We start from the raw sequence: 144,179 nt of genomic DNA, 5'->3' as shown, positions 1-144,179 counted from the left end.
TTTTTTTCTCTGCCTTTTAGCTGTTTGCTGCTGGTTTGTTATAAAAAAAAAATCTTTAGTTTCTCTGCACTTGTATGATTTGAATCATAGGATTACATGTATCCTCGGTTTACAAAAAATTTGTGATTTCTGGTATGCTATGAAACCATTTTTAATAAATATGAATGTCCTCTCTCTCACTAGATACCTTGCACCAGTCAGTGCTACAGAAGAATATGAAAGGTCTATGAACCAAATATCAAGAGAAGATGGAGAAAAACATTGCAAGTAAAATGCCTTATGACATTCCTACTTCCTGGGACATTTCCATGTAAAATTTATTCTCAGCAGAAATACTACAGTGTAAAATCTGTAGCCTCAATATAAGTAAAAAGAGTTTGCTGCTGAAGAATGGCATTCATTATAAGTATGACCTGACTTCCTTAGGTCTTCCTTAGTGTAGGGGGAAAAAACAGAAAACTGATGAAGTGGTCGATAGGCAGAGGCAGACTGCCCTTTCTTTATCTTCTCCCAACAAGATCTTCTCAGCAAATGACAGAAGAAGAACATGAAAAATAGTTTGTGTTTACAGGGGCAGGTAATTCTGAACCTCATTCCTCCTGCTTCTGTTCTTTGCTAGACCACACTCAAGTGCCTCTTTCATCCAGGAGCTTCTTGGAGCTGTCCTTGGGTCTACCATACCACTGACCTTGATCCTAAACCTCTTTCTCAAACTGCCCAGACTGAAGAAGAGGAACTTTCAAAAGTTAACAGTACCCAGTAGCTTCTGAATGGGATTGGCAAAAGCATTTAAAAATCAAGCTAGAAAAAAGTGAATAACAAAGGTCATAATAAAACTGAAATTCAAAATAACACAAACAGGTACAACAGAAACATCATTACACAATGTTTTCTGTTTTCATCTCTTACTTAGCTCTTGTTTTGACATAGCCCTTAAACATTTACATGACTAATACCATAGCAAAACCAAAACTATTTCTCAAAACATTTACCAGGAACCTCTCTCTCAGAAGTATGACTTCTGCTGAATATGGGTTATGTAGGTGAGCCGCTTCTAGGAAAAGCAGCATAGAGGAGAAAAACAAACCTTTTCACAGGAATCTTGATGAAACTTGTAGTGATGATTTTACAGTCCTGTGGCAAGCTTCCCAAAAGGTAGCATCTTGGGCTAGTTTTTAGAAGACTCCTTACTGCTTTCCACAAGACCTTGAATATCTTAACTTCACATTTACATTGTTACAGCTAGCAATAGTCAATCTTGACTTAAAGCTGTATTGTAAACTATTTTATCTCCTTTTAACATCGAGACCTGAATTAAATTTTCCCCAGGGAACTCAATAGGAGTACAATGCTTGCATACTGTCACTAAAAGTCTTGGAAAATGTGCATGAATATTTTCAGCTTTTTTCTTTGGAAAAATATTTATAAATTATGAAAAAAAAAATTGAAATGTGATGTTGTAAATGTAAGTTTAAAAACTTTTCATTTCAATAAATCTAAGTTGGGGGTTTTTTTTATTTAAATGCTTCAACTTAAAATTAAATATTTTGTTTCCTTTGAGGCAAAAATTGCCAACTATCAGCTTTTGTTTATATTCTGATCAGCATAAATTCTAACCACTAATGAAATGAAATATGGATTACTTAATTTGCTTGCATGCTTTCCTCCAGAGTCCACTGTAAGATTTCTGGAATGCTGATTACTTCACTTTTTTTTTTTCCATACTATCCATAATCCTGCTGGGGATCCAGACAGAGAGAAATTTAAGCAAAATTAATTAAATTATAGAAAGACCAGTCTTGCAGTCACATTCTGTACTGCTATCTTATGTTTTACTACAGTTCCCATTCTCACATTAATGAAGCATATTCTTTATTTTGTATGCTTGATCATGCAGTATAGAATGACTATGATCTACAGGGGAGGACTTGAAACAGAGAGACATTAAACATTAAATCCTACCTTTAGGACATCTATGGGCTTTTGCTATTTTCTTTAACGGAGATAGTATTGTGTATGGCAACATTCATATGGGTGCTTGATGGCTCAGGGGCATTGAAACAAACTTCTGGGTAGCTCTTTAAACACTTCACCTGTCCTTTCTGTACAAATCAGTGCTGCCCTTTGCATCTAGCAAGCATTTAATTACTGGAGGAAAGCAAAACAACGCTTTCTCTGGGAAACACTAAGAAATTAAACAACCGCCAAGATTACCACCAACTCCAGTACCATTCCCAGTTACCTCACAGAAGGCTATTTCACTCCAAGTGTTGTAATTTCATATTCTAAGAACTTTGATTTGCAGATTACATTTTAAAGGAAGAGTTCCTGTAATGTGCAGGCTCTCTTAATCTCACCAAAACTTCATTTCTATTTGTTCTGGAAGCTGCTAGTCTGAATGTAAAATGAAAGCAAATGGTTTGGCCTCAGAGTTTAGTACAAACCAATATTTGAGGAAGAATTAAATTAAATGCAGAATAAGTAGTAAAGGAAGAATATTTACAGATATAATTTATTTTTTAAAAACATTTAGGAAAAATCAGTGAGCTGCAGGAAATACACAACTGGAAAATGAGATGGCCAGATAAGTAATAAACTATATTTTTTTGCTGAACATGATACTATTTTGAATTTGCAAGAATTAACTGTGAAATACAATATGAAAAATATATACTTGAATCACAAACCAAATAGCAAGATAGTTAGGTAAACTTTAACACTGAAATAAGTCCTTATAGAGAATATATTTATAGAGACATTAAATAGTATGTTTATAATATACAAATATAATGTTAATAAAGTCTTCTGAAAAAGCAGTGAAAGTACTGTTGGTTAATCTGTAAATAAAAGGTGAAAATCACCTATTAATCATAGAAAATATCTCACATAGATATAAACATACACACTGCACATGTAGAGATAAACATATACAGTATTTGATCTGTTCTAAAGAAGAAGGTAAAGTTCTAGAGATTAAATTGTTTTGATTTATTATCTCATCAGGGTTAATTTGTTTCATATACATGGTTTGTCTGGGTTTTTTAATCAATCTAGAGGGTTCTACAGTTAATTGTTAAAATGCCTAAAGTTTCTGCATGTACTTCTGGTAGTTGACACAATGGAAATAGAAGTGAAGATTTTTTCCTAAGCAATCCTGTGAACATACTGTTCAGAGCATAAGAACAAGGACATCCTACCACATTACTTGACTGTTAAGAAAGGAAGTGCTGTTAAGAAATTATGTAATTCTGTCTCAGATGCTGGTATATTACTGGCAACGTCCTAAAAAAATTAACAGTTAGGAGTTATGAATTAGTATTTATGCAAACAAAAATCATTCATCCTTTCAAAAGTTCTTGTTGTGCCTAAATATGAAGATACCTCTATCCTATTGCCCAGATATTTAGATGACCTTTCAGTATCTCCACACACACCATACCTACAATCACCAGACTTTTATTTCGCTCCTATAGTTAAAAAGCATCCAGGAGGAAAATTACTTTTGCGTTTATGGCCACAAGTCACAATAGCCCTGAGCTATGTTCGTAATGACATTCCTTATCTGTCACAATCTTGGCTTCCTTTTGTTTGTTGGGCTTTTTGAGAACACTTTGTATAGCAATTATTCTAATCTTGTTCTTTTTATTAAAACACTTCCACGTTAAAAAAATGGATTGTGATGCAGGAGAAGTAATTTACACCGTTAGAAGCAAATCAAATAAACTGGGAAAATCTATCGATTTCAGTCACAGTAAGAGGGCAGATCCTGAACCTTAGAACTGGCTATAGTTGGGCAGATGACATAAGTGGGAACAGTCTGGTTTATGGTGTTTGGGTTTTTTTTAAACAGAAAAATAGGGATCAAAATTGTTATGAAAGCCCCAAAAGTGGGACAGCATAGCCTTTTCTGTTCCTTCTGCCTACAGGGCAAGGAAACAAAAATTAATTAAAAAGTTATATGTTTGAAACGCATGTTTTCTCCTGCATGTTTTATGAAGTACTTCTCTGGCACATAGACTTTTTGTTTAGTCTTTTTGGATCTGTTTTCTCCATTAACACTAAAAGCAATGAAGAGTGAAAGTACTTCCCTCTACTTTATGCAAACAGTGAATGTATTAGAGAGTACACAGGAATCATCAAACTTCCATATCCTGTTTCTAACAGTAGTCACTCAAGAAAGCAGGTGAGAACAACAAGATACCCGTATCAACTTGGAAAGCTGTTCCCGTAGTCTGAAATCGATTCATGCCTAGAAGATATCTATCCTCAAAATAACTGTAAAAAATATGAATAATCTTGCTGCCTTACAAAGCAGCAGTTTTGTTTTAGTCCTTTGGCTTTGATGTTACATAAAAATTCTTAACCTTCTGGTGTAATTCCAAAAAACCATCTCATTTCTCTATCACAGCACAAGATCTCATCTCTTGCTCAATTCTATTGCCTGATGATAGAAGACTATTCTTTTTCCCAGCTGAGACACACACTGCTAGCGCAGGATTGCCAATGGCAGCAAACAGAAACAAATTGTACAATGCTCAAAATAATTTTAAATAAGTTTTAAAATAATATTGTCATTTAACTTTCTCCATCAAAAACTTCAAAAATGTTATTCTCCAATATCTGAGGTCACATAAATTCAATTTCTTGTGAAAAAGTCACAGTTTTCAAAGAAGATAAAGAAAAGTTATAATGAAAATGTGTTATTGAATTGAGTGGAAAATAAGTGGCCTAGTAGAAGGATTTTGATGAAACTTCGGAGTTATTTTTCCTTTTACAATCCACCTTTATTCACCTCCCATCCAGAGGGACCTTGACAGGCTGGAGAGGTGGGCCCATGCCAACCTCATGAAGTTCAACCAGGCCAAGTGCAAGATCCTGCACCTGGGTCGTGGCAAGCCCAGGCACAAATACAGGCTGGGTGGAGAATGGATTGAGAGCAGCCCTGAGGAGAAGGACTTGGGAGTGATGGTGGACGAGAAGCTCAACATGAGCAGGCAATGCGCCCTTGCAGCCCAGAAGGCCAACCGTATCCTGGGCTGCATCAAGAGGAGCATGGCCAGCAGGTCGAGGGAGGTGATTCTCCCCCTCTACTCTGCCCTGGTGAGACCCCACCTGGAGTACTGTGTCCAGTTCTGGAGCCCCCAACATAAGAAGGACATGGACTAGTTGGAGAAGGTCCAGAGAAGAGCCACGAAGATGATAAGAGGGCTGGAGCACCTTTCCTATGAGGACAGGCTGAGAGAGTTGGGGCTGTTCAGCCTGGAGAAGAGGAGGCTCCAGGGAGACGTTATAGTGGTCTTCCAGTACCTTAAGGGGGCCTACAAGAAAGATGGGGAGAGGCTGTTCAGTAGGGCCTATTGTGATAGGAAGAGGGGTAATGGTTTTAAGATAGAGGGAGGTAGATTTAGATTGGATATTAGGAAAAAATTTTTTACAATGCGAGTTATAGAACACTGGAACAGGTTGCCCAGAGAGGTGGAAAGGTTCAAGGCCAGATTGGATGGGGCTCTGAGCAACCTGATCTAGTTGGGGATGTCCCTGCTCCTTGCAAGGGGGTTGGACTAGATGACCTTTGAAGTTCCCTTCCAACTCTAACCATTCTATGATTCTATGATTTATATCAGCTTATGTTCCACTTGCTGCTGGATATTATTATATCAGATAATTAGAACATTAATATAGGATTGCAAATTTAACTTTTTTCTTTATTTTTGGCATCTATTCCTTCTATGCCACTCAAAAAAAAAAAATAACCAAACACAAGACAAACTTGCTGGATTAAATCATCCAGCATACCACAATACAGGCTGTTCTTTACAGCAGGATTTTGTATCATTTTTTCTATAAAAATCCACTACATTGGAATCTCCACAACTTCTATCAAATGTCCCTTTCTTCATAGATTTCACTCTTAAGAAGCTTTCACATATTCAAACCTTAATTTTATTTTGCAGATTTCATCCTGTTGTATTGGCTTCTAGCTCAGTGTATTATACTAAATAATTCCTCTTATTCTTTGTAGCTATACATGCAAAAACATAAGCAACTACAAGTTGATTTTTACTTCTTTTTATTTGTTTTTTTCTGAACTAGCAATCAATATCAGGACAGAGATGAAGGCCATGTCATAGCTGAGTGTGAAAGAAGAGAGCAAAGAGAGAGACCACCAAGTGTTCTTAAAGTAAAGGGAAATAGCTCACTATTAGTATGAGATATGCTGGGAGCCAGCACAGAGATTCAAACTTCCAAAATAACTTACACTGCCAACTATTCTGTTTAATAAATAATTAGTAACTGACTAATCTACTTTAATTTTCCAAACTAAAAACAGTGTGAAGACTCATTACACAACAGAAAGAGGGGAAGTATAATGTTTACATTCTTTTCATGTAGCAATATCGTTTTATTTACATTGTGTGTGCAGAATTAGATGAATAAAAATAGCAGACCGTACAAAAAGAATTTGAACAAAACTGTTCAGTTTTTTGGAATCTTGGATATCTGCATTATTTTCTCTATAAGTATTTTTATTAATTCAGGATCCCCACAAAGGAGAGTCTTACTATGATTCAACTCGAGTTTGGCTGGCTTTCGCAAGGCCACAGGAATGTTCCCACTCTGAAACGTACATGTAATTGGAAGGAATTAATCAACTGTTTAGAGTAGAAGAAAAATACAATAGACTCCATCTGCTTGAGAGCTCGGTTCTTTTTAGGATACTGGGCTCAACAGTAAATTATTTTGTAATTTTTTTTTATTATTTCTCTAGCTTACTAAGAACTTGAAATATCTTCAGCATAAAGACAACATCTCTCTTCTGTTCTTCTTTCCCTTTCCTTCTCACTCCATGTTCAACATTATGAACTTTGTTGTATACACAGATATTGCTAACTATTGTCTAAGAAATATTTACCCAGGATCCTAACCTGGTTACAGTTTTCCCATTAAATTATGCAAGCTGCAAACTCTACACAAAGAAAGGTTTCTGCCACTACACAGAAGTGTAGTGATACCTGGCAAATCCCATTATTTCGAGAACGTGAATGGGTTAAATTTTAATGTGTTATGATGGAGGCCAGTACTGCAGAACAATCTAGTCATCCCACAAGGAAAAGGAACACTGCATTGCAACACAAAGGTCTCTGAACAGCCTGTACAATCGTCGGTTGATATCACGTCAATGCTAATTAAATAGAGTTGACACAACTTTTGTAAGAAGGTATGGAGAAAGAAGTCTCAACTTGGGAAAACTTGTATATTTTTCTTGAGTAACATTCAGTTTTAGAAAGTAACTGATTTATATAAAGCTTACCTGTTCTACCTGGGAAAGAGACAAATATTACATGTGTGTGCTCAAATCTGAAAGGAAAGGAATGTTAATCTACTTGAACGTCACAGAAGCAGAATGTAATAAATGGATAGTGTGAGAAAGAAAAACAAAGTATTTGTACAAAGTAATTCAGCTTCAAAGGTATAAGATTTCTGGTGCCTGTGGTGATCAAAAATTCCCTAAGATTATACATGTTATTACAATAATACAACTCTCTTTTCAGAAGAGTTGCTAGATGGGACATAACTAGTCACGTACCTTACGGATTTAACAAAATCTACAATGCAAATACATTTAGGAAAATGTAGTAATCACTTCACTGATCACAAAAGTAATGTTTTACATTTATTTTAAACAAACTAATATTTATATGCTCTTAATTCCATCTCTCTTTTAGATAATTCCACTGTGCTACCCACACAATGTCATTTGAATGTTTTCCTTATGAGCAAATAATTTACTCAATGCCAAGGATTATCCACTTTTTAATAGGTAAGAAGGACAGATCAATAAACTCTTTACATGCAGCACAATACTCTCAAGTTCAACATCTCTGTTCAACATCTTTGTCGGCGATATGGACAGTGGGACAGAGTGCACCCTCAGCAAGTTCGCCAATGACACCAAGCTGTGTGGTGCCGTCGACTCGCTGGAAGGGAGGGATGCCATCCAGAGGGACCTGGACAGGCTGGAGAGGTGGGCCTGTGCCAACCTCATGAAGTTCAGCCAGGCCAAGTGCAAGGTCCTGCACCTGGGTCGTGGCAATCCCAAGCACAAATACAGGCTGGGCGGGGATTGGATCGAGAGCAGCCCTGAGGAGAAAGACCTGGGAGTGTTGGTAGACGAGAGGTTCAACATGAGTGGGCAATGCGCCCTTGCGGCCCAGAAGGCCAACCGCATCCTGGGCTGCATCAAGAGGAGCGTGGCCAGCAGGTTGAGGGAGGTGATTCTGCCCCTCTACTCTGCCCTGGTGAGACCCCACCTGGAGTACTGCGTCCAGTTCTGGAGTCCCCAACACAAGAAGGACATGGACCAGTTGGAAAGGGTCCAGAGGAGGGCCACAAAGATGATCAGAGGGCTGGAGCACCTCTCCTATGAGGACAGGCTGAGAGAGTTGGGGCTGTTCAGCCTGCAGAAGAGGAGGCTCCGGGGAGACCTGATAGCGGTCTTCCAATACCTCAAGGGGGCCTACAGGAAAGATGGGGAGAAGCTGTTCAGTAGGGCCTGTTGTGATAGAACAAGGGGTAATGGGTTTAAATTAGAAGGAGGTAGGTTTAGATTAGATATTAGAAAAAAATTTTTTACAATGAGACTTGTAGAGCACTGGAACAGGTTGCCCAGAGAGGTGGTGGATGCCCCATCCCTGGAAACGTTCAAGGCCAGGCTGGATGAGGCTCTGAGCAACCTGATCTAGTCAGGGATGTCCCTGCTTCTTGCAGGGGGGTTGGACTAGATGACCGTTGAAGGTCCCTTCCAACTCTAACTATTCTATGATTCTATGATTCTAAGTTCATTAGGAGAGAGTAGATAAGAAAAGTTTGGAGCAAGACAGCTTACTGTTACGGTTCAACATCAGTAGGCAGTTAACTCCACTCATGTTCTGGTTTTGTTTAGTGAGGGGGGACCTAAGGTGGTAGCTTCTGTAGGAAACTGCTAGAAGTTGCTCCCCTTTGTTCAGTGGACTCGGCAGGGCCTAGGGCGGATCTGCTGCTGGCCAAGGCCAAGCCAATTGGTAGCAGAATGTCCCATGATAACGCCTCTGCGATAACGTATTTAAGAAGGGGAAAACAGGAAAAAAAAAAATGAGAGAAGGTGTGAAGCAGCTGAGGATGGGCAGAGGTGGGGAGATGCGAGCCTTGTGGGCCTCTCCCTCTGGCCTCCCACCAGGCAGCTGACTGGGCCCAACTCAGCCCGGCCAAGCTGCAAGAAGTGGAGAGGAGATGAGACGTGAATGAGATGTAAAAAGGATCCTGAGAGGTGTCTGCCAGCCTGTTGTGAGGAATTTCTTGTGAGAGGAATGGCTGCAGATGCCAAGGTCAGTGAAGAAGGAGGGGGAGGAGTAATGCGGCTCCTGGCCAGAATACTCCTGCAGCCTGTGGTGACGACCATGGTAGAGCAGGCTGTCCCCCTGCAGCCCATGAATGTCCATGGAGGGGCAGAGATCCACCTGCAGCCTGTGGAGGACCCCACACCAGGGCAGGTGGAGGCCTGAAGGAGGCTGTGGCCCGTGGAGGGCCCACTGGGGCAGCTGTTCTGGAGGGACTGCACCCCGTGGAAGAGATGACCCACGCTGGAGCAGTTCCATGAAGGACTGTGGCCCGTGGGAGGGACCCCACACTGGAGCAGGGGAGGAATGTGAGGAGTTCTTCCCCCGATGATGAAGCAGCGTCGTCAAACAACACGTGATTAACTGACCGCAACCCCCATTCCCTCTTCCCCCCTGTGCTGCTCAGGGCAGGGGAGGTGGTAGAGATAATGTTAAGCCCAGGAAGAGGGAGGGGTGGGGAGAGGTTATCTTGTTCTCTGTCTCATTTTCCTGCTATTTTTAGTAGTAAATGAATAGTTTTCCCCAAGTCAAGTCTGTTTTGTCCGTGACAGTAACTTTAAGGATTTTGTCCCTGTCCTTATCTCAAACCTCGAGCCTTTTTTCTTATATTATCTCTCCCTGTTCTCTTGGAGGGTGGGGGGAGTGAGAGAGAGACTGCGTAGTCTGGTTCCGATCGGGGCTGAACTATGACAACTCAGTCTCTTGCTCACTCCCCACCCAGGTGAGATAGTGGAGAGAATCAGAAGGGTAAAAGTGTGTAAACTCATAGGTTGAGATAATGACAGTTTAGTAGGTAAAACAAAAGCTGCATGCACAAGCAAAGCAAAATAAGGAATTGATTCACTGCTTCCTATCAGTAGAAAGTTGTTTAGCTATTTCCAGGAAAGCAGGGCTTCATCAGTCATTATGGTTACTAGGGAAGGCAAACACCATAACTCCAAATGTCCCCCCTCCCTCATTCTTCCCCCAGCCTTTATTGCTGAGCACAATGTCATATGGTATGGGATATCCCTTTGGTCAGTTGGGATCAGCTGTCCTGGCTGTGTCCCCTTCCAACTTCCTGTGCACTCTCAGCCTGCTCACTGATAGGGCAGTGAGAGAAATAATAAAGGCCTTAATACTGTGTATGCACTGCTCAGAAATAATTAAAACACCCCTGTATGATCAGCACTGTTTTGGTCACAAATACAAAGCATAGCACCATAGAAGCTGCTATGAAGAAAATTAACTCTCTCCCAGCCAAAACCAGTACACTCACACACACAAAAACAGTAATCGGAACAAACAAAATGCTTTACAAGATATAGGTCAAATATGCAATCAGAGTCAGCACAGCCCAATTTATAAACCAGGCTGTTACAAGCCATGAAAAGAGAAAGAACTCAACAAGGAGAGGTGGAGGCAGTCCCTCTGAAATCGCTGTCTACTCAACATTTTCCACTTAAGTAAAACATAATCAAATGCTGAGGGCAGATGTGTACTTTACAGTCTTTTTTTAAAATGAATTTTTCCTGTGAAAGCAGACATATACAGACGCAAACCAAACAGCTCTGAAGAGCTTAAGCCAATCGTTTTTTGAAGAGGAGGCATTTAGTGAACATATAGCAGTGCACACGTCAAATTTGAGATATCTGAGCACTGAAAGAGATGACAAATTGCAAAAGTACTTCTGAGTTCACAGATATAAAGGTGTTTTCCACGTGGTACAGGAGAATTCTGTTCAAAAAGAGAAATAGGAAAGCTGAGGAAAATGTTGGACAGTTGTTTGTGTGAATGGTGACCTCAAAAAAGATATAAAGTCAGTGAGAAGCCAATAATGCAGAAGGCGAATTGCAATGAAAATTACAGAACTTCTTGATAAAAAAAGAACAAAAACCACAGCTTAAGAGCACATATTAGAAACATTAATTTTACAGTGATCCAGATGAGAGGAGTGTATGAGTGTCAGGAAAAGTGCCTAGCATAGCTTTTTTTTCTGGAAATGTTTATGAAGTAGGTCTCGGTCCACTTAAACACCTGAAACTGGAAAAAAAAATGAAAAAAAAAATTTTTTAAATCAAGGACATAAGCAAATATGGACAGTAAAAGTAGCCTTGGGGCTTCTTTCCTGGCTCTTCTTCTAAAAGAAATGTAAGCTATTAGTTTACACAATTAAGTTATTTTGGCTGGACAGAGGAAAAGCAGTGGCCACCATGGTCTGAGGTATTGCACAGACAACAAAAGCAGCAGTTGTATGCACATTAAATATACCAGGAAAGATGACAGTTCATGACACACCAGGCTAGCTTCCACTTTGGGCAACATGTAGGGAGGAACAAAATCCCTGAGGGCAGAAATCTATGTATCACATTGGATACCAACTGGAGTTTATCATAATACTCTCAAGTCTGGCTCTGACCACTCTCTTTCCTTTAACCAGATAAAAACAACCCAAACATCGCAGTGACTAGAAAGCATAAAAGCTCTCTTACAAGTGGACACACCAGCAAGGAAGTCCAAGAGATCGTCTGACAGCTGAGCAAAATAAGCATCCCATTGTTGTTCATCTGAGGGAAGCGAGTTCTCCATGATCTGGAAGCACGTGGGACAACAGTCAGGTACAGCTCAGCATTGAACTGTGAAGATGGCTTCAAGGCAGGAGGGGTTCAGATTGACTGTCACAGCAGGCAGAGTAGCGTGAAGTCACAGTTAAAGTGATTTGGCAGATATGCAAAGACTTCTGTAAGTTGGAGGAGCAAACACATCTCCTCTGTGGAGAGAAAATTCATTTTCCTGTCCAGTGAATCTACTTCAGAGTGGCTTTCCTCTTATCAGGGTCATTTGGCACTTTAAATACTAATTAATAAATAAATAATAAACTAAACATATTTGATGTTTATAAAATTCACTTAACATACAGTAATTCAAGGAAATGCCCAGCAAATCTCAAGTGTAAAACAACAGCACTAAGGACTGGGAAAAATGTCAGCTGCTGCAGTAGGAAAATGAGTAAAGTTTGTTGTGGTATCTTGGCACTAGAGAGTGCCGGTATCCGCAGCAGCGACAAGTCAATGTGCATCTACTAAGCCATCGCTTACAAAGCTGCTGCTGGGATGATATTCTCAGTTCCTCATGTTGCTTCCCCAATATCTACAGCAAGTGCTGGTATGCTGCAAACAAAACTGAAAATGTCTATTAATGTTTATTAGCATCTTGTCTTTATTTTAAAAGATGAATCATCTCTTGGCTCCCCGAAACTCTGAGTTAATCTTAGCCACTCCTGCACTGACTCATACTCACTATTATTATTATTATTATTATTATGGGGACTCCAGTGAGATACTCCAGTCCATATTACTAGTGCCATAACACATATCTGATTCATCCCAACCAGCATATTGCCAACGAGCACAGTATGACCCCAGAATGTACGGGACAACGGAAATAGAAAATCAAAAATCTGAAATATTTTTGTTAAAGGATTAGCAACTAGACAAGGCACTTGATAGCTCTCAACAATACATTGCTGCTTGAGTGATTTAAATCGAATTAGAAGGTACAAGAGCCCTATGAAGCCCTAAGAAAATGAAGAAGGAAATAATTCACTTCCGGCAGGGCATCATCGACTGGGAGCTTCCCCATTCATGCTTTTGCCTCAAGAAAAAACAAAAGGAGACATGCACTCTGACCCCCTAGGCACCATCTTAATCATTCAGGTTTCTTCAGAATCTTGAAGATCCTGTTGTAAATGTGTGCATATCTGCTAATCTCTCCTCTAAAGGATGCTGCTGTAAGCAGCATACACCTGTATGACAGGTACTTACATTAAGATCCAGAACAAGTCAGGATTGTCAGGGCTCACATGCAAGTCTTTACAATCCCAGAACTACCTTACTAGAAACATGTAAAATAAAAGGTGCTATTCCTTAAACCTATTAGTTAAATACTCACTTGCTAAGGATTTCAGAGACAGTGGAAGTAACAATGCAGTAGCATGATCCCTTAAAGGACTATTTAGCTTCAGGTTACAAATATTCTGCTGTGACTCCCATCAGTACAAAGTTTGTATCAAGGTCACAGGTAACACAGCCACAACTCCTACCCAGCTCTATAGCAAATCAATTAAGTGGTCTACTGCCTCTACTCTAAAGCAGCCCCCACTCTTGTGGAGCTGTTTGTTGGAGTTCTGGGTTTGTTTTCCTTTCCTGTTCCTCCCGCTAGCTTTTGCTACCAGGAAACTGAATAGGAGAACAATCCACAGGTCTAGCAATGCACAAGCTGAGGAGGTCATCTGAATTAAAACATACTCCTGAGCTTGCTTAGACTGTAATGCACAGTCCCCTTGGAAGCGTTCTTCTAATTGAAACTGTTGGAATGTAAAAATTAACCAAATAAAACAACCTCATTCTATTTTTATTGGACATGGAGTTGGGAAGGATAAAACAAAGAGAAGAAACAACTTTTTATTATTAATTACAAAAAGATATTTTTCCCTACTTCTCATACGTCCCTTCAATAAGTGGAATGTCAAAAATTTGCTACTGAATTTAACATAAAATGTGACTACAAGACACTATTACACTCAATATTCACAAACATAGTTATCATAAAGGATAAACTTAATTACTAGTAACAAATTCTCTACCCTTTTGTGGTCAAAATCAGACTGAATTTTATTTTATTCTAAGAAATAACCTTCACTGATTCTGATGTCCTTTTCTGTGCAAGGACTATATGCATACCCTCGCATGCTCTGGATCACTCAATAATCATTTGTGTTCAATGTTCTTTATAGCCTGACAGCGGCTAACCCAGGTAGGAGGATTGTTTATGCAGACTTTTTACATAGAAAATTTCACCTTAGAAGGCATGTCAAAAAGAAATTACATTGTAGGAAGGTTTATGTTACTTTGCGAGTTACTAATCTACCCAATAATTAACCAAGGTAAAATTCTGTTCAAAGCAGAGAATATTTTCTTACACTGAAGAAGTACTACTCATGCAATCTTTTTTATTATTATTTTTAAACCCTTTTTGGTTCCTATAACTCATCCATAAATGTGTCTGCCTTTCTGACAGTTCTAACGTGCCTCTTCTCCTCACCTTCCCCTCCCCATACACCATAGCTGCTTTTTTCAGAAAAGGCTTTCTAAACCTTCCTTCTCTTCATTTTGCTACAGTACCTACTTTATTAACTATTCTGATGGCTCTTCCTTCTACTTACCAGTTTTTAAGTTGTTTCCTTTTGCGCTTTTAAGTTAACATCTTCAAAACTCCTGGTAACATCAGTCTTCCGGGTTTTTTAATCCAAAATTCTTTTTACAAGGTCTTGGGAGTGGGAGGATTATTGCTTCTCTCCTTACAGTACACAACTTCCTCCTTCAATTTTTTTTCTCTTATTTTCTGATGAAGCTTTTGCCACCTGAACAAAGGAGAAAATACACAATGCTGTAGAATGAAAAGGGTCAAATGAAAGAAAACAGCAAATGGAATGTAAACTCAATCAAGTATTGCAATAATGTAACACATTGTGTTAGTTTTGTTTAGTGTGGGGGCTACAGAGGCAGCTTTTGCAAGAAGCTGCTAGAAGTTGTTCCCCCTTTGTCCCGTGGACTCGGCTGGGCCAAGGGCAGACCCACCACTGGCCAGGGCCAAGCCAGTTGATGACAGGATGTGATAAAGAGTTTAAGAAGGAGAAAAATAAATTTAAAAAAAAGAAGTGAAGAAGCAGAAGAGTGGACAGAAATGGGGAGGCATGAGCCTTGTGGGCCTTGCAGGCCTCACCCTCTAGCCTTCTGCCGGGTGGCTGTCTGGGCCTGGCTTGGCCCAGACCAGCTGCGAGAAGTGGAGAGAGGAGGTGTAGAGAGAACCTGAGAGGCATCTGCCTGAGCTTGATTGTGAATAATTTTTTGTGAGAGAAACGGCTGCAGACGCCAAGGTCAATGAAGAAGGAGGGGGAGGAGTAATGTGGCTCCTGGCCAAGATTCCCCCTGCAGCCTGTGGTGCAGCCCATGGTGAGGCCGGCTGTCCCCCTGCAGCCCATGGAGGCCCACGGAGGAGCAGAGATCCACCTGCAACCCGTGGAGGACCCCACGGTGGGGCAGGCAGATGCCTGAAGGAGGCTGTGGCCTGTGGAGGGCTGGGGACCTGGTTCAGGAGAGACTACACCCTGTGGAAAAGGACCCACGCTGGCGCAGTTCATGAGGGATTGTAGGCTGTGGGAGGGACCCCAGGCTGGTGCAGGGAAGGAGTGTGAGGAGTTCTTCCCTTGAGGAGGAAGGAGCAGCAGAAAGCTACATGTGATGAACTGACCATAACCCCCATTCCCTCTTCCCCCCTGTGCTGCTCAGGGGCAGGGAAGGAGGTAAAGATAATTTGAAATGAAGTCAAGCCCAGGAAGAAGGAGGTGTGTTTTTAATTCTCTTCCTCATTATCCTGCCTTGGTTTTGTTAATAAATAAATGGTTTTCCACAAGTGGAGTCTGTTTTGCCCTTAACAGTAACTTCAATGATATCTCCCTGTCCTTATCTCAAACCTTGAGCCTTTTTGTTATGTTATTTCTCCCCCCTTCCCTCAGAGGGTGGGAGGAGTGAGTGAGAGACTGCATAGCTTGGTCCTGAGCAGGGCTGAACTACAACACACATAAATGCAAATACAGTTCATATAGAAAAAATAAATAAGAAAACTCATAACTGATGTAAAAAAAAGTGTGAGAACTTGGACTACACAGAAGTTGAATGCAGCAAATGAGGATTTACTCAACGCATCTACCTTATCCATTTTCAAATTTGAAATTAAAGAAAAATTATTTATGATGCTTTGTTTTCTTTTCCATCTAATAGCACAAAGTCAAGATAAATCTATTTAGTAAAACTGAGCAAGAATTGCAGTGCCCTTGATGATGGATCTGTAGCTATTGTGTTATACAGATAACTACGGTTTTACTGACAAGACATTCAATTTGCGTACAGCGATTCTCTTGTAAGTGATAAAACACATCACTGTCGCTGTTAGATGAGATAAAAAAGGACAGCTTTAAGTTTGATTAAAATTCAATAGCCTATTTTAGCACACAAGTATGCAGGACTTGCACTTGAATGCTCCATGAAGTACTGACACCGACATGGTGAAGTAGTGTGTTTTGAAATAGAGCAAACTGCACATAGAGCAAGCTGGCACTGAGCTTGCCAAGTAATTGACACACTTTGTGACTCAGCTTCAAGACCGGACTGTCATTGACCCAATAAACCAAATGAGACAAACTGCTTTCAAGAAAAAAAAAAAAAAAAAGAAAAAGAAAAAGAAAAAAAAATCTATTCTGAAGGCAGTCAGATAAGCAATTTCCCACACAAAGTTCATATCTGTTCTTTCATCTTCAAAATGCTGAGGAATAATTGAAAATCTTCCAGGATTAAACCCTATTTCTCTCACCCTGACTTTTATATACAGTACTGAAGCTCAATCCTTTCTGGGCCACTTTTCTATGTAAACAGTATGCTCTGAAGAATTAAATAATCCTATGTCCAACTTCCATATGATTTTGCAACATAAAAATCTACTGATTTTAAAGCTTTCACTGAGCAATGCAAGTTACCTCATTTTCCACCATATTTCTCCAGTACTAATTCCAATTCAATTCCTCCTGTATTTAATTTAAATACTCAAATTATTTTCACTGGCTCACTAATATTGGAATGCAAGGTACATGATATCTGTCATGCCTGATGTGTCATGCTTGGCTTGGCTAGCAATTTTCAGCCAAGTAAACTCAATGTGGGTTTGTTATCTCTACGTATCTTTGATTGTAAATTTCTCAGGGCAGTGACTGAGACCTCAACAAGGTACTGAAATCTACTAAACAAACATCAGTAGTTAACCTGTACAGTAAGTTTCCATGACTTCACTGATTGCCAAACACTCCTCACTACAATAATTGCCAGCCAACTAGGGAAGTTCCTGAACATTATATCAGCTTCAGAAGCTGATATAAATTTAAGCACCATACTGAAACTGTTCATAACTGAGATAATGTAACACAAATCCTACTGGGCACTAAAATAGTAAACATATTTGCACCAAATCACTGATTGCTGGGATTAGCCAAACATATTATTTGTGGGCTATCTTCCATACACTGGCAGGATTTTTTTCCACCGTATCTCAATACACTTACAGAGACACATAACACACAAAACAGCTGTATTGCTAATCAGCAATGTACCTGTGTAAAGCACTAAAAGCCTCAACACTTCCCTGAAACCCATACAGGCTTGGCTTTGCCAACCAGATAAGAAATAGGCCAAGAGGACAAAGATAAACTTGTCAGGCTTCCGAGACCGTAGCATAGTTTTTGTGCAGTGCTACAACATGGCAAGGTATTCAATGCAGATAAACACCATTACATTTTACATGGTGATGATAGATAGTTCCTTCTTACTGAAACTTCCCTCAATTTTTTTCCACTTTCCCATGGCTGCAGACAAAGGAAGTTGTAAGAAGCCTAAGTTTTCGCATTCTGGCTTTTCATTACCGCTACACTCAATTTGGAGCAAAGCAGCTTGCAAACAAACTAATGGGATTCTGTCAGACTGCATTCTGTAGCAAACATCTGGTTCCCATCCATTCCTAAAAAAAAACCCCAAGAAACTTTCCACAACTTCTACTTCAACAATAATTCTACAAACTGAAATCAATAGAAATAAGACTAGAGATTCAGTATGCTCTTAATGCCCTATTTGGGCAAGGCATGCTGGCCGTGATTTGACCTTTATTCTTTTCCAGCTGTATGTTTGCCTTTTCAGGTACTTGGGAACACAGGTAGGGGGAGCATATTTTAATCAAAGTCAAGAAAATTAAATAACTCAGATTTTACAAATAAGATCACTTACCTTAATCGAAAGCTCACAAGCACTGTGTGCAAAAGCCAGCTGGAGCACATATCAGTGCACAATTTTTATTATACTGTTGAGATGTCGTAGTTCAGCCCCGATTGGGACCAAACTATGCAGTCTCTCTCTCACTCCCCACACCCTCCGAGAGAATAGGAGGAGACGATATAAGGAAAACGGCTCGAGGTTTGAGATAAGGACGGGGAGAAATCCTTAAAGTTACCGTCACAGGCAAAACAGACTCGAGTTGGGGAAAACTATTCATTTATTTCTAAAAGTAGCAGGAGAATGAGACAGGGAACAAGATAACCTCCCCCCACCCCTCCCTCTTCCCGGGCTTAACATTATCTCTACTACCTTCCCTCCTCAAGTGGCACATGGGGGAAGAGGGAACGGGGGTCACGGTCAGTTCATCACGCATTGTTTCACGACGCTGCTTCATCATCGGGGAAGAACTCCTCACATTCCTCCCCTGCTCCAGTGTGGGGTCCCTCCCACGGGCCACAGTCTTTGTGAAACTGCTCCGGCGTGGGTCACCTCTTCCACGGGGTGCAGTCCCTCCAGAACAGCTGCCCCAGTGGGCCCTCCACGGGCCACAGCTGCCTTCAGGCCTCCACCTGCCCTGGTGTGGGATCCTCCACAGGCTGCAGGTGAATTTCTGCTCCTCCATGGACCTCCATGGGCTGCAGGGGGACAGCCTGCTCCACCATGGTCTTCACCACAGGCTGCAGGGGAATCTTGGCCAGGAGCCACATTACTCCTCCTCCTTCTTCACTGACCTTGACATCTGCAGCCATTCCTCGCAACAGGCAGGCAGACACCTCTCAGGATCCTTTTTACATCTCATTCACATCTCATCTCCTCTCCACTTCTTGCAGTCAGACTGGGCCGAGTTGGGCCCAGTCAGCTGCCTGGTGGGAGGCCAGAGGGTGAGGCCCACAAGGCTCACACCTCCCCCTCTCTTGCCCCACTCAGCTGCTTCACATCTTCTTGTTTTTTTCCCTGTTTTCCCCTTCTTAAATACGTTATGGCAGAGCTGTTATCATGGGACATTCTGCTACCAATTGGCTTGGCCTTGGCCAGCAGCGGATCTGCCCTAGGCCCAGCCATGTCCACTAAACAAAGGGGAGCAACTTCTAGCAGTTTCCTACAGAAGCTACCACCTTAGCCTGCCCCCCCCCCCCCAAAAAAAAACCAGAACATGAGATTATTTATACTGATTAGAGTGAGATATCACTGGATGCTGTATGCAGAAATTCTTAGATGTCAGAAGAGCTCATTGCCTTTTTCTCCTTTTTGGGAGAAAGGGAAAAATCAGCAAATCCAGTTTAACTTTGGAAACTTTTTGTGCCATTTATTGATCCCTGACATATAGAGAAGAGCATTTATAGTTCCACTTCCAAAACAGACTGCACAGTCACATATGTTGCTTGACAAGTGCTTAACCTCCAGTCTCTCTGCTTCTCCACCTTCCTTGTTTTTAAGTGCTTTGATTATTTATCTTACAATTATACCATTAGTACAGGCAGAACAAATTTAATTCCACAGTGAAATAAAAAAAAAAACAAACATGCATGGAATATTTATAAATCACAGTTTCTATTACTTAAGAGCATAATCCTCCCTTGCTTCTAAACTTCTAACACAGACAGTAGTTAGTAACAAGTAGAGGACTGAATGCATTATCAGGCCTCTAAGAATTTTGTACTCACACAGATAAACAGGTATCCAAGGAAAGGACCACAGATGTAGATACACAGAAATTCTGACTATACAATAATGCACAGAAGTGTGTTTTCAAATATTTGGTGAGTCTAATTCACATTAAAAGGTTCAAATAGTTATGTTTGAAGTCCATGTTGCATTACAGACAGATAAACCTCTTCTGCATTAAAAGGTGCAAATAATAACTTCTCCACTATTTGTACACTTTTTTGAAAGTCTGAAGATTTAGAATGATAGAAGAATAAAGTGTTACGGTAGGTCAATTTTTTATTAAAAAAATTATTATTGTAAATTTTTCCTACTGGACAGTCTGGGGGGAAAAAAAAAAAAAAAAAAAGTAATTTCGCAGAACATAGATTAACATAATACCAAAAAAGGCACGAGTCTGAAAAATAAAGAGTTTGTATGCCTCTCAGCTCAAAACAATACCTGTCTGCATTGTGAAAGTCGTTTTGGGGAATTCCTACATTAAAGAATCTAGTACATATTCTGTCCAGCTCTTTCCAGAAAGTTGTGCTAACAGCCATCTCTAGAAAGCCTCTCAGCGACGTTTCCCAGTCCTTTGCAGAGGTAGCAGTCGCTCCTGTATAAAATGCAAGGTTCTCGAGGGACATCTGCTGGAAACTCCCTAAAACAACATGTACAAAAAGCTGTATTTTGTCAAAATACGGTTTTGTCTTTTTGGTATTCACCCAGACACACTGCTATACAAAGTACAGTCTTTCTAGCATTTACTTATGAGATTTGTAGTATATCTCCATGATTAAGCAATATTAAAAACCAGAATATAGATTTGTGGGTGCACATGAAATTCCACTCCCTGAAGGGCCAGAGAGAGTGATCAGTCCTGATGAATGAAATGCACTGCAGAAAATTCATACCGATATAAACACTTATGAAAGGCACTTTGTTAAATTGAGCAGAGGCATTAGTTAAAACTCTCAACCAACTTCTAAGGGAGAGGCGAGGAACTCATCCTCCCAAAAAAACCTCTCAGCCTCATCTTGAAAAAAAAATGTAGGACAATTAAAAGCCAATAATACCTAAGGTAGGGGGGCATTTTGTCTCTTAACATCAAATGAAAATATTTTTCCCTCATAGAAACTTCTACTCTTTATGTTTTTATGACAAACCTTAGCCCCAATTTTACCTTTGGGCTAAAAAATGCAAAGGTTTCTCATCATCTTCAGTGTTCCCTCACCATACATTACCTAAACAGACACTTCATTGTTTATAGTGCTTATGGCTTCTAACAACACCACACAGGGCAAGAAAGCAGTTATACATATATGTAAAATAAATTATATTAAAATACAGTGGTAATGGAAGTTCCTCAAGTTCTGTATCACTCAGGATTTGACTAACTGCAATAATAAAACACGTAGTAATTATTTTATAGTTATAACTGGGTTATCACAACACCGTTTTGTTTTTTGTAGAACAAGTTATTTTGGCTCAGGAAAGTTTTAAAATGCACCTACACTGCCCTCCTGTGGAAAGTATCCATTTTGCACTGTTTGGACTTCTTGGCTGGATCAAACACCAATTCAAAAGGAAATTTCCTTCTCTTTTTGTATGCTGCTCTTACCTATTAGACATGTAAACATTTTTTTTCAATAGGACAGTATCAGTCTAACTTTAACTCATTTTCCTACTCTACAACATAGAAAGGATGAGATAGGTCCTGCACCAAACATGCAGTATAAAGTGTAACTAACTCAGCTGAAACCGGTAACTGAGAGAGGAAAAATCGTATCACACTGAATGCATCTCAGTGACCAGCTTGTTGGATATCCTCATTTTCCAGAGCCAGCTTTGTAAAATCCCCCTTTCACACGCATCCTCTCCCCTACAATTTAACCTTTGCATGCTCAGCAGCTCCAACAAGGCCCCCAGTAACACCTGTAGAGCATTTCTCACCCTCCGAGGAGATATCACTGAGCAGAATTCATGGCCAGACTGGGACAAGTGAATATGAAGGAAGCACCTGTGCAAGAAGCTCTCCATCACCCTTTACAGGTTAAAACACACTTCCTCCCCTGTAAGAACCACAACGTATATATTTTTCACTCTGGGCTGATAAGTAACCATTATTCATTTACAATTAGTGTTAGATCAGTTAGACTCGGCAATACGATAAGAACTTGTCTAATTTTCCGTTTACCTGAATCTCATTACACTGAGATCAATAATGTTGAAGGAACCACCCATAAAAGTTAAAAAAAAAAGCAAAACAGCACAACACAGGGTACAAAACTTTGCAGCATGAACTACAACTGCAATAAAACTACATTTGGGATCAAGTCTGAAGTTTTGCAAATGTGCCCTGATACCTCTTTGATGGGCTGTCAGTTTGATATATTTAACAAACGTGTCATCAAATCCTCCATACTTTCAGCTGGACCCACTCTATCTTCACTAATTCTTCTCCTTTATCCCTCTCTACCACACCTCCTCAGGCCACTACAAGTATGACTATATCTTGGTGCACACTACATCTGCCTGAACAGCTCTAAGAAAACACTTCGGCATTCTTGAGGTGATGAAGATTATACAGCATTTTCTTAAGACGGCGTTACTTTATTGTCCCCAGCAGGAAGCCTACTGAAATATAAGTTCCTGAATGCTACAAAAGAGGCCATTTGGGAATTGTTTGCCCCAAAACACAAACAAGCCAACCTTTTGTCCATCCTGTATGGGGCAGAGAAGATTATTGGGCAAAGCAGGGTGGAAGACCAACAGTAGGACGGAACACGTTTTACTTGAGTGAAAATGGCAACAAACGAGACCCTTCCCAGTTACGATGAATTACTGAGGAAGAGATAACACTATGTCTACTCCAGACCATAAATACCAGTTACCACTGGAAGGGTAAAGAGAAATTAGATGTTGGTAATCCAAGAATTCAAGTATATAGCATAACAAGTAACTGCCATGATATAGGATTTTACAAAATAGAGACACATTATCAGAGATAAAAAGGCCGTGAAATCTTAATAATTTCTGTCCATCTCAGCATGGTAGTCTTCAGAACTAGACAACCAAAACCAACTTTTCTGACTGAAAGTAGAAACACAAGCTGTCAAGGTTTTACAATCAGAGTTGAATATATAATCATCCCTGTGACAGATAAGACCACATGCCTGGAGAGAGGTTCAATTTCCATTCACAAAACTCAGCCATTTTTAATTGCAATCATGCATTTAGAAAACAAAAACAAAATGCCCCCCAAAACCCGAGTAATTCCCCATCCACAAGTAGCTAGTTGGATAGGGAACTTCAATGTATTAATTTCTTTCACAGCTCCCAGGCCAAGCTGGAGCTTGCATTAGCAAGAAGCGCAGTTCTATCAAAAACACACTGTGTTTTTATCCTGCAAATACAAGGTCATCTTCTGCAATGCCTATTAAATCTGCCTGGTTTTGCACATATGTTAAAATGGAGAAGTCAATGTGCTTTAAACAGAATGAAAAGGTTAAACTTCTGCTTCCACAGACAAGTACTATATTAAAGTTTTAAAAAGAGTAAGTACAAAACTGCTCACCAGTGATAGCCTGGGATTCTTGGTGCAAGGGAGGAAAGAGAAGGGGAAATAGAGCTTGGAAGAGTTTCCAATGAAGACAGAATAAATCCAGGTAAAAGTTTGAGAAACTCTGACAACATCTGCTTATTAAATTTCAATAAATGGTAACAAACATGAAAAAAATTAGTTAATAGAAACATTCAATCTTTCCAAACGTGTACACAAAAATGTATATGCACACATTAACTGTGGCAGGTCTAAGACAAAATAAACATTTTGTACTTTAATATGCCATTGATCTGTCTTGATCAATGTACAACAGGCTTTAATAGTGTACATAAATAAATCTTCAGTAAATCAATTCCACTTCAAACACAGAACTTGGCACAGTAAAACTAAAGTTGCCAGGGGAGTGGAACCTCTGGCATCCATCCCACGACTACCAGTTTGATGCCAGCACCAGCAACAGAAGCCCAGAGCCTGGGGAAGGATCAGCAGGAGAGCACCTGAAGCGCAGCACAAAGGAATTCCAGCGACTCCAGCCAGCAAGTCGGCTTCATCAGAGGCCCAGCTTAAACGCCTCTGTGCAAACGCATGTAGCATGGGGAGTAAACAAGAGGAGTTGGAGACGTGTGCACGCCTGCAGGGCTGTGATCTTATTGGCATCACAGAGATGTGGTGGGATGGCTCCTGTGACTGGAGTGTTGGAATGGAGGGATCCAGGCTCTTTAGGAGGGACAGGGAGGGGAGATGAGGAGGGGGTGTCACCCTCTATGTCAATGACCAGCTGGAGCACATGGAGCTCTGCCTGGGGATGGATGAGGAGCCGACCAAGAGCTTATGGATCAGGATTAAAGGGTGGACAGGGACAGGTGAAATTATAAAATGCTGTGCTGATATATTTGTCACTGTTCCAGCTTTTAGAAAAATAGATATCTAACACAAGCAGAAGGACTGGATTAAAGTGCTCAGAAAAACCAAGATACTCTTGGATGAAATCCAAGTACAAACAACAAACAAACAAAAAAAAAAACCCCAAAAACACACAAAAAAAAACCCACAAAAAAAGGCATTATTTTTAATAAATCTAGAAGGGAACCAACACAATTCTCAATAAAATTAGACTGGTAACAGAGACACTTACATTTAACTATTTGTACCTGGTTACTTATCCTTTGAATTCATTTCATTTGTAAGACACGATTATTTTAGGAGAGCAAATATGTCTGTGTACATGTGTGTCTGTATTAGTGATAAACAGATAGAGAAATAATATATGTATGGAATTAATATTCTTGCCAAATATTTCATATTTAATTCTCAGTATTAATAGACACATCTAACTGGAGTAACGGATGTCTGACTTTGTGAAGAGTTATTAACCAGTTTCACATGTTTTAGGGCCATTTGGTCATTTTTTTGAGTGTTGTTGAATATACAGAAACATTTTGGAAGAAATGGTAAATGTACTGCAAGGTAATATCAAAATACTTTTTTCAAGGATTGCACTCTTCTGTAGTTGCCTGCAAAAATTTATTTAATGTCCAAATGTAGGTGAGAAGTTTCATGTTCCTACTTTTGTCTTCTAATATTTTTGTCAGACTACAAATTGTAATGCTGATAGCATGTAATGAATGTAAGCTGAAGACTAAGTGTCCTTCAAAAATCTTCTTGTTCCTTACCTTTTTTAGAAGGAAAATTAAAAAAAAAAAAAAAAACAAGCTAGAAGTAAAAACAAATAGCACCATTTAAGATTTTGACAACAGCACTTCCAATTCAAAGAATGCTTCTCTACCCTCATTCTATTTTTTTTTTTTAATTCATCATTCATTCATGCAGAGATAATAACAAGGTGGATTGCCATGGAGGAAATCTACTAAAAAAATTTTTTTAAAAATGAGCGGTTCTATCGAGGTTACTACACTGTCCTTCTTCCAAAGACATGTAAGCCAAAAATGAATATCCAAGAATAATACCACCTGTTATGACAGGCCTTTCTTCTTCCTACTTTTAAAATGACTTCAGGACATCTTTAATGCTTTCCTTTAAAGTTGCCGTGCCACAACGAGCAAACAGTGACAGCTGATGGCAAAGCAATCCCACAGGAGAAGTCCTGACTGCCGTGCTTGTACTCAGCACTGAGGGAGGCTACTCAGAGGCCGGATGAACAAGAGCTTTTGTTATGCAGCCTCAGTGGTCTCAAAACTGCAGACAAAAACATATGGGTAGCATATCAGCACTGGAAATGGCAGGTCTGCAAATGTGCAGCATCCTCCTGATGGCCATTATTATTCTATAAGCCCAGTTTTCATACCTAAAAATCTGAAGATCTATTTTTATTGCCTAAGAGCGGGACATCAGAAATCACTTTAATATTTTAGAGCTATCAACTCAGTCTGTCTGAAAAGCCCACAGCTCCATGCTCTGTTCAATAAGGATTTGATATTAGTTCACAATTTCTCTGTATCATTTAAATATCCACCTTTAGGGGATTTTGTGACCCTTTTCCCCACAGTATACTTCCATAATTTCTCACAGATTCATTGAAACTCGTAAAAGTTTTACACATGCATATCAAGATGAGAATAACCACTTTCAGGTAAGTACAAGTAGGATATATTCTGAAAAGCTGTAGACATCAAGTGAGCTAAGTATTTCTGGGCTGCTTTAGTGCCTTGACTTTGCATTTATTTGTATGTGTATCTCGGGAAAATTCCCACTTTCTACATGTTGCTTACATTAATGGCGCAATGGTACACACTCACAAGTCCTTCAGTGCTCTTGAACACTGAACAGGTTTTCAGGATGCAGAAACCATGGACCTTCTTGAAAGGATTTATTTTTAAAGCCTTCCTCCTAAAAGTTACAATTTTCTCATGCTCAGGTCCATAAACATAGCTTGAGCCTTCAAATTCTCCTAAATCTGAAATGACTGCAGTGCTCTTTTAAAGATAAATTGTACAGTTTATTCAGAGAGTCAGTGATTACTGCACAAGATAGTATTGCCACAGACTTAAGTGGTGCAGTATTAGGCCTTACAAGAGCAATCATTCCTGCCTTTTTTGTGACTTCCAAATTTGAATTATTTTATTGGCAGTTTTCCCACGAGAGACTCATTTTTGCACATAAAGCTTTGAATGTTGTAAACATTTTGTTAATTAATGTAGTAATTATGTATATCCTACGATGTTAACTTATTTAGACACTATTTAAAAAAGACATAAGAACACAGTATTTTATGCTAAATACTTATCTGAACAGTCTATACAAAAGTTTTTAAAGATTGAAGTTACTTTTCTTCTCATATATTCTTCTTTATCCTTTCTACATATGCAGATCTATTCATCTATTTTTTTAATCTCAAGAATAGACCAAACAGCAACATTAATTCTGACTCACAAGCAACACGCCTGAAAGAAGTTTTCCCTGCGGTCCCCCGCCCACCTTGTTGTTGAATGTTGGTTATAATTTCTGTAAGTGGCCAGAAAATGTATCACATGGAACACTTGCACATCTGTATCTCTGAAAGAAATTACAGTCATGCTCACTGCCTTGCTAGTGCTCTTCCTTTGAGCCAAGGATATTCTCATGCAATAGCAATACACATATCAAACAAAAAGATTAAATAAAAAAAAAAAATTAGTTGAATTAAGGACTGTAAAAGAGCCCCGAGACTTTAAAGAAAATCCAACAAGCCATCTCCTCAAATAAGGGAGCTTTTAATTAATATACTCCTAGATACCATTCACTTAATGTGCAATGAATGACCTGCTGCGGACTTATTTACGCATAATAAAAGAACAAGTTAAACTTGTGAGTATTGGTACTTAAACAACCTTATAAACTTGTGCAACTTTTATGATATGGCCATAAAAACTCTGTTCATCACTAATAAATCACTCCCTTTCTTTGTTTTAATAGCACTACCATAAATCCAAATGATAACAGTTACTGTCTAGATTTACAGTGATGTCACTGAGGTCAGCACTTGGATCCATATGTTTTAGTGCATGGTTATTTCTACGCATACTCAAAACTTTGGAACCATATAGAACTAATGATGCTGCGAACAAAGGAGAGTAAAGTTCTACGGATAATTTGCCTGTATGCCTGATACAGAGCATCTGTACATAAACAGAGAAATAGGTGTCTTTACAGGAGAGCTAGTTTGAACTTTGTATTTTAAGGCAGAGGGAAAGGAAGTGCAGAGTATAACAAGAACAGCAGTTTCATAAGCCACCACCAAACTGACTTTCACTACTGTCCTCCTCTGTCTCTGTACAGACAAGTGATCACCAGCACGATGAAGAAAGATGAGTCTTTTCAAGAGTTCTGTGAAATAGCAAGTAGAGGGCTCTGTAGCTCAGTTCTGGAAAGAAAGTGAAACAGTCACGCTGAACACGCTGAGAGATCAGTTCACTCAACACCACAAACTACAAAACGCCTTTGAACACGCACCAATCGATTGCAGAAATCCTATTCTTTAATTTATCTGGAAAAAAAAAAAAAACAACCCTGTGACTATTTGCTGGAGTGCTGCATTTTACATCATGGGGATGGGGGAAGGGGACAGAGAAAGGGAAGGAGAACAATGTGGTTTTTCTGTCTGTACCCTCCGGTAGGGAACTGGGGATGTGTTCTCTATGCTACTGATGGAGGCAGCCAGATCACAAGTCCTTGACAAAGCTTCTGAAAAGCTGGTTGTGTCTATAGCTTCTTTCACTGCCCAGCATTGTACTGGAAAGCACTGTAGGACATGTAGGCAGAACTTCAAAGGGATTTGTCAATTTGGTTTCATTTAAGTGTTCTGTTTTAACTTAATAGAATCATGCTGGTGTGCCACTGAGGATGGCCCTTCTACCATGAGTTTACTGTCCAACTACATTATTACAACCAACAAATGGAGATAAAGATCACAATGAAGAGTGTAACTGTTTTTATTACCTCAAACCGCCTGTTGGATTGTAAGCTTGTTTTGATAGCATCTGCTTTCTTTTTTGTACCCACAAAGTACATAAAGCAACAAAACCTGGTGCAATTAATGGGATCTGAGAATACTTCTGGAAGGAAAGGAACAGACATAATCTTATGATTTCTAGAGTCCTTATACTTCTAACCAAATCAAAACTTTTCTGCACCCTGTTTAAAGCCATCTTCCCCAGAAGCCTCCTCACACATCTACAAAAATCTCTGTAAACACAACTCTCGCATGTGGCGTGTGTCAGAGAACAGCGAGCATCAACTGCTTTGAAAATCATTTTTTAAGAAAGATAAATGCCATTTCTTTTCCTCTCAAGTTTACACGTAAGATCCTGGTATTTTCAATAGGTTTTGTATGTCTTAGAGTACCACACCTCAGACTCAAAACACTGCATAAAATATGTTTGCCAAACGGCATTTCCACCTTGCTTCCCAAAATGTGGGGGTTTTTATATAGGAAAACAAAACAACAAACTCCTAGCCCTTCGATGCTCTCCTCAACAGCTGACATGCACCCTTCCACACCAGATTCACACAAGTAGGAGGATTCCAGAGAGTCTCCAAGGACAAACTTTAGAAGGAGGCTCTAGTTAAAATATTGTCAGCACATAAATTTGTCTTTTTAATGGCAACCACTTTACATTGTTTAGCACATTTAGGAGGATTTAAAGATGAATCTAACATAGTCACAAACTCTCAGAAAAAGCCTGTGAGGTAGAGGAAAAAAAAAAACAAATGGTGAGATGAAATACATAGTCACTGCCAACAGGTCTTGAGCAAGCACTGCATGAGCAGGCGAAAAAAAAAAAAAAATCTAGTGACTGTGAAGAGCTTGATGACAGCTCTGGGTCTGCTTCCCTTACTCAACTGTTTCCACTTATATTCACTTCTCCATCTGTTATGTATTTAGGGGTGTTTTTATTAGTAGCTTTGGATCCATTGAAGTAGGTGAGCATGTGTTCAAAAGACAACTGAAAAAAAGGAGAAGTTAAAAAGAAAACATGAAATGGTTCAGAGAAAAGTAAATGAACAAAGTGTGCTCTTTGCAAATAAAGGCATCCACATTTTAATTGCACCTATTCCATTTCGAATGGAGACAAAATGAATAAAACAGCTTCATTTTAAAGTAAACCAGCAGAAAGTAATTTGATGCAAATAATCTCTCTTGGCAACGATTGCCCAAGATAGATAACAGCAAATAGACACACATACCACATGCAATTATCTATCATACAATGATCTTCCTCAAGCAGCTTTCCCCCATCTTCCCACCCTTTTACTTTAAGGTATTATTTAAAACTCATTTATAATCCTACCCATTTTCCTCTGTATATAGATGTTGACAGAGGTCCCAAGTCAGGAAAGCACCTGGTATGTACTAGAGATCCAAGTGCATAGCAGCAGCAAGCCAAGTTACTTAATTGCCCACAAAATACCTTTCCTGAATAGAAATTCTTTGTCCAAGGGTGAGGACTTCATGCTTTTGTTTTCAAACTATTCATGGAGGGAAGAGGTGGGGTGGAGGGAAGTAACATGCAGACTTATCTCCAAAGTGTTTCTTATCTTTTGGGTTATATGCAAAGGTCTTGGTTTTGGTTTGTTCTGTTTTTTTTTTTTTAACATATAATCTTATTTTTATATATTAATTGCTGGTTAGGACAATATGCAGCCTTATGTTTGGGGCTATATGCAATAGTATTGAAATAAATTATAACAATTAATTTCCTTTTTACTGCTGAGAGTACTTAACTCTGACAGGAATTGTGAAGGACTCTACAGTCCAATAAATTATAATTTCATGTCTAAAAAGTTTAGAGGTGCTGTAGAACCGCTTAAGCACTCCCTCAAAGGAATACAAAGGAATCCAAACATCTGTATTAAGGCGTAGTTACATGATACATTGTCTTGTGTTCAGTCAGCAAAGCCAGTTTAAGATGTTCCCATGCCTCTTCTCCCTGACCCCAGCCACTCTCCCCTTCTTTTAAGCTGCTCCCTGAAATGAGCCAATTAGAGAAAACTCTTATAACAAAAATCTTCTTTGGGGCTCAGGTGTTTTACCTAAAGTAAAACATCTCTCTCTATTTTGGATCACAGATGAAAACACCCTCCAAATTACAAGTACCTACACATTATTGGAAGGAAGACATTTTTCTCTTTTAAAACACAGATGGTGATGATGTTTAGAAAGTAATCCAGAGGAAATTGTCTGGGTCACAAGGACATCAAAACCATGAAACTCTGGTCTAGCCATCAGAGAGCCCACAGAGAGACAGTTTACGTTCCGCTTGCTTTTGCCAAGACTGCTTACCTTATAACTGCACATATAATGCAACAAAAACTGAAAAATTTTGTGAAGCAGGAAAAAAAAACCAAACCAAAACCTCATGCTCCTTGTGTTAAGTGTGCTACAGATTGGTGGTTAGGACAATCCCTGAAAGTGGAGACATGTATTTGCATTCCCACTGCTGAGGAAACTACAGCATGTACCACACCATAACACAAAAGGCAAGTTCTGCTACCGACCTTGCAAGCTGACCTTGCAACCTTGCAAGTACATTAAGCAGGCTTCAAAGACATCTATCAGACCAGACCTCAAGAAAATTATTGTAAATGAGCTGGTTAGGTTTGGATACTGACTGGGTAAAATGCTTCTCAAAACTGGTTAGGACTAGACACAAATAAATGTACAATTTTGTGGAGCTCTGGACTAAGTGAATTTTTATTTTAATGTTTCTTTTGAATCCTGGTGGCCTTTGAAAGATGGCTTTATATTTAGGCATCCTAATTTAAGTTGATGCCAATTTTCTTCAAATTTAGTTTAACAGCTCCTTTGAATTCTCCTGTTACTCTAATGTATAAGGCAACATCTTTATTCATATCCCAAAAAGGAGATAAGACACACAATGTTACTAAAAAAAGAAAAGGTAGATGGATGTTTTCTTGAAAATAATAATTATATGGAAGAGAACATATCATGATTTAATTTAATCAGCAAAAACAATTCAGTTTATGAATAGTAAACACATATCCCAAGAAGACCAAGGCATCTATAAGCATAGAATTTTGAGAAATAGCAGAAAATATAAAACATCTTTAGAGAGAAAGAACAGTCTGCAATCCTGCAAATTAGGCCAATACTCATCATTTAGTCCAAGGTAGTCATGGTATGAAATTAAAAGTACAAACCACGGTAAGATTAGATAAATTAATTTGTCACTAACTGCATGTTAGCCTTACAAGAACTAGATTTGTTTTCATTTTTTGTCACATATTTGGCAAATTTACAGATACATCTGGAATGTTAAGTCGGTCAGATTTAACAAAAACAGTTTGCCAAGTTTTGGTAGAGGGCATCTAAAACATTCAAACTATGGATAAAGTATTCAGTCTATGGGGCCAAATCTGGTCTAATAAAATAAAAACATGCAAAATATACACCGTAGGGGACACTGAATCCACATTAACAACTCTTTCACCTTAAAGATACAGTCTTACAGTGCAGCAGTGCTTACCAAAATAGACATAGCTTTACAAAAATTGCCTCTTTTCTCATCACAGGACTTCATTTTTGCTGTAACAATTTTCTTGACAATTGCCCTGCCCAGTACATCTACACTTACCTTAGATGGTCCAATTCTAGGCCAAATGACCAGGTAAAAACCACTATAAAATACTTGTATTGGGCACAAAATTAATTATCCTGCAATCCAGGATTCAATATTTATACAAAACTCAGTGTGAAATCATCTATAAGCATTACAGTGTAATCTTCAAATGGTACTACTGTGTGACAGTTGCATATTCAAAAAAGGAAAGAACAAAAAAAGAAAAAAAGCTTACTGGGGAAAAAAAAAAAAAAAAAAAACAACCAGCGCTTCTCTGAACCAAATAAAGCTTTTCAATAGGTTTTGAATCAATGCTCTGAAGGGGGTAAAGATGAGCACTGAGGTTTTTTTTAAATACAGTACCTAAATACAGCAGTACCTAAAGACTTACATACTACAAAAAGCATGTAAAAATATTTATTTAGTGAATAAAATAAGGCTTAAAACATGTATCAGCTCTTTAAGTTGGAAGGAGAACTAATGTCACATTGGCTACAAAAGAATAAGACCTATTCATAGTACCAACTAGACTAAGAGGAGAAAAGGATACAGAGAGGAGAGACAACAGAAAGTATAAATTAGCCCTGGGGATTTAGGCAATAGAAAAGAAGAGAGTATGGTCTATTTAGAGACAGATTTGTCAACTTTTGTTAAGTTCCCTCCAGTACTTGAAGAAATTTGGTTTTCTCTGGAACATATTTAGGGAGGTAGACAAAAATAATGCATAACACTGTTGTTATAAAAATAAATGAAAAATCAAATATATAATTTTCTTTTATTTTGTAGTGATTTTTAACAGAAAAAGTTTTACTATCTTCAAGAAAGTTACAAAAACAACTTTTGCTCACAGTCTCAAAATTTGCTTGCCCCTTCTGTGAAACCATAATTGATCACCTTCATTTTTACGTGCAAAACATTTCACATAGCTCTAGAAATACTGGAAATCCTAGTTGCTTTCAAGCTCCTGAAGGTATTTTAAACAAGTATATCTCAAAATCCCATTTCATAGAGAAAATAGCTTGGATAGAAGAGATTATCCCAAGACATATTTGTTTCTCATTCAGGAAGCAACCCATCTTTCTTAGTTAAAATATCCAAATGCCTGAATGGACACCTCTAAATCGTGCGGTTATGATTACATCTTCAACATTCTGCTGCATGGAAAGACTAGCATTATATTCTTAACAGATGTAGTGTTGGAATGGTTTGATACTCTTCAGAGAAATTGCACAGTACAATTTATCACCCTAACTCGAGAGAAAGGACACTGAATGGAGTGCTGTCAGTGATGAATGACAATTCCAGCTGATTGAAATTACTAAAGAAAGCAAAAGATGGCATCATTGCACTATTTTAAAGCTTGGAAAAGCAGTCTGGAGTGCTGAAACCTGCCAGAATTTCTATAACTAGCAGCCTTCCACTTTAAGCAAGGGAATTACACAGTGTAGATTATGGGGCCTGAGGCCACACACACTGTAATATTCATCATCTCTGGAGAAGGATTTAAACATCAGTACACCTTCATGCAGACAAAAATTTTCCAGTTGATATAGCATTACTATACAAAAGCACTCAAAGTCAGATGTTTTCATGTCCTCGCAACTTGAAACGTGGATTTCCGACATATTTGGTCTGAATATCTCTGCTACAAGAAAAAGCTAAGCACAAGGTAACTTTGAATAAGAATGAGGTATTTTGATTATTTGAGAAATAAATGAGTTTCCAAGTCTGAGTGATATATGCAATCCGTGAGGATTTAAAATCTGCAGGTACTTATTCCAGTGAAATACCTTTCAGGAACACTTCAGGTCCTTATTTTTTGACGCCAGATCAACGGAAGATAAAGCAGTAAGCCCTGTTCACTTCACTATAACGTCCCTCAAATGCCTTAAACCTTGACTGTCTTTTTTTTTTTTTTTTCAAAAAGAGAAAAAGTAGTTTCCTTCATTAAAGATAAAATATTTAAACTTATTTGACACCTCTTTTTTTAACATTTTAACATTAATATTTGGGGTTTTGAAGTTCTAGTCAGCATTGCATCAACTGTTGCTCCAACAAGTGTTAATGCAGTTCCTGCCTTTCCTCTAAAGAGCTATAAAAACACAGTGCTTTCAGAATTTAGGTAGGGATACAGATCTTGGCTCCAGGTGTTTCTGAAACACTTTCCATAACCTGACATGAAGCTAGTCTTGACCAACTCTGAATAAAGTCTGAATGCAGTACAGGTTTGTACTAAGTTAAACTATCTTGAGTATGTAAAATAAACCAAAATTTACTGACATATTTACTTTCTGGAAGGCATGTTAAATGAACTTTAAAACCAGATTTGAAAATCCAGCTGTAAAAGGGGTATGCAAAAGTGATAAATGAGGGCTGAACACCATCCAGATCACATATATAGTTGTAAGAACTACAGTAAGCAAGTAGAAATTCCACCCTAAAGTAACAACTCAGTTTAAATTAGAACTTGCAGTTACTCTTCCAATTTAAGTCAATATCTATTCTGTGGTTGCCATATATCAGAAAAACGTGCTTAGTGAAGAGTGTAAAACATCCCAGTGTAACAAATATAAACAATGAACTTTTCAAACATCAACTCTGAATGCAGAGTGCAAAACTTTTTCACTGCCAACCCCAACACAAATCCTCCCAAGCCTGTACCCACTTATCATGTTTCTACTTCCAGTGAGGTCCTGAATGTCTCCCATATTCCCCCAGCTAAAATCCTGCCTCATTATCGTGACTGATTGCTTCGATTAGCAAGCAACTCAGTCACGCACATTATGTTCTACACATCAATTCCAGGAAGGTAAAGGTTCAGTGACATGCTTCAAGTTTACTTAATTAGAAGGAAAATTAACGTAAACACTCTACGGACACAGTGCTGGGGTAGACTGAATAATGCCCATATACTGTTTGCACCAGCCAAGACCTCCCTTGATCACAGATTGCTTTCTCTATATATTTATGGAAACAAATTTCTCTTTATATTTACCTCAGAACAATAGATGGGCAATGGAGATTTCCACTAGAAATGCTGGGAGCTTAAGATTCAGAACCAGTAAAACATCCACTATTAGGTAACTCACTGAATCAAAGTAGCCCAGTTACTTTTAGAGTGATTACTTTATGATCATTGTGATTTAGTCACAATAGGCATTCAGTGATATTTGCTTTAGTAAACTAATGATTCTTCAAATTTGACTTTTTAAAGTACTTAAAAAAACCCATGAATTTAGACTTTTTTTTCCCTTAAATTATATGAAATACTGTTTACATTTTATCTGCCAATGCACTTTTGTCAGTTACCACTGGTTCTATGCTGCATTTAGCCTATCAAATTCCCCCTTTGGAGTTCAAGTAATTTAATCATCCAATTTTCTTACTGTATTTCAGATTTTTATATCAGTTCAGGTTTTCTAGCTCTAGAAAACAAACTGAGGTGTATATGCATACATGAACAGGCAGCAGTACTTTCTGGAGTTTCCTCTTTCTTCACAATTCTGAAAACTAGTCAGTAAGATTGAGACCTGCTGTACACTTGACACCTGTTGTTCAGGTGATTCAATCACAGGTGTATACCACAATGTGAATAGTGTTTTCCAAATATACCATAAATAGGCAAAATATCCTCTTCAGAACATAATAAGAAGAGTAGTAAACATTAAACGGATAAAGCATGTTGGAGTACCGTGCATCAGTAATGTGGCTGGCTGTTACTAGTCTGGTTATTTTTCTGAAGGGAAAAACAGAGAAGAAAACCAGAAAAAAAAAGTATTGTGGTGGTTTTCTTTTTTTTTAGTTGTACATTAGAATAGGTAACATAGTTACATGAACATGTTTATCATAGTAAATTTTGAGTCTTCAATCTGTTCTATATTTAGAAATGGATTTGCACACCTCTTAGCAATTATCAGAAGGGGTACGTTTTCAGTGAGAAAAATATTTAATGTTGAAAAGCGACATTTTTTTCCTGTTGCTTTAAATATAACTGTATTAACACGTGTGAGGAAGATGACAACACTAAACTTACTTTGCATCAGCAAAGGTGTAACTGCACCGCCTACAAAACAGCCATTCAGAAAACAAGTTTGCCAGACACGTCACATTTATGATCTGTTTTCTTTTCTGAATATATGGGAGACTTGCAGTAGCTCTTACATCATTAGGAAGGAAGTCAGTAAACATTACCAAATTTTTTAATAACAACTCAGTATAAGAAGAGGTCACTTAAAATAAAGGTTGAAACTGTTCAAGATACTGCATCAACAGCAGAACATTGCAAAGCCCCTCAGCACACAGAAGTACAATTCACATCTAGTTTACCTCTCATACAGCTTTCAGGAAAGCTATGCAGAAAACTTAATTAAAATTACAATAAAGTCAAAAATCTGTATAGAATCCATAGAAGTTTTAAAAATACCTTAACAAATCTCAGATATGTCTTACAGTGTACCTTAGAAGTCATATCACACTTCCTAACAGTCAGGGTAACCTAAAACAATACCTGGAGATATTGAAAAAAATTAACATATGGTTGGAGGGATTTAAAAATAAAAAAAAAAAAAAAAACCAAAAATCATCTATCTACACACAGTCTGTCAACAATTCTTAGGGTCGCTTCTCCATCAGGGCCTTATCACAAAGAGCATGGCCCTGTTGTAGCCAACTCACCTTCCAAAGATGAAAGAAACATCTTAGTGTGGGCACACAATAAAAATAATTAAATATATATATATATATCTCCCTGGAATGGTCAGGCATCAACTAACCACACTCCACCTACAAAAAGCTTTTTACACCTTCCTGAAGAGGGTGACACTTTTATGTAAGACAGCTAATCTTGATCCTACTTTTGTCAGGGTTTCTAACTACAAGGTTGAGAAATTAGGGACTCTGGTTGTGTACACTCACTTTCCAAAAATTAAGCTGCTGTGTGATACAAGAGAGATTCACTCCTTAAGCAACTGGCAATTTAAATTGTTCTCAATAGTTTCTAGAAAGTGTTCGAAACAAAGAATCAAGGATCCTTACAGGAAGGCTACAAAGAGAAAACATAGGTTTTTTTGCAATGTAAGAAATTCAGAAAAGTCAAATTTAAACAGTAAAATGAACAGCAGCATTAAAAAAAAACAAAAAAACAAAAAAAACAAAAAAACAATCTTCAGGTTCAGTAATAGCTTTAATTATAAGTTATTTATTTTTAAGCTTCTTAACAGTAGTACCATTTAAAAGTAGGAACAAAAAAGGAGGCAGAGATCTTGGGTTTTATGAGATTTGCACTTTTCTTCCCCCCTTCTCCCCCACCCCCCCCAAGACACCACTAAAATTCAGGCTGTTACTAGTAGAATAGTAGTAATTATAAAAATGTGCTGTCATGCACTATAAACAATTGTTAATGGCCTTTCTTATGCTTCCTCCAAGTAAACAAACTATCCCATCTCTAGTCAATAGCAGCAGTTAAACACTCGACTGAACTGACAGCCATAATCCACTATTTTGTTAAAAACAGCCCTTCACCTTCCCCCTTTTACCCCATTTGGAAATGCAATGTTAGTTTTTCTTAGCTCTCAACTTTCAGATCACCCTGAGCTTTGAAAAAACTCTGGAAGCATCTGAGTACCTAAAAAGAAGGTGAATCTAAAGGAAACAAACCCAGACCTTTGATAAGAGGTTGGAATAAGAAATACGCACATTACAGTAAAGCAGAGGAAGAAGCCACAGGGAATATTATGGATAACTAGTGGAATATTTACCATTTTAGAAAAGGGAGAAAGCCGGTTCTGCTACCTTACTGCAGGGATATGGAAAGCAGATTAAAAGGCTTCTGCTTATCTCAGAAATTATGAAATACTTAATTGTTTTACAAGTAAAAACTACCAGAGCAAGTCTGAGCAGTTTTAAAGAAACACGCAATACCCTTGGATGTAGACCATTTTAAGAATCTGAAGATAAATAACAAAGTAGTCTAATGAAGAAAAGTTAAAACAGACTGCATAAGTTATGTTGGACAGATTATTTCTAGCAAATTATATTGTCACAAATGTGACCTACCTAGATATCAAAGAAGTGCTGAAGCCTCATGCAAGCAGAAGCAGTTTGGACCAGCTGTCCTTCATTATGGGTTTCTAGCTTAGTTGAGGTTAGACCCTCAGGTCTCTGTTGACAGGTGTTTGAGTAATACTTTATTTGGTTACTTTGGTAAGGAAGGGTTGAAATGATTGCCCTTGCTGACAGGAATCGAGAGTAACTTCGATTTGCCATGGTACCTGTTTCTCACAGGTCATCTGATGCAATTTTAGCTATATAAGTAAGTAGCTTTGAATCTTCCTCAATTTCCTCAAAGAGACATCTGAGTAGCCTTAAGGTCTCAGGCAGACAAGTTGTTAAAGCTTAGTACCAGAGGGCCTCAGAAACCCAACAGAAAGGGGAAAAAATGCATGAAGACTTTCCTGCTAAACAGACACCATGGCTAAGTGAGCCGAGTGGTCATTTTAAAAGTTTATCTTTTTAATGGGAGTCTAAATGTAAAATCATTACCCCTAAGTTAAAGCTGTTATTAAGTACTAAGCAATAAGTTATGTTACACCACTAACATAATGAAACTAAGTTCCCTTTGAAGGCTGCTGCACTCAGTTTAAAGTTGCAGCTTCTGCAATTATGTCCAAGGTAGACACATTCCTAAGAATCCATCAAGTTTATCTATATTAGCTTTTTGCACTTTTCCATGACAAACATCTAATTTTCTTCATGTCATGTAAACATTAGATATGCAATACCCTCAAAGGACTCAAAAGGAGAAGCAGAAGCATCTTCATTTTAAAGGGATATTCAGGCGAGAATTTCTGTTTAATACTATGTTGCCAATATTCTCCATTAAGGATCACAGTACCTATACAGCTAACATGCCAAAAAGAATCCAATGTTCAGCCTAAGAAAGGTAAAATGGAAATGAAAAGATAAAATTGTTTTGCCTAGATAAATCAGGGGGAACAGGTAAAGAAATAGAAATATATGGATATACAAGGCTGTAATTTGGAAAAGGTTCTGAAGATAATAGACATTCCTGAATTTTTGGAATTTTTCTTTCAGACAATTCTCTGAAATTTCCAGAGTGAAATTTTGTTAAGGGTCAGATAATATATTGATAAGCTCACTGTTTTACAGTAAAAACTTAGAAAAGCTAGCAGAAAAAAAAAAAAAAGTGTAAAAGACAACAAAAAGTTGAAGTAAACTTACAAGAAGGCTGTCAGGACAAAGATTTAAAGGTACTATCCTTTTCAGAGATAGCAGCTACTGCTAGAAAGCAGAAATATCAAATCCAAATCTATTCATAAGTATTCTGGAAGAGGTGATTATCTTGTGATATGATAATTTTTGCTCATAATATTCAGGTTGTTAAGATGAGAAATACTAAAGGAAATATTTACTGAAAATACTACCCGAGTGAAAAAGAAATGCTGACAAAGTTCAGTGCTGACAAACATAAAACAAGATATATGACAACTCTAACTTTGCAGTGATGGGTTCTGAGTCAATTTTCCCTATCCAAAAGTTAAATACTGGATGTACAAATAGGTCTATGAGGCAAAATAGCCCCTTCTGAAAATCTCAGAGGCATTACATTTCGCTATGAAGAATTCAGGTCTCAAACAGAAAATAGAAAACGTAAAGATTAGAATAGGAAATTTATGGAATCCCAGACTAACGCTTACCTCTTCATGCAACACTTGGAAATACTCATGCTAGTTTCCTGCTGACCTGTTTATGTTCCGCAAGCATTGTTTTCATACTTGAACTTCATTGCCTATGTATTTTATCGCTATTGTTTCTCTCCAGTTATGCAATTTATACAAATATAGCCATAATTTTACTAGTATGCTCAAGTACAACTTCCCTGGGATATTTCCCAGCATTATCTTCTTTAGACTGTCATCTCTTTCATAGTACACATTCTGCAAGAGCCTGTAGAAGGTCAACAGTGGTCTCCCTTTTCTGAAAAATATCCTAAGTGATGTAGAATCTCTACCAATACAATAGATGTGCTAACAAGAGCAGCACTTTTGCTATGATATTTCACTGATCCTGTTTATTTATCTCTCTATTTCTTGTAGATACACTGGAACACAAAACCTGCTACAGTAGTAGCTGTCTCTTTCTGAAATGCAAGGCATAAAAGAAAGCACTGGCAAGCAAAATACTCATATATTCATCTGACATAGTAATAAACACCATTAATAACTTCTTCCTTACTGAAGGAGAGAAAAATGGATCAGCTTAAGCACAGTGTTATTCAAAGAAGAGAATGCTCAAAACCATATTAGAATAATATTTCTGGAAACAGTATTTCTGGCATTTCTTAATGCTTTTGCTTTTGAATTCTTTTTCTTTCAAATAATCAAAGAGTAAATTCTGTTTATCCTAAAATATGGGCAGTGTTGACCTTTTTTAATTTTCAACAACAGGAAATATGAAGATAAAACTAGAAAGGAGAATCAGCTTTAGTACCACCAGCAGAAGCAATGAGCTCTCTCTTCTTCCACATAGGTATTCCAGACATTAAATGTACAAAGTTTCCGAAAAAGAAAAACATTAGCAGGCTGGGTATGAGGAAAGTAGAGGAAAAAGGGGAGTAAGACTCCCTTTCAGCTACAAAAATAGTTCTAACTGAACTTATGATAAGGACTATGTAACATACTTGCTAATAATGATAATAAAGAGCTGGAACTAACTGGGTCTATCCATCATTATGTGCAATAGCATATTTGTCATTGACATCAGGAAAATCTTTCTTATCCAGGGAGTGGATAAGCATATAGAGATACAAGAAATACAAACCAGCAATTTCTATAGCAATTTTAAGAAAATACTCTTGGGCATCTTCTCTTAAAAGTTAGAAAAACTTAAACAAATTATAGGGATTATATCTGCAGCACAGTCGCAGTGTTACAAATAAGGGCCTACATAAAGAATAAAAAGTGAAAATAAAGTTGAATTTCTCTTGAAAAGAAAACTTCACAATTTTGAAATATTCTCTATATTACAGATAGCTTTATAATTTTAAAAATTAAGAACTTAAATTTTACAGCTTATAATAAGCCTAAGATGTTTACCTGAAGTTGTGTTTTTAAGATATTGAGAAGTTTTATGTGGAAGAAGGGCTGATTTTGCCAGCTTATTGGGAAGTTCTTTAATCTTTTCCCAAACACAAAGGCCTTGCTGCACTCGCACCATCGCTCCATTATTCAAAGCTGTTCTTATCTTCCCTGTGACTCAGGGAACTGCAGCTAACCTTTTCCCTGATAAGACAATGTTGGCTACTGTTATCTGGAAAAAGCAGCAAATGTCAATCTTTTATGAAAAAAAAAAAAAAAGAAGCTTAAAGACTAAACTGTTTATATTAGACATGTCTGTCTACGTTTGACAATAAGCTACATTGAATTAGAAAACATGTATCATAATTTATACGTTTTATTTACATTAACATGCTATAGGTTCTATTTGCAGTAAGTCAACTTTTATTTTTTATAATGACTAACACCGGAACAACAACAACAAAAAAAAAAGAATGATCCTCTGGTAAATCATCTGACTTAAAGTTCAGATTTAAAAGCATTATTTTTGCATGAATAGTGGGCTTACTTAACATATAATAGGATATTATTCCTTAAATCACTCCAAATACAACTTCAAATTTTAACAAGAAAGGATGGAGCCTATTTTAAAATAGAAATCTTGAGTTCAGGTAACTTCAAGCTTAGCAAAAACTCATTAGTTCTAAGAGTTATGAAAAAAAAAACTCAAAGGTAAACAAGGACTATTCCTTACTTGATTTTACCATTCCTGTTAAAAACTAGTATTAAACTAAGCTATATTTTGAACCTTTTTCTTCATATTTTTACCATATTTTCCCCCGTAGTTTCCACAGGAACATACATTAAAATACACATAATAACAATCATTGTGGGATACGTGAAATTACAACTGTGTAACATGAACTACCAAGAACACCATTTAACTTCAGATCCCACATTCAGTTAACGATGTATATGCTGCTGTCCAAGTTGTTAAGACTAGAGTGATCAAACCAGCCCAGTTATCAGCGAGAGCACAGTTACAGCAACAGAGATTGGCATGTTCTGGCCAACAGACTTCCTGGGTCTCGTAGCCTGTGCTGACCTCAACATTACACTCCTGGACCTGAGCTACTTAATCTACTGATAACTTAGCTATGCTTACATAAGCTCCGGTTACAATTTTATTTAAACTGACTTAAGAGTGAAAAGACCAAAGATTACCTAAGCTGGCTTACTCTGCTGAGTACTCCTGAGGCTTAAGTGTCCCAATTAAAGCTCGCTCAGGTACAACAAAAAAAAAAAAAACTCCAGTTATTCTTCCCTCACCTCATTAAATACATAAGCATAACAGAAGTAAATACTGTTGGCAGACCTGATGGCACTCATACTGTGAGAAAAAATGCAGAAGACACTGCAGACTAAGAAAGAGCTAAATGAGCAATCAAGACAACTCAACAGAGGTGGACATCCTTAAAGTTCGCTATGTCCTAAAGCATGCTGCTGAACATCAGCACAGGTCTGAAAAGTCTATTACCTAAAGCCCAAGAACCTTCTCTGACATCTATGCAATTTTAAATAACCTGCCAAATTAAGTTGCCTCTTCTCATTTACAGGTCTGTGACTTGTACAAGTTTCAAGATACCAACCGTAACATTCTGTCCTCACATTGACTAAAGGTCTACGAAATCATTCGCTGAAGCAGTACTACTGTCCCAGTACCGGGAAAGTACATGTTAAATAACCTGTAGCACTCTAAAAGCCTGCAAGAAAATACAGAAGCAGACTTACATAGTAGATAAGGTTGGAGCAGAATAAAGTATACAATGAATGATATCTGATAACGAGAAGACACACAGCATGTTTGCTGAGAAGCTGCAGCAGTGTAGTCCGACTCTCTGGTAAGTCGATCTGGTCCTGGTCCTGCTGCTTTTCTCAGGGAACTCCTGCCATTCCTGCACTGGTGCTCATCTGTAACGGTTCCCCATAGGGCCAAAACACTCATTCTAAAGCTGAAACATGGAACTCTGGAACAGTTCTCTTGAGGTGAGAAAAGGCTTAGGAGAGTGAGTGAAAGCTCGCAGTCAACAGTGGGAAGACTACTAGGATCTTTAAGCAGTATGCATCTGTTGCATCAGTTCAGCCATAGGGCCACAAGCACCTAAAGAAGGAATGGCTGGAACTCCTTTTGCTGTATTTCAGAGGCTTGAAAATAAATAATTTTGCATACTAATCACAGTTTTAGCAGTGAGCTTCTTACTGTGCCAGTGTTTGGTTTTCCTGTTTATTTCTCCTTTCTCACTCCATTACAAAATGAAAGTTTAGAAAGCATTGGAAGGTATTTAAAGATTAATGAAAGTGACTGAATCTTACTAATTCACTGATCAAAGGAGAGCATTATCTGCGCTTTATAGAGCTAGGAACAATGACAGTATTTATTAATTGTTACGATTACTACTACAATGTTTTATTATTACACAGCCATGTAGTCATGTCTATCTTAAGACAAGAAAAATAAAAATATAGACATATACTGAACACACAACTCCAGCTGGCCAGTAACACACACAAAAAAAGAAAAAAAAAAATCCAAAACAAAATAAATCCACCACCACTAAAAAACCAAAACCAATCAACAATGCTTTAGTTCTCACTGTATTCAAGGTGATTGTGATATCTGTGATACTGGGTCTGACCTCATATATAGCCTAAATGTTACAGCACTTAAAAACCACCATAGCAGACCTAAAGAAGGTTGGGAAGAGCCTCTCTGATGAGGTACTATAATAGGAGAGACAAAGCACAGAAGTATTCACTCACCTCATAAATCATAAGAGAGGCAAATTAACCCATGCAGGCAAGCTATTAACAAGAAAGTTCTCAATAGTGAAGGGATTTCTAGTCCTCAGAAAACTGAGGGTGATGGGCAATAATTATTGTAATGCAAAAATATCACAGCTTGTTACTGCCAAAGAGGATACCCACCCCAAAGTCACTTCTGGGTATCCCCAGTGGCTTACTCCTGTTCTCTCCCTCCAGTGTCACCTTGTCTTTGTGCCTTTGTGCCCAGACAGTCCGGCTGAAGTCTGATTCTCTCTTGCATCTGGTCTCCCCCCAGCTGAACAGACCCAGTTCACACTGTTCGTATGCACAGCTTCCTGACAGATAAACCAATTCATTAAGACAGACAGACACAGGGTCAGGGCAGAACCTCACAGGAAAGAGGGCTGCCAGTTTTGGCTTACCAAAAGTGATGTGCCTTCAACAAACTTCTGCAATGGTGCTTGTCTGATTAGCTGAGATATGCCCAAAGAAGGCTAGAAAGCAAAAATAAACTCCACACAGCAGAGGAAGTAGAATACCTGAGATCTTTAACACTCCATCTGTGACTCAGAGGGGACCCTGACCCTGAATAGCTGTCAGTATGAGTTTCAGCAAAGGAGAAAAAACATACCAAGAAATAATATATATTAAAATTCGCATTAAATTTGTATTTAAATATTAGCATAAATTAGCAATGAACATTGGAACTTTTTTTTTTTTTACAGAAACAAAAATCCCCATCCATCCCCTCCGAACCCTCAATACAATTACCTAATTCCTAGAAGCAGAACAACAAGAAAAAAGGCTTTGAACAGAAACACCAATTCAGATTCCAAGTCCAACTACCTCCCTCCAAAGCCTCATTTTTTTTCTCCTCAAGTACAAAACGGAGTTATGTCAAACATCTTCATTTTTACACTACTGCTCACCACTCTCCCAGTTTCAGTGGGGTTCCTGGGTGGAATATTTGCTGAACTTCTGAGGAAGGCAGGAGTGTGAACCACCTCCTCTCTTTCCGCACATCACCTTTGAAGATTAAGTTGTAATCATCATTTTGCATTGGTCATGAAAGAGCTATTCCATTGTATTATCAATATGATCACCATATTATAGTGTATTTTCCCTACTCATTTGAGCTGTTTTAATTTCAAATGGTTCACAATACTAGTATACTTCTAAGTAAGTGAACCCCCTTTGTGATTCGTGTTGCTTGGTTGCCACACTACATTATGAACCTAACTTTTTAAGCATTATTTAAATTAAATACATCCTGCTGACATCTGCTTTTGGTTCATCCAGAGCCTTTTTCCTGCTTCCCTTGCAGTTCCATTTTTATCTCACCCAGAAGTATCTCCTGCTATACAGACGTTATTTCAGCAACCAGGAAAGCCCTTCATATTCATATTTTCAAGGCCATTAACATCTCTACTAGGACTTCAGTTTGCTCTTTACTCAAGATAGTTTCTCTCCTCAAGCAAGAAGTGATTCATGGGTCATGATGATTTATCTAATTTGTTGCTAAGCTGAAACTGGTACCTGTACAGCAAAGCTCGCAAATCTACAAATCACAGCTTCCTGTAGTTCTAGATAAGTATTAGTTAGTACATACTTATGTCAATCTTTTAAGTTGGGGGCAAGACCATCAGAAAGCTCACTAAATCAAAATCCAAAAGTACATCAAAGCCATGTCTATAACAAAAATACTTTCACTCAAGACCAAAGTCGTGAAATCAACTATGAAATAACTGAAGGCATTAACTCTTTCAGTGCCCTCCCTATCACTAAAACAATTGTGCTTTTTTCATGCTAAAATAACATGATGATTGCATCCCTTCCCTCTGCAGGGGTTAAGAAGTTATTTTATACTGACAATTTATGATCAGTGCATCAATGTAGTATTATGCAAGTCAAAGTTAGCCTCAAATTAAATTTTTTAACTGTTTTTAATATGACATTCAGTCACAAAATACTTGGAGCAACACATTGTTTGCTGCTACATCTTCATGAAAAAGGCTACGTGTTATACAGAGAATACAGAAATGTTCCAACAGTGATGTACAAAAAAATTCTACAGAAAACTCAAGTCACTGGTCTTAAATTGTTAGACCACAGCTTAAAAAGGAATTAGATAAAGTATTTAGGCTAGCAATGTCCCACCATATCAGCACCTATTTTTCTGTATTTCACACAAGAGCACAACTACTTTATCTGAAATTATCACAGCTGTCAACTACTTTTATAACTACAAGAAGCTGGAGCTTAAGTTACTACTAATACACAAGCTCAACTAAGTTCATGAACTTACCCTTTAGTTCCTTCCATAGGTTCCAATGGAATGGTTTCAATTAAGAGAACTCTTAAAACCAGACCACATTTTTTTCCATTAGCTTTTTTTCCCAAGTAATTCTTAAAGTAGGCATAAACAATGAACCAAACCACATAATACTCTCAGGAGGAAAACAAGAGGAATCACTTAATTTTACAGTTGGAGAAAATAGACATAAAGAAGTTACTATAAATGACTTATGCAATGATATAGGGATAAAGACTCCGCGTAATCCCAGATCATAAGTCAGTATGATAGGAAAGGCATAGCACATTCAATCGGATCACCTCTGAAACAAACATGCACTGCTAAAAATAACTGGAGAATCTTCATGGATATTAAAACTCACTTATATTGACAGTAAGGAAATGCTTCAAACTACATTAATTATATTGTCCAGCTTATCACTTTACAGTTAAACTAATGCTGAGAGGAGGATTTGTTTCATATTTTTGTAATACAGTGTGATCACCTCTAAGAAATATTACTTTAAACGCCTTACACATGCATACATGTTTATAATACAATACAAAAGGTTTCTAAACATATTCCCCGAGGATTGGCTTTCCATTTGCCTGTACATTTTATAGTCATTTTACATAGCAACAGGGGATAAGTTTGTTTTATTTTATTTTTTTTAAACACACTGAAAAACATGCCTCTAAATCCACAATAATTGGCCGGAGCAGGGGTGGGAGGGGAAGAGAAACACATGTAATAAATAGAACCAACACTTCCAAAATGTAGATTCCCTTTAATCCTATTTTCCATGGGTTTTCAGACACACACTTGCCCCTTCATTCAGTCAATTAAAACATAATTGAAACAAACATGTAATAGACAAATTTTCATGAATATGTACATTGGGATTTTTACACAAGAATTTCTTCACTCCTAGCTCACTATGGGCTCAGAGAACAAATCCCTCAGCAGTAAAACACTAACTTGACCCATTCTCTCTCCTGCTGCCCAGTTACTCATTGACACCACAGCATTCTGCTCCAACTGAAAGTTTAGACACAAGCGTTTGTATGTAATGGTGTAAACTGGATCACAGAGATTACGTGGTTGGGGAGAAAAAAAAAAAAAAAAACCCAAACAAAAAAAAAAAACCACCAATACCCCCTCACAATGTATTTTCAGAAGAGCAGATTTAAGTCATATCAGCTACAAAATGCAGTTCATAGCGTAGTCAGATGGGGAATAAGCAGCAGCAGTGGGAGGAAATCCCTTAAGCTGCCAAAAACTTTAGCTTTGTGAAACTATTCTCAGCATTCATGGAAAGTATTCAAGGCTCCCTAACTGCAGTTATCTTAATCCCAGTTCATATTTCAACATGCACTCAAAGAAGTGCAGCAACACCACGTAAGATGAGAACAGACATACAAGTGTGAAAGTTTATGAAAACCTTGCAGTATGTTTTAGAAATTTATTGTCTTTGATTAAATTGCTGTGTCTTTGACTAAAATACCCTTAGGGATAATATTATTTGGTAACGCTTATGCTAAAAATTATTCATTATAAACCTAACAGTGGCAAAATTCTATTTCTGCTGATTCTGGAGCCTATCACCAAAAGTTATTTTGCTTTATGGCATATGGAGCTTCCTTTACAATAACTGGAAAGGTAAAGGGGAGGGGAAAACCAACACACATTGTTCTATTAGAGCATTGGTGCTCCACACTACCGCTTATTGTTGTTAACCTGTAATTAGAGCAGTTTTCTCCCAGAGAGTAAAAAGCCTCACTACTTCCAAATCAAGCATCTGCTCTAGACAGAATCTAAAGAGGAAGAGTTTTGTAACCACAGATACAAGATTTTTCTCTTAGATAAGGTCACATTGCATAAACAAAGCTACTAAGTTACTACACCTCATGAAATAAGTTGTAGGATGCTCAAGAGAAGGAATATCAGTTTTACTGTGTGGGGAAACTTCTTTTCCCCATTTGGAAAACTCAAGTCACAAATGTTTTGAATTAGTATCCTTGTATTGATTACATCATCCCAAGTATACTACAAAGAACACAACATAGACCTCTATCACACAGAAATCTGCCTAGATACCACAAAAGCAACATGCTATCATTAAACCATTTTTTGCAGATTTAATACCTTTCCTGAAGAAGTGTATTTTCCTGGCTGAGGATTATAAGTGAACTACTTAGATTTTCACTAGAGTTAAACAAAGATCCTAGAAAAAAAACTGAAAAGGAACTACATGTGTTTGGAAAGATAACTGTAATGCCAAACAAGTAATCTTAAGGTAAAATACACAAATGTGACTGTTCGAAATGATGGCTAACTTCCAATGTCAAAACAAGCAGCTGATAGAAAAAGCTGGTTTAATGTCTGTTCACTGATGATTAGTAAAGAATTTTAAGCATCTATCACAAAAAGTAACTATGTAAATCCCACAAATATTTGTAGCTTCTTATACATTTTTATCTTCTTTTTTCCTACTCCAGAAAAACTAACCTTTACAAGACAAGAATGCACTTCTCAAAACTTAGCGTGTCCATATCCTTGATTTTAGGTTTTCATTATGTAATAAAATAAAAATAGGTGCAACAGATGACACAAAAAAGCCAAGGAGCAAGGGAAGAGGTGGGAGGGGGGAAAGAACAAAATAGCCATTAGAAGAAGTTTGGGTTTAGTATGAGCAACAGGCTTACAGGCTGGTTGTATCACAGGCTGTAATAGCAGCTTTAGCAACACATAATATTTGCTGTGAAGCCATCTGGGCACCAGACAACTATCTCCACAACTCAACACATACTCTTGTTTAAGAAATTAAAAATAGCTCATCTGAAAGAACTATCACCTATTTGATCTTCCACTGGGAGAGAAAGAAAACTGCCACTCTCATTGGGTATAGATAAATTGAAGTCACAAGGCTACATGCTCCCAGCAGCATAAGCTAAAAAAAAAAATAAAATAGATATATTTTATATATATGCAGTATTTTTCACATTGGAATATCACTTAAAAACTCTATAATAAGTACATCACCAGAAAAACAAAAATAGTAACAAAATTATTTTTGTATCAGAATTCAAACAAGGTGTCTACTAATCCCTGACACATGGACATGGAAGCAAAAACAAGTAACCTCCTTCCCCACAGAATCTAGAATTTAGTTCTACAAATTCCATGAGAGATTTTCGCCTTAATGCAACTGGCCTCAAGACAACAAGTATAACTTTTAAAAACATTTTCAGTCCTGGTTTCTTCTGCACCATGTTTGCTGTTGGACTAGAAACTGAATTGAGCCTGACATGCAATATAAGACCAAACCAGGACAGAAAACATATTAAAGAACTCCAAGAATAAGCATAAGAAAATCGGATATACTTATAAGGAAATAGGAAACATTTAGTAATCAAAGCTTTGAGCTTTGAATACTCTTCTGATGATGCAAAACAATTCCCAGTTAGGCATAAACATGAGGATATAATTGAACCCAGCTCATCTCATACTTAGGTACAACCAAACTTGTGTGATCTGCAATATAATTTAAGGATCAGATCTTAAACATCAAAAGTAACATCACAAAGAATATATTCTAGTGTCATAACTGCAATAATTTTCTTAGCATTTATGACTCAGAGCACTAGAATTCCACATGTAGCAGTATATACACAAACTGAAAATGTAACTAAAAGAGGTTATCAGACTGCTTTTCAATGTGACAAATTCGGGAGGAGAGGATTCTTATTATGTTTTTATAGCATGTTTTAATTTCAGTAAATGAACTAAAGTGCATCCTGATGTTAGACTAGGCAGGAAAAAAAAAAAACAAAAACAAAAACAAAAAACCAAACTTAATGGGACTCCTCTAAGTTTTAATCGATTTAGAATCTTGCTAAAAAAAAGTTTAAAAGTATATTTTTGTAGAAGCTTCAGTTTTAGCATTCTACTTTAATGCAATTATGGTTCATTATCCCATGTAATGCATAAATACTCTCAGTTATATAAGGTGGAATTATTCTAGTGATGTTTAAGGAAATAGAGTTGTCAAAACAATTCTTAACTATAAAATTTGTAATATATATATATTTAAACAAATAATTAAATCCAGTAACTTTAAGAAACAGCAGTAGTTCAATTAACGATTTATAATGATAGAACTTACATATTGAACAACAGGAATTTTCTCCAACTCATTGGAAAGAGCTAGGCATGATAGAAACTATAGTGAGGAATATTCTCTGGATTTATTTAATTTGTGTTTCAGAAGGTATCTAACATTTCCTGTCACTCAGCAAGATCCACCCATGCAACTGTACATGTAGAATGTCAACTTTTTGACTGCTGTGACTATGCTCAAAGCAGCACTGCACCAGTAATTACTCAAAAACTGTTTCAATTTTAGGTCACAACATGTATTTCCCAGCATTGCACTGCTTTGTTGAAGTTTCACCGTGACATACACCATTACTGTACTACCTGTTTCCAATGATAGAACTGAATTTAAAAAAGAAATTAAAATTAAAAAAAAATATATATATATATATATCAAACAGGTAAACAGGGTTTGAAAGGACTACGAATATTTCTTTTTCAGAAGATTGTACAATCTTCCAAAACTAAATTTCATTTTTAAAAGGAAAGCAAATGTGAGAGGAAGAGCTTTAGAAAACCAACTCCATTGCCCTAACAGTAAAATACCCTTAGCTTCACTTTGATCAAAGTGAGTCCTGCTTGCTCCTGAAAACAGGAGAAACAAATCCTTTAATTACAAAGGGTGAATCCCATTGTGCAGAGAAAAGTACTGCATTTAAGTCCCTGGAAGAAGGAAATACTTAAACAACTCTGGATTTTCAATTTCACAGTACTAAATAGAGATTATACTAAATTGTACACTTACAGAAAGACCTTTTTCTAACACTTGTGGCATCAATCACATGCATTCAATGATAAATCCCTGCAACTTCAATTGTTTATATTGATTAATACTTCTCATCTTTGCCATAACACCAACAAACAACAGATTCATTCTTCTGGTTCCTGACATGAGCATTATCAACTATCATATAGAATAATTATCTTACTTAACATAAAAGCCTCTTCAGTTCCAAGGCAAAAAGGAAAATTTAAAGATGTTATTATTTTATCATTACTAGATTAAAGCAATAACTAACTGTGTAGGGACATACTTTTTCCCCTCCTCACCTCCTTCCTTTTTATACTTTGTATAAAGATTTCCACAAGATGGTGCTGTAGTCCTATTTTAGAAAATACCACCTATTTTCTGTTGAATTGGTCTAACATGTAGAAGAAAACCTCATTTCATTTCATTGTTAGGACAATGAACAGTGATTTGTAAGGTCTATTTTCAATTAAGGTGCAAAACATGTTCACATCCCCTAACTTTCCAATATTTTTTTCTTTTTTTTTTCTAAACAACTGGAAAAGTTCTATTGCAAAAGTCCAAAAACTCTTACGTTTATATAACATAATGGATCACCGTATGTTCTTCTGTTTATATGTAAAATAAGGTCAATTTATATTCCATACGGTTACAGAAAAAAAAAAAAAATTGTTAAAATACATAAACCACTTTTTACAGCATAACGTCAAATAGCTGCTTTCGCAAACTCTGCCAAAAAAAATCCACTGGTTTTGCGATATCAAACTCCAAAAATCTTTTAAAGTCAAGTGAGTATTATAGTACAAAGAAACCTTGATATGATAGGCTAGCAATTTACAAAGAGACATAAACAAATAAATAGCTAAATAAATCTTATCAAACCTTACACATCTTTTGTTTGATTATATAATATTTACAGAAGTCTTACATCTACTTATGTCTCTAAAAAGAAATCTTAATATGGCTTCAAATCATAAAATGATGTGTACCTTTGTATACTGGATGGTCTCCATCTGTGCTGCTGGTCTTAAAATGTGTTGGGTAAGAGCACTAAAACACTCAACACATCTCTTGCAGTCAAAGTCTGCGGACTTACTTGCACATTTCAGTGTTTAGGATAAAACCGACCCTCACTTTGTTAGTGTTAATGGAAGCCATAATGTGTTGGTGCTGTCCAGCTCAGCACGAAAATTTATTTAAAAAAAAAAATACAAAAAACAACAACAAAACAGCAGAAAAGGTACATATTTAAAATTTCGCATTTAAGTTTTCACTGAGACTTATTCAACAGTACAGATGGCAAGATGCTATGTAAGAAAGCCTCTTGGGTGCAATATGCAAGTCCCAGCTGGAATGTTTCCAACAGGATGTAAACTACGGCCTGCAAGCCTGCACTTTAAAAAAACATATTACTTAGCACACTGCTAACAAATGTCAACAAAAAAATACACTGCTGTAATGACTTCACTTTACAAAAGTTGGGGGGAAGCTATGTGAACAATTTTAAACACCAAAAAATCAGGGCTGGGAGGAGGCAAATCAGTACACAGATGCATTAGAAAAATATTTATTAAAAGGAATAAAAGAACTGGTGATCATGACAAATCTGATATATTAATAGTTTAATGCTATACAAACATACATATTAGCTCTGATATCCATAAGTCTACAGAGACCAGGTCTTCTCAGAGGTGCTGACTGAGGTTTTCAACAATTCTGAGGTTTCTTCAGTTCTGAAAATAAATTTTGTTTAAACACAGGCACTTATTAAAATACGGTAAGAAATAATTGTCTTTAACTTTCTAATGAATTCAAAGTACTAACAAGCAGCATGAAACCTTAAGTTTCCTCTCATACTCCCTTTTCCTCTGCAATTGGTTTGTATTTTAAATGCCTACTGCATATCAATAAACCTTAAGTATACATAAAGAAAGAATTAACCCATACAATAAAACTAAATCACAAAAAAAAAAGCTACAGCTTGTTCAGGGCAGGCAGAAATCTCTTGCTAAAGTAATATTACACCACAATGCATTTATTTTCAAGAGTAATAAAAATATTTCTTATAAGAAAACAATTTTATTACAGATCTCAGGACTAGTATCAAATACACCTTAATACAGTTCTCACAATGCTTAGCTTGAAATTGGTTTTATTCTTCCTTAAATAATAAAAAGCAGAGTTAAGATACTGTAGTTATTTTTAAGGAAGAAAAGTTGCAAGCACCAGGGAATTCCTATCAGAAGATAAATAATATTCCTATTCCTTGTCATCCAGATTCTAAACACTCTTTAATCTCTCGTTAACACTATTAAGAATGCTTTCTATTGCTTTTTAGAAATCAAAACAGTGACTCATCCCACAAATACAGAACTGTAAGTGGATTTATTATCCAGTGGAGTCATAAGGAAAAGCCACACCTGATGTGAAGACCTTTGAGGTTTGGTACACATATGAATGTTCTCTACATGCCTTAGTCCAGTACAACTCCCTCCTGGGAAATGAATTCCTGCTGCTCTTTCCTATTACTTACATTTTACTTATCCTTTCTATTCTTTGTCTTGTCTCCTGCAATTTAAAAGCAACAAAGTTAGTGAACTCTTCAAAGCTAACATTCCTCAGGTGGACTTTCAACCTGAAAAAAATCATAGAGAAAATGTGACTTTAAGCACTGTTTACATATCAAAAGGATTTTTACGAGACAGACCTAGCTGTAGTTTTGCATAGTTTCCTTGTTTTTCACTAGTAGTATATACAACTAAAACTAATGCTTACTTGTTCTCTTGACCTCAGAAAGGAAATCAACTAAGCATTTGCCAGTTTTACTTACCTTTGAAATATCTGTCAGACCATGAGAAGTAATGGTCATGGCTTTGGGAGATGGGTCTGTAGATAACAGTGAACGGTATCCAGACGACTGATGAAGACTCTCTGGCATCTCCTCTTTCCTCTCTGCATCTATGGAGAAGTATTCATTTTTGAATCACCTTTGCCTTTTTGCTCTCTTATTGCAAGGTCAGCTATCAAACAGCTTGATTTACAGTAAGTAATAACAGAAGAGAATGCATTGTTTAGGGAGTGGAAAAAGAAAAGCTACTGGTGAGGGTCCAAAACAGGTTACTTTGTTTCAAGAAAATGAGAAAGTGCCATATACTATGTATAGCAAATACAAGACAAATTCAAAAAAGATTACTAGGAATGCTAACTTTATCCTAATTACAGTGAAACCACACTTAAAGTCTAATTAGCGGGTCAAACGTTTAAAAGTAATTTCAAACAGTTTACATCATTTTTATTATAAACTACCTGGTCAAACGTGTCTTTAACTTGTAAGTAACCTCTCTTATAAGGGGCAGAAATACAAACAAAATCATCACCTTCTTGTTTAGCTTAAAATCTGTATCAAGCTCTTGCTGTTTCCCTAGCTCTCCTCCTGATGGGATAGGTTTAGCATTCCTTCAGCAGAAACAAGATGACTTTTTTTTTTTTTTTTTTAACATTGGGAAGGCTTTGATACTCTCTGCAATTCCAGAATACTATTGTCAGGGAAGAGAATTTAGTATTTAGAAAAAGAGGGAAAAGTGTTCTCATATCCTTATTTTCAGTAAGGCCACCATCTATGGATCATATTTAGCTACAGTATTCTGTATTGAAAATAATATTAAATTATTTTTAAATCAATTAAAAAGTGTTTCTTCTGTACAACTGTGATTCCTGAAGGGCACTACAACCAAAAAGTGCATCAAAGCATTCTGAGTACCAGACATCTCAGGTATAAGAGTTAAGACTGGCCACACAGTTTGTATGCCTAGAATTTCCTGAATCATATTTCAGAAAAACAGGAATAACAAATTCAGAAGAATTCCAGAAGTCTGAAAATATGAAAATTCTCTTTTAAAGACCATCAGCCTGCTTGCTGACTCTGAAGTCCTCAAGTGTCAGTTACATACCACTAAACTTATGAAAGGAAGTTGAAACACGTTGAAAGCTTTCTATGGTCTGTAAAAAGAAGGTCCCATTTCTGAGACTTCAAAATTAAAATAAACTTTGACATAACCAAGAAATTGCCTTCCTAATTTCCATGGAAACTGGATTACTGAAATTCTCCTTCCATTTAAGCGCAACAGCCCAACACCGGACAAAAATGCCTAATAAGTGAGAATGGTAAACGGGATATCCTCCTTACTACTGGTGGTAGGAATAAGAGCTGCTATAGGGGAAACACGTCAAATTAATAAAAAGAATGATGCAAGAAAAAGAGCTACTATTGAAGTAAATAGATGACTTCTTATGGCCTGGGGAATGTTTTTAATTCCTTTCCCACTTAAGGCTCTTTAATTTACTTCTTGTATGCTACCAAAATTAAGTTGCAAATGGAAGCAAAATATTTTGTCTTGTTCTTCAAAATAATAAAGTTTCGCAGAAATGCCAGTTGGATAGCTGCTAACTGCTTCAACTATATGGTGAAACTATAGAGATGAAAACTATAGAAAATGCTCATCAGTGATTTGAAAAAAAAACCACAGACTATGAATGAAAAAGCTCTGATTTGTCTTGAGTCCTATTATAAAAGTAAAAAGTAACATAAATGTGACACTATTTTAATTATAACACACCTGTGGCAGCAAATATAATTGCTTTTAGGTTTCATATAGCTTATTTTTAAAATATTATAACCAATTTAAAGTGCAGCTAACATTGTTTTTCACAGCTTTAGCTATCCCACCTTAATTAAATTTGCATCTTTGAGATTTTTAGTAGTTATTTGTAAATATTAATTATTATGCTATATATTTTCATTAATGCTTTCAAAACTATTTCAGTAAATAAAGCTTCTAAATAATGTATTACAAACATGAAATGACTAGCAGGTTAATTTCTCATTTGCAGCACGCATTTAAACTCAGAGGTCACTAAATTGCAATTGTCTACTTAAAAAACACTATTTTAGTCGAGGTCAGCATGAAGTTTTTAGCATATGATGTTAATTAAAATCATTAATACTCACCAGGAGAAACTGGAATCCTACTGGCAGTAGAGTCTTGACTTCTATTGCTGAATTCTGTAGATAAGTCTCTCTGAAATACAAGTTACTGCATTTTAGCAATACACTCTCTTTAAATTATCTTTTGACTGAACAGAAGTCTTTTTAAACACTAATTATGTATGCATTTGCTACACCAACCAGATATGTTGGCACTGCACAAATGTCTTTACAAGACTAAAAACTCCAAAATTTTCACACATACGTTGCATTAAAAAACTGGTCTATTTCATAAGGGCTTTTTTAATATCAATATCGCTGTTCTTAAACAGGTCAAACCCAGGTCCAAATATAGTCCATATAACTTAGGTACGAGTAGAATGAACAATCAGACTGTTCTTGGCCCATGCTGACAATTACATCTTTATATTGGCTGCCATTACCTTAACAAAATAAATGTACCTTCTACTTCTGGTTGATATTCAGAAATGCAGCTCCTTGGTCCTGAAAAATTAGCCTACAGATGAACTGAGATTCATTCCACTGAAATGCTTAGAACTCAAAAGTCTATTTTAAGCTAGTTTCCCAGGCTCCTAAATGAGAGAGGGCTCTTTTAAGAAAGGTTCTCAGTTTAACTCAATGTAGCTTAGAAAAGGTTGTTCATAAATAAGGAAACAAAATCAATGTTATACTAACAATAAATGGTTTTGAGTGCAATTTTCTAATTTCAAAACAAAAAAGGATTCAACACTCATAAGTAACATCTAGATTTTTTTCATCAATGAGTTGTCATTATGATTTGAAATTTCAGCCTTTGATAAAGTGTATCACTTTTTATGCTGGAGTAACTGTATCAGTTAACAAGGGAATATTATACCCAAATAAGTGAATGAGGGAGAACTCAGGGATGAGAACGAAGGAGACTAAGTACTGTGCGGGAAGAAACCGAAAAAAACCCTGTAACAATGGATATCTCTTAAAAAAAAAAAAAAATAATTAAAAAAAAAAAAAAAGATATCTGCACTCACTACTTCTGCTCAATTCCTTTCATTGAAATGGATTTGGTAGCTTTCAGACTTTCCCAGAGCTAAATGCACAGCTGCTGCTACTTTGGCAGCAGAGCAAGACAAATCTTGGAGTGTTCCTGCTATGTTGGCTAGATGTCAAAAGTTCCCCAAAAAAATGCAAGAGCAAGAAAAAAGGAGTAATTCTGAATTGCTTTTATATCTATGAAGCACAACTTGGATGGAAATTCAGGAAACAAAGAAGCAGCAATTCTCTGGCCCAAAGGATTATTTCTTGGCAGTTTTCAAATGCCTATTGCAAAAAAAGTTAGGGTTTTGAAGACTTTTTGTTTTTTACTAATATAAAGACAGCTTTTTTTTCTTTGAAAAAAAAAAAAAAAAAACAAAAACAAAGACAAGCAACAATGCCACACACAAACTAAAGTCACAATTGTTTCTGCAGATGACTTCTTTCAGTAACATGCAGTACAGAAATATAATTATATTACTGGAAATTTCTGAGTGATACTAACGTTAAGTATTTTCCAAATACTATTCCAAACCTTTGAACAACTGCAATAAACATGCTACTGAAGTAATAATAAACCAAATTTACAGAAATAAAAGAACAAGTCTAGTCTGAAGCACAAGTTTTCCTGTGCTGCTATGGTTGTAAATACAGCAACTATCTCTTGAATAAAGTACACTTGAAACAGGAACAAAACTGCCAACGGCTGTTCAGCTGAAGGCCTCTTGACACTGCGACCAGAAGAAAACATACCGTTGGTGGTGTTATTTGGACATATGTCCACTGATAATTAAATTACAATATCCATAAGAAATTTATTTCAAATGATAAATCACTTGGCCATTACTGACCTGAAACTGTTTAAAAAAAGTGATTGAGAATGTCAATCCTCACCATTTGAGCTAGAGCCTTTAGAAATAACCTAGTGATCACTCTGAGCATTTCTCCATTTCAAGACTTTGCATAACTAGCACACTTTCAAAGGCATACGTACACAACTATTTGCAACATTTTCAAATTTGCAGGGCCAGCAACACACTCAGAGCTCCTGGTTACAAGTAAATTCAATATTTTTACAACTACAGAGAAAAAAGCAACACTGATCAACTATTTTCCACAAGAGTGCTCAACTTCTGGAAAGCATCTGACAGTATCTGAAGGATACATGTGAGACACGCATGCACAATACACTTTGAAATTAAGCATGTGATCACAAAATTTATGCTATGGTTCACTGCATCTCAAAATACCTACATGTGCACATATATGAAGTTATATAATATGCATACAAGGACCTTTCAACAGCATGAAAAACAATACAGAGTCTTAAAGCAACCAAATACTTTATTTGCTCTGACAAATATGCCAAATGTAGCCACATCACAACTGTAGCACTTTCATGCATTTTAAAATGCAGTGAACATCATGGACAAGAAAGAGGAAGTCGAGGGGCATGCAAAAATAGGAGAAACCATCAATTAGGCTAGAAATTTTGAAAATTCACAAACTAAGAACAGGACTTAAAGAAGAATTAACTTTTCCATTAACCTCATATTTTCCATTGAGCATGCCATCTATTTTTGTTAGCGTTAGTTATATGGAATGAAGACTTAATCTTACAAAGGGAATATCTGTATCTGATTAGTTTGGAAAGTTAAAAAAAAAGACATTCAACCGTATCAACAACAACAAAAACCCTCAAGTATGTCACTAGCATGATGAAATTCTCAACTACAGAAACATTAAGCTTTCAAAGACAGCATAATTAAGACCCTTCAAAAGCTTCTTTCTACATGTTCGCTAGAAAATGAACACAAACACAGTCATTACTAACAAAAAATAAGCTTAGCTACACCTGCTGTTCGTGCAAACAAACAATTTCCAGTGGACAGCTTTGCTTCACAGAGATGAGAAAACAACAGGATTTAACAGTCAAGAAAAAAATAATACCAACTCCATAAACAGAACTTCCATTCATATCATGCCTTTAAAAATAGTGAAAAGGCATACATCAGGAGGCAGAAAGAACAGAAACTGGCTGACAACATTGTGTCTGTGCAATTTTTGTTATGGAAGGAAAAACAGAAGTTAACATACCTTTTTGGATTGCAACAACAGTTCTGTTTCAAGAAGCAAAACTCGATTCAACAAGTTATTCCAGTCCTTCTCATCTATGATCACCTTCCCTTTCAGTTGCTCTTCTAAAACATGTAGCTTATCTTCCATCCAACCTAGCTTATGAAGCTTTTCCTGGCAATCAGCAAGCTGACTCTTCAAGAACTCAATCTGAGAATTATCTTCTATGACCTTAAAATATGGATAAGAACACATCCTCTAATTTCAAAGCAGATATCATATCATCATTTCATCAGTGACATTAAGCAGAATCTTCCTCAAGTTCAATAACCACATTCCACTAGACTAGAAAATCATTTTTCATTCAGAATTGCTATAATATGCCTATCCATGGAACACAGCTTTTAAAGAAACTGTTGACAGAACTTGTTCTTGAAAGGACAGTACAATTTAACTGACTTTTTCCCAACTTTAAATATATATTTATTGTATATCTGTTAGTTATACTTAAGGAGCATCCAGCTATCTTTTTAAAACCTTTATCACTTTAGAAAAGCCCTGTAATGAAAGTTAAAAATATATGCGGACAGCATCTTAAAATAAAAGCTCTTACTTGTTCACATTTAACTTCCACAACATTGTGATCTAGGTGCAACACTTCTTCATTACCTCCTTGTGCTGGAAGGGGTAGTGGATGAAGGTCATTACTAACTTCATTTCCTGAATGCCGCTCTACTTGAGGCTTCTTTTGAGCATGTTAAAAAAAAAATTCACTGGTGTTATTCATCACAAGAATTTCAATTAATCAGCCAAGTATCTGAGACAAGAGAGTTATCATTTTAGTATTTATTTATTTAAATCTGACCATTTTATCCCAACTGGTTGTAAAATAAGAAAAGCAACAGCAGTCAGTTTAATTTAAAATACCATATAGACATAAAAGAACGGTAAAACAAGTATGTCCACGCTTTACCCTATGTACTGTGTACCTTGGTCCCCTTCCGCAAACAGTAATGAAGGCATTAAAGTCCTCTCTTATTGTAAGGGTTGTTAGATTTCTAAGTGTGGATTGGGAGGTATGAATCTCGCTGTATGTAAGCATAACATATGTATAGACAGTTCCAACATCAAAACCACCACTCAAACATTTGGGGGGGGCAGGGGGGAAGTTTAACTAGGAAGATTACAACTCCGCCTTTTCCTTGACAACTGTCAGCAAAATAGCCCTACTAGCTACACACTTTGTTTCCTTTGTACGAGAGAACAAAATAAGAGACAAATCTGGCCATTCTTTCTAGGTGAATCAAGTCCTGTGACCACTACCTGCTACATAACAAAATAAATTACCTACTCATTAAGAATCCACAATTACCAGTTTTGTGCAGCACCTTAACACTTACAGATTCCAAAATGTTTTACTCAAGCTGAAATTCTCCTCTTCTAGGGAATTCTTAATGCACTCATATATATCCCCATTCAGTTTTACCACTGAACAACAAGAAGTGCCAGGTAAGTCATTCCAAATATTTACTTTGTGAAATTTTCCTCTGCAAAAACAGTATTTGCCTTCTAAATAGAAATCACCAACATTTAACGGGCAGGCACATTCCTAAAAATTTTGTAAAATTTTACTTTGCATCCTTTTAGCCGAAAATACTAGGAAAGCTGTCTCCTCCACCGTCCAATAGCAGCATAATGCATAAGATCAACTGTTACTCTCGTAAAACCAAAGCCAGGAATGTTACATTAATAAATCATTTCTTAATAGATTGAGGCAAAAGAGCAAAATGTGTTTTGAAAGCTATGTTGGAAACATTGCAATGTTTGGCCAAACACACTTCAGTCTCCAAACAGCATATATATTCTTTTTCCAGTTGCATATTCATTTTCCATTGCTGTCCCTCCGTTTGATATAATTCAAACTGCAACCAACAGATTAAACACTCAGTAAAAGAGAGAAGCAATAGCCTCTGTATTTCAGCTATTATATCAGTCAACCACACTCTGGGAAAAAAGCAAAAACAAAAACTTTTCTGATCAAGCATTAAAACCTAAATGAATGCACATATTCCAGAAAAAAGCTTGACTTGTTAAAAATGAGAGTAACCTTACAACATGAAAACTATTTTCATACCTGTTTGGAATCCAGAGCACTGCCACTAGGATCAGCAAGGACACAATCACAATTTGACCATACTTCATATTTAAAAGGTCTGAGTTTTCTCCTTGTTTGGGATTTAACCTCCAAAGTGAAGAGGAGAAAATATTATGCTTCTAACACAGGAATATTTTTCAGGGGTGGGTGGGGAGCAAAAACAACACAACACAACACAAGGATGGGATGACACACCCATCGTTAACAGGCAGGAATATTGCATGGCACACACACAAACACATTTTAACTTCTGCAGTACAGTAATGTGTGAAAAAAAAAATTAAGTTTGACCCAAATCTACAGATAAAAATATATCTAGAAGCAAATGCCATATTCATACACTCATTAATGCCTATGCAAGGCTGCATCAAAGCTGGTCGTAAAGAGAAAAGACAACCTGCACCACAGTTCAAGGATAAACATACATGAAAAAAATGTAGTTATGCTCCCAGAAGAGACAAACAAAGTACACAGAAGTCCTGAAGACTGTTATAAACTCAAGCAAAACAAAATCCTCTAAAATACGAAGACTGAAAATTCCCATTACTAAAGCATACACTGATAAAAAATTATGCCTTACCAATGTAAAACAAATACGATTAATCAAAATAATCAGATTTGAGAGGTATACCACTGAAAGACAAATACAAGTGTCATGTTTAAATTAAATGTTACCAGAACTTCAACATATCAGACTGTTTTCCTTTCTTTTTAAGTCTACCTGTAAGGTCTACCAAATTACACTAACATTCACTATGTTGAGAAGTATGAAACAAAATATATCACTTACTGTAGAGATACCACGTACTAGACTTATTTTCATTCAAGTATTTTTCTGTTTATACTGCAAAACATTGGCAGCTTTGTGTCTTTTGTATACCTGATAGCACTCAAGCATCTTACAATGGAACTTCATACTAATTTTCCCCCTATTCTGACTATCATTGATGCTGCACCTTCAAATAATCTGGTCTTCAGCTTCTACCTGCAACATCAAGCATGTCAAAAGAAACTTATCTCATAATAAAGTTACCATCTAATCAGTACCTTATTAGAGTTACTTAATTCCTTATGTTTCTTCACCACACAGTCGATAATGTCACAAACAATCTGCATTTTTCTTTCTGCAAAGCCAAACTGAAGAAACTGCTGTTTTGTTAAAATTGGTTTATATTGAAATTGATCTCGAAGAAGCTGCAACAAAACAAGAGTTTACTTCACTTTCAAAATCACCACGCAATTTGTTGTAGAAATGGCATGCTCAGGTTCTTATTTTTCTACAATCTTTTCTTTCATTTTGCACTTCAGCAGTTAAACCTTTCTCAGCTGGTTATTTATATATTCTCAGCTGTTTCTCTTAACCAGACTTTCAACATACCTCTTCCAGAAACACTTCATTCACATCACTCTTGCAAAGTTTCACTCAGTCTTAAGATGCATGAAATAAATTATTGTAGACATTAATATTTTAAAAGTTAAATAAAACCTTTCCAAAGTGAATGCACAATAAACAGTTGTATTAATATCTGCAAACGCATCAGAGGAGTAAGGCTCCCACAGAGCCTCTTTGCAAAGGAGTCTCTGTCCTCCTTAGATGGAAAACTAGTCTGAATAAGCTAGCATTCGTTAACACATCAAGCCACCTTTTATAAAAATTTGCTTACGGGTACTTTTAAAGACAGTTCAAAATTACTTTCATTCAGTTAAGAATTTGATTTGATTGCAATGTATAAACTGTTAAGAACTAGACTTTGTATATTAATTTTGCATGGTGTTTTAAAATAACTGTATTTCTTAATTGCATTTTAATTACTATTACTGAAGTTTTCTGTCATTTTTTTGCCAGTTATGATTTCTTCTAAGGTCACTCCTATAAAACCTATTGTGTAATAAATATTTTAGCATTCTTCATAACTAACATAAAACACAATATTACTGATTGTGTGGTTGTCTCAAAACAGAGATTTGGCTGAAAACATCCAGCCTTATTTTCATTAAAGTCTAAATAGACTTGCCACACAACGACTTACTACTTATCTTAAATCCTAACATAATTACAATTCACATTCATTGCCAAAACTTTTCACTTTCTAGTAAAACTCATACTAGAAGTTTAATTTTTATGAGGCCATACTCAAAACTGCCTCTTCTGCAGAGAACGTGAGGACAGATACCTTATAAATAGCTTCAATAAAACGCAAGTCACTCTTTGCTGTGAGTTCCACATCGCACTTTACCAAAAGTTCTGCTATGTAAGTTGAAAAAGATGTAAAACAATAGCTGATGATAGGTAAAAACGCAGCTGGATCACCCTTTATTAACCTATTGAGAAACGAAAGTATTTTACACAGTAGAAGATAACAAAAGTCTTTCATAACATTAATTCAAACATTCAATTTGAAAGGTGTTTTAATAGAGCCAGTATGTTATATCCAACTCCTTCATTTTAAGTTAACCACTCCATTAAAGTGGGGTTTTTTCTAGGCATATCTCATTCAACACTCTTTACTGTTTTCTGAAAAAACCTCAAAACAACATTTTTGTGACTTTCATAGAATATTAACATTGTCAGGTCTAAAGCTCACCAGCATTTCCATCTCAACATTCAACATCTTTTTTTTTTTTAATCTTTACAGGATGATATTCCTTGAATAAAGTTTTGCTACCACTTACAAAGAAATTGTAAAGGTGAGAGATTAATCAAAGAAAAGAGAAAAACAGCAGAAGAAAGAAGAGCAAGATAGTGATACATTTCAGGATTATTCTAAGGACTGCTCAAAACAGCAAAACAGCATCCTTTTACCTTCCTGCTCACACGTATCAAACCCCAACTTCCCACAGACATATGCTCCGCTTATTCATCACTAGGTGCAATGCTAATATTTGTACATATCTTGTTTACACATCTTGCTGTCATCATGTATTAGCATAATTTTATTCACACTGTCGCTTACACTGTATAATCCACATCTCTCGGATAATTTAACAAGCGAAGTCCTTGCTCTATTTTTCTTAAACTTCCTTTTAGGTCTCCTGTTGCCATTATTCCAATTGCTATTAATCTTCCAGGTCATGAAATAAATACAATATAGTACATGCACCTCCTAAAAAAAAAACCCAAAACCAAAAACCACAAAAATTACAAAATGCCATAGAATTATCACTGAAATTCAAAGCTTTTTGCTCCTCTTTTCTAGATACTACTATTTCCAAAGTCTTACAATACATCACAGAGTTAGGGCTCAATACCAATCAATATCAGCCATTATCTTCATTCATTCTAAATGGGATCAAGTAGTAATCATCAATTTGATCAACTATCAAAGATCTTAAAAGAGAAAGATATCTGAAAGCATATTAAGAATTCAGGGTTGGCTAAATCCACTAAAACAGAGCAAAACCAAGTTTCTTCATTGTTTCAAAGGAGCAGAAACTCCACAAGCAGTCAAAACCTTTCGCATTCTTCAGTTTAGAATGCTTCTTATTGTTTTCCTTACCTGGCCCCAAGCCCACTGGCCAAAAGAGCAATGCTTGGATATGTAAACATCAGAAGGTAGGACTAGCAACTCATTACAGACAATACTTCTCTATTTAGATGATCCATTAAATACACTTAAAACTGTTCAGGGAGGGAGGAAGTAACAGACTGTGTAGGTATTTCAAAATAGGTGCAAGTTGATTGCGATGATAACCAAGAGATCCCTGTTTAACTTCCACATTGCAACATACAAGTTGAGAACCCACTTCAAATTCATTGTGGGTTTTTCTTCACAGAAGAGACTCACCTAAGGACTTGGCGCAAACTACAAAAAGGTGCTTTGTCCCTGCAGAACTATCCTGCAAGGAAACTGAAGACTGCAAGAAAGAAAGAAAAAAAAACAAACAAAACAAAACAAAAAGCCAAAACCTGCAAAAGAGAATCAGAAAAACATGAAATCAGCATCATCCAAATAAATTTTTAGATCTATCAAAAGGATGAATAAGTACAGGAAACATACTTTTAATGTTTTACCAAAGAGAACTGATTAGTAAATTCTGAAATGGAGGAGGAAATTGCCTCTCAAATGGAGGAAAAGAGATCTAAAAAAATACTGACAACTCCCCCTGGCTGGCAGATAGTAAAGACACCTGAAACAGTACTTTCAAATATCAGTATTAATAATAATCTTTAAGAATCTTGTCCATCACTCCATTGCTTCAAAATACATTTATATTTAGAGATAGCCTATGAGTACTACTTACTGTATCTTGCAACCATTTGCTTAGAAGCAACCAACATCAGTTCTTCTCCAACAAAAGATTTTAAAAGCACAAGAACTGGGCTATCGTCCAGTCTAAGTCACAAATGAAAACAAATAGCCTTTATCTTACCACTCTGGACAGACCGACAGAATTTGAGAAAGTCTATAAGCAAACTGCCAAACTCAGTGTTTTCTGAATGGTTTAGAGACAAAACAAGGGAAAAAAAATAAAAAGGAGAAAGTTAGCTAAAACAAAAAGTACAGAAAGTTGACATTTCTCACAAAAAGAATTCTCCTTCCTCACATCCTTGAGATCTGCTTGCAACTAGCTTAATCCTCTAAGAGAGGAGGTGTGAGATTCAAATCAAAAAAAGCCAAACACTCCCAAGAGATTATGTATAGCCTTGTCAGAAATCGACTCTGATGGGCACTCCAGTTTGCAGCTTTGTTATTGGTCCTCCTCATTAAAGCGATGAGTCTTTTTGAAAGGAACTTCTTGACCACACACTTCACATTAAAAAAAAAAAACCAACAAAAAAAAAAAAAACAACAAAACAACCAACCAACCAACACTTAAAAGCTTGCACTCACAATGGTCTGGTTTGTTGGGTTTTTTTTGGTTTTTTTTTTTCTTCTTGTGCCTCTATGGTGTTTAAAATCAGCAGTCTTCAAAATGAAGATCTTCAGATGTGTTCTGCTCTCATTAAAAGTATTTTCATTCTATTTAATTATTAGGTTCTTCCTCTTTAATCATTAGGTTCTGGGTTATTAGTCATGCTAAATATGAATACACAACACTGATTGTTAAAGGCTAGGGACAATTTAACCTCAAGTATTTGACGACTGAGGCAGCTACTCTTCTTGCATTACCTTACAAAGTGATCCACCCTATGGTTTTGCTAATGTAAACAGATTTCAAGACAAGTCTCATAGAGTTCGACATAAAACTGAACCTCTGATCTGCAATGCAAATACCTACAGAAGACACTCTCACAGGAATTCATCTAATCATGTAGGCGGTTTCCCAAAAGTATCAACGAGCCTTTCTACATCAGACCTCTGGAGACAAAAACTGGCAACTCCTGTCACGACAAACTGAATAGCTCAAGAGATCAAAAGAATAACTGAGTTAAGTGAGTAGAAAAGACTTCAGCGTCTCAGCAAGGTGAACACTGTAAAAACTTGCACATAGCTTTTGCCTGTAGGAATTCATGACAGAACAGTTACAGAAAATTGGCTATCAAAAATAAAATCAGCTATAAAAGTTTTAATAAATTATAACCTAAAACTGCACACGGTTTAAAGAACAACTCTCAAAATTGCATATGGTATGCAAAGAATTAGTGAGTGTCCAAAAAAAAAAAATCCACCAAAAAACCCATGCAAGTTACCAAGTATCTTAATACTGTAAACACTGTCTTTGAAATATCTAACGAAAAAGACTTTTGACTTCTTTAAATTGTACTTAGACTCTTCTGTTACATCGAGAGGGGGGCAGGAGGAGAATTGCACCATTATGCAGCAACGCACAAACTTCAAGGACAAACGTTGCAATTTGCTATCGTGCCAGCTGTAACAGACACGCTTCAAGTCCACGGGATACAACCGAATCGCTCAAGGAACTGCACGTTGCAGGCTGGTTGCCCTGACAGCCACCGAAACACCAGCAGAAAAAAAATTTAAAAAAAAATAGAAGAAATTTTTTTTTTAAATTTTAAAAATTAAAAAAGTTTAAAAATTAAAAAAAAATTTCAAAATTTTTTAAAAATTTTTAAAGGGTGGCCCTGCCACGGGCAAGGCCTGCTGAGGCCGCGCCAGCGCGCCCAGAACTCGCAAGAACGGGGCCGAGGCCGGCCCCCCTCCCGCCCTCCCTCGCCCCTAAACCAGCCGGAGACCGGGCCTCCCCCGCTCCGCCCCGGGGCTCGCCGTCCCTGAGGAGAGCGAGGGCCAAGAGCCCTGGGCCCCGAGCCGCCCCACGCCGCCGGCCCCCACGGGACAGATCCTGACGCTCACCCGCGCCAGCAGCCGCGGGAACCCCCTCCCCTCAGGGCCCGCCGGCCCGTAACCGCTCCCAACCGACGGCAGGCGCAGACCGAATCTGCCGCCGCAAGACCCAACGGCCGCTTCCGCTTCCCGCGCGTCCCCCGCCGTGACGTCACTTCCAGCAACAACAGCGAGCAAACGTCAAACCTGGAGGCAGGAGAGCGGGCGGTGGCGGAGAGCTCCCTGCGTTCCGGCAGGGCCTGCCTGGCTCCCAGCGCCTCTCCCCGCCGCTGGGGGCTTCCCAGCCCCTTCCTGCCCGGCGAGGCTCACGCACCGACTCGGGCCGGGCTCGTCGCGGCGGCGGTTGGGACCCGAGCTCGCACAGGTTCGGGTTTCGTCAGGGGGGTGCGGACGGGCGGGCGGCGCATCCAATCAAGAGCCGGGGTTGTTGGAGCCGCCCAATGGCGGCGCGGGGGCGGCACCCGCGGGGCCAGGCCGGCCGGTGTCCAACAAGGGGTGGGGGGCGCGGCGGCCGTGCCCCGGCCGAGGTCCCGGCTGCCGTTTGCGGGGAGAAGCGTGAGCCGGGGAGGTGGCGAGCAGGGCGACTGCGGCCCTCGGCGGAGACGGGGCGGGGGGGCTCTCCGGGGCGCTCCCGTCCGCTGTGGCGGCCGTGAGGGAGCGGCTGTGCCTCTGGAACCGCGGCCGCCCGGAGTCCGGTTTGAAGGGCTTCTGGCGTGAGGGGGACCCGCAGGCCTCGGTCCCACTGCAGCTGGGGTGAGCGACGCTTCAGCTTCGGTAACATCGGAGGAAGGAACGCTTTCCGGTTAGGATAATGGCTGCAAAGCAGCAGCTGTAGGGCTCGGTTACCATGCAGCGGAGGGGGTTTATACCGAGAGTGTATGGTGTGTCTTATTTCATAAAGCAGAAGCCAGTACCAGCGCAGCATTCATCCAGCTTACAGTTAGCTTTTAGTATCCTATTATGTTCTTCGACACTGCAAAATTATTTGTTATGCAGTAAAAAAGTGACGTGAATAAATTGAAATCAGACTCTGCTAGATATCAAACCGAGCCAGAGAAGGTCAGCAATTTATAAACAAGCTTGATGTTACTTTTACTGTGATAATTATTACAGCCAAGCTGTCAAGAGGTTTCAATTATTAGGTAAAGTTACATAGTGGGAAGTTTGTAAGCGTGCATTTGAGTGGCCTGTTGAATCTGGAGGTCGCAGGTGTGTGTTCAAAATAATTTAGAAGTATACTTCTGGACACCCTTACTTGAAGGGCTTTATAATAACAATGAGCTTACTCATCTTGTTTTACAAGGGAGTTCTCAAAAGCATTCATTCTGGATTACTACAAAGCTGAATGTAATTGCGTGATGGGGAGAATAAGGTGTGATCTAACAAACGGCATATAAACTGCCAGATAGCCACAAACATATTAAAGCTTGTGGATTTCCAGCAGCTGGTTCTAGAATGCTTTAAATTGTGTCTCACTTTATTTCTTCTCTGAAATTTCTTCAGTTGGAACTTAAATTGGCCAATTTATAATTTCTTATTGTTTTTACATTAACAAAGACTTTTTAAGCAACTTCTGCAGTGATATCTTCTGTATGAGTATGTGAGTACATTATAGGAAGGCTAGTTTCTTGAATGACCTAGTATTTTTTTCTATCTTGGAGCCATTTCTAGTGTTAAATAATTGAGAAAGGAATTGTGTTGTTGGTGATGTATAGCAATTAGCTTTTGTGTGGAAAGAAAAACCCTGTGAGCACCAACAAGAACGTTGATATTCTTGTTAGGTCAGTATTCCTCAATAGAATGTGTTTTGTCAACGGGAATTTTTGCTGAACATTTGAATAAAGATATTAAACAAGCAACTAAAATTTGGATATATTATTTAGGGCTCAATAGGAGAACTTGGTCCTCTGTGACTGCTACCGAATTCTTTACAAGTAGTGCATATAGAACAGAAAGATAATCTGACTTTGAAGAGGTTTGAAAGCTATTATAAAATTGCCAGATGCAAGTTAACTTGATAATTGGCTGGGCAGAGCCTGTGAACTGTGAGATGAACTGTCTCTAATAATGCTGCTGGTCTTTCTCTCTTGTCTTTCTAGTGTATTATGATTATTAGACTTGTCACAGTATGATTCCTAATGATCTTCAGAGCCATGAATTCCTGCTACTCCTTTTTTTTTCCTTTTATTTAAACTATGCCCTAATAATTAGTATTTTCAGAAGATTTTTAGTAGTTGTGAGTTAACAAATGTGTATAGAAATGTGGCTTTGTTATAATGATGTAAACTAATGTCAGAAAACATGGCAAAGATACTAGCAAAATAAACTCTTTAATTTGTTTTATAAAAAGTTGCCTCAACAAACAGGTTTTTTGAACTTCCCTTTCTCTCTACTTGATACACAGAGTTTACATAGAATAGGTTCTATCATTTCATCTTTTGTAAAACATAAGGTTTAATACTGCAATGTTGTAATATTTTTTTCTTGCTGATTTCTATTGCTTTAGTGGTTAAGGACTTGAAATAATGATGAGGAATTACAAGCCCTCACTCCTAGTTCTCTCTCTCCCTGAAAGTAGTATTTTGCTGTTTGGCTATTTTATCATTTTGTTTAGAGTCAATGCTACATTTTCAGGCAGATTATATTTTTGTTTCTATCTGGAGATCTGCACTGAGAAACAGTGCAGATTATATCTAAGTTACATCTGCGTATGTATACATTTACCTCTTTCAGAACTCTGAATTTTTTTATATAATTGACCTGAAAGATCATTATTATTCAGTCATTCAGATCATCTGATATCTTCCCAGAGTGAGCACAGCCTCTAAATTTGGCATCTGCGTATTTGAAAGTGTAATGCCTTGTTGCCGGTGTTCAGTTTACTCACAGGGCTAAGGTCAAGAGTTGGTTGAAGCCTCCCAAGATATTTAGAGATATCTGTTTGCTAAGTACCATACTTAAGTAATTAACAAGCTCATATACAGTGCCTAGCAAAATGGGAACTTTATCTTAATTGAATCCTGTAGCACGGTAATAGTAGCCCTTTTTTAAATGTTGTGTTTGCTGAGAAATATTCCTTATCTGCTCTTTTTGTCCCTTAGGAAAGTCTCCCCTCCTCCTTCCAGCCCTTGGCTGTTACTGCCTGCCCCATACAAACTGGTTTTTAGCTTGGTTCATCACTGCACATCACTTGTAGCAGTATGCTCTGCTTGCTCAGCAGGGGCAGCAGCTGGAGCGGCAGGCTTCTTGATGGATTTATGCTTGTAGTCCCAGATGCCAGTTCTGGGGCACCTACTGCTGATTCATTTAATAGCTCCTGATTTTATTGTAACAGTGCTTGGTGATCCTCCTTTGGGATGAAGGTTAGTAACTTCCTTCTTGCAGAGATTTAGTTACTCAAAACCAGGAAAAGATGGCACTGAGCAGCTGCAGCTCTAGGAATGTCTCTTTAAAAAAAGTTGCTATCTTTATTCTAATCTATCTAGGCAATGAAATATAGAGGCAGAGTTTTTCATGTTGAGAAGAAATATGTTTTATTTACAGCTAGAAGTTTTATAAATTAATTGCAAACACCAGCATACCAAAGCCCACTTTCATCAGACCACTCATCCTTGTGTTGCCACTTTTTAAATGGCAGATTGTGGTATGGCTTCCTCTCATGAGGCAACTTTACTGGTAGCCCTAAGGACTTTTAAAAATTTTATGCTGGTCTCAAGAAAATGAGAATACCATCTTTATGCATATGTTCTTGCAGCCAATTACATGTCCTATTTATGGTGTGATTCAGTAAGCTTTTTTTTAAACCTGCTTGATAATTTATAGCAGTTGGTCATGGTTTAACCTGCCTCTATGTGATAAAAAAATTAAGCCAAATATATACCTGTACAAGAAATGAGAATAAAAATAATGATTAATTTATGTAAAATCTGGTGTAGTACTAAATTGAAACATGTGACTACAGTTTCTTCACAACTGTGGCCTTATCTAGAAATGAATTCTTGAACCTCCCCTGAATGGATGCTTATGTAGATAACTACTTTACCAGACTGCTGAACCTGTCTTTTGTCTAATTACATCTTGGTAATGATTTTTTTTTTCCCCATGTAATTTCTCTAATTTCTACATTTTTCTCCCATAATCAGTCACCTCATCCATGACTTGTTTCTTTCTGCTTGTGTAGAACAGTTTCCATTCATGTCCAACCTTTAACAGTGTTAAAGCCGTTTTTAATTCCCCATGATAATACAGCATAAAGAATTTCAAATACGTGTGAGATCCTAGCAGACCAGGCCATAATTGTTTCTTTTTTGTTTGTTTGTTTTTTGAAAATCAGCATTGAGAACCTGCAGATTCCTACTATGATCACTTTAGTGACCTGTCATCATAGCAAAGGTTGAAAAATAAGATAGATCACCATATATACACTACTTGTGATGGGATTAAGACAACATTCCCATACCCATACTGAATTAGTATAATTTATTGTACTTCAGTTTTCCCTCTTGGTAAACACAGGTGATTACTGAAATTTGATTTATGGTCTTCAGAAATCTTGACAACTGACTAACATTCAGGATTTGTTCTTTTTATTAGCATCTGCAGCAAGGTTTGACAAAAAAATAACAAACGCAGTGAGAAGTAAGGTACAGAAGCCTTATCATGAAGGTTTTATGCTGCTGTGCAAGACAGCTTGGAAAGATATTTTGTATGCTCAGGAAAAAGAAACTGAATCCCTTTTGCATTATCATTGAAGTCATTAAGTTTTGTCTTAGTATCAGTCATAGCCTAATTTTGTGTGCTACCTACTGAGGACATTTTTGTTTCTTTTCACATTTTATAGCACTTCGTTGACTCTAAATAAGCTATTTTTATTAAATTTTAAAGGAAGCCTGAAGATAATAGTTCCAAATGTTCTGATGATTAAGGCTTCTTAACCTGCATAGGACATAGATAATATTTGGTACGGTTTGCAGAAGCTTAGTGTTAGTTTTGTAACTCTTCGAGCATATAATTTTTTGAAATAAATCAGTTTTTTAATGGTTTTTGTTTTCTGTATTTATTCATTTGTTCTTTTAGAGACAGACTACATCGTCAGCATAACTTTGACAAAACCTACTTTTTTTTCTATTCAGATCAGTCATACTATTTTATTTTTCTAATATGTACAGAGTCTGTCTTACAAATTTTTGTATGCAGCTGTCAACATTAAATTTGTATTTTATGTCCAGCAGGCTCGCAGATGGGTCAAGGGCTCTGGAGAGTTGCTAGGAACCAGCAACTGCAACATCAAGGATTAAGTGGACAAGGCTATCTTACCAGAGAACATGGTAGGAGGATAGCTGCTAACAATGTTTCCAATACAAGCCATCGCAAACAAGCCCAAGGAGGCATTGATATCTACCACCTGTTGAAGACAAGAAAGTCTAAAGAACAAGAAGGATTCATTAACCTGGAAATGCTGCCACCAGAGCTTAGTTTTACCATTTTGTCATACCTGAATGCCACTGATCTCTGTCTAGCTTCATGTGTCTGGCAGGATCTTGCTAATGATGAGCTTCTCTGGCAAGGGTAAGCAAAAAAAAAAAAAAAAAAAAAAAATCACCTGTACATAGTAAAAATAATCATTAGATTTAAAATTTGTCTCAACATGTGCTTGTTGTCATTCTAACCTTAGCAAAGGTTTCCTAAGTGAAATGAGATTTGATATAAGGGAAACATGGATATAGTTTAAATATGTGTTATTCTGGATTTCTAATTACTATCAGGTATTAGTGGAGATTACTACATACACAAGTGTTCTTGATACAAGTATACATGTGTATTACTACACACCTATTATGTGATGTATCATGGGGGAAAAAAAAAACAAAGACTTGTCTTCACTTTTGTATTAGATCAAAGCACATCCAGAACGTTTGTATTATTATTTCTCTGAAGTAAAGACAAGTATCTAGCTTGAGCAAACAAACCTCTTCAGCTGAAGCTCTAGGTAGAAAGGGATGAGAACTCATCTACCGTACTTGTCGTAGAGCAACTTAAGTGTATGTTTTTTGGAAGATGGTGATGGAAGGGGGAAAGAAAAGGTCGGTTCTGCACATATGTCCAGTGAAATTTCTGCAGCCTTAACAGCTGAAACACGTTTATATAACATATGCAGAGTTTGTATGTCCAGGAAATAAAGGAACATTCTATCAAATAAAATAGTATAAGATCAAAATTTAATTAAAAATATTTTATTTGGTGTTTTACAACACTAGGAAAGAGTCCTGAAATTGTATTTAGAGTAGATGGTCAGCAGAACTTGTATCTTTTTTCATTGCATATTCTTACTCCTTAAGAGACAATAAGTAGTATTACTGTAATAGTTGGGTTGTTGGTCAGGTCCTCTTTGTTTTCCTTTCATTGTGCTCTACGTCTCTTCCTTCCTCATCTATTTCTTTGCCCCTCTGCATTTGAATTAAGCAACTTCCCTTCCTATCATGCTTTATGGAGTCAGCAATAGGATAATGCAATTATAACTTCTTAGGCACAATTGTTCTCTCTTGGAGACTGTTGTCTTGGCAGGGAACAGGAATTGTAGTGAAGATCATGTGCAGTTTCTAAGTTTATGTATATCAAATAGCTGGGCAGTTGAGGAAGTATGCATTGTCTTGCACTTGGTTCTTGGTGTCAAAACCACACTAAATACAAATAAATTCCCTGGACCACAGCTTAAAGATACTGGAGCTTCTTAACTGTATGCAGTATATATTCTTAACATACAGAGGGGAAAAAAAAAAAAAAATTATTTTCCTCAGAGTTCCTCCTGGGAAATAGTTAATCATTTTTAGTGAAATCTTTCCAAATAATACTCAGTTCAAAGTACGTACTTTGGTAGTGAAAATATGTCTTGATTTACAAATTAATAAAAACCTCCAATTGCAACCTCTGTAGCTGTCTTAGTCTTTGATATTCCACCTGTATTGGATGTGGTTTTGTTTAGACTTTGTCAAGTTCTGTGGCTGCAGTTCTGAGCTCAGCGTAAATAAGACCCAGCTTCCTGAACTGGAAACAGTGTCTCTCCCCTGTCCTCAGTGGCTACCTGCTGGGTCCTAAGAATTATGCCTAATTATTTGCAAAACAGATGTGTTGAAGCAGAACTACCAGTTCAATAAGGGATCTAGATAACAGAGTGTCTAGGAAGTGAAAGTTCAAGGGAATTTCACACGGTGTCATCAAGGAAACTGAGGTGAAGGACAGAAGCCAATGAAACTGAGATATGGAGTCAGGGTGGGATAGAAGGGAAAGAAACTGAGAAGTGATGGAATATATAGAGGGATGGGGCTAGGAAAAGGGGAAAGGACAGATGAGGAAAACAGTGAGTTAATAGCATAATTTTGTGCACAACTAGGGCACAAGAAACAATTTTCTAAATTGTTATACTGCTGCAGGAGGACAACTTGCCACAGTTACCCAGTGTTCAGGTACTAGAAGGGCCAGAGGTCTCAGCTGTGTGGGTGTTGTTATGATGCCACCTACTGGGATATGTTTTGAGATTACACTCAAATACATAAAAACCTGTGTGATAAGAAAACAATAATCACATAAATTAAGACTTTAGGCACAGACATGTAAAAGGCTAAGTGTTACAAGCAACCTATTTCTGACTTTTTCTATAGTTTGAGTATTTGGCTTTGCAGTGTTGATTACATTTTTACTTCTGTAAAATACATGAAATACGGAAAAGAATTTTGATAATAGACTAATTCTATTTTCATAGGTTGTGCAAATCCACTTGGGGTCACTGTTCTATATACAATAAGAATCCGCCTCTAGGATTTTCTTTTAGAAAATTGTATATGCAGCTAGATGAGGGCAGTCTCACCTTTAATGCCAACCCTGATGAGGTAAGTGAACTGTTGCTGACAGTAATAAACAGTTAAAATAATTGTGATTGTAATTTATAAATATAGCCATATTAAAAGCCGAGTTTTAGTAGGTGTTTGTTTTACTGTAGGAATGGTTAATACTAAGTTACAACCTTATCCTGATTTTTTTTTTTTTTTTTTGCATATGGTACCTGTGCACATCATTTACGTGGCTTGCCTCTTAGGTGCTCTGTACAGCAGTCTGACCTATGGATGCCAGAAATTCATAACCGTGTATTGACTTACGAATGAGGCAGACATCCTAACTGACGAGACAATGGTGAATTAAAAAAGGATAATAATACACTTACATAAATTGAAATGCTGAAGTGCTTCTGCAGAGTATGACTTTGGTTCCGCTTCAGTTAAAGCAGGATGAGCTATAAAGTAACATCAGTTACTTCTACGACAATTATTGTTTCTTGTAAGGGATTTTTAAATATTTCCACTATCAAGGAGCAAATCTTGAAATATTACAAAAAAGATAAACTGCTGAACTATCCTAAAAATCAGTTTCGTTGGATTTCTGTGGATGTTTGTTATGCATAAACATAACCTTTCTTTATAGTATATAACAATATATATTTATTTTCAAAAAATAGCCTCTGTCGACTAAAAGGTTTCAATTTCTTAATTCATATAACTGACTGGAAAAGTCAGTTTCTGCTTTTGCTCTATCACCTTTCAAGGAAGAAAAGAGTTTTAGAGTAGACAGCTTTTGCCTGGGAGATATGCAACTGGTGCCTAAGCAGCAAAGAGTCTTTTGCGTATAAAACCAGAGTCCTACTTCATGTTTTCTAGGAAAAGAAGGTACATAGTATTGAACAGAAAGTAGTATTAACTTCCTTGCATATGTTTATACATGCACAAGGAAGTGGTAACTGAATAAATATAAAGTAGGAAAAGGATTAAGAGACATGGAAAGGTATAATTCTAGGAGTCAATAGTTCATTCTGCTGATATACAGAAAACATGAACTTGTGAGCATGGGGTGAAATAAATAAAGCCGTCGTATGAATCATTCCAATAATGTGGTTTTGTTTCAATTCTTACTTTATCTCATATTCTGCTTGCTAAAGAAACCCGTTACTTTTACTAGTCACAAATTGCACTATTTTGTAATTTCTCTGTTAGAGCTCTGCCTTGAACTGTGATACACAGTGCTGAGACATTTTATCAGCACCTTGCCACCTGAGTGATTAGCATTGATTTTCAGCAGGATTTTAATGAATTTAGTAATAAATGTAAAGCTTTTCAAATAAACGCAATATTTAGGTAACTTGAATGTGTTTTCAAGAATATATCAGGTTTTAATTGTTAACAGCTTTGTCCACACAAATTTTTCTTTGTCTCTCAATTTGTTTTAACATACCTTTTCACTTACTATCTTAGTTTATAATATGCTGTTATATTCCAACCTAATTTAAAGTAATCTTGGTAGGTTTAAAGCATTTGGAGCCTTCACAAAAGGTACTGAATAAAAATTGTTATTTTTAAAGGAAATTAACATCTGCAAATTAGAGCTACCTTATAGTATACCTAGATTAGGTATTAAATTTATTATGCTATACTTACTTTTTCTGGGTTCACTATGGTTGTATTGTATGGTAGTAGTACAAACAGTCTGCTTCAGGCCTAGTGAGAGACGAGATCTTCAGGGTATCTCCTAAGGGCTTCTGTTCCTCTCTCCCTGTGGAGCACCGTAGCCTGGTAGGAGTCATTCAGGGCCTGAGTTTCAGGAGAATTCACAAATACTATTGTTTTTATTGTTTACAACTGTGGTAGCGGCAGAATTATTATTATAAGGACACTGTGACTGGAATATATGATATGACGTTCCACTATTACAAATTGCGTCTCCGAATTTCCTGCCAAACTCTGCTTTACATTTGATAACAGACCTGATCAAATTACTATAAAAATAGGAATACTTACAGCCACAGGAGCAAGATTCTCCAAAGGACACCGCCCATGTCATGAAAATGGGTAACCAGGCTCCACAGCAACAACTCCAGAGCTAGCGGTGGCTCACGGGGTAGGGAAGAGCATCTACACACACTTTGTGGTAGGATTCTCTGGTTAGCCATTGTTGTGTGCATGGTGTTGTGATATCTGCTGTAATTTAGTGTATTGATTGTGTGCATGAGCTTGCATCATTCATAGCAGGTGCTCACATTCTGCTGAAAGGATGTGTCTAATCACATTACACATAATTAAAAAAAAAACAAAACCTTGAGTGCATGTTTGGTTTCTCATCATTTTTTTGTTTGTTGGTTTTGGTTGATGGTTTGTTTTGTTTTTTTTTTTCATATGGCAGCACCATTGTAGCCAAGATTTTTGAACTTGTTTTTTGTTTCTTTGTGAAGAGGGGAAGGTTTAGTGTTAGTATTAACACTTGAATATGAATATTATGTTTAATCTGCCTACGTGGTCTCTGCTGTAGTTTATTCTAAATAGTATATGGTATATGTGAAATGTTTCTCCCGCAGTAGTAATTTCATATCTCATACGCTTATGACTTAGAATTTGTAAACAACCGGAAGGTATTTCCCACTGTCTTGTATACTGTTTCTAACTCCCTACAAATTATTTTGTCAAGTTTATTACATAGAGCTATGGTATGTAGTTAAAAGTGGAACTGAAGTTGGAAAAGATAATCCTTTGGTCAGGAAAGAAGGTCTAATTTTTATTTGATTTGGAATATTTACTGTGCTGTGTATTTCTAACCAAATTTTTTGAAAACTTATCCTATTTCATAGTGATCTACTAAGCAAGCCAATTTTGAGATGCATTGATTTATCTGTCCTAAGAGTAGTAAAAGTATGTGTGTGTTGTAGAGGAAACAAGTTCTTTTATGTGATTTATCTAAGAAGTTGAAATGGACTAGACAGCTGAAACCTTTTGAAAACTCTACGTTAAAGTCAGAGAACTTTGGTCTTGTAAATTATCATTTATAGATTCTGTTTAACATGAAAAATATTTCTACATTCTACTTGTGATTTCTGCCATTGTAAGTGTGTATTACTGAGGCTGTATTTTAAAGACATACAGTAAAAGAGACACTGTTTGAAATGTATGTTCTATATTGTGTCCACATTTGTCACAAAATGACTTGATTCATAACTTAGGAAAATAATCTTTAAAATTTCTGTTAGAAAATATAACATCAGTACTGTGCATTTTGTTCCAGAAAATGCGCCATGGAATATATTAAGATACTGCATTTCCCTAAAAAAAATGAAAATGATAATACCATACATGTCTTAATTATTATTTACTAATAGCGCTAATGTTACCTAGAAGCCCAGATTAGAAATTCAGGCTGTACTATTCCAGATGCTGTATGTACAGAATAAAATGACAGCCACTGTGCCCAAATAATTAAACTAAATAGTTAAGCCAGTATTTAAACTTGAATTCCTGTATTTCCTCAGCTTTTATTTAAGAGTGTTTAAATTTGGTGGGTGATTAAAATAATCTTTATTTTAATACAGTACAGACTAGAAAGAAATCAGCATTTTATGTTGATAATTATGTAGTCCTACCAAAATGTAAATACATAGAGCTCACAGAATTATCAGTCACCTAAAAATGTTAATATGCTACTAGTGATTTCCCTAGTCAGTTTTTAAAACTATTTAAGCTAAACAAATAGAGCATGTGTACAAGAATTTATGTGAAATTTGAAGTTTCAAATATTAAGTGACATTTGTCTTTATTGACAAATGTATTTGTCATATATTTCCCTGCATTACTCTTAAATGCGTATTAAGGTAAAAGTTTCATTGTCTCCCAATTCTGACTTTGCGAACAATTCTGTTTAAATATTTAAAAGATAAATCATGTCTGTGTGTAGAAAAGTAGCGATTCCAAAATTTCCGTGCCATTAACTTGGAATGTCTGGTGTGTTTTGTATGCCTATCTAAACAGAGATTTACAGCTACAAAAAGTTTTAGTATTGACTGCTGTACTGAAATCTTCTGAAAGTACTCTGAGCAGAGAAGAAAATCAATGCAGAAATGAAACCAATACTGAAAAAGAAAACTTTTCTGGTTTAGATATCCTGTATGGATATAAGTGAATGGAAAGGCTCTTGGGAGCAGGTAGGATGCAAGCTAGGAGTGTCAGTGCTGTAATAGAATAGGTTGGTAAAACAAGTGTCATATGACTGGAAAAAAAGGAGCAACTGTAAAAAATAACATACTGAAGTAGAATAAATGGCTTTTGTTGTTACTATTAGTCTAGTTATGATTTGCCTATATAATTTAAATCAACACTTTCATACATTAAGATTTTATCCAGAGTTGTCTGAAATTCAGCAGTAACATTCTTGCCTCAAAGGCAAGGTATCCTTAAGGCACCTTCCCTGATTCGCTAATGTTAAAAACATTATAGTGACAAATGGGCTCCTCATACAAGTTAGGCAAGCCCAAAGCTACTGGAAATCTTGGCTGTTGTACTGTTAACCTAAAAACTCTTGTACAAAATCAGAATTAGAAGAACATACTGTGGGTGCTCATCGTGCAGCGTTTCCTAAGTGTTAAAAAGACCTCTTCACACCTGGTAGGTAGTGGTACAAATCTGCCTACCTGCCTTCAGTCAAGTGCTTCCTAAGAGAATCACCAGATAACTGCTAAATAATCTTAGCATAGATTTTAATAGCATGTAGAGCTACTTATTTCAGCTAGTATACCTGCCACAAGCAACCATTTTAGCTACCAAAAGTAATTTATTTGAAGTGTAGGTTCTGAGAGGAATTCAAGGCAATGTCTGCAGTGTTACAAAAAGCAGATTCAGTGACATGCCATAAATCTTGTAAGTAGATTTCATTTGCTGTGAGCCAAAATTTAAGAACTTTAAAGAAGAATCGTGTTTCTGTTGTCACAAAGTATTTGTTGTTGCTTAGGAAGAAATAAAAAGCAACTAAAAATCATGGCATGCTGAAGTATATTTTATTTATACCCTGTTTATTTGTGAAGGAGATGAGGAAAATTAATAACAAGACTGCATTCACAGATAGAAGGATATTGTCAAGCACTCTGTGTGGTGGGAGGAGAGAGAGGGAGTTAGAGACAGGGAATAAAAACGCTTTGCAAAGGCTGGTTAGCCTACCAGGTGAAGATCTGACATTGAGTTGAAATCTAGTGCATGAAAGAAATTATTTATGGCATTTACTGTCACAGAGACACCAACCCATTGTCTGTCTTAAAGAAGATGTTATTTTCATCCTGCCTTATCTATGACGTGCCAGGTATTTTCTGGATGTGTTGCAGAAATGTTTGTTAAATAATTGCAGCAGGAATACTACTGAGACTTTCTCGCCAGGCTTCAGTTTGCTTTATCTTAAGCAAATACTTATTACAGAAGTAAATTAATGTCTCATCGAGTCAGGATATGTGTCAAGGAGATGTTCTGCTGCTAGTCTTGTATAAATTGCCAAAGTACTTGAGGAATTAATATGCAGTCGTCGTTCTTTTGATCTCCAGTTTTTAGTTCCCTATTTAGCTCTGACTGAAGAAAGTACTTAACCTTATGTTGTCCATCCATATTGTGGACAAACTTAAATGTGATCTGATTTGCATTTAAATGCAAGCTTATAGTGCAATATATGTTTCATTGCAGTCCTAAATAAAGATTCTTCTTAAAATCTGGGCCTAAAGTTGCTAGAATGTTTGTTTGTCTTACCTGTGTAAAACCTTTATATTTGTATTTATTTTATAAAACATTATTTTAAGAAAAAAAAATTATGCTGATTAACTTATTTTCTATAAATATAGAAGCGAAAACTATGGACTGGTAAAAACAGCTAGATAACATTATAGGTGTTTGCTGGTTTTTCACTTGTGTTATTGATATCTTAAGCACATATTCTAATTTCTTTTTTGCTTGATATAATTGAGACTTTGCTTTACTAATCCACTTCATAAAACAACTTTCCAAGCATGCACTCAGTCCTTTATTTCTTTTTTAAGCAAAATTGAAGAGCACTGGGAAGTTAGTTTATACACTAAGTGACAGGTTGCCCCTCCGTCTTTATAGATGTAGTGTAAACTAGAAGGGCAGACTTGCAAAATATTGTGAAGTCTGATATCAGATTTATGAAAAAATATTTCAGAAGTATTTTAAAGGCGATTTAGGTTGTGGCCTTGGTACATTGTCCTATGCAGAAATGCACTGTCCTACACATTTTGTATTATTTCAACAGTATGGTGTAGTTAAGACATACTGTACTTAAGTATTGTAATGCTTCTTTGTTACAAATGCTCAGAACCACTTCCAGCCCCTGCCAAAATTAATTGAAAGTAGTTGATTAGTTATCCTCAGGTTTAGATTTTTATTGTAAACATTTTAAAAATCCCTTAGGTTGGTTTTGATTTCTGAGATCATAAGGAAAATAATTTTATGCTTTTGCATATTTCAATGAACAGAAAGAATCCAGAATATCACTGAAGTATCTATAAATGAAATTTGGCATGTGTATTCTATAAGAAATGTGTTGGCATGGCAAAGTGTGGAAAATTCTAGAAATAATAATATGAATATAAAACATACACAATTGTTCTGTCTTTTTAAACTTTTTTTTTATGTTAGGCACAGTGTTCTTATTTATGTGAATGCATATCTATATATGTTGATATTTAGCTATGCTTTGAAATTAGCGTGCTTGTGTTTATTTGCATTATTACACATTTAAACAAATGCATTTAATGCATCTATTTGAATGTGATACATTGTATACATGTGAGAACATTAATGTTTTAATGAAATATATTAAAGATTAAACACATTATGGCTAAGATTTTTCTTATTTACAAAAGTTATGAAATTTAAAGTTATGGTCCCTGCAGCATTTAAATACAATTACAAAAGTATGAAAACCTAGTAGTCTACACCTACTACACCTACTACTACACAGTCTACACTGTAAATAAATTATTAAAGAACCATCATGCTCATTATGGGGTTCATAATTTTAAATTCCCTACTGTGTATATGTAAAATCTCAACCATAACAATAAATTGTTTCTTTGCATTTGATGTATAATTTAAGAGTGTATTGTGCATGTTGAAATGTGATTTAGAGGAAGAGGAATCATTCTGAAAAACAAACCAACCAATTAGAAGGATTATGCTCCTACGTTGCCGAGTGCGGTACTTGTTCCTGAACACATGAAGATTAAGCATATTTATACATATATGTATTTTATCTCAGGGAGTCAACTACTTTATGTCCAAGGGCATACTGGACGATTCGCCAAAAGAAATAGCCAAGTTTATCTTTTGCACAAGAACACTAAATTGGAAGAAGCTGAGAATCTACCTTGATGAAAGGTAATTTGAATTTCTCTTGAGACATTGCCTATTAATTTTCAATGTACAGAACCATTCAACAATATTTTGCTTGTATTGATGTAATTTTAAAGATGTAAAAATGCAAGAAAATGCAACTAAGTAATGCTGCTAAATCTGAACAGTTCAAGTATTTAAGTGTCTGTACACTGTATAAGAACCCCTATAAGTAGTAAATCTCACATCCTTTTGGCAGTTCTGGGCATAAATTGTTTTGAAGTTCTCATGAGCATTTAAACTGCACAAGATAGTCTATGTGCTCTATGACATTCAGATTTTATAGATATTTTGCTGCTTTTTTTGGACTTGAGGTTTCTTTGTTACCTATCTAGTATGGATGTCAGTCAGAAAAACTTGTTACTTTACAAAGTGATGATAGCTTTTTAACTAATGTTTTAACTAATGTTAAACCATTATTTGGTTGTCTGGTATTTCTCAAATGGAAGTCACACCCACCTCCTAAGATGCAATAGAGCATCCTCTTGGAGACAGCAGGAGCTGCAGTAGGGAACACTCTCCCTGCTGTAGCGTGCTCTTCTGCCTCCACAATGCTTTCTCTTGCCCTCCAGGATACCTTCAGGTTGGGGTAGTGCAGTATCAGGAACAAGGAGCACCAACACATTAAAGCGCAGTTGAAAGAGGAGGAGAATAACAACTGGACCTAAATAGGAAGAGCAAAGGGATAGCAGCACCTCTAGCAGGAATTCTCTCCTGCTTCTCATCCTCCTCAGCCTGTGCCACTAAAGGAATAAAAGGAGTCATTCTGTAGTGTTATCACCACTGACAGCTGTGTGCTGTAAAACTTCAGATTATCTTTTTTTTTTTTGCAATAGAAAAAAATACAAATCCATTTAACATACAAAATTGCAAGTTAATATTAGCAACCTCTACTGCCATTCATCTTCCCTTTGTAAAGAGAGTGTAATCAGGCACTAAAAATAAAAACTAGGTTTCTAAATGCTGAAACTCCCCTCTTAGTACTGAAATGTTTAATAGAGAGGATAAACATATGAGAATACTCTTTAGTTCAACTCAAATTTGCTTCCAAAATTCCTTCAGATATCTTTTGCACATCTGTTCTTGTAGGCTAGTCTGAATCCTTTAGATGTTTGTGTTCAGTGGAAAATGCTTGAGCATTGCACCCTGAGACTTTGAAAGGGTTTTGTGAACATAATTTATTGAACTCAAGCCTGGTTTTAACAAGATACTCCTGTAACAGCGTCTACTTAGGCACCAAAATGTGTAACACACATTAATCTATTCCCTTTAATGTCTTTTTTAATGGCTTTATAAGTTTAAAAGAAGCGAAGCCCCTGTGTAGAGTATGATTGAATATGCATATAAAGAAACTTAGAATTCTGATTAATATGTATTTTTGTAGTATTTGGCTACTATTGTAGTGTCTGAAGAAGGTGTGTTTATATTTGTGCTGTTAGTGATAATTTTCTGTCTTTCAGCAAAAAACAAAGCTCATAAACTATTCTAAAGCTTATGTTTTTATTTTTAGAACCTACATTTTCATATTTAAACAGTTAAAATAAACTTCTCTAATTATGTGGGATTTTATTCTACCAGGCGAGATGTTTTGGATGACCTTGTGACGCTGCACAACTTCAGAAATCAGTTCTTGCCAAATGCACTGAGAGAGTTCTTCAGACACATTCATGCTCCTGAGGAGCGTGGGGAGTACCTTGAGACTCTCATAACAAAGTTCTCTCACAGATTCTGTGCTTGTAACCCTGATTTGATGAGAGAACTTGGCCTTAGCCCTGGTAAGCAAAAAAGAGCTTTGATTCAGTGGATCAGTTTTTATATTTCTGGATAATGCTACTGTTTATGATAGTTTTAAAATCAGCGCCTAAGCCAGTATTTCTGAAAATACAAACATGGGTTGGGAGAGTTCAGTGTACAGGCAGCACTGCACTCGGGTTGGAAAAAAAAAAAAAAAAATAGATTCTTTTCTTAGACCTAGCTGATAAGTAGGTTTTGTTTTCATGTTATCTTTCCTTCACTGTTGTCTGTGCTTAAGCTCTGTACTATCTCCAGCTTCCCTCTTGTGAAGACTTAAACGCTTAACATTTGTGGATAGTCCCACAGAAATGACAGGGAATTTTGGGCCTCGCTCAAGTTAACAAGCATTTCTAATTGTTTGGGGGGGAGCTGGTTTTCAGCAGCAGAACTGCTTACATATTTAAAAATAAGCTTTAGCAGAATGTTGGCCTTAGTTTACAAAAGCATCAAGAATCTGTTTAAATGAATGTGCATAAACCCTTTAGTGAGTTTTGGATAATGTAGAAATATTAAAAGATTTGTAAATGCTCACTTGGCATTGTGCTGACATTATTACTTTGAAAATTGCTATATTAAATTTTATTTCACCGGGAAACCCCTTTGTTATATCTGTGTATATGTTTATAATCATAAGCTCAGATGGTGAACACCGTAAGGTTCTTGGACAAGGAAAATATTTTTAGTGATCACAGTTTCCTTTTTAATTTTTTTTTATTTATTCTCTCTTGTCTAGATGCAGTTTATGTACTGTGTTACTCTTTGATTCTACTTTCCATTGATCTAACAAGCCCTCATGTGAAGAACAAAATGTCAAAGAGGGAATTCATCCGAAATACACGACGAGCTGCACAGAACATTAGTGAAGATTTTGTAGGGCACCTTTATGACAACATCTACCTTATTGGCCATGTGGCTGCCTAAAAGCACAATTTGCTAGCACTTAAAATTTGTAATTTTCAAAAACTACATCAATTCAAGAAATTAATTCTTTTGTAGAGATGGGGGTTATTTTAGTGCTGGTCATTCTAACCTCTGTATGCAATCAAAGTGTGTGTGTGTGTAAGTGTGTGTATGTGTAAATTACCTTTTCTATCTGTTTACCATGGGAACAGAAGGATTTGGAGATTCGTTTTTCATTATTTTTTTTTAGTTTTGCACAAAACAATGCCATTAGTCTGACACAGTCATTTACAAATGTTAAACTGACATTGCAGTCTAAGCTGACAAAGTGGTGAATTTGTGCATTAGATCTGTTTGAAACTTTAATAAGTTCATTCTTTTTAAATAGCATGTAATGTGTATATATTTAACTAAAGAGATTTATAATCATAATTATTTTATTGTAAAATATTTTAACTAAAATTTCTCCTTTTATCTCTTAAAATAGTGTTGTACTTCTTTCTTTTGCATTTTTTACGGTGCTGACTACCTCAGATATGTAAGTTAGAGAAACATTGGTCTGAATACTACAATAAAGTTTATTCTAGGAGATGACAGAACACTTGTAAAATATCTAAGCTGATACTTAAGACTGTACTGACTAACTTGAATTAGCATATTGCCAGTCTGCTATTCACTCAATTTTAAAGAAGATTACAACCTCTATTTCAGATGAATCCTAATGTCGTATAGGGATAGCCTAGGGAAATCGTGTGGTTTACATAGAGAGAGCTAAGCTATATTGCAGGTACTAGTTACTGGGGACATAGGACAACTGCAATCATCTATTCAGCATGGTAAGCAAAGAAAAATCTTAGCGAGGAAAGTGGTTGGGGCAGCTAATGTGCTGCTGCTTTTAGCTGCTTCCCTCGGTCTAGAAGTGTCAATGATGGAAATACCTAGGCAAATATATACCAAATGACTCGTTGCTAAAGCTGTTAAAAACTGACTGTGCAAGATTAGAGCAGTGACTGTGCAGGGCTGGAGAGCCGTTTCAGACACCAGTACTGAATTACTCTTTCTAAACCCCTCATGTAGTTCTAGATTTATGAAAATACCTCAAAAATAGTTTCAGTCAGGCTGTGTCTTACATTTTCTGAAGTGTGTAGAATATTAACACTGCAACTGCTGTGCATATGCAGGAATTGAATGAGGATTCGCCTGGTTTTTGTTCAGATAACTCATAGAGCAGTGCTTTTCTTAAATTGACAGACCATGTAGTTGAAATCAGAGCTGTTCCTAATTCTGTTTGTTTACCTAATATTCAGCTATCACTAGCATCTGGATTCATCATGGTAACAAGTAGATTCTCCTTTTTCCCTGTCGCACCATGAGGTAAGGTAGGAAGGTATTCTTAGTTCTGTTTTAGAGATGAATCTGATTTTTTTAATGTAGGAAGCCCATGGCAGAGCCAGGAATTGAATGCAGGTCATAGTCCTCATAGGCATGCACTTTGCCTACACTGCTGCTTTCCATTTGGCACCTCAGGGGCGTTACATTTGTCTTAGATACAGGAAGAGTGATGACAATGACAGTCCATGTAAGGGCTGCATAAATGACAGGGAGAAAAAATGTAGCTACTGCTGCTATTTCAAGCATTCGTTTTGTTTAAAGCTCTGGTCCACACACAAAAATGCACTCTGAAAGAGTTAAGGGGTTTTTTTATTACATTACCTTTAATCAAGTGTAAATGCCATTTGAATTTGTAACATACGCAGCCAAAGCCAGGAGCCAGCAGTATTGCAGCTCTCTTCCAGACAAGTTGTACAATATCACTCCCCTCTCTCAGGATTACTTCCCACTATTTTGCCCTGTGTCATTTCATGTATTTCAGAAAGCCTAAGGATGCATTCCACAGTAGTCAATTAGTCTCAAACACAAATAGAATTGGGGAGCTTCGTTTAAGGCATGTATCTGCCTCTTTTAAAAAAAGAGGACAAGTTGGGGAACTTAATGTGTAAAATCAACAATAAAGGGTAAGTGTCTCTGTGCTCCTTAAAGTTATTTTATGTGAAGACTGCAGAACATGGTTTCTAGAAAACAATCCTCAGAAGTTATACACTTAAAAAGAAGAATTCAGTGAATTTTGAAATTACAACTAATTTTCTCAGGAAATGTTTTCTTCTCAAACCACAAATGCAAAGCGAGGCCTAATTTTCTTCTGAGTGGTATTTATGTTGATATTAGTGATACTGGGTTTGATTTTGCACTCATAAGAGAGTACGAGGTGTTAATCTGTATTTCTTTTAATTTGCCCTTACCCTCAATTCCCATCCTCAAACAGATACAGAACAAAGCCTCCAAGCAGACAGAATGTGTTTTTTCTGGAATAGATGAGTACATTTACTAACAAGGTTTAGAAAGCTTCAAGGCTGATGTAACAGCCAAGAAGATAAATTAAAAACAGGATGATATGGTTAAAGTTTCCGTAAGAGACAAGTCCAGGGTAAAAGAAAAAAAAAAAAGAAAAAACAAAACTCCGAAACAAAACCCTAATCACATACATTTATCAACATCTGATCTTCACAGGAGGATTTTGAACACTGTTAGATGGTTAGCACCCAACTCATGCTGTACGTTACGCTGTTAGCTCAGAGTGGAACAGAAAACAGCAAACACACCATGCCAAGAGTGAATTCCCTTAGAGGTAACCAAGAAACAAAAAATGACATTTCTTATGTCCTTTTTTCTTTTGAAGTTTGAGTCTTTCTCCAGAGTGGCAGAGAAGTAATTTTTGGCATTTTAAGAATCTAGGCTTTTCAGTAGGTTAGGCAATTTTCTGTCTTGAAAGAAAAAAAACTCTTAAACAAGTGTAGCAATACTCTTACAAAGTGAGAAAAATAAAGTTGGAATTCTCTTAGTCATCCTCCAGAAGCCCTCTAAAAACTAAGTTTTGGGCAATGTCTTCTTCAATGGGTGTCTCCACGTACATTTTAAAAGAAAATAGTGATAGATACCTCGTTGATCCAGGTGTCACTGGATGATGTGATGTGGAAATAGCTACTTGATCAAGCCTTTCAGAAGACTTAGATAGAGGCTAATTACATGAGCATGATCCTACTCATAACTGCAAGGTGATTCCCAAGCTATTGTGATTTCACCACTGCATGTCCTTTGAACTTTGGCCATGTGATGTTGCCTTCACGCTAACCGTACACAGCACTGAAGGAAGAAAGGAGCCTGCAGCTCATCACCCTGCAACACTAGTTCTGGTCCTAAAAGACACTGAGGTTGTGTTCTGAATGGCCATTTCTAAAATTTTTCTAACTGTAGCATGCACAGAAGTGACAGAAGGACAATAGTTCCTTGTTCATGTAGGGGAAATTATTGTACCTGTGTCCATGTAAAGTGTTACATAATACAGCTCATGTTTGCCTGTATTAAATTCTGAGGCTCTCACTGCATTTGTTCAAGGAATATAGCACACATTACATAGTCATGTGGTTTAGTTATAGCCAGAGTCTGATATTCTACCTTTTCTCAAAACTCTATTTCTGCCTTGAATACTTTCCATTCATACTCTAAACAACAGATTTATACAGCTTTGGCTTTTTTAAATAAATCAAAGCTGCTTCAACATAAAAAAAAAGCCCAAACGATTGTAAGTTAGACACGTTTGTCAATTTTGAAGTGGGCAAGAAATTCGCATTCAGGAAGAAAAAAAAAAAAAGCTATTTGTTCTCTTCAACCTTTCCCTCCCACCCCCCACACTGGAAAAAGAAAAATTATAAACAGTTTCAAAATACAGATTTAGGAAAATGAACTCTCTAGCCAGGCAGATAAATGTGACTGTTTCCTCTTTGGTATACTGCAGTTTATTAATGTTGTTTACATAGACAAATTTATCAACAGGATTTGCTTTTTTTTGAAGTGGTACTTTTGTTCTCTGTGTAAGATTGTCATTGTGCAATCTAATATTTTTTATAGTTCTGTTTTTAGAAAACAAGTATTAAATTATTTTAAGTACTTAAGCAAAATTGAGGTATACCTACTTGATCATATTAAAATGTGGAAATAACAGTATTAAGTATTTAGAAAAGTCAGGTTTACTTGCCTTATATTGGCTTGGGATTTTTTTTTCTTTTCACATATTTCATGTAAGTATCAAAACTAATAAACATTAAGGTTGATGACTTGTTTTCTGCCATTGTAAAATCTGCCACTCTGATCTCAGAAGCACTGTTAAAATGGACAAAGGACAGACTTAAAGGATTTCCTGTGTCTCCCATAGGCACATTATGGTTTCATTTTGCCTTAAAGAGGAATAATATACAAACTTTTATAATCTACATATAATAGTGATTTTAGTAAGATAAAATTTTATGTGCTCTTCTAATATTATGTATCAGATGTTAAAAGTTAAGGCTTACCACATGATGTGTGTAATTAAATCATAACCAGATAGCTAGGATTAGTTACGGAAATGAATGTGTATGTAAAAAGCCTCAGAAAGATCACTGCTCCTTCCTCACTTCAGTGCTTTTGCTGACAATGATGTTAGTAAATTTGCAGTTTTCCTCTCTTATTCATATAAACAAGCTTAGAGAAGAGATAGATTGGAAAGTATTTGCACAGAATACGTCCATCCCCTATGTGATTTTTTCTTGAGTTAAAAAGGAACTTTCTGTATTTGCTTTATAATTTAAAAAAGGAAAAAAAAAAAAACGTTTTGTTGAAAGAATGAAGAGGCTCTAATTTTCAGGTATGTGGTTCACTCATAGCACCTAATACAGGAAATGAGCAAAAAGCACTTTTCAGATTTCTAGCAATCCAACAAATGCATTATTTTTTAAGCATAAAAATACTACTTATTGAGTATGTGTACCTGACACGTCAAAGCAACATGGTCAGGATACCAGTTCTTTTCAGAGAGAGTATTCATTTGTAAAAGTTAGCTTTCTTCTTGGCAGTGTTGGAGAGGAATGTTGGATTTAATTTAAAATGATTAATGAGATTTTGTCAGACTCCCTGCCTTTACCACCACTGCAGTTTGTCAGCACAACAACCTGGGAAACCCGGACGCCACTCTGTCGCCCAAAACAGCTTTCCAGGAAAAAATAAACCTGAGTAACTGGTGCCAGGTACATGTCAATGGTATTGTCTTTCAGCTGTTGAAAGTTTAACTCTTAAGTTGGGACATTTACACATTCTGAGGAAGTGAACCTCATTCGTTATTTCAATAGTCTGGTCTTGACAGTGGATACTTCAGTTTTCAGAGCAGGCATAGCCTTTATTATTAAACTTACAGAAAATTCTATAATCCATGCAGACAAGAAATTTTTTAAAAGGAAAAAAAAAATAATAATCAAAGCTTGTTCAGTTTCTCTGGAGAAAAACCATCTATGCAACCTGTCTCATTTTTGGCTGTATTCCGTTAGCAGGATCTCATCCTTGGAGCCCTACGCACGCACATAGGCTGCTGCACGGCAAGGAATGCTGTCTTGGGCTGGAGGCAGACACAGCTGCGTGCGCATGTATGCCAATAGCTGAAACCTAACAAGTTCGCCATACTTTTCATATGTGACCATAGCATAAAAAAATGAGCAGTTATTTTGAAATACGAGGTAGCTATTGAAAATTATTTACGATTTGTCTTTTTCGCTTTCCTTGGAAATTTATTCTGTTGGGCTGCAGCTTGAGCATTGTGTTCTCCTTACAGATGAAATGCACAAAAACCAAAAAGAAGACTTTAATTTCAGAAGCAGCCTTCCCCTTCCAAGAAAACAAAGTCTGCCTGTGCTGCGCAAGTCTTTCTGCAGTCACATAACCTTGTATCAACAAACTGACCTTTCATTCACTCCTGCGGACCCCTTTATGTATACAGCAGTTCTGTCCTCTAACTCAGCAGGCCAAAAATCCTGTGAGGCTTCACAGAGACGTAGATGGTGAAAAAGCCTTAGTCCTGCTCTGCTACACCAGGCAGAACATAAACTTAAACATATGGGGCATGCCCCATAAACATATGGGGCATGATGCCACCGGTATTCTTTGCATGACTTCTCTCTTAGCTATGCCTTACACTATAAAAAGTATTTTCACAACTGCTGTTCCCCTGTCTTCACATCCCGATTTCAGACTAATTGTCATAATGACATATAACACAATTGAATTAAAATTTATTTTTGCAACTGGGGAACTTCTTAAGCTTACTTACCTTCTGCAGCATTAATCACCTGCATGACAAAACAAGCAAGGAAATCACAGAACTGCTTTAGAAGTGCTCAAGAAATGCATCTCTCGATGTGCTTCTTAGTGACAATGAGGATCCTGCATTATTTCACATCAAATGTAACTTATTTCTGTATTCGACTTAGGAATTTAAATCAATAAATGTATTTGTTACTGTTCCATGCTGTCTGAAGTCCGACAGTACCATTTCTGGTTTTGTTGGTTTTTTTTTCCCTAGCATAGCAGCAAAATTTACAGTGGATACACAACATTCATCTATCACAGTAAAAATGATTAAAAATTCTTTAATCTTTTTTCCCTATATATAATGTTTAGATATTTAGACATATAGTAAAATACAGAAGTCACATGATTAGTAATCATTTGTTACTAATTTTTTTTTTCAGCTTAAAAAAAAGAAATGTAGTAAGATATTATTTCTTTTTCTTGGTATTAAGTGTTCATAATGTGCATTGTGCTGCATAACATATACTGAAAATTACAGCACTTAATGACCTAATTTGAAAATTTAAATGGTACATGGATAGACATTGTGCTGGTTTCCTATATAAAGTAGATTTTACTTAAAATCATCAAGACTCTAAAATGTGTTGAGAATTCTTTTAAATGCATATTATTTAGTAATATTAAGTTGAATTGTTAAAGACACAAATTAGTAGACGGGGAGGAAAGCCAACGGAATAAATGTTCTTTGATAAGACTTTTCATTAAAGGTTTCATTAAAACTAAAATTTTGTTAGTTTTAATGCAGAGGGAGTCAGAGGTTTTGAAGAGATGAGATTAGTGGTTTCTGTAAGAGGATATACCTGGTCCCAGCTGTATTCATACCTCATCCTCCCTCCTTCCTGCGGTCACACAACAGCCTTCCTGCCCTGTCCAGCAAGCCTGCTCTCCACGCCTGTCTGCAGCGAGGCTGAGCAGAGATTCCTTGTGCAGCCTGCTCTTCTCTTCTCCCTGAATTAATACCTGGGCTGTGTGTAATCTCAAGATGTTTCAAATATAAAGAAGTGCTCTCTGTAATTTCTTAACACTGGTTAAATAAGAGAAACAACAGAAATTAGCAGTTAAGATGTAATCTCAATGAGTGTGGTTATTTTTTAAGTACAGACAGTTGTTCTGTTATACAGAAAGAGAAAAGGAAGCCTGTGTTGCCAATCATACAGCTTTATGTCAATAACTTCAATCTCGTAATTATTGCAAAATCATCCTCAAATTAATACCATGAATGCTGATTAGCAATCTTTAGTCTATTTTCAAAGTTGCTCTCTACATACTTGCACTAAGCAGAATTTCACAGAGAGTATGAGAGAGCACTTGGAAAGGTTCCTCTGCAATACCCTTACAACACGCCTAACGATGCGCCCTGGTAAGATTCTGGCCCCACCACTGTCAAAAGCAAATCCATAACTCAGGGGAGTAGAGTCAGGTTGCCATTAGGGTTTGGAAGAAGCAAAAGCTTACAGGTATCTTTAATGCCTCACCTTCTGACAGATTGATGTTCTCAGCACACTGTTTAAGCTGATAAATGTCACTGTATTGTCACTTGCGACATAAGAGTATTCTCAAATCTTTTTGGATAACTCATTCTCAATGAAGAAGAGAAACAAAAGCAGGTTGACTCTCTAGAGGCTTTATGCTTACTACAAGTAGTGTGAGTAGTGCTATTACTTAATACAAGTAATGATTTAGTCAAAAACATTTAACCTCAGAGAAAAGAGAAATAGTAAAATTCGATGCCCGTGATGCATAGGAGATCTGTGAAAAAAATATCAGAGCCCCACCTGTACAGGCATAGCAGAATATTGGCCTAAAATAAAAGGTGTCTCAGGTTTGGTAAACCATAATTTTCTCAAGTGCTGCCCTTTTGGTTTCGCCCCCTTTGTAGCCGATTCTCAGGGTACAGGTGTACCACATAATCTAGCACAGGAGAATTTGTGTGGTCATAGGCCGAGGAATAGTAATCTGTCTGCGCTGGCTGGCACTTCTCACCAACAGTCTCTGGTGAGGTGGTAGCATCGTCTTTAGAAGTAAGATCTTCCAGAACAGAGGGTGTGCTCGAAAGCTGAAGAAAGCCCGGGTGGGTGGCTGGGTGGGTGGGGTTTTTATACTGTCAGGTATGTGTACTGTATGCTTCTCTCCCCCTTTCTTCCTTTTTCACTGTCTTCATTTCAGAAAAAAAAAAAAAAAAAAAAAAAAAAGCTTGTTTTAGCATTCTTAACAGTCATTTATCTTGAAAAAAAAAAAAAAAGACAGACTTTGAGAGTGAAAAAAAAAATGTGAGCTTTCACAGTTTTTCCATTGCATTAGAATACCATTCCTACAGTTGCCAAGAATTTTTGTGAATAAAGATTGCGAACTTCATGTGAGCCCAAACTGACCCACTGACACCAGAGAGCAGAAGAGTCACCTTACAGTTACCACCCCAGAAGGTCAGAACATGGAATTGGTGTTACGGTGCTTACAAAAATATCATTTACATCAAAGTTAGTAAATATTTACAGAATGTTGACCTACTATTTTAATTATTGTTATTTATTTCATGAACTATTTTAACTGGAAATTGTCAATTAATACCTTTATCCCTCATTGTGTCAGCCTTGCCTACCACAGATCAAGCCAAGTTTCTGTGAACGGACATGGTCATACGTTGCTCTGGAAAATAATGCATCAGGTTCACGAGAATAAAGCTTTGACTGATGGAGCTCTCACTTAAATAAATATAAATCATTATATAAAAATGAAAACTGCCTTTAAGTGAGTGAGTGATCCAATCCATTTTAAACACAAGTCCTTACAGGGAAGGTCTGAGAGGTAAGAAGATGAATAAACTAATCCTTTTTCTGCGGATGATACACGTCTTTGAACACGTGCTTTTAAGTTTCTGAGAAGCCAATGAAACCAACTTTCTGTCCTATTTTTGTCTGTAAGACTCAGCCAGCTTGGAAGGGCAGTACCAAAAAAAAACGCTCTCCTGACATGAGGAGTATTTGGCTGTGTCTCATATGATTTGTCTTAACAGATGCCAACCATGCAGTGAAAGTGAGTTTAACATTGAGTTTATTCTTGATGGAAAAACTTGCTCAACAAACGCAGTAATTGCAACAAAAGAAAAAGATGCCTGACTGTGGCTCCACAGAGGCAATGCAGTCACAAGGTCTTCCTTGAGTAAACCAACACTCTGGTCCCCAGTTTTACAAGCTTGTTTGGCAGGATTCCCCCCTTGATAGCTTCTGCCAATGCAGAGCTTCTGCTCCTTGAGCCGAAACAGCCCAGGACTTTCCTTGGGTGCTCACTATCCCGAAGAACGGGCCACAGTTTCGGATCATGGCAACGCAAGAACGATCACCCACCATTTCTGCAGCACCAGCCACTTCTCTGTTTCAGTGAAATTTCTAATTTACATCAGCTCAGAATCTGCCCTTCTCGTTTAACTCCTGAAATTTTATTTTCTCCTACCTGAGTGTGTAACTGTTCTCTCTGCGCTACTGGGATGCGTCAGATCTGTTGTGCTCTTCGTGCTCTGGATTCTTTGTCCAGTCATGTCCTTCTGTGAGCAAAAGGCTCGGTGTCAGAAAGAAAGGGCGCAAACTCCTCTTATTATCCAAAGAGCATTTAAAAAAAAAAAAAAAAACCCCAAAAAAAAACCCCAGTGCATTTGCAAGGACCTAACCCCAGATACAAATATGTTTCAAATTAAAGTAAGACTAGAAATGATTGCAACATAAAAAATACTTTGCTGACTAGAAAATCTGGTTAACTCATGTCTTTTCCAGATATCTATCTATTGCATTGTGTTTTAAAATGACCAGGTTTCATGTTTTTCAGCCACGTATTCCCAAAATTGTATCCCTGACTGAGTATAATAGGATTTTTTTTTTTAAGTCTTCAGCTTGTTTAGGTTGGTTTTTTTTTTCTTTCTGTTTTCTAACATTTCCCTTGCTGGTATTAAAGCATAGCATGTAACATAACTTCCTAACAATACCTGCTGCTTTTTCACAGTGATTTCCTGACTTTGTAGGGATCCTTCTAAATACAGTTTCTCATAGGAAAATAAAAAAAAAAAAAAAAAAGTAAAAAAGTGTAAATGCTACGAAGTTGACAGGGTTTATATGTACATATTTATGCCTTGTGTATATCCTAGGCTCCTGGGCCGCTTGCCTGCCGGTGTGATTGATTGACCGCGTCCCCAAAGCCGTTTGTAAAACCCGGCGGGTCCGGATCCGCGAGCGCCCGAAGGGAACCCGGGGAGCGCCCGGGGGTCTGGCCGGCGGCTCTGCTCCTGCAGCCTCGGGCGGGGTTGTGACCGCGGCGGTGGCCACAGCTAACGCCGCTGATGAGTTGCCCTTCCTCCCCCTCCTCCTCCTCCTCCCAGCCCCTGCAGTCGGAGGGGTTTGCATGGCTGCGAGGCCCCCGGGGGAACGGCTCGGCCTGGCCTTGCCCGGGCTCCCTGGGCGGGGCGGGGGTTAGTTTGCCCTCCCCTGTCTGAGGAGGGTCCCCTGTCACCGCAGAGTGACAACCGGGCCACTTCGCGGCCGCGTCACTTGGAGCCAGAAATCTCACAATGAAGCGAAGAAGCTGCCCACAGACCAGGGAGCCTCATTCCCGAGCCTCATGTGTTGTACAGCCCTCACCCAGCCCCCGACAGCGTGCACCTGGCGCCGAGCCGAACCGAGCCGGACTAGGGGGTGCCGGGGCGGGGCGGGCCAAGCCGAGCCGAACTGGGCCGGGCCAGGATGAACGGGGCCAAGCAGAACTGGGCTGGGCCAAGCCCAACCGAGCCGGGCCAAGCGTAACCGAGCCGGGCAGAGCCTAACAGAGCCAAGCCAGGCCGAACCGGGCTGAGATGAGCCTAACCGAGCCGAGCTAGGCTGAGCGAGGTTGGGCCAAGCCGAACCAAGCCCCGCCAGGCAGGGGCCGGGCCGAACTGGGCCAGGCCGAGCCTAACAGAGCCGGGACCAGGCCCAACCAGGCCAGGTCAGGCTGAGATGAGCCCAGCCGAGGCTAACCGATCCAGGGTCGGCCCGAGCAGGGCCAGGCCGAGCCAAGCCGGGCCAGGTTGAGCCGAACCGGGCCAGGCCGCACACCTAACCGAGCCAGGCCGGGCCGAGCTCCACCCCGCCGGGCTCCACCTGCCAGGGCGCAGGGCCAGTAGCATCCCCCTGCCCTAACCCCGTCCCGGTCCCGGGAGTCTTTTCCATGTGGATCCCATTATCATCATTTGCTCCCAGAATAAGGGGGATTAAAGCGATTAGAAGGAAAATAATTAAATGATCTTTCAAATTTACCGCTTCGTGCCGGCTGCAAGTGGAAAGGGAGAAGGGCTCTACCCAGGGTAACCGAGCTCGGGCTTGTGATGATTCCTTTTTGAGAGGGTTGGATTTTAAAGGCAAGGAAGAAAAAAGGTGGGGAATCCTTGCAACTGTCAACTGGTTTCCAAACACTCGATTAACGCTGGCCAGACCTTTGTTGTAACGCGACCCGGTGGTTTTCAAATGCGTTTCTCAACCTGTAATCGTTTGTTAAGTCTCAGCGGTGAATAACGAAAGCAAAGCAAAACCCAAAAGTGCTCGGATGCTCTGGGCTTTTGCTGTTTCGGAGGTGGGAAGGTGGAGAAACTATTTTGGGGGTCGGTTTGTTCGGGTTTTGTTCCCCTGCGACAAGCAAAATCCCTGTATTCCATCACGGGGAATAAAGCCATAATCCTGACGAAAGGATTTAAACATTTACAAACAGCAGATGGATTTTAATCTGATGAAGGGATCACCGTTTCTTCAACCTCTTTTCTTTTTCAAGGAAAGTGCCCTGAACAAGTGACAAAACTGCTTTTATATATATATGCACACAGTGACACTATAGCTACGTGTTCATGTATGCATCTTTATGAACCCGTACCTCAGTCTTCACTGTTTTCGTTTGCACGGATAAAATTAAGAGTTTAGGACCCTGTCCGAGAAAAGGTAATAATTCAAAGGTTAATTAGTCCCACGCGCCTTTGCTATCTTCTTTTTCTTTTTTTTTTTTCTTTTAAAATTAACGTTAACATTAAAGAGAGCCCACATAAAGGGCCCACTCGGGAAAATTCACGTGGTAGCTTTTCAATGGCAAGAGGAGTCTTCCCAAAGACAAGGGAAGCAGCGCTCGTTGACGCCCCGCCTGATTTTTTTTTCAGGTTGCCGAGAGAGGTGGTGGATGCCCCATCCCTGGAAACATTCAAGGCCGGGTTGGCCGGGGCACTGAGCAACCTGATCCGGTTGGAGATGTTCCTGCTCCTTGCAGGGGGGTTGGACTAGATGGCCTTTAAAGGTCCTTTCCAACCCAAACCATTTTATGATTTTATTATTTTCCCAGCAGAGACCCCCGCCCCCCTTCGCCCTACCCAGAGGCACAAAGCCACGGGAACCAGCCTGGTAATTTCAAATGGGCAGAGATGGCCACCGAACCCAACGAAACGAAATGTTTAAAACCCCGAAAGGTCCGGTGCGGGCGGAGGAGGAGGATGAGCCGAAGGCGTTCAGAAAACGCGGAGTTTCCAGCTGTGACGCCTCTGCTACCCGAAAGTAGAGCGCCAGAGCGGGTAATTCCTTTTACTAATTACTTCGTTTGACAACGAGCAGATCAATAAGAAAAACCTTCTAGGAATAACTTTAGGATCCGCGGTGGGGGGAATAACCTTTCTGTACGCGAAAATCCTAATAAAAATAACGTGGATGCTCTGCTCCCGGCGGCTCCGAGTGCACAGGCAGCGCTCGGCTTGGTTTGGGTTAACAGGTTCTGCTAAAGCCGAAAAATTGCCCCGCGGGGTGTTGTTATTTTTCAAACGGTAGATCTTTCGGGCTGAAATTTAAGTATAGAAGTTTCTTCGATTCCACGAGGAGGGAAAATCCCGTTTGTTGTCCGACGTTAATTTTCAGCTGCTAGAGAAGTTACTGACTTTAAATATTTTTCTTTCCTCTGTAAAAGTCACCGGCCTGCTTTCATAGGTACGAAAAGGTTTATCCCGCAAACCGAAGCCTGAAGCCCAGCGGTGGTGAATGCCGGTTGCTACCGCACCCTGCCCTTCGCCCGGCGGGTCTCGTCCGCGAGCCAGGCTGCGTGATTTCCACCCACGCCTCCCGCTTACCGATAAAACCTTTACTGGGGCTCGGCCGAAAGAGTCTTTCGAGAGGAGGCTCTTACCCATGACGGTGCCCGAGCCCTGTTTTGTCTCACGCTTCCTTTCCTGATCTTATTACCGGCCGCTGCTGTTTAACCGTTTACGGACAATAAAAGCTCCCCCCCCCCCGCTCCGCGCCGCGCCTCCACGCAGGGCTCGCCCCCGGGCACGGCACGGAGCAGGTGGCCGCTCCACGCAAGTTTTGTTTTCCCTCGTTTGAATGCAAAATAGAAAACCCCTTGACTTTACTCCCGCCTCCCCCAGCCCCTCCAAGGAGGAAGAAAGGGAAGGAGCTGAGGAGGAGGAGCAGAAGCGGCATTTCCCGTGCCCTGACCGGCAGCGGAGAAGCCCCTCGGCCGGGCAGCGCTCCCACTCAGGAGAAAACGCTGAGAGGAGGGGGAAAGAGAAAGAAGAAGAAAAATAAAAAAAAACCAAAATCCAAACAAACAAAAAAAGACTCACTAGGCAAAACAAACAAACAAACAACAACAACAACCAAAACCGAAGCTACCAACAGCCCCTACAGTGGCCAAATCGGGTTTACCTCTGGCTGCCGGAGGGACGCAGTTGCTCTCCCTTCTGGCGGGATGGGCTCTCCCCGCGGATCCCGAATCTCCTCGAGGTCCTCCTCGATCTGCGACGACACCCAGCCGCGTGTCACGCCACGGGTGCCCCACGCACACGCTCTCCCACGGCTTGGGCTCTGTGCCCCGCAGCCCTGCCCGGGGCGGACACCCCCCTCCCCCCCCGCCATATAAGGGCGCTCCGGGAAAGCCCCGGGGAACCCACCGGTGCCAAGCGTTGTCCCCAACACCCCGGGTCACTCTACCCCGCCTCCGCCCCTTAAACACGGGGAAATCCTCCTTCTCCAACAATACCTTGGTGGGTTTCGTGGATTTTTTTTTTTTTTTTTTTGTTGCTGGTTGGGGTTTTTTTGGTGGTTTGTTTGTTTTTTGTTTTTTTTTTTTTCTGAGGGGATGTACTGAGGCTGGGCTCAGCATGCCCCCTCCACTCCTCCCCCGACGTGCTGGGACAAAGCCGGCCACCCAGCTTGGGCACCTCCCGGAGCCGCAGGGACCCCCAGCCCTACCGAGGCGGGGATTCGGCGGTCGGCCGAGGCCCCCGTCTGCCCCGACGGCTTCTTAAAACCCGGAGCGGCGGTGAGCAGACGGCTCGTTTTAGAAGTCAGGCGGGACGCAGTCCTCCCTGACACGGATTTTTGATTTAAAACTGCCTCCGCAGAAATACAAATAAATAACTTATTCGGGGGGGGGGGGGGGGGGGGGGGGGGGGCCGGGGTGGCGGGGGGAGCACCAAAGCCAACCCCAAAGCTGACAGGAGCTGCAAACACTAAATACGTGTAGGGGTGTAGGGACGGGAGAAAGAGCAAAAATAAATAAATCTCGGTTTCCTAATTGCAAGGCAGAAGGGAGCCCTTTGTGTACACAGAGCTTCAGGGAGAGGAAAACCAGAGCGCGGGGGACGCGAGGGGAGCGGCAGGGGCTCTGGGGTCCCCTTGCCCGCCCCGTCGGCGGAGGCTTCAGCTCCAGCCCAGCCGGCTCCCCCACCCGCAGAATTGAAAATAAAAAAAAAATAAAAATTAAAAAAAAAGCAGTATTAGGAGGGGTCCAACGAGAAGGGATGGGAGGCTGGGAAAGCTTCGCCGGCTGCGAGGAGCCAGGGGTTCTGTATTTGGGAGGGTGAGGAGGGAGGCGGCGGTGCGGAGCCGTGGGAGGCTGTGAGGACGTGCAACGAGGCTGCAAAGGTGCAAAGAAAAGCCGATGAAAGGAAATACCACTTTTTGGGGTTTTTTTGTTTTGTTTTGTTTTGTTTTTTTTTAAATCTGCAAATAGCTTGTGCTGCTGAAGGAGCCCAGCAGAACTAAAGAAAGAACCCAGCCTTCTAGCTGGGTGAAAAGAGCAGCGAGATCTGCTTGGACAGGGGTTTTTTTGGTTTTATTTTTAAGCTCAGTGCTTTGGCAAAGTGTATTTGTACTCGTGTTTCTCTGCACAGAAGCCAAAGGATCAAACGGGGTCCCCGAAATCAGTTATGTCTTAATTATTTAGGGCAAAATCCAAAGCCTTCTAATTCTGAGCTAATATGATAAAGGACTGCAAATTAGTTTCAGGAGAGGGCTGTTTGATGTCTTTCACATATACCCACAAGTTTTTCTTCCTGCATTTACAATTTTACCCAGTAATTCCCCAAACGCAGAGGATACAACCAAACCCTTTCACTGGAACTGTGAAGTTATTCACACCACGCTTGTCTGAAGAATTAATCTCTTGCTCTTCAGCTTGTGAGGGTGTGCAATACCAAAGGACACTCTGGATAAACACTTTCAGACTGCCAATATTATTCCTTCCTCTAATCCTTTCTACACCCAGAGTAATTAATAACGACTGCAATTAACAGCTTCAATTTAATGCCTTATCGTATTCTCCACTCCCTCTCGATACACTATACCGATCACATGAAAACGTACTGATGATCTGCAGTTTGCAGATTTCCGTGTTACTACCATACGCAGAACAACTCGCAAACATTTATTTTCTCAAATGCTACCTCCACGTACCCCTCTCTGGAGTATCAAGGAGCACTTTTCCCCACCAGTTCCAAACTGGTTTGCAACAATTCAGCCCCTTCACGAGTCAGCCTCTCCCTGGGCACTGATTCCAGCATTGTTTCCATTAAAACCAGCAGGCTAGTGACTCCAGAGACAGTACAACCAGTTCCATTCAGCTGCTTCAATTAAGAAAAAAACCCCAGTTTGTTATAAGACCTGAAGTAATATGCACATATGCATATTTCTAACAAATACTATTACTTTTGACGATACCTCACCTGTATATTGTGGACGCAGTCAGAAGTGTCTTTATAACTGGTGTATAATATTCTTCATATGCAGGTGCATAACTGGGTTTACCAGAAACAGAAAGGTTGAAAAGGGCCTGTTTAGTGTCATCAACACTACCCAGTGTCGTGCATACACTCCTAACCAGATGTTGCAATGGCAGAAGAGCAACAGCCTCCCACCTTACTCCAGGCCATCACAACCATGACTGCAGAAAGTCTTGAGAAAAACAGCCACCACCTGCATCTACTACAGCACCACCATTTCCTACTGTCTCAACTTCCCAGCTACCACAAATAGTTTTTGAAAATGCAGTTTTCATGTAGAAATACAAAACTGATTAAAAAAAAAAAAGTAAAGCTAATTTATTTTTTAGAAAGGTGTTACCATTCGTGAGACGTGTCAGTGAAAACATTTAAGGTGATTGCTTCAAAACTAATTAAAAAATCTTCTTCCTCAAGTTCAATTCCCACTTTTAAAATAAAAATATACACTTCATTTGCAAGTTCACATTTAAGGTTTACTTAGGGAAATGTTATTGGATTGTTTGCCGCACAAGAAACTATGGACTTTTTAAAAGGAAATTTTGCTTCGAGAGGTCCCCTTGGTGACTTCCAGCCCTCCTACCAGAGCACAGCGCCTGTTGTTCGGTAGTCAGCAGCATTAATCAGGAGCCTACATCCTGCAGTTTAAAGCAGGGAACGGGTAAGGTAAACAGCTATAAATCCTTATGTCTTAGAGAGAAATCCTGCATTAGTCTGTCATATAAGAGGGTAAGAAAGAAAGTGAGGAGAGCTTTTTTCTGGCTCTGTTGTCGATACGGAAAGTTTCCACACTAGTCCTAGCACCAGGTGAGAGAGCTGCTGACGCACTGGCTGGTGTGGTGGAGAACTGGCTCTTTAGGCAACTGAAAATCGCAGGGCCAGCAGTTTGCTCACAGGAGAAACATCATGCCTAAGGAACAAGCCAAGACTGAAACAACTACTTGTAGGCAATTATAATGATGGTCTGACGATTCAAAATACTTAGGTTTCCTTCCTATTTTTCTGAAAGTGTAGTCAGATGGACCTTGAGTCCCCCCACGTGGTCCCAGGTGTCACTTACTGCTTCATGCAGCCCGATGGCAAACCTGGGCACAGGGCACATGTGATGAGGACAGGAGTGCTTTCTACTGAGGGTCTTCTCAGAGAAACCTGCTGCAGCTATCTGATCTGCTTCCTCTTTTTCTGGGATGGGACCGTTGTGGTTTCTCGTCTTGCATCTGTTCTACTGGAATACACAGAGAAAAGGGCACAGAAATCTTAAAATAAGCATGAAAGCCATTTTCGTGGCTGGACACTCATGTATCAGATTCCTACATTCCTGCTTTTACATACTTTGGAAATATGTTCTGGAGGTGTTGACACCAGATGGATGGTGAGCTGTTACCAAAATGAGAGTACAAGTAGCCAGGGCTCCTGAAGAACCGTCCTGGTACTCGACCAAGAAGAGCTGGGAGGGTGGTGCGGAGCAACGTGAGCGGGTCTGTGCAGTCAGCACAGATATCCAGAACCAGCGTGGCTCTGTTTGCCTGAGCCAACAACCCTGCCAAACAGCTTGCGAGCCTGGTGCTGAAAGAAGTACATCTTATTATTCAGGCAATGCTTATTAGTTTGGTTATCTTACAAATTGTGGCTAGGCTGATTTTAGAAAGTCACTATGTGCCTGTGAAGAATAGGAAGAAAAGGAGTAACACACATACAAAATTGCACAATGATGTGATAAGCTTTATGTATTTTCCTCCCTGAAGATCAGATTGGTGTGTACAAATTTAGGAATACATCTTTGATGGTGAGATGACATTTGGACAAAACAGGGCATGACTGAAATGGAGTAACTGTGTAAAGAACTGAGTTTCTTTCTGTCTGCCTTTTTTTTTTTTTTTTAAGAAAACACCACAAGTACTATCTTACTGCCAAAAAATAGATACTTACTTGATACAAATTCATAAACACCATTAAAAATATTCCATATTCTAAAGAACCTCAAGTTTCAGCTCTATTTTGCTTAAAAACAACCGATATGAGATACACACATCCTTTCAAAGAAATGTCTATGTGCCAAAGCCCTGCCTTGAACTAGATTTACTGCTCAGGGCTCTCTATCCTGTTACAGAATGAATCCAAAACTCAGCTGTAGTTTAAAGTATTCAAACATTTTAGCTAACCTGAAGTTGGCTGTTCTTTTTTGCTGGGATAACTTGACCTTGCCATTTTACTCTGACTACCAGAGGACCCTGGCATGGAAGTGAGGACAAGAAAACACTACTGAACTTTTCTTTTCCTGAAATATCAGAGTACACTGTATTATTAGAGATGTTCCAGAACACATACTGTAGATAAATTAGTGTTTTTCTCATCTTGCTGAAGTCAGAAAACCTCTTGATTTGATAGACTGCTCACTACCTAGATACTCAAGGGCTGATTCCTAGTATGATTACATAAGAATATACAAACCCACTAAATTTTGCGTGCCTTCTCTATGGCCACTGAAACCTGTCTATGGGCACAAAAACTAAAAGCCACAACTATGGATTAAGCACAATAAAAGCTTTAGGATTTACGAATCACAGTTCTGGATGCGGATATTTAATTCTGCTTTCAATTTGTGCTGTATTACTTCAATTCCATAACCATGTATTTTTTTTTATTCTAAAGTTTCCTGTGTTCCTTGAATTTGACTCTGAATAATCACAACTGAAATCTGAGCCCATCCATGACAGAGAAAGTACAAATTTCTCCACAGAAATTCCCTGAGGTGCCTCATCTGAAAGACATCTTCTGGTAATTGCTGGATCAAGTTCCTTATCAACTGCAATTGTGCTTTCTCTGAATAAAAAGAAGAGCCCATGGTTGTGTTATTGTTACTCAGCTTAGTCAGACACCCAGGAAACGGAAGAGAGAGACTCAGTGTCTTTTAAAACTGTAAGGGCTCAAATAACTTTATATATCTATATAAAATCTATATATTTATATATCTATATGAGAAACAGCAATTTCTGTATTTAAAATAAATTTAAAATATAGAATAGAAGTTATGGAGTTACCTTGTCTCACCAAGGCGTATTTTGGCTTATGAACCATAAAAAATGGAGCAATTTTGTTGAGTCCTAGGCGAGGCAAGTGGAAATAGGCGGGGTTAAAGACACAGCCCTGCCCTCCATATTTCCACTGGGCAGCGGGGATTTTTTCTTCACCTGACTGCATCCCAACGCTGGACCATCAGTGCAGGACCCTGCTCACACCCTTGCTCTCTGCTCCAAGGGACAGGCACCAAGATTTCTGAGCCGAATCAAGACCCAAGCGAAAAGCAGACGTAACGCTGCAGAGAAACCCAGAGGCAGCTATTCCGTGTTGCGGCATGTGAAGTGAAAAAACAGAGGGGTTACAAAGCTGGGCTGTGTGTGCTGGAGGAAGACCGGGGAGCAGTGTGGAGATGTGTGAAGGCTCAGGCGGCACCGACAGCAGCTGGAGAAGCAATCGTAGCCCTGCTTTCGGAGAGAGTGCCAGATGGCAGCCGACCAGAAGATCCGAGGCCTAAACAACAGCCCTGAAAAAAAAGAAGAAGGAAAAAAAAAAAAAAAAAGCCCAAACCCTTGGGAACTAGTCTTTTGGGGCAACACAAATTTATTCAAAAGCAAGTTAAAAAAAAAAAAAAAAAGATGTCTATTCTGTCTTGCTTTTCCAAAGGGCATGTTTTCTCAGCTACCTGCACCAAAAATATCGCAAAGCTCTACCTACCTTATTCGTAAGTCAGAAAGCCACAAAAAAAAAAAAAAAAAGGCTCTCTTCAAGGGCAGCTTGATGTGCTGTTCAGCCTGCTCTGTCATTTTTCTTGTCTCTCTTCATAATCCCTATGTAACCCAGAAACGGCCAGTAAAAAAGAGAGACCCTCTGCTTGTTTAATTACTTCCTGAAAATTTGACAACTACTACTTCAGTCTCATTGGATAATCTACTTTTAAATTGCCTAGTCTTTCAAAGACAGCATAATTATTTGAGTACACTTACTTCCCTAGCTATACATCATGCCTATCAAAATTAAATGCTTCCAACATACCATTGCAGCATTTTAACATTTCACTTCTGTAATACATGTAACAGTAAATTGATCCTATGCTTCCTTTTTAACAAATTTTCATACCTTTAGCAGTAAAGCGCAGTTAGATCTTTTTTTCTCTGACGTGGGAATAAAGTTATTTAAAGAATGCTAAAGAGATTTATAAAATGCAAAGCTTGACGGCAGTCTGTGATGTTTAAAAATTATTTCCTTTACTTCTGCATTTAAAAAGACTATTTCATTAATGTAACTAATTTCTGAACAAAATACGTAAGCAGACATAACCTCATGAGTTTACAGTGTGCTCTACACACAAACAGAAAAATAAATGGTATCTCGAAGGAATTAATGTTATTTGCCCCTGAAATTTTGTGAAGATTTTTTTTGAAAACAATAAAATTATTTCCAGAAATGAAGAATAAACAATCTAGTGTACTCATTTAGCAGACTATTCCACTGACATTTTAACTGGTGAACATGTCAGTTTTTAGAAATACTATTTTTCTGTGATCTGTATGATTATTTCTGCCTCTATATCATCAGAAAACTGAAAATGCTTTTAACTTGTATTGATAAATCACCAAAATATGCACCAAGCATGTATTCAGGGCACAGTCACTGCAATGGGGGGGTGCATGTTTTTCAAAGCTGCAAGGCTACCCCACACAGCACTAGGATGTCTCCTGTAAAGACACGGGAAGCTAAAAGCAGTCACGAACACACACTTCTCTCCCAGATATTAGCGTCACTTTTGAGCATTCCTCTCTCAGGATATGCTCAATTTGAAAGGGTTTTTTTTTGTTTGGTTTCTTTTTTTTTTTTTTTTTTTTTTTTTTTTGTAGTGAGACATGTCAATAAGCCACATTTTCAAAAGAGAGAGATTTTATTTGCAGGAATGCATGCAGACTCTTGTGGTGGATCCTGTTGGTATACGCACCACATGTGCGTGTGTGCATGCAAGCCAGAAGACTGTCTACAGCACATGTGCAGGTCAGTCCAACGCGAGCAAAACCAAAAGCAAAGGAGGTAAAGAAACAGCACGTAAAAAAAAGGAAAAAGAAAGACACCCCCCCCACACCCCATCCGCCTTAGTTCTAAATCATCACAAAGACTGCAATATCCTGTTATCTACTGTAGTAACATCATATACAAAATAACGAAACAAATGTTGCCCTTCTGTGAAGGGAGATAATAAAAGACTGATTCATTAAAAAGAAAAAACCTGAGGAATACGTTGCTTTAAGCTATACTCAATAAAAGCACAGGCTGACAAAACTTTTAAGCAGCCCAAATTTCTTCATGTTGGCTGTTCCTGTTGTCTTATGGAGCAAACAGCATGGACACGAGATGAAAGACAAGTAAAAGCCGTTGAAAGTCTGGTTGACACAAACCTGCTTCTAAACCACCCCATTGACCTAGGGGAGAAGAGCTTTGTACGCTGATCTTCATGTATTTTTTTCCTGCTACAGAAATAAGAGAATAAAGAGCACCAACCGAATATGTTTTTCAGGAAGCTGATAACAAATTCACTTCGCCCCAAAGAGAGAATACTACCCACCAAGGATTAGTGTTGATTTAAAATATCGATCCAGAATTCCAGAATGCTCGTTATTATGACTATTTAAGTGCAATTAGGTATATTAGGAAGCCAAAATGTCAAGTTATAACATTAAATGATGAGAAAGTAGCAACACCACTTCAGATGACATTTTTACATTTAATGTCAAAGAATTAAAAGCAGTTGCCTACCTGTTTCTAAAATCCTGATTTCATTGATTTACCAAATAAAGTTTCATTCTCTCTCACACCCTAAACACACTTAGATGTTCAAGAAATATTTAAAATGGCAAATCTTATTAGAACTTATGAAACATTTGCAGAAATAACATATAAAATAATGAATACAGGATCAAGGCAAAACAATGTGTGCAAGGTGAAAAATGATACACAAGAAAATATTTAGGCACAATCTACAGAACTTGCAAGAATAAGCTTAACTCCAGGGATATCTGCAAGGTTGGGAAAGAGTGACATTAACCAACGACACGTACATTAAGAGATTTTACAGGTTAAGGCTGCTGAACAAAAGCATTAGAGGTTCATGCGTCCAGCTGGACTCTGAGGATCTTATTTAGCCCCCTTATGAAATCTGGACAGCAATTCCCACTGATGTTAGTGGGAAATGTCCTGCACTTCTGAAAACTGTGATACTTATCAAGCTGCCTAACTAAGGTATTTGATTAGGCAGAAGGCATGTTGAAAGGAAGGAATAACACTCCGTATGCCAGCATCTGCACGCACGCTTTCAGCGACTTGGTCTGCTACCGTGCATAGCTGGTGCTATTTTTCCTCTGTTAACAGGAGTAAACAGTAACAGTTTTAACTCATACACACTACTCAATAGCACACACAGCTCCCCTCAGTTTCTGAGCTTTTTACCTTATCAGTGGCTTAGAGACAGTACATGTGTGAATTAACTTAAATTGTTACAAAAAGAAAACCCCAAACGTTTTTAATTTAGTTGATTTTACTTAATCATAATTAGATTTGGAAAATAATGACATCTCAAATTTCCATAAAAATTAAATCTAAATGCTTTAATTCAGAAGAGTATTCCATAACAGTTTTTACTGAGTATCCCATGCTTGCTTAATATTTAAGGTCAAAACAGTCACAATAGAATTAAATCACTGGTCTGAACTGAGTCATGCTCATACAGTGATTTATAAAAACGGATTAGATCTTAAAAATCAATCATTCTAAATGAAAGAATTCCAGGTGACATCCCACCTGGAATTAATATCTAATTAAGTACAACAATCCCAAAAGGGAAAAAAAATAACTTCTTCAGTAACTTACGTGTATGTATCTTGTATTTCCAACTTTTCTTAAATTATATAGAAACTGTTATATAGTAACAGTATAGCTGCCAGTCAAGTTTGATAGTTTTGTTTCAGTCTTAGTTATCAAATTCATTTTACACTGAGTTGCTGTATAAAATAATAATTAACCACTCCTAAACATCTGATCCATCCTTAAAAGCTTGTACTAAAACAAATTTTCAAACACAAGTTTGACTTGGAAGTTCTCAAAAAAACCTGAAAAAGCTGTTCTGATAGTAGTTTAGCATATTAATAAATACATTAAAAAAATCTTAAAATCAACATTTACTTTCTCTTTCCTAGTTTTGTATACCCTTGATTTGCTCTAGAATTGTTATAATATTATTTCCTATCCTCTCCTTAAACCACTTTCCTCCAACAGAGCATTGCAGACCTGCTACACAACAACCGTGTTACCAACATAGCAATAGTTTTCTCAGTTTGAGATTTGTCCTTGTCACACGTGTACCCCTCGAGGCAAGGCTTGGAGGAAATCCTCGCTTCAGTGAAATCTGTTTCCCAGCTGATCATGATGAAGCCAGAATTTTGTAAAGCAAGTATTTTTGTAAGAGATATAACATTCCTGAAGAGGTAGAGTGCCATGAAAGTAGGAACAACTCTGCTACTGTAGTCAGCCAAATATTGCATTATCCTTAGAAAAATAAAATAAAATAACTTTATAAGTAAATGTAATAAGCTCTTTCCAATAATAGGCTATTTTGTGACAACCTGCAATAAAAAAAAAGGCCATTGGGTCAGAGATGGGTCCTCTTCCCCTTAAGAAACTTCTTTTTACTTATTTATTTTTGACTTTGAAGAAGGGTAAGAATTATTTCTTTAAACAACTGAGTGCAGATTAAAATTAACACTGTACATTTCAATTATTATAAATTCATCAGGGAATCAAAAGAGTTGGTATCTTTTTAATTAAAATATTTTTATCAGATAACCTAAGCCTCTAAAGCTATATATTTGATTTTAATTAAAAAAAAATTCTGGTTGTGATCATTGCTTAGAATTAATATACCAAATAAAATATGGGAAGAAAGGAGGTAAGGGGAGGTTATATAGTGTTACCTGATAAAAGGAGACAGTAATATTTAAAATGAGGTAAGTGTTACACCGATTTATGATGTATTTTATCTTCTAGAGAAACCCTAGTTTATCGTAGCGTCGTTCAGTTTGAAACGTCAGCTGTATATCTTTCTGCTTTTGAATGTAACTCTAGGTTGAAAGGAAAAGGTTTGCAGTGATGTGATGTAAAAGCAGATCAAAAGCTTGGCATTTTTTTCTGGAATAATTCACTTTAATATTGAAACTTTTTTGTTGTCATAAATACATAAATATTATAAATATCTTATAAATATCTTGAAAGAATATTAATTAATAACACTTAACATGCCTCTCATCCTCACAGTGCTGTACAAACATCTATTAATCAGAAAGGATGAGAATGCTCCTTTTGTTTTAGTCCTCACTCAAATTATTCTGTAAACATCCTCATCCCTAACCCACTAGCACCAGGATTTGCATTTTTTTCTTCATTTTGAAAACAAAACAAAATATCTTCACTCATAGTCTACTTTCCTTTGTATCCGTAATACATTTGTATCAGAAGTCTTGCCAGTATAAAAGTGATTTAGTTTGTAAGAAAACAGAAATGCTTGCATGGTGACCTTATAAATATAGTGCCCAAGTAACATCATATTCATAACTGATTTATTTTCGGTATATACTCCCATAAATTGTAAATCAGACTCTGCCTCTGTTGTGTAAGTGTTTAAAAGTGGCAAAATCCTCCTAGTTGTTCTTGTGCTCAAAGGAAAAAAATCCAGAAACAAAAATAACATCTCCAAATACCAATACCAAAACAGCAGGGCAAAGTAAATCAGCCTCTACACCACACCCCATCTAAGCTCTCAAAAGCAGCCTACCAGTCAAGGGCCAAAGTAACCAGTGGGCTACAGCTAGCACACACAGTGTGGCAAGCAGAGGTGGCACTTCAGTTCAGCTGCATCCTGTGCATGAGATGAAAATACTCTGGCTTTTAAGGACAGCATTTAGTGTTCTATTTATTTAATTTTTTTTTTAGACTAAAATTATAAGCCAGCCAGGATTCAAGAGCTGCTATGGCTGAAGGAGGAAAGATGGCACCAATCTGTAGGTGAGCAGGATTTCTTCTCTTTCAAGGTAGCCGTTCCTACCTCCCGCTGATTTCCAAAGACCAAAGAAGCAATGAAATGCCACTTTCCAGTGATAGCTCTTTAAATGCACTTTTGGTTGCCAGCTCCTAGGATTATACCAATGGACCATTTACCATTCAAAAATGATACAGAAATAATGAATTGCTGATCACAGTGCTTGAGGGCATATATCCGTCCCGTTTCTGTGTGTGCACCCATACAACCAACGCAGAATATATTTCTAATTTTCATTTCATAGATTAAGTAGTATATGCACACTCCTAAGAATCTAATGAAGGAAAAAACTTTATGATCTTCATTCGTACTCTCAGCGGGTTATTTTGCTCTGTGTAAGCTAAGCCAGTTCCCCTGAGCACCATTGCTTATTTCCATTTACAGCAATTTGTAGGATGATGTATAGTTGTAGTCTAAGGATTACAGTTGCCTGACACAATTGTCAGCACACTTTATTAAAAAAGTGCCAGCCTGAAGCCCCATGACCTTCCACTTTTCATCTTTAGAAAACAACTTTTGGTCTAGGTTACAGTAGATTTATTCATTATACCATTCATTTTTTATATCTCGTAGCTTGTTCCCTGAGTAAATGGGATAATAGCTATTGTAACCTATAAACCATTAACATATTTGCCTCATGAGAATTCTGTGTCTGGGCTGTATACTTTCGTTTCAACATCTCTTATGTAAGTAGAAGAAAAGAAATCACGGCTACATGAGAAGGATTAACTTTTATTATTATTACTTTTTTTTTTTTTTAAAAAAAAAAAAAGCTAACTTTTTCCAATTAAGGAAAGGAAGAAACGCATAAATCATCCAGGGACCTGAGCTCACAATTTAAGCTTATTATGGCGGATAAGGAATTAATGGCTGTTGAGGACTCATATGTGTTCTGGGGTTTTAAATGAGCATAATTCAGATATGTACGACAGCAGGATTTCATTTATGCATATGTGATCGCTTAGCTTCTCATCACATCAACCTGTTGGATCCGTTGGGCCCATTCCAAACTAGACAAATGCAAACGGAGAGTCTCCTATTGACTTGGGGTGCTTTGGCTTTGGCGCACTGAAGCAAGCAGTTCTTGAAGACATTTTCACACCTTGTCTTGGCCAGACTCCTAGACACATCAAGAGTTTGGAACAAATTTAGAAGTGCCACTTCAGGCTTTAATTTTTGTCTGTTAGTCTTCCACTGAATGGCTCTCAAATTATAATCTGAATCATTCATGCACACACCCAGGCAGATGTACATACATGGATGCACACAAAGATGTAGAGCACGAAGTCTTATTTAGAAAATTAAGTGTATGCTTTTCTGATTCTCTTACAAGATTCTGAAAAGGAAAAAAAAATACTTTCAAGTCTTCTCTGGACAAGAAAGATTCTTGAAAGAGCTAAACCAGAGCAGTGACCTAGTTCATTCTTGTATGGACAATGAAAGAGAAGCATATAGGTATCCCTTGATTCTTCTTTCAGTGGGCCCTTGTCAGAGAAACATCTGTTTGTCTGCTGTTTGTTAAGTTTCCATCAAGCTAGGAAATACATAGAACTTCAGAAAATTTGATGTTGCACTGGGAAAAAGTTACAATTTATTAAAAATATTAAGAAGAGAAAGCAATTATAAAATAAGTATTTGTACAGAAGCCCAATTACTATAGCTTTCTCTTTCTTTCCTCTTTCAGAGAAAAAAAAAATATGCTTTTCTGAAACACTGGGCTACCGTCTTAAAAAAAAAAAAAAGAAAGAAAACAACTACATAATCAGGGTCTCACTTTTCCCTTGTTCACTGTCTAAGCAAGCTGACTCTGGAGTTTTGGCTGCTGAGGTACATGGAAAGGAAGCTTGCAGACAAACCCCTCTTTTGCCAACAGCAGTAGGGTGGAAGCAAACATGCAGACCAAATTGCTCCTTCGTAATTGATCAGGGTCTACAAATTATAAGGCTCTCCAAAATGCACAGAAGGGTCAAACGACACCATGGATCACCAGGGAAATGGAGAATTTACCCCTGCAAAATTCTGATCTCACTCTTTCACATTTTGCCATATGCTCTTTCTCTCATTGTTTTTCAGTATTAATTTGTTCATATCACCCCCTAAACAAATAAAGCACAAACCCCAGACATTTAGCACTATGGTAGCTGTTGTCAGCCCCAACACTTTATCACTTGTTTTGCAAAAGGTGGACCTGGCACACAAAGATTGACTTTTACCACGACCAAATGAGCAAGTAGGAAAACTGAAAATAAAGCAACTTCTCTAGACGTCTATAACCAGCTGCCAAGGCTTTAGGTACCGATCTATATTTTTTCCAGTCACATACGGTGTCCTCAGAATCTGAGGGCAGAAAATAGCCTTCTTCATTTAAAACCATTTCGATTCCAAGAAAGACAAACTTTGACTTGTTTGCTATGCTTCACTTGACATACTGCCTCCAGGGCAATGTTCAAAATGACCTTACATAACAGTTTACATTCATAATCCATCACTGCAGAGGGAAATGAAAACAACAGACTCTTTCCCGCCTCATTCTGAAGGGCTGCTCTTGTTCTATGTTGTGTCCTCATGAAAGAACCAGTGATGAAGTCAGATTAGAACTGCAAAAAATACAAATCATCTCCCCCCCAAAAAAAACCCAGCCAATGCGCATTTGCAAATTAGTTGCAAGAATCAAGTGGCTTAAAAATGAATAAAACAATTTTTCTTCAAAGATCAAAGGCCTTTTTAATGCCTGGTTATCAGGTGACAAAGCCTGCTAAAATATCTCAAGTATCACATTTAGAACAGATTAAATATTAATATATGCACACATTAGGCTCTTTTACACGTAAAAGTCACATTTTTTTTTTTCATTGAAGACTGCACCTATCAATATAATATTCTAGGATCTTGCAAAACAATATTCTTACTTACCAGAACAGGAGAAATCACAAACTCTCTTAACTTGAAGCTGAAGATTAAAATCTCCCTCATTCTACTTGTCAGTCAAAAAAAAAAAAAAAACCCAAGCCCCAACCCATTCTTACTCACCTGACAAAGTGAGTGAATAAACAAATATGACACAGCAGGTTTAGTGATAAGAAGTTAATGAACTGATAAAAACCTTGAATTCTGAAGTATTATTACTATCACCAGAGCTAAAACAGTTTTGCTAAACAGCTCCCCTTCTTTGGTAAGAGAAGCAAGGATGGAAACTTTACAATAGCCTTCAGTGCTTCTTGATAAATAGCAAAAAAGCTCAGTGGAAATGTTCAACTTCTTTATGATTAAAAAACAAACCTTTAATGTAGTTTTTGTTTACTGTGTCATAAGTGCAGTGTTGGAAGTTGTTGCCAAAGAATCATTGGAACAGGCATCACTAAAGCAGTGTCAGCCAGCCAGCTCTTTGAAAATGATTCAGTTCCTCTAGTCTTATGACTAAAATAATATCCAGTGGCTCCAGCTTGAAGCCTGGTTAATACATCTGTCCAGAACACATAATTACTCGGTCATAACATTCCCCCGGCCACCAGCCAACAAACCAATCAGCATTTCTTCCTAACTCACTAGAATTTTTGCTGTGTCAAACTGTTTGATCTCTAGGTAGTAAAAATGCAAAAAATGGAAGGATACTGCACTGGAAGGTTTTAATTTAACAGTTTCTCATGGAAATTAAATCTGAAAAGAAATATGGTTTTGTTGACATTGCTGAAGTTGAGATTTTCATTCTGCTTCGGGAATGATAGTAACATACCTATCTTGCAGCTTTCGTCTTACCTCTTCACCAGCTAAGATTCTGAAACATAATTTCACTTTCATTAATTGCTTTCACAAGGAAACTCATGTTTATGAGAAAGCGAAATGATACCAGCAAATTTAAAAGGCCGTTATGTCTATAACTACCAAGGAACATGCTGCATACACTATGTGTGGAAATTAAACTGGAAGAGATGAAACACACACTGCATTTACACAGATCCTACTATCCATAGTCCGCTAAGCTTTATTTCTAAGAGGATACGTTTAGTTTTCTGAAGCTAAATTTTGAAAACTCTGATCCAGATCTTGAGGCACTGGAATCAATAAAAACTTTATATTGACTTCACTAGGACACAGGATCAAGAGAACTGTAGCGTTATACTGACTTCCCATATCATGTGCCAAAACCACAGCCAGGAAAGCACTCCATGCACATTTCAGAGTAATTCAATCTTTTCTCTATACAGATAGGGTATTTCTAAAATGACAAAAGAAATTGCCAAAATTTCTATAGTGAAGGACTTAGGCAACAAATGCGCAACCTCAAAGAACCCACATCATTTCCAAGATCATAGCACATTATTGCTCAAGTGCCATAGTTTTACACAGTATCCTTATTCACGGTGTCTCTAGACCAACAAACACCTTTAGCGCATGGTCGATACTTGAAACTTAAAGGTACTACAGGAATACAAATAAAGAACAATGCACCTCCTCTGTCTACGTTGAGTATTAGCCATTTTTTTTCCGGTGAATAGGAAACAATTTCCCTAATATCCTTCACACGAGCCACATCAGATACAGATACACTGGCTATGTCTAGACTAATGCATGGTGAAAACAGTGAGGTGCCCCTGTTCATCCTAAACGGAAACCTGTAAGGAAGAGGAAGTAGCTCTCATCTAGATTCTGGATATAGGTTTTCCTTTTTCCATAGAAAAAGTACATGGAAGGAGGAGGGATTGGGAGGATCACTCTTTCAAACGGAGAGAGGTTGAAGCTGACTTTCAGAGAAACTCAGAAGCTTTCCTGCTTTAGACTTTGCTGTTCATTCCTTATTAGTATAAAATCTCTCAGATTCAGCACCTTCTCTGTGCAAAACTGGAATTTAAGGGATCCTAATAGCAGATTCTGACTTTTTGGTCTACTGCAATACAGGGATATTTAACTATTACAAAGGTCTATAGATTTGTTCTACAAGTGTTAATAACAGAATCATACATTTCAACATCGACAAAGATTTCATGCACTTAGGTGTTAGAGAATCTGTGACAATTGCAAAATGGTTCATTATAACCACAAAGGATGCCAAGGAATGAGGTTCTTATCACATATACCAGCTTCTGCTTGAAAGTACCCTTACTTTCCTGAATCTAAACATTCAAACAACTATACTTAAAAGCAAAGCTAACACTTCACAACACTTTGAACAGAATGGGAAAACACTGTATAACTTGTATCCACCAGAGGATACTTAACAAATATTAAGGTTGATGGATTAAGTTTGGAAATGCCAGAATAATGTTGCCTGAATTCATGCAACCTACCCACATCAGTCACCTCTGTACAAATGCACTTTTATCCAGGTTTAATGCTATTATCTTGCATAAGTTTTTCAACAAGACTCTTGTCTTATTTGGTGAAAGTATAATACTGCATTTTTAATGTCTTCTGCATTCATTGTGTGCTTAAGTATTACACAGAGGCATGTTAACCAAGACCTGCTTTGAATAAACTTCTTGTTTTTATACCCACCTTCACCTTTCTCCCTCACGCTCAGTTTAATGGAGTGCTTTGCAGATTTATTTTCACACCACTTTACTACTAAGACCCATTAGATTACTGGTATTTTTATCCTCATAGAGAAACCAAAAATTCAGATCAGGAGCAGCCTCAAATTTGTGAAAGCATCTTAACATACATGGTACTATGAAAAATTTGACTTCAGCTACATAGATTCTGAAAAGCAGCACTGAACAATTTCAGCAGCAGTCATGAAGGCTCAGTACCCTTGTAAAGCTGGCCACAGGTGTTTCAAATTAGTTCACATAAGAGATTATGAATACAAAGCAAATATCTGAATGAGAGCACTAGCATTTGCATACTTTACTGTCCCCTTCATCTACAGGAGTGAAAAACCCCAAAAAGGGGGATCTCAAGGCAGCATTCACTATGAGCATATTTTTTTCCTGTCCCCCTATTGTTTTATCTCTTTCCAGGATCTGTGATAAGCAAGGCACAATTCCTACAGATAGTCACTTTAGCTACAACAGCCTCATCCACCTTGGAGCACGGCCACAGCAAAGTACTGCCATGCAGCACAGAAACAGCTGGCTGGCTTCAGTTCTCATCAACCTCCCCTTTCCCACTATCTTTTTTTTTTTTTTTTCAGAGTGCATCGAAAAAAAATGGAAGAAACACACCCTGTCTATCCCCTCCTTCTTCACAAAAAAAAAAAAAAAATAAGAGGTATTTTATCTTTAGGGAAGCAAAGCCAAGTGCCCAGTCTCTGGACTTGGTTAAACTAGCTCTGGGGATACTGTGATTAATTTGAAGAATCTTACACGCTTTAGGGCACAGGCACCCGCATATCAAGTTTCTTGTTTGGAAATGTCTACAGGTTTCCATGAAGGTGTTCTCATTGCTGGGGTTCTAGCTTAAAAATCTGTCCCTCACAGTAATACAGCCACATGACATTTTATCTTTGATATAAAGTGCAGAAAGGCTGTATAGTTGTAGAGCGCAGCTTTACAAAACTGTACGTGAGTAACAGTGGGCTTACTGTTGTCGTGCTCTCTCTGGTTGCTTAACTTTGCATATGAAATCTTAGATATTATTTTGGACAGAGGAATTTGAGGAAATATAATTATTGAGTCTTGTTTACAGGCCCATACCTGAGTTACGTGCAGTTACCTGCACCCTCAGAAACAGTTCAAATAAAAGTACAGGAGACATTTAAGTAGTGGCCCTACCCACCAGCCAAATTAATTTCGTGCAGCTACTGGTGTATGTTCTAGAAAAAGCAAAGATGTCTTTTCTTGGGACAGGACAAATTAGCTTTTCCTATTTTGCTATCCCAGAGACTTAGGATACTTTCTAACTGTAGCTCATTACCTCAAATTGTCTGCAGTTCCTCAGTTTTAAAATAGGCACATAAAACCCCACTCAGATGCCTTGCTACAAGAGCAAATGTTTTTCTTTTCTGTTTTAATAATTTAGACTATAAGGATGGGAATCATCTGGCCAGATTTAAACCCTTGTTGTGTGTTCACAGGTATATCCATAGCAAAAGTTGTTGTCTAGGTTATCTGTTATAGTTAATGTCAGAAATGGTCATTGTAGGGCATGATTTCAAACATCTACTTCTCTATTGACTAAAAAATAAGTTACAGACTATGTGCTCAGAGAGAAGGATCTCAAGTAAGATAATTGCTTTACAGTGTCTGCAGTTACTTTCACTAGCTAATCAGCAATGGACATACTCATACTGAATCTGAAAGCAACACTATCTTCTGGGTTTGTAGCAGAAACAACAAAAATAGATTAATAAATACATTGAAACAGAACAATTAAACTATTTTGCTGTTCAAACTTCATCCTTGGGTTTTCTCACTAAGTCAATCATTGTCCATGTTCATTTTCAATTACCTTGCATAAAGAATTGTGTTTATAGTTACAGCTAGCCAGAATTTCATAGCATGATGTGGACAACTTGTTCACTGGATTACTGTACTAGATATTTAAGTAGAGCTCTCTCAGCAGAAGAACAAATAGTGCTACTCATTTAAGCGACAGAGCAAGAAGTATTCCAAAAGCACACTTGCAGCCTGCAGCAAGAGCTGCACGTAAATAAGGCTGTATTTCGGCAGGATCATGAGAACAGGTAGCTGCTGTATAAGCAACAACAGTATTTCCCGTACAGCTAGTATGTAATCTGAAGCTATCAAGTCCTTACCATCTTCAAATGCACATAAAGCTGTGAAGCCTATGCATGGAAAGACCACAGTGACATCTGAAGAGAAACATTAAAACATTCAGCATTTGAGCAGAGGTGTCCATTAATTTGGTTTAATTTGGAAATCAAAGAGCAGCCTGGAACTAACTAAAGAGGATTATCATGAATGTTGTTCCCAGGCGGGTTCTGCACAGGGACACATCTGGGGAAAGGCTGCTGTGCACACTTGGTTCAGAATAGCTAGGTGGTTTTTTTTTTGCTGTTGTTTTGGTGGGTTTATTTGTTCCTTATTTTGAATAATGCGTTAGATTATGTTGAAAATTAAACACTTTACTTACAATCTAGGAGGGTTTTGTTGTTTTTTTTTGTTTAGTTCCTTTTTAAATAAACTTCAAGTGACCAAATTTGAATTCTTAGGATTTGTATGAAAAGAATATTACATGAATAGACACTACATGTTAAAAACTAAAGTAAATAGAAAGCATGATCTTTCCACCCTCCTTCCCTCTGTTTCTTACACTTGCAGTAGCTGCAGCATTACAAGTTCTTATGTTCCGGTCCTTTCTACTTTCTCAGAAGTCAGCACACTTGCTAGCATTCCCCTTTCCCTGCTCTCCTCTCGCAAAGACCCATATTTCAAATCTGAAGAGCATATTCTCACCATCATTTCTCCACATGTCCTCTGGCCCATAGCTTTTCTAGTCTTTATTCTTCTATGCTTTGCTAGCACTTTGAAAATACATACTTGGGAGTTCTCATCATAGAACCATAGAATCATAGAACAGTTTGGGTTGAGAGGGAGTTTTAAAGGTCATCTAGTCCAACCCCCCTGCAAGGAGCAGGGACATCTTCAACTAGATCAGGTTGCTCAGAGCCTTATCCAACCTGGCCTTGAATGTTTCCAATAAAAAGTTATTAAAAATATATATATGAATTGAAAAAAAAAGCTGAAAAAGAGCATCATGTACCATTTCAGCATGTCACATAAAGAAAAGGAAAGGTTAACAAGTTGTCCTAATTTATTCCCAAAAGTAAAGTTAGTACAGGAACTGTGGTAGTTTTGCCTTGCTCAGGACGAAGCTACACAGTCTCCCACTCAGTCCCCCAACCCTCCGAGGGAATGGGGGAGAGGTAATATAACAAAAAGCTCAAGGTTTGAGGTAGGGACAGGGACACACCATTCAAGTTACTGTTACGGGCAAAATAGACTCAACTTGGGGAAAACTATGTCAATTTATTAATAATAAAACCAAAGCTGGACAACGAGAGAGAACAAAACCAACTTCCCCTCACCCCTCCCTCTTCCTGGGCCTAATTTCATTTTAATTATCTCGAACTCCTTCCCACACCTCGAGCAGCACAGAGGGGATAAGGAATGGGGGTTGCAGTCAGTTCATCACACATTGTTTTCTGCTGCTCCTTCCTCCTCAGGGGAAGAACTCACATTTCTCCTCTTCTCCCCCATGGGGTCCCTCCCATGGGCTACAGTTCTTCATGAACTGCTCCAGTGTGGGGTCCTTTTCCACAGGGTGCAGTCCCTCAGGAACCGGCTGCCTCAGCGCAAACCCTCCATGGGCCACAGCCTCCTTCAGGCATCTGCCTGCCCCAGCGTGGGATCCTCCATGGGCTGCAGGTGGATCTCTGCTCCTTCGTGGGCCTCCATAGGCTGCAGGGGAACAGCCGGCCTCACCATGGGCTGCACCACGGGCTGCAGGGGAATTCTGGCCAGGAGCCGCATTACTCCTACCCCTTCTTCTTCACTGACCTTGGTGTCTGCAGCCGTTCCTCTCACCAAAAAATCTTCACAATTGGCTCAGGCAGATGCCTCTCAGGTTCTCTTCACATCTCCTCTTTTCACTTTCTCTTAGCTGGGCCTAGTCAGGCCCAGTCGGCCGCCCGGTGGGAGGCCAGAGGGTGAGGGCTGCAAGGCCCACAAGGCTCGCACCTCCCCCTCTCTGCCTGTGCCCTTCTTCTTCTCCTCCTCTTTTTTTTTTTTTTTTATTTTCTCCTTCTTAAATATATTATCACAGAGGCATTATCACTGTCAACAATTAGCTCGGCCCTGGCCAGCAGCAGGTCCACCCTAGGCCCAGCCGGGTCCGCTGGACAAAGGGGAAACTTCTAGCAGCTTCTCACAGAAGCTGCCACTGTAGCCCCCGTGCTACACAAAACCAGCACAAAATGAAAGTAAGCATTAAGTTACAGCCAATGAGTCTATATACTTAAGATTTTATGTACCACCTTAACAGTCCCTCTTCCAATTCTCTTATTCGTCCATTTGTCCCCTAAATATACACTGGCCACAATCATTTACATAGATGATGGCGGGGTACTATTTTTTTCCCTGAAATTGTTATTGTTGCTCTCTCAGTATCTTAAAATTCCAATAAAGTCCACCTTGCCAAAATACCACCTAACCACAGGCACTGAGGTACCTGTTACCCTCTCCACCAGTAGTGGGGAGAGGCACCTAGAATATGAATTTCCCTCTGGAGATGCCTTTCTATTGACTGTGAGTTCAAAGTTAACATAACTAAGGTTAAGTTAAGGTAGCATTATCTCAACTAAGGTTACTTTAACATAGGGAATTTGTTTCCATCCCTTCAGAGAAGGAGGGTGCATCCAGGCCAAGGTCTCGCAGAACACTTCGTTAGGGCACAACAGCCATGGCAATCTTTGACGCGTGGCACGCTCTCTCCTCTGCTGCCACTCTTTCCAAAGGCAATATTTATCCTTCCACTCAGAAATGAAAATGAAAGCTAGTGTGTGACACAATGCACAGTATGATGCAAAGCACTTCATGTCATAGCAAAAACAGCTTACAGACAGCATGCCAGTGATGATATCATTCATAGACAACAGTTAATTTGGAAACTGCAAGGGAGAAGCTAATATTTCTAGTGTTATGTGATTTTGTACTGAAAGGCCCTCGCATAAATGCACACATGCACAGGAATGGAATTAAAAGCACTTAGTTTTGGGACCAAACACTAGAAAATGTACAGTTGGGAACAACTTTGCATTGGTCAGTAGATGAGATAATTGGCTTTATTCTTTAACTTGTTATTGAACATATATAAACATTTCCTGATTTTTGCAGACTTAAGCAACAAGCTGGATACTAACATGGCTTTTTTTTTTTTTTTCTCTCTGAAAGTGCATCTTTTCTGAACCATTTATCATAGTTTGTATTGGTAAAAAAGAAAGTCTTAAATTACTATTAAATACACCTTTGACTGAATCCAGGCTACAAAGTAATGAGCAGCTAGGCATTCTGGATGAACTCTGAAGAGTTTCTTACAGTCATATATTTACCCCTCCACCAAGACAATCCGCTGGACTTCGAGGAGTACATATGTATATATATTGCACTCTGTGTATATAGATGCTGTATATATTACTGCTTCCTTAAAATAACAAGCAGAGTAATGAAAAAAATATGAAGAATAAAGATGAAAGACATAACTGCTTAGTTTGGAAATTAAGCATAAATTGAGGTGGAAGAAATTCTCATTATTACTTAGAGCCTGATCCAAAGCACTTTAAAGTCAGTGGAAAGACACTGCAGTTGAATGCGTTGGAAAATTGTTTGGGAAAGCAGCACAAAAAAAGCGCCTACTTAGAAGTGGGGAGGGAAGGAGCTTCCTGGATTACCTTATACCATTTTTACCTGTGAGACAGTCTTGATCTCAGCATACAAGGACATGCATTGCTTTGTCACAGCTGTGCAAGAATGAAGCTTGCTAAAGTTTCATGGCACTGGATCAAGTGTAAGAAAGGGCTAGAGCAGGAAATAAAATAACTTGAGTAATATTTACATGAATGCTGTAACTAGTGGAGGACACCTGAAAGCAGCAATGTCTGTGACCTCTGCTTGAGGCAGAGGTGCCATCTTGGCCCATTCTGCAGCTCAGGCCAGTGACCAATGTATTGCAGCTTTGGGAGCACCACTGGTATATCTATGTCATTCTCTAGGCCTGCGCTGCTCAAACCCGTGCAGAGCAAAGAAATTAGAAATCCAAAGAAGAACCGCTTATTCTCATGGTTTCCAGCATTCTGTCCAGTACTGTCTAATATTTCCACCAAAATTAAGCAGTGCATCCAAAGTATAGGATGAGAGCTTTGAGATGGTAAGGTTTTTCCTCCCCGTACAATGAAATTTGTTTGTCTGCCTTTTTGCTCTTACATTTGCTCTTTGTGAGTTTTGAATTAAAGGATTCTCTCTACTAAAAGTCCATCAATTTTTCTGACTGGATATTAAATCATCATTAAATTTAGCACACCACAAGTCCAAATACTACCTCTTGAGCACAGACACTGTGTAGCACCTACATAGAACTTTCTTATAGACATTTTAATATATTGAAGGACATATAGCTTTCCATTTGAGATCCAGGAGGGACAAAATATGAGTCAAAATGGTGTAACACTCAAATGTAAGTCTCCAAAAATCCACAAAATGATAGGACGGGTAGAACTTTTCATATATATTTTCCTATTCCACGCCTATAATAGTGTGAAAGTCAGTACTGAATATTCCTAACAAAATGTCCCTCAAAGCTTCCTTCTCATTCACTATTGTGCTATTTGCTCCATGACTATTGCAGGCTATAGTTATGGTGCCTGCAATCAAACTGAAACACCTTACAGTTTAGTGAGGTTTTTTTATAGTATGTAGCCTTGGTCCTATAATTCCATCATCAGAAAGTATGATAAAAATAGTAGTTGAGAGATCATTACTTTAAAAAGTCTGATTCTGTGTAATTGACAGAGAATCACACAAATAATTAATAAAATTTAATTTCTTGTATAAACTTACGATACTGAACGTCTCCTGCCCTGTTTTGATTGTAAGTCATCTGAGGAAAAAATAAAAGAAGGAATTTAGTGTTTGCTTGTAAAATCACTGGAAACCTGATCCAGCTGAAGCCTTACAGTAAAAGAATTTCCTCACCACCACATTGCTACTGTTTAATTGTTTATTACTTTGAAAATGTAGTCCCAATAGTAAAGTTAAAATCTGGTTCTAGGTCAATCAAGGCACACAAGGTAGAGCTGGAAAAAATCCAGTCCGTTTACAGCATCACATTTTGCAGTGTCAAAGCATCAAGTGTTTACTTTAGATACAAAGACATCATAATATCTTGTTTAAATTAAATGCTGAAAATATAAACAGACTGCGATAATTCCTTATTTTTTTTTATGTTTAGACTCATTGTAGTGGAAACAGCTTGCAATATATGGATAAAACTAAACAGATGCAGTGATATTATTCTGGGAAACCTAACTCTTACCTTCAAGAGCCTGTGTCTGCCCTGGCAAGCCAGTTGAGAAGTTCAGCTGCTTAAACTTCAGTGACCAAATTTAAAGAAAAACTTCCAAGAAAATAAGTCAGCAATGCAAAGCAGGTGTGGGGAAACTTCAGCTTTCACATAAAGAGCAATTTTCACAGGAAATGTAGGCTGTTTGACTGCCGATTCTATTTATGGCATCTTCATATTTCGCCCCCCTCCATTTGTAGTAGAAGTACTCGGAATAGTATTTGGATGCCCAAATCAACTCCATGCCTTTCTAGAGTGTTGTAAAGGAATCTCCTAGGAGACAGCTGTGACATTTCTCTCAGCTCTTGATCTCCTAAATCTAGTTACAAACAGAGATGATGTTCGCTGCTTCTGGTAACAATTTCTTCCCCAAAATGCTGCTATTACCACCTCCACCCTTTTCACTACAGTGCATCAGAGCATGGCGGCTTGTACTCTGTAAGCAGAAAGCAATCTATTCTTTGAACATCAATTTTGCTCCCAAATTGAACAATATGTTAAGGAGTTCTTCATGTAACATCATGTTCTGCAGTGTATTTGAATCAACATATATTCTGGCACGCGTTCCTCAGCACTTTTCACTGAGCTATGGCTTCAGTTATTTTCAAGGAGCTGCTCTACCCAGCTCCTCGCTCTTCCCTTCCTCCCTAGAATAAATCCCAAGACAATAGCAAAATAAAGCCACCATCACTCCACAGTGTTATTGTCCTTTTCCTTGAGCCACTACCATGCAGCTGAGATGTTGGCTGGTGCGTTCATGGGAGGTGCCAGTGCCATCCCCCAAAGGCGATTGTGAGTCCGCATGAGAAGTTGGGCCAGAGCAACTCACCCAAACTCCAAGAGCAGTGCACACAAAGCAGCATGACCAAGACTGCCTTGCAGCAGTGATCACCACTTGCATCTCACCCATCACCACGTGGGTCCGTGGTAAGCAAAGTCTCTTCTGTAGTCTCTGTGTCTCTGACAAGTTACTACATAGCCCTATCAAAAGCAGTGGGTCTATTCCTATTTTATGTCTTAAATTTACTAGTGTATCTCTTTTCTCTACTTTGTTGGCCTATCTCGTAGCTTGCAGCCTGTGAAGAGAAAGAGAGTATATTCTTTTGTATGAAGGCTAACACAATTTTATAATATTACTATATTACAAGACAATGTTACACATATTTTTAGGCTGGCTTATATTGTGTGAAAGAGCTTCAATCTTTTCTTAATGGCATTACTAGGAATATGGCAGCACATGAAATGGAAAGTAAATACCTGCAATTTTTTTAACCATATTGTTTTTAACCATACTGTTCTGAATGATCTCAAACTGCTTTCCAAATTGATGTATGGATAACACGGCTTAGCTACTAAATCCACAGAAGAAACTGCTATACCACAAAGCGGATTAGCACAGCTTTTTTTTCCTGGCAGAGTGTGTTTGTTATGAACTCTCCAATAAAATATTGCATTGCACAATACTGGGTTTTAAAGAACACATTAGCAAAGACTCAGTCTTTGTCTTCCAGCCAAAAAGCCCTCCAAACCATTTAGAAGGGAGTATTGTATTTTTCCTTGGTTGCCCCAAATACAATATTCAAAGAGAGTATTATTTAGAAGCTATCTAGTAGGAACAAATGTCTCTGTCTTCAAGTCCCAGAAGATTGTGATGGCATTAAGAGAAATTCATCATTTCAAATTGTTCAGTCAAAACCAATTCCTATAAACATGTACTTAGCATTATAAGAAGTAGATATTTGAGACTGTATAAAGAAACCACTCATAATACAACACAGAAAAGAAAAAGGATTCTTCACAGTGACTCCTGGCTTTACAGAAAATTATGTTTAAGAATAAGGAATGAAGAAGGAGGGCAAAAGAATCACAGTGTACAGCTTATCAAACTTTGCAACATCTGCTGAATGTCGGGTATTGTCACTTTAAGAAAAAAATCCCTTAATTTTTATTTGTCTTGATAGAGAAGCTACCTTTGCAGAGATGCACCCTCATTTTTATCTGTGCTTCACACACACAGGGTAAAGATCATGGCCACTACTGTTGCTGTACAGATTTCAGTAGAGCTGCCACCAAAGGTTGCACAAACTGATGAATGAACACCTCCTCGCACAGCTGCCTTTGGCTGTCCCAAGTGTCTTCTGTCCTGCTGCACATGAAGATGTTTAAATCTATGCTATGTGGGACAAGGTGCAGAGTCCTGAAGTTCTTGCTTTCTTTCCTTCCTTTCATATACATAGAGGTGGAAGGTTGTTTTGGCCTGCAACTATAGGGTTTTATAGCTTTCTTTCAGCATGCCAACAAATAATTCAAAGTCAAAAAACCATACTATTTCAACTCTTCTTACAATAATCTCATTTCTTGGTTGAAAGGTACTAGAAAACAAAATTTCAGATTTCTTACTACTGCAGTGTCATGCAGAGGGGTCCATATCAGAATACAAGCCTGTAAAGAGCAAAGACCAAAATTAACAACATTTTTTTGGGCTTTAAAGTGGAAATGGAAAGCCAGCATACTTTATACACCCCAAGAAAGCAAAGCATTGAAACAGAGTGCTTACCTTCAAGGGTGTAATGTTGGAGGTGAGGGGACATGCTCAAAGGTCAGCACGTGCTCCTTCACTTAGCTGGGTCAAGCCTGTGAGTTTGTTGCTTAGATGGTAACAGCCACAAAAAACACTTTGGAATTATGCTGAATTTTTTAAATTATTATTTATTTATACAAAATTCCCTGTGTTTTCTTATTGTTGTTATTTGGAAGATAACACCGTTTGTCTTATCTGTGTGTAGCATGAATCAAAGACGCTGAATGGAGGCTGAAATGACAGAACTGAGTACAGAGACATGAAAAATACATGCTAATACTTAGTCCTGCAAGATTCTGTTCAGTCCAGTTTGATCCAAAAAGCAACCGATGTCATGAGTTTAGGAAGCCACTGGTGTAATTCAAGTAATTGAAGTTACGCATGAGCTGCAGGGTAATTGTGGTCTAAGGGTAAATAGAATTTTATGACACTGCATCTCTTGTGTAGAAGTTGCACTTAACATCCTCACTTTCCTTAGGATGCACCATGTCTTTGAAAACAGAAGAAAGTACATTTATTGATGTCACTGTAAATAACCTTGCCCGTTTCCTTTGTTAATGATGAATCATATTGTGATATTAAATTTAAGCATTCTCTGCAAGGGAGGAAGAGCAGAGTACAGCAGAATCAGTAGAAAATGCCGAACTGGAGGAAAACAGTTTGAAATTATCTCTCTAGTTTAACTCAGAAAATCAGAAACTTAGGTCATGTCTGGGTTTCCTTAACACTATTGAGCAAAGATAAAAAAAATTCCAAACCAACCCATGGAATATTAGAGTCAGACTTTCCAAGATGCTTCCAAAGATGCATTTGTTAAGCTTGTAAACACACTTCTTGCCCAAAAACTCTTGTGTTCACACAGATCATGACAGTGCACACTTTGCACATAGCAGGAGCTAATTTTTAATTTTAATTACCTAATGCACAAGCTAGAGCTCCAAAATGGCAAGTTGGTGTCTTTTTTTTTTTTTTTTTTCCAATAGAAAACACATAATTGAACCAGGAATAAGCTAGCGACATTCGGGTATGTCTCACAAAAGAAAAAAAGGCCAGAGGAAAATGCTGGCCAGGGATGTCAGTTAGACTTTTCCAGCCTTATTAAAGTCAGGCACAGTTCACCCAGTCTTAATGCAGAAGTGGTGTTCTGGAGTAAGTGTACTGCACAAGACATCAGAGAAACAGGACATCAAGAAAGATAAAAATAAATTAAATCCTGAATATGCTATTTTATAAAATAACTCATCATGTTATTTATACGTTTTGTTCATAAATTTAGACTTTAATTTCAGAGTTTGCCATGTAAATTAGAATTATGCTTGAAGAGCTGTGAAGAAAGGAGTCACCTTGAAATTGCATGAACAAACAGACACAAAATTTGCTCCATCTGCTTGCTTGCATGGAGCCTCAGTTATTTTTCAGTAAATACTTAGTTTGGTCAATTGACCAAATAATTATTTTTCCTGTAAATAGAAATTTATCTCCAGTTAAGGCACTCCCTCTCCCTTTTTTGGTCCTCATTTTAAGTCCTTTTTAGTCCCCAAGATTAGGACTGGTTTTAGTCCAACCTTATGAGAATGCTGTCATGTTTCTTATATTTGTATGCAGTAATTACAAAAAGATTTTTCTTAACCCTTACCCACTGATCCCTAAGAAGCCGTAAGAACAGCTTTTCCATGAGAGAGTCCGGTCAGCTGTACTTGCAGACCACTTTCTAATGTTTTTTAACCTTGTGTCTTTTGGACTTCCCTCTCCAAACAGATACATTTCAGTAAGTGGCTCATTAGCATTACATAGAAGAAGAATTATTTTTTTTTTTCCCCTTTTAAAACCACCGTATCCTTAGCTATCTATCTCTGGTGTTTGTACTGATATTACAGCCACTTCAGTAAATTGAAGCTCTTCCACAGATCTCTACTTCAAATCAGCGCCAGCCTCAATTCTTTGGCTGAGGCAAATGCCAGACGTTGTTTATACAGTGGTAATCAACATGGTAAATTTAGAATATACCAGAATAAATTATGATAAATTTGCTGCCTCAGGATAAAGATAACATACGGGTAGAGTCAGTGGTTATCTCTTAAAAAGGGGGGAAATTGATGAACAGACATTTTTTTCCTTCCAGGCTATCATAATAAATGTTTTTTTCCCCTCTGGGATTTGTAGAAAAAGAAGATGGGACATGTGGATCTCATGAACTCTGATGCTAAATACAGCTACAACTTTTGAAAGACTGTCTTCTCTATATTTCAAGTTGAACTCCATGTTCGTTCCTTAGCATTAAAAGTTGTTTTCTTTCTCCCCCCCCCGTCATCTCTCCAGAGATTTAAATAACATTTTTAAAGAATATTTTAAAGAATATTTGTTTAAAAAAAATATTTTCCTTGAGCCTGGGATTACACTTCAGTTTCCTTCTCAAACTCAGTGCTTGAGAGCTTTTTTTTAAGGAAAGTTAATTTACCTGGAGAATGATTTTCCACAAAATATCCATTCCAAATGCAAACTGTCTTCAGAGTATAGACTGACATTTCTCTCTCTCTCTCTCCAATACTTGTACTGGGTCCAAAATTTGTGGGAGGAAGACCATATGCTTGTGCCCAGTATACATTTTTGTCAAATCTTCTGGGGAATAAAGACAATTAGGATCTAACTAAATCCTCATCTACCTGTGAAGCGTGGCAATCCTCTGTAACAGATGTTACCTGTCTGTGTAGGGGTATTTCTGCAAGTAAAATACCACAGCTAGAATCCACACACAGTGAGGGTGCAGTCAGCCCTTTGTTAAACTAATAGGTAGAATTGCATTTCTTAAATTTCATTTTCCATGTCTGCCTTTCACCTCCACCCAACTTTAAGTATGTGTTTAAGTCCAACAGGCTTTAATAGGATTTAAACACATGCTGTGCCTCACTGAGGAGGAAAGGTATTACTCGCATGCCTACTCACTTAAATTATGCGCTTTGCTGAATGGGAAACTTTATGTGCTACTGCATTAGCACTGAGAGAAGATATGAAAGTAGATGCCTGAAACTTGGTAACACTTTTTTTGTCCTGTCTCTGGGTCATGGCAAAGTTGATGAGCAGGCAACACATCTTCACCTTCCTCTTGATATATTGTTAGAGCAGGGGACATCCCATGCAGAGCAGATGCATCCAGGCTGGGGAGGTACACATCTACCCAGGCACTTGCAAATGTGCTAAACCCAAACGAACTGCAGTAAGACTGTGCTGCTCAGGGCTACCTAGGACAAAAACTGCACACTGCCAGCTGGTGACATAGACATCTAAGAATCACAGAATCATAGAATGGTTTGGGTTGGAAGGGACCTTAGGGATCATCTAGTTCCAACTCTCCTACAGTGAGCAGGGACATCTTCCACTTGAGCAGATCGCTCAAAGCCCCATCTGACCTGGCCTTGAACACTTCCAGGGATGGGGCATCCACAACTTCTCTAGGCTACCTGTTTCAATGCCTCACCACCCTCATAGTGAAGAATTTCCTTGTTTTCTTGTAGGCCGCCTTTAGGTACTGAAAGGCTTCTATATCGTCTCCTTGGAGCCTTCTCTTCTCCAGGCTGAACAAACCCAGCCGTCTCAGTCTGCCTTCACAGGAGAGGTGCTCCAGCTCTCTGATCTTTGTGACCCTCTGGACTGTCTCCAACAGATCCATGTCCTTCTTATGTTGGGGGCTCCAGAAGCTGCTGTAGTATTGATCTTACACCTCCAGAAGAGAGCAGAGAAGCAAGATTCCAGCATCATGTCTAGTTTTGTTAAATAAAATAATCTTTCCCATTATCCAACATATCCTATATCCAATATGGTAGTGGTTACAGTACCAGGGGTCTCTGGTGAGGACCTGAACAGGACTCCATTTTCTTGCTATGCAGAGGCACAACTCCTGAACGCGCCTCTTCATCCCAGAGGGCTTCTGTGGTGAGTATCTGTATCCCTGGCAACCCGGAGGCTCAGAAAAACCCATCATTAATCACCGAGCCCGTTGGAGAGCAACTAGAAGCACTTAATTCTCTGTACCTCGACCATTTCAGTCTTTTCCCACATGCCTCATTCTCTTTTTTTTTTTGCTCACTCACTGCAGTCGTACAAACGCCATAACATTTCAGAAAGATATTTACAATCTCAGCCATTCAAGTGACCAGCATTTCCCTGTGACCTTCTCACCCTATCAATTAACTGTTGAGTTCTTTTCTATGTTGTGTCCTTACAGAAATTTTTCTTAGGCTTCTGTAGCTTAAACACAGCCACTCCAATGCTCACCCTGTGAAAGTTTACATTTGGCTGGAGCGGAACTGCACTGTGGGAGCAGTATACCAGCTACCTGGCACAAGTGCCTAACCTTGTAAACCACAGTTTAACCTGGCAGCCCAGAGCACTTGGGAAATTTAACACATTACTGAGCTGTAAAGATGACTTCAGATTTCCACTGACTCCTGTCTTTAACCAGGCAAATTATGTAGCTGGCTACTACCACTCCTAATATGAAGGTATTCATACTTTTCAACATATTGAAACACAACAGATGAGTTTAAATGCATAACTTGATAGGGGATTTTTTTTCTTGTGTTATTTGAGGAAAAAAACTCTTGCATTTGGAAGCTGAATTTTCCTTTAAAAAAAAACCAAAACCAAGCAAAAAACCAACAAAACCCCCCGGAGTTCAAACTCACTCACCAAAAAACCACAACGTGCACTCTGGAAGTGTGCTTCAAAGATTGTTATTGCATTAGCCCAGACAGGGCATTCAGCTGAAAAACACCTCTAGAGAGAATAAGAGAAGTAAAAACAACGCCTAATTTTAAGTTTATTTGCTTATTAAGCCTATAGGAATTATTAACTTTGAAACACCTAAAGAAATAATGCAAGAGGACACTGAAAATTTGCCCTATGAACTGGGAATTTGGACAACCTTTTCTGATTCTAATATTTGTGTATATATGTAAATATGCACATATATACACATCTAAGTAGACAGATCCATTACATTTAAGTAAGAAAACTGGAATTGCCAGCCACTGCTTGTTCGTACTGGCTCTACTTTCCATCAGGAATCACTGGAGATACTGCTGTTCCCAGGGACACCAGCCTAGCTCCTGTCTTGGAGGTGTCAAGCAAGCATGGATGCAGGACTGGCAGATAGCCTTGACACACTCGCCGTAGTGTACTGTCTCTTCCATCAGCTGTGTTCACTTTTCAGGGTGCAATCATTGTAATGGCTCATTCTGCAACTAGAAGTTTCAGTGTGAATAAGCCACACTCAGTTTGAAGGATGACCATTCACATTGGTTTCCTGGTTTATTTTACTGCTTGAAACATGGCAGCGACTCAAAGTCTAAACTCAGTATGGGGCCTCCATGTTCTAACTGAGGTAGATGCTCTAGTCTTTCAGAAGTATTTGCAGAGACAAAAGACAGGTAAGTGCTTTGCTCTTCCTAAATACTCTCCATAAATAAGCACAAGACAGGGAAAAGAAGTGCTGCTGTGGAGCATGTTATTTCATAGGTGGAAAGTGAGGCAGAAGAGTATTTTCAAAGTACCTCTTAAAGTATTTTAACAACTTTGAAAATCTGAGCCTAAGTGAACTGGCCAAGGTTACACAGGAAGGCTTTGACTGAATGGGAATATTAATGCATGTCTTTGAGTTCCATGTCAGGCTCATAGCAGTCCTCCTTTTCCCAGCCAACTTGCACATTAAAAACATTCAGAAAAGCCTCCAATTGAAGGAAGTTTAAATTTCAGATGGGCAGTTCTTGGAACTCTGAAAAGGCAAATCAAGTCCAGGGGAGTCATTCACCAGGAAGGAGAGAGTTAACTCCATACACACAGAGTAAAGATAGAATACATATCAAAGCTTTCACCCTTTTTTCCATTCTGTAGTTTGCTCCATACTTTTAAAATGTATTTAAACTGAGTGACCATGTATGCAAAGGAAAACTTTACAAGCAGATAAGTCTTCTAGAGCTGAATGTCTGCCAAGACAAAACTGTGTGGTTTTTTTTAAAAGGAGGAGTGGTTATCACTCAGAGCACACCATTTCTGTTGAAGTAGAGGAGGCAAGATTAATGCTTACAATTTTTAATTGTCATTAAAATAGAACTTTTGAGAAATAAAATATCACTTTTTAGCCTACACTGGAACAAAAAAAAATGATAGGAATTTATATGGAGGAAAGTTTCTCATTCAAAAGGAAGGATATTTTGAAAAACTTTTGTGGAGAAAAAACTCTAATACAAGGAGGTCTTACATGCAGGTGTTATGTATTATAATCTATATCGCAATACTATACTATCCACATGAGACCAGGTATAAAGAAAAACTTCTGGACTATTCAAGTTTGTGGGCTTGATTCTAATTTTATTTACAACAAGTCTTACCTCCGGAGACATGAGTACCTCCACTGGCTTCAGTGAACCCTCAGACTTTATATGGGCATAAGTATGAGGTATTGAGACTCTTGCTCATTTCTACTTTAAATTTCAGGTATGTGTGTGCAAGGGCAAAAGCTCAGAAAATTGGTTTATACTCACCATTATCAAGAAAGAGTCACAAGAACTGAAGCCCTCCTGTTTCTTACAATTTGTCTCAACATACCTTGTCAAGACCAACATTAAATTCTCACTCTTCGTAAGAGTAGAAGCAGGTTTTGCTCTAGGGGTAAAAATGGATGGATTTGACAGAAATCAGAGAGAACTATAGAAAATTAAAACTGAGGCAGGATAGAATCATGTCAAATCCATATAGTCTGCTTTGAACCACCGCAACAACAACAAAAAAGCACATTTGTATATCTTCTCCTTTTCTAAGTAGTGTTCATTACTAAGTTATTGTATAGATCTTAGTTTCTGTCAGCTGGGGGAGTCCCCCTGTTTTAGTCCATATAATAAGGAAACTTAACTTCATGCCTTTCTTCTTTATATGTCTAAAAAATTAAATAATTTGCATCACTCCCTTACTTTTCAGTAAACAAATTCCTTTGCTCCAGACGACTGAAAATCTTTCAAGAGCTCAAGCTAGTGCACAGGAAAGGGTGGGGGGCAACCACTAGGTGGCAATAGAAACCCCTCAAATAAACTACAACTGCGCACACTATTTATGCTATTCAATAGCTACCCATTTCAACTAAGAAAGTGTTGAATCAAAAGGAAGCAAACAAAATTTCTTATTGGTCATTAAAATATCTAAATTTTCAGTACAATTTTCTGTAAGATTAATACGAAACAACTGATTTAGCATTGTACTCAGTTAATTTCTCTTACTTATCTTTGTATTTTCTCCTAAAATAATTATTTAACATGCCACACAGTAGGGAAATTATTTTCAATTATTATTTCAGCATTACTGGCAAGTATTGTGATAATTTCTGTTGTGCTTAATAAATTTAGCACTTTGCTGTCAGTGCAGATGTCAGATGGCTGAAATAATTACTTTTCTGAGTTTGGCAAGCGTTAACAGACTTAAAACAAGCTACTACTGACTTAGCTTCTGATTGCATTACACATTTTGTTCTCAAGTTCTAAAATCTTGTTGACTTTCATGGGAGACTTAAGAAGAAAATTAGTCTTCAAATTAGATCGTAAGTTACATATCAAAAAATATCTTAATTGAAGAGATCATTGTTTCAAATTTAGCACAAGTGTTTCTGTGCTGGAAAGTTGCTTGTCTATATATGTGCAACTCACCACTACACTATAAATTTCATACTGCTTATTTTCACAGCTTGTGAGTTAGCAAAAGTAAAAATCACAACATAACACACATACATAGCAGAGTTCAGACTGTAAAGTTCAAATTGTGCCAAGATACGAGTGTACAAATTTGGTGTTTCCATTTTCAAACCCTAGATTTTTCAACTTCAATGTCTCTTTAATATTGGTGTTACATATAATTTCCAAGGTTTATTTTTGTTTGGACATCAAAACCTTCTGCACTGAACTCCTCCTTGCCATTATCATCATGGTTCAACTACTGAATGTTGAGAATTTTACCCCAAAGCACCCGGACTGCACAGGCAGGACCAAGTGCTGTTTTCAGCCTGGTAACTGCAACCGCTGTGCGTGATCTAGCCTGCTTTTCTTCTCCTTGTTTAAAGAGGTGGGGTGTTTCTGCATATGTAGTGCCAGAATACAGTCCAGGAGGAAAAGAAATTCAGAGAAGGCTGGTCTGATTTCTCCCCCTCTACAACACCTCCTTCCCCAGCTCTCACTCATTCCCTCTGCTCTATCTCCCTCCACGTCACAGCAATGCGATCTTGGGACTATGTTACCATGTTAACGTTCCTGGATGCCAGGTTTTCTCCAGGGGATTGTCAAACAGGGAAGGGAAACAGTTAGAAAACTAAAACTGAACCTGAATTAAGTTCTAAAGGAAAAGAGCAGAGAAGTACCTGTTCTTTAGGTACTCCACTGCTGTGGGGTTTTCTCAAATAAATCTTAACAGAGACAGCAAATTATCACCAAAAAATAAATGTACAGTGGAACAACTCAGCCTGCCTGGAGACATTCTTGTAATTTGTTAGGGAACAAGTCCATCCAAACACATTGGGAAAATGGTGTGACAAATTCAGACACCAAATGTGCTGAAATTTCACGCATTAGTTTCATCTCTAAAAGGGAGCAAAGTAGAATAAATTATCAACTTTTGAAAAAACTGAGTCCAAATCTGGATTTTGAAAGCTCACCCTGTTTTCTGTTTACAATGTCATGTACTTGCCATAGAAGTATATCTTTTTCATTAACATTTTTGCCTACAGCTTTGAAATACAGAGAAGCAATATTAAACTCTTAATAAAATAGAAATATAGTCACAGGCATGCACATGAACACTGACTGACATCTGCAGACTTCTCCACAAAAATGTGACTAAAAATACATTTGGAGAAAATCTGGTTTAAAATATGAAACCATTATTTTCCTGTCTGCAAGTGGTACAGAGTCACACTTTTTATTCTTTACCAGAACGACTAATTCTAGTTAGGATCTGGAGGTGACATAATTGCATAAGTCATAAATCTACCTAAATAACAACAACAACAAAAAAGTAAACAGATGCACTAAACACAGGTACACCATTTTAATCCCAAATATTTAAATAAAATCTGAAGTTTTCTGAGTGTAATTAATTTTTCTTGTATTTCTCTATAACCAGCAATAATAAACATACAATGAGAAGGTATTTAAGACATTTTTCCTGCCACTGTTCTTTTGTTTAGTCCCCCTAGTTGCTCAGGCCTTCTGGTTATGGAAATACACAGTATCTCTGGATGCTGATACTAACCGCGGCAAAAAACGATTCAGCAAGATTACAATACAAATGATGAATGTAATACGAAATAAATTGAACTTAAGAGATGTTGCCTTACTGCTAGGTTATCAGGAGAAAGAACAGCAAAAACCCACAAGATATAAAGATACAGATGAAACCAATATTTTCCCAGATTTGCATCAATCAGTTTAAAAATACTCATGTTCGACAAGTAGATGACAAGCCACACAGGGAAATCTTATAGACAAGAGCTCATTTAAGTTTTCAAGCAGACTTTTAAATTCACTTAAAGTGTCACGTACAAACAATCTTTGTTTAGCCCATGCACCCCTCCTCTGTCTGGGAACACACTGTAACAGGCCCTAAGGAAAGGAAGATTTTGGTTGTTAAACGGAGGTAAGCTAACATATTCTTAAAAAATCCGTTACAATTATGCCAGATCCATACAACTCAAAGAGAGAAAGAAGAGGAGCAAGTTAATGCTGACCTTTTGTACTATCATCTCTTTTCAAAATGCTTCTTGTCCCCTTTACTTCATTAATGTTATTCTCTATCAGAGCTCTTGGAGAAATAGGAGTAAAGGGAAATAAATTCAAATAGTTCTTAATGTCTTGTGTTTAACCACTGCCCCAGGAGGATCTCATTCTTCCTCAGACCTGGCAGCAAGAGGCAGTGGCAGGAAACAGAGCAAGAAATAGAGAAGCAGAAGGAACAGCTGTGCTCCAACTACCATGCAAAGATGCTCCACCTGTGTAGCAACTGGAGTGTTCACAGGGGGTTGAGGGAGGTGATTCTTCCCCTCCATGAGACTCTACCTGCAGTACTGCATCCAGTTCTGGAGCCCCCAGCATAAGAAGGACATGGACCAGTTGGAGAAGGTCCAGAGGAGGGCCACGAAGATGATAAAAGGGCTGGAGCACCTCTCCTATGAGGACAGGCTGAGAGAGTTGGGGCTGTTCAGCCTGGAGAAGAGAAGGTTCTGGGGAAACCTTGTAGCGGTCTTCCAGTACCTCAAGGGGGCTGCTGAGAAAGATGGGGAGAAACTCTTCAGTAGGGCCCATTGCAATAGGACAAGGGGTAATGTTTTTAAAATAGAGGGAAGTAGATTCAAACTAGATACAAGGAAAAAAATTTTAAAGTAAGGGTGGTGGAACACTGGAACAGGTTGCCCAGAGAGGTGGTGGATGCCCCATCCCTAGAAACATTCAAGGCCAGGTTGAAGATGTCCCTGCTCCTTGCAGGGTCCCTTCCAACCCAAACTATTCTATGATTCTGTTATTCTATGAACCACTTTCCTTCTGCAGGTAGGGATTGTGACCAAGTACATGGAGAGACTCTGCTAAATAAGGAGTTTCTGTTACAGGAAAACTCTAAGTGTTTGCAGATCTGGCACATCTTCAGCATCTGGTGTTCTCAATTTTTAGCCAGACTATGGCTTTTGCTGCTAGCTCAAAGGGTGACGAACTTTATTATTTATGGGAGACTTCTGTGTATGTCTTCTCTCTGAAGCAGAAAAACTAACAAAACTTTTTTTGCTAAAGGAAAATAGTCCACAGTAGGTAGGATAGAAAGGGATACTGAAATTTGAGCTCTGACCAGCTCAATAGAGAATGAAGGGCTCTGCTCTGTTGGAAGAGCAGAGCCCCAGTCTCCAGGTTTTGACTCCTCAAACTGAGGCAGCTTCAGAGGTGACCACCCACCCACCCACTTCTCTGCTTGGAATCAAACCTTCCTCAGAGGAGAGTCCACTTCCTCAACTACAGAAACTCACAGCCTATCATGTTAATTAAAACTAAAATCAAACTGATAACCATCCCTTGCACACACTGGGCTGCCCCCTAAAGTGCACTGCTATTTCTGATGGAAAAATTCAAATTCCAAGACTTCTCTGGTGTTAAGAGAGTTCTAAAGGTTTTGTTTTCTTTCCATTAGAGACTGATAGTTGTCACAAAGGGGAGTTGTATTCTGGAAGGAGACAAGTACAGGTGGTTTGCACCCAACTCCCACAGAGCATTTTACCAACACCAAAGGACCTCTAGCTGTGGCCCTCTAACCATGCAGGCTTTTGCATCTCTTGAAGTTATTTTGGGAATAATATCCTGGCTGCTGTTAAAAGGATTTGTTATTCTCCTCTTTATGCTTAGTATAAACCAAAATGCACTTAACATTTTATTATGTTTATTTAACAGTTTATTAATTTATGAAATTAAAAGTGATTTTTCACCCAGAAAAGATTTGGAGCATTTCTCTAGATGTCTGTCCAGTCTTTTATTCTGTTCTTTAGGGCTGGCCCAAATAAAGAATGCTTTTTCTTGAATGAAATGACCTTTAGTTCCCACTCTTCTACTCAAATACATTTTTTTTCTGCTTTGACTTATGTGAAAAGTAGTGGAATGACAGCTTCTAAAAAAAAATTATACAAAACCGATTGTAAAAAAGGACTATTTCCAGCTAAAGAGCATGAGTGTACTCTTTTATGTAAAGTTACTTGTATGTAAAGTCATTCCTAACTAATACAGTTCTTTAAATAGGTTAAATTAAAGGACACAGTTGCAAGAGAGGAACAACTGAAATGTACTGGTGGTTTTCTGTTTATGTTGGAGTGAGCAGGACCCGGGAATTTATAAAAGTTCAGGTATGACAAGAAGTTTGTTTACATGTGGAGGAAAAGAGATATTTAGAAATGGTTCATGATCAGTTTTAGGTAACCTCTTCAGCCATTGATTGTGAGAGAGAAAAAACCCACATATACAGCATTCTTATAATTTATTTTCTATGACACATCCATGAGGAATGGTTCCACATGATGGCAGGCTGTCTTTCCTGAAACACATTTGTAGAGAAAATTTTGCAGAGAGGAAAACATTAAAAGATACTGTCCTCTAATACAAGTACTTTCATTTGACCAGCTTTTCATAGATCTTCAGACTGGTTTTGGTCTGATTTCCTTTTATATACCAGTTTTGCATTTTGCACTCTCACAGTCCCTGGTGCAGTCACGCTTGATTTACACAATTTAAGACCAAAGGTGGCTCCCTGTGTAAAATCCAGGCCACGTGGAAGCCGGTGGCAAAGCTCCCATTGACTCTGATAGTGCTGATTTCATTCTTTCCTGTTTAAACAAAAGCTGTCCCCTGCACCAGCTAACCCTCGTACTTGGGAGAAACTCTAGCGCCAAATCAGCGATTTCACAACGGTTTCACAGCATAAAATAGGCTGAAATATTTTAAAAGTGTAGAGAAAGAAGATAAATTATTTAAAGATACACCAAGTAAGTATGGGCTGAACTTTAGAAAGGTAACATTTATAGGCTGGCTGTGTGGAAAAACATCCTGACTGTACATTAATCAATCCTGAATAGGGATATTAAACAAGGCCAACATTTTCAGACTCAGATGCCTAAAGTTCAGATCTAAATCCACAGTTATGAATTCAGTTTTAAGAGGACCTGGCTTGAAAAATGTGGTTCTAATCTGAATTTATCTGTTCATGTTTTCTTGTGGACTTCACGAACTACGGAAAACTACTGATCTGACTGAACATCTTATCTGGTTTCAAAATTAATGCCGCAGGAGAACTCCTGTCATTTAACAACAGAACTTTCTTAGACAATTGAACAACCACAATCAATTCTCCAAATAAAAATACATATGCACCAGAACTCAGGAATGTAGATGACTGCCGGGCAAACACTGCAGGGAAGATGGAATAAAGGAGAACTATATGCTCCTTAAAATTTTACTTTTAATCTTTGCTATATAAAGAAACATGGAACTTGAAAGCATTGTGGAGCTTCTCTGGAATTACATGTCCGCATTCTTGAGAATAGATACTATTTTAGATCTCTTTTTAAAAACATATATTAAAAATATTGCCATACTACAATATATTAAAGAGATTTCCCATTTTAATAATAAAAATAAATCATATTAGTTTTAGAGTTGCAAGATGTTAACATCAGACGGGAAACAGTTTAAAAGACAAGTGCTAAAAATAAACTTTAAAATATAGTGTACGTTTATGTTTCAAAGATGAGTGAAAGTTACACTTGGCAAGGGTGTTGGATCCTTTCATACACTGGATATGTTTAGCTTTGGTATTTTCTTAACAAATGGTTAGTATTGGACCCTATGTCCCTGGAGGAAAGACATCATCCTGCAGTGACATGTTTCTATACAAACATACTCAAACCAAGGTCATCACTCACCTTCCTAAACCCTCTGCAACACAAGCCAACAACTTAATTTACAGAGAGAAGTTGTATGAAGTGTGGGACTAGCAGATCCCAGGGTCCAGTCAAGGTCTGCCACTGAATTAAGGGAACAGATGGAGTAGCTCAAGCTAGAAGAGAATTTTTTTTTTCCAACTTTACCATATATTTTCACATGCATCCCTAACTCATGCTTAACCCTTTCTCATCTAGGGAGGCACATAAACTGAAAGACATGAACACCAACTCACTTTGCTGTATGACTTCTACACAAGACCTGATATTGCCTTTAAGCTAGTACCGAGGTACACTGATGAATTCAAGCAACTCCACTGTGGTTCGAGGCTCTGACCCTCCCATTATGATTTTCAGTATAGCTTTCTATGAACAAATCTGCAGACTTAGATCCTCTTCATCAGGTCTGTAAAGGAACAAGAAGATCCAAATTAGGTACATGGCTTTGATACTTCTATTTTTCTCCTTTGTAGCTGACAGGTACATATTCGGGTTCCCAGGCTTTGTGATATTGCATGTTGGCAGGCATTGGCAGGCATTGGCCACTACTTGAAGGTGGAACTATCAATCAGATTTCTTTTAATTTTACCAATTTTCAAAATTATAGTTACTGACAAAGCAAGCCCTGAAACATATAAACTACTAAAAATGTATTTCTTATGTCCCAGTATAACTATCTCAAGCATTTCTTCCCACAAGAAAGAAATGATACCACACAGTGATTAAAAATGCACACATTTTACATGTTTTATTTTTCTTAAATTGAGTTTTACTTTTCCCTTTAATACCAGATAAAACTAAAAATCAAAGTTACAATTTGTCAGTTCAATAAGGGTCAGTTATCTGGCTGGGTCTGTGAGTTTTATATACTGACACTGAAAGATGACAGACACCCAGTGATCTCAGCAGTTTTGTTAGATATAACAGGAACAAACTCAGATTTACACTTTGGGTTTTTGCTTGATCTTGACATACAGTGTGTCATAACTTCTCTGAAGAGAATGATATTCTTTGCTCAATGAATATCAACGATATCTAAAACCTCATTTCATCTTCTGTCAAGAAAGTTCAATCTTTCACAGCACAAAACAGACCTCTGGAAAACAGAGAATTCCGTCAATAAACAGGTAAATATATCAGACAGTTTGTTACCTTATTGCTTATTGCACCTCCAAAAGAAATTTTGCTGGTATAAACTTACAGTGTCTGATTGCATAGAAAAGGAGGAGTTACTATCTCTTTCTTATATTCCCGTAACATCTGCTACTGGTCACTGTTATAGTCTGGGGCTTTGATCTAATCCAGTATGGCTATTCCTATGACCTATAACTGCTTTCATAAATTAAACCCATAGCCTTTCCCCTTGCCATTACTGTTGGGCACACAGCATTTTTATATAAGATAGGATATAGTTATCCTAGAAATACAATATGCTTCTGGGTATTATTGGAAATTAATTTTTGAATCTTTAGCCAACTCGATGTACTTTAAAATGGGACACAATTCTTCAATCATATCAAATTATTAACTGTCTCAAATTATTTTGTAGAATTACCTAGTAGTGAAAATTTTTTGAGAATTCAGAACCAGGTCTATCCACTGCACATCATGAAAGATCAGTAATTTGCATTGGCACCGATCAGAGAACATCTTAATTTTCTCAATACTGCACATTAGTAAGGAGTTATTTACCTCTCAGAAACTGTACTTCTTTCAAATGTGTTCTCCACATGTAGTTAATTCCTGGACTGTACGTGCTCCCTGTGCCTGCAGCTAGCCACGAGCACACGCACAATAAAAACGGACTGCATGTGGACAATTACTCAATGAAGAGAAGAAAGTTATTTAGGTTGCAAAGTCAAGGAAAAATTAGGAAATGCCAAATTTACTGTTGTCTCCACAAGGGTAACCTCAGCAGAGAAATGCATTATTTACTGTCACAGCGCAAGAAGTCTAATTCCCTTTCCCAAGTAAAAGAACAACCTCTATCTTCTAAAAGTCTTCTTGCCAAGTGCTGAAAATACATGCAGCTCAGACAGTGCCAGAAGTAGCATTCTGAAATTACTATTGCAAAGTCAAAGGAAATAGCTTGTATCCTGTGGGGGGAGGGGGGAAAAACCCCTGGAGTAACTTTCTTTCCTTCTCTTTTTAATTTATGTTGCCTTGATTTGCATTCTGTTGTTTTTCAAAAGCATACAATTCATTTTATATACTTTTTCCTTCCTTGCATCCTGCTTGCTAACTGTATCATCTGGTGCATTCGCATCCACCAAGAAATAGGTTCTCCGGGAGGACAACAAATGGGCTTCCCTTTACTCAAAATAATACTCCAGCAAGTGAAGCTTTTTTCTAGCTAAGATACAGTTTTTCCACACGTGATTAAGTTCCTTCTGTTTGGTAGTACCAGGATTTTCTCCTCGCAGTCTTTAATCCTTTCTTATAAAAAATCTACCAAATTTTTCCTCCATTAATATCCTGATGTCCCTTTGCTTAGCAGTTTCCCTGTACTGTTTGCTAGCTAAAATTTAATTTAGTAATCTTTTCTTCTCCCTTTATTCCTGTGTCCCTCAGTAGCCTCTTGGAAGTCTAATATTCTTTATGACAGCACCTACATAAAGAAGTTAAGCTGCATTTCTCATATACTCCCTGTCCACCATGCAACAAACACAGTGTGAAAACCAAAGTCAGTGGTAGCATCTGTCTGGTTCCACTGGGTTCCACTTTTCTAGCAAGCTGGCTCATCCTGTATTATCTTTACCACAAAATAGCACAGTCATATACATATATTAGAGAGCAGTATTAATCAGTTACACTTCTTTTAGGTAGAGTAGTCTGAATTTTGTCATAAGGACATCAAGAACAGGCATTCTTAATTTTGAATTGAATATTTAAAGAGAGATTATGTAGTTAAGGCAAAAGTGTGATTTATCATAAAAGCATAAAAAATCTGAATTTTCAGTTTTAGTAATTTATTTTATTGGATCTAGAAAATGGTCTTAACAATAGTGGGTATTTTTAGAAATGAACACTATCCTCTTAATAGGTGGGCACGATCATCATTCTGTGTCAACACAACAGTCCTAATCCCTTGCATGCATACTGTTTGTGTAACTGGTGACACCCGTAGGCATGTCAATTCACACGCACAGGTTTATGATTTACGCTGACAGTTAAAGTAGCCACATGAAAATGCTAGATATGCAGCGGCACCTGTGTTTGAACCAAGGACATGAGAGGAAGGCTTGAGCTTAAGACAGGCTGTTAGATCTCCCTGTCTAATTACATCACTCTTATTTTGGAAGGCACTACATTTCAGTCAGCTCTCAGTTCAGTTCAGTCAGCAATTCTGAACTGAGTAAAATTTGAATTAAAGCAGACAGTGCTTGCTTAAGACACAGTCCCCAAAAGGTTGGCTGGTTTGGCTTAAAGACAGCAAGAAAGGGAACAAGTGCAGAAGGGGTTAGTTCACTTGATAGATTTTTCTACTCTTCCTTTTTAGAAACTGGACCTCACTTTTTGTTTTAATTTCTCTCACTTCAGCTTCCACACTCTTAAATTAATTTTGTATAAAGGATTGCAAACACTATTCTCTCCATGAAGGAACTAGTGTCATATAACCAAGTTGCTTGTCAGTCTTCTTGGTATTTTGGAAAAATAATACAGATTGAACATTCTAAGTTTCTCATTGTGAGACATATTCTTTGTAATATTTTTATATGTCATTTTAATTTTTCAATATCTTTTTTTAAAAGTGGACAATAAGACCCATTACAGTCTTCCATTATCAATATTCTCTCTACACATATGAAAACTGAGTACTTCATTTCACCACAAACTTGTACTGGAAATGATGTTCCTTTGGGTACTCATTTTGACTCAAATATTTTTCTGGAACCACTGCTTTCCAATGCTATATAATACTGTCCTATTCTGGAAATATGCCTTGTTTCTAGACATTTCTTTTAAATTGTGCGCATGTCAGTGCATTTGTATTGTGTAAGAAAACCAGCTTGTAGAGAGATGTTTAGCAGCTCTGTACTCCACTATGGATCCAGAGGAGGGAT

The 144,179-nt window shown here is 37.9% G+C and overlaps 2 protein-coding genes across 9 annotated transcripts; one reads left to right on the top strand and one right to left on the bottom strand.

The window, feature by feature from the left end:
* Nucleotides 1-52,334: 52,334 nt before the first annotated feature.
* On the bottom strand, nucleotides 52,335-67,984 carry CEP44 (centrosomal protein 44). 5 transcript variants are annotated; one of them, XM_086747777.1, is made up of 11 exons: nucleotides 67,849-67,984; nucleotides 64,372-64,521; nucleotides 63,592-63,739; nucleotides 62,465-62,611; nucleotides 61,397-61,504; nucleotides 59,876-60,007; nucleotides 59,284-59,493; nucleotides 56,179-56,248; nucleotides 54,001-54,128; nucleotides 53,704-53,738; nucleotides 52,335-52,903 (listed from the first exon to the last, which is right to left on the bottom strand). In XM_086747777.1, exons 2-11 carry the CDS (start codon nucleotides 64,458-64,460, stop codon nucleotides 52,837-52,839), a joined length of 1,134 nt encoding a protein of 377 aa, XP_086603903.1. In that variant the 5' UTR covers nucleotides 64,461-64,521; nucleotides 67,849-67,984; the 3' UTR covers nucleotides 52,335-52,836. The 5 variants fall into 5 exon arrangements, with proteins under 5 accessions (XP_086603903.1, XP_086603901.1, XP_086603902.1 ...); XM_086747775.1 differs by lacking the exon at nucleotides 67,849-67,984 and adding an exon at nucleotides 67,672-67,759; XM_086747776.1 differs by lacking the exon at nucleotides 67,849-67,984 and adding an exon at nucleotides 67,171-67,240.
* Nucleotides 67,892-89,782, top strand: FBXO8 (F-box protein 8). Of its 4 annotated transcripts, none has more exons than XM_086747780.1 (6): nucleotides 67,892-68,026; nucleotides 72,894-73,230; nucleotides 75,422-75,548; nucleotides 82,783-82,901; nucleotides 84,495-84,691; nucleotides 85,444-89,782. In XM_086747780.1, the coding sequence occupies exons 2-6, from the start codon at nucleotides 72,902-72,904 to the stop codon at nucleotides 85,629-85,631; spliced, it is 960 nt and encodes a 319-aa protein (XP_086603906.1). In that variant the 5' UTR covers nucleotides 67,892-68,026; nucleotides 72,894-72,901; the 3' UTR covers nucleotides 85,632-89,782. The 4 variants fall into 4 exon arrangements, with proteins under 4 accessions (XP_086603906.1, XP_086603910.1, XP_086603909.1 ...); XM_086747784.1 differs by having other exon boundaries at nucleotides 72,891-73,230; XM_086747783.1 differs by lacking the exon at nucleotides 67,892-68,026 and adding an exon at nucleotides 68,302-68,415.
* The last annotated feature ends 54,397 nt before the right edge of the window (nucleotides 89,783-144,179 follow it).

The sequence above is a fragment of the Chlamydotis macqueenii genome, chromosome 4, assembly GCF_036417535.1.
Source record: "Chlamydotis macqueenii isolate bChlMac1 chromosome 4, bChlMac1.mat, whole genome shotgun sequence".
Taxonomy (NCBI): Eukaryota; Metazoa; Chordata; class Aves; order Otidiformes; family Otididae; genus Chlamydotis; species Chlamydotis macqueenii.
The sequence above is the reverse complement of the archived record's forward strand: the minus strand, read 5'-3'. Positions and strand labels throughout refer to the sequence as shown.

Coding starts and splice junctions, on each gene's coding strand:
- FBXO8 (XM_086747780.1), top strand. CDS start 72,902: ATGGGTCAAGGGCTCTGGAGAGTTGCTAGGAACCAGCAACTGCAACAT. Junction 82,902..84,494: donor AGAATCTACCTTGATGAAAG/GTAATTTGAATT, acceptor TTATTCTACCAG/GCGAGATGTTTTGGATGACC. Junction 84,692..85,443: donor AGAACTTGGCCTTAGCCCTG/GTAAGCAAAAAA, acceptor TCTCTTGTCTAG/ATGCAGTTTATGTACTGTGT.
- CEP44 (XM_086747777.1), bottom strand. CDS start 64,460: ATGGCAACAGGAGACCTAAAAGGAAGTTTAAGAAAAATAGAGCAAGGA. Junction 60,008..61,396: donor GTGCTCTGGATTCCAAACAG/GTATGAAAATAG, acceptor CATGCTCAAAAG/AAGCCTCAAGTAGAGCGGCA. Junction 54,129..56,178: donor TAGGATTCCAGTTTCTCCTG/GTGAGTATTAAT, acceptor ACTTCTCCATAG/ATGCAGAGAGGAAAGAGGAG.